This window comes from Leucoraja erinacea, chromosome 21 (assembly GCF_028641065.1).
Source record: "Leucoraja erinacea ecotype New England chromosome 21, Leri_hhj_1, whole genome shotgun sequence".
In the NCBI taxonomy this organism is placed as follows: domain Eukaryota; kingdom Metazoa; phylum Chordata; class Chondrichthyes; order Rajiformes; family Rajidae; genus Leucoraja; species Leucoraja erinaceus.
Genome location: NC_073397.1, coordinates 29,285,673 through 29,413,640, shown reverse-complemented (window position 1 = coordinate 29,413,640; position 127,968 = coordinate 29,285,673). Strand labels below are relative to the sequence as shown.

Below are 127,968 nucleotides of genomic sequence, written 5' to 3'. Positions count from 1 at the left end.
GAATGGCTGAAAACTCGGGTTGAGACCTTCCTTCAGAGGAGTCAGAGTAGAGGGAGGCACAGTGAAAAGGAAGTGTAACTTTCCTGCCCATTTCCAGTCTGAAGAAGAGTCCCAACCCGAAACATTGCCTGTCCATTTCCTCCAGAGGTGCTGTCTGACCCACTGAGTTATCCCAGCCCTTGGTGTTTTACTCAAGATTTCAACATCTGCAGAAGCTTGTCTCTCTGGACAACTGTTTTGTTCCGATTCCCCACTGTGGCTTGATTTTGTTTTATGCCTTCACAAGAAGACATTAAAGATTGAACATTTCTTTTGACCAGTTGCAAGTTCCAAAAGTTCATCACACCTATGTGATATATTAGCCTAGATTATGTGTCACAAAGACTGGTGCTCAAACACACTCAAGCCCAGCGTTGGAACATTTCCAAAGCAAATACCTTGTGAACAAACAATTCCAGGAAATAAAATGGATTATAACATTGAATCTCACACTTGAGAAGGTGACTAATTGATGCATCACTGACCTGGGAAATTCTCAGAAAGTAGTCGTAGTCATAGACCAAGAATGATAGTGTGGAAACAGGCCCTTCGGCCCAACCTACCCACACATGTCCCAGCTACACTAGTCCATATCGCTCCAAACTTGCCCTATCCATGTATCTAACTGGTTCTTAAACATTGGGATAGTCCCAGCCTTAACAACCTCCGCTGGCTATTTGTTCCATACACCCACCACCCCTTGTGTGTGTGAAAAAGTTACCCCTCAGGTTCCTATTAAAGTTTTTCCCCTTCGCCTTGTCCTCTGATCCTCGATTCCCCTACTCTGGGCAAGAGATTCTGTGCATCTAGTCAAAATTAAGTGACAATAGACAATAGGTGCAGGAGTAGGCCATTTGGCCCTTCGAGCCAGCACTGTAATTCAATATGATCATGGCTGATTCATCCCCAATCAGTACCCCGTTCCTGCCTTCTCCCCATATCCCCTGACTCTGCTATCTTTAAGAGCTCTATCTAGCTCTCTCTTGAAAGTGTCCAGAGAACCGGCCTCCACCGCCCTCTGAGGCAGAGAATTCCACAGACTCACAACTCGGTGAGAAAAAGTGTTTCCTCGTCTCCGTTCTAAATGGCTTACCCCTTATTCTTAAACTGTGGCCCCTGGTTCTGGACTTCCCCAACATCGGGAACATGCCTCTAGCGCGTCCAACCCTTAACAATCTTATGTGTTTCAATAAGATTCCCTCTCATCCTTCTAAACTCCAGAGTGTAAAAGCCCAGCCGTTCCATTCTCTCGGCATATGACAGTCCCGCCATCCCGAGAATTAACCTTGTAAATCTACGCTGCACTCCCTCAATAGCAAGAATGTCCTTCCTCAAATTAGGGGACCAAAACTGCACACATTACTCCAGGTGTGATCTCACTAGGACTCTGTACAACTGCAGAGGGACCTCTTTTCTACTATACTCGACTCCTCTTGTTATAAAGACCAACATTCCATTCGCTTTCTTCACTGCCTGCTGTACCTACATGCTTACTTTCATAGACTGATGAACAAGGACCCCCAGATCCCGTTGTACTTCCCCTTTTCCCAACTTGATGCCATTTAGATAGTAATCTGCCTTCCTGGTTTGCTACCAAAGTGGATAACCTCACATTTATCTGCATTAAACTTCATCTGCCATGCATCTGCCCACTCCCCCAACCTGTCCAAGTCACCCTGCATTCTCATAGCATCCTCCTCACAGTTCACACTGCCACCCAGCTTTGTGTTATCTGCAAATTTGCTAATGTTACTTTGAATCCCTTCATCCAAATCATTGATGTATATTGTAAATAGCTACGGTCCCAGCACTGAGCCTTGCGGTACCCCACTAGTCACTGCCTGCCATTCTGAAAGGAACCTGTTAATCCCTACTCTTTGTTTCCTGTCTGCCAACCAATTTTCTATCCATGTCAGCACTCTACCCCCAATAACATATGCCCTAATTTTGCCCACTAATCTCCTATGTGGCATTATCAAATGCTTTCTGAAAGTCCAGGTACACTACATCCATCGGCTCTCCCGTGTCCATTTTCCTAGTTACATCCTCAAAAAATTACAGAAGATTAGTCAAGCATGATTTCCCCTTTGTAAATCCATGCTGACTCGGACCGATCCCGTTACTGCTATCCAAATGTGCCGTTATTTCATCTTTTATAATTGACTCCTGCATCTTCCCCACCACCGATGTCAGGCTAACTGGTCTATAATTCCCTGTTTTCTCTCTGCTGCCTTTCTTAAAATGTGGGATAACATTAGCTACCCTCCAATCCACAGGAACTGATCCTGAATCTATAAAACATTGGAAAATTATCACCAATGCATCCACAATTTCTAGAGCCACTTCCTTAAGTACCCTGGGATGCAGACCATCAGGCCCTAGGGATTTATCAGTCCCATCAGTCTACCCAACACCATTTACTGCCTAATGTGGATTTCCTTCAGTTCCTCTGTCACCCCAGATTCCCTGGCCACTACTATATCAGGAAGATTGTTTGTGTCCTCCTTAGTCAAGACGGATCCAAAGTACCTGTTCAACTCATCTGCCATTTCCTTGTTCCTCATAATAAATTAACCTTTTTCCATCTTCAAGGGTCCAACTTTGGTCTTAACTAATTTTTTCCTCTTCACATACCTAGAGAAGCTTTTACTATTCCTCCTTTATATTCTCGGCTAGCTTACCTTCGTACCTCATCTTTTCTCCCCGTATTGTCTTTTTAGTTATCTTCTGTTGCTCTTTAAACATTACCCAATCCTCTTGCTTCCTGCTCATCTTTGCTACGTTGCACTTCTCTTTTATTTTTATACTGTCCCTGATGTCCCTAGTCAGCCACGGTCTCCCCTTATTCCTCTTGAAATCTTTCTTCCTCCTAGGAATGCACTGACCCTGCACCTTCTGTATTATTCCTAGAAATACCTGCCATTGTTGTTCCACTGTCATCCCTGCTAGAGTCTCTTTCCAGTCAACTTTGGCCAGCTCCTCCCTCATGGCTCCATTGTCCCCTTTATTCAATTTTAACACAGACACCTCTGATCTATCCGTCTCCCTCTCCAATTGTAGATTAAACCTGACCATACTGTGGTCACTACCTCCTAATGGCTCCTTAACCTCAAGTTCCTTTATCAAATCCGGTTCATTACATAACACTAAATCCAGAATAGCCTTCTCCCTGGTAGGCTCCAATACAAGCTGCAGTAAGAATCCATCACAAAGGCATTCCACAAACTCCCTTTCTTGGGGTCCAGTACCACCTGATTTTCCCAGTCTACCTGCATGTTGAAATCTCCCATAACAACCACAGCATTACTTTTGCTACATGCCAATTTTAACTCATGATTCAACTTGCACCCTATGTCCAGGCTACTGTTTGGGGGCCTGTAGATGTCCCATTAGGGCCTTTTTACCTTTACAATTCCTTAGTTCTATCCACACTGACTCCACATCTCCTGTTTCAATGTCACCCCCTGCAAGGGACTAAATGTCATTCCTCACCAACAGAGCTACCCCACCAACTCTGCCCACCTGTCTGTCTTTTCAATAGGAGGTATACCCTTGGATATTCAGTTCCCAGCCCTGACCCTCTTGCAGCCTTGTCTCTGTACACTGTGGACGGCTTGATTGTAATCATGTATAATCTTTTTACTCGATTGGATCGCATGCATCAAAAAGCTTGCATCGTGTAGGGGTATTGCGTCGAGTTCTGCTCACCCTATGGCAGGAAAGATGTGGAAGGGTTAGAGGTAGCTTACCAGAATGTGGCTTGGATTAGAGGGCTTCAACGACAGGGAGAGGTTGGATGGACATATTGTTTTCTCTGGAATGTCGGAGGTTGAGGGGAGACGTGATAAAAGTATATCAAATTACGAGAGGCATAGATCAGGTAGACAGTCAGAACCTTCATACCCCAGGATGGAAATGTTCAACACAAGAGGGCACAGCTATAAGGTGAGAGGGCAAAACTTTAATGGAGATGTGCGGGGCAAGTATTTTTTATAAACAGAGAGTAGCGGGGGGCCTGGAACACATTGCTAAGGATGGTGGTGGAGGCAACATATGATTGTAGCATTTAGGAGGCTTTTAGTTGGGGCCCCATGCAAGTGCAAGGAATAGAAGGATATGGATTGTGTACAGTAGAGGAGATCAGTTTAACTTGGCATCAGGTTTGGCAGAAACATTAAAGGGCCTATTTGCCTGTCGTACTATGCTCTATGTTCTGTGAAACACAAATATTAATCATAGACCTTTTGTAAACAAATAAACTTCAAAGGTAAATGCCACCAACTGAACCAAAATTGTGGCGACTGCATTTGTGGTCGTGCAGAATAATTTCACTGTGATGGGTGTACGTGATAATAAAGAACCATTGAATTGACTGAAGAGATGATTTTGTTATGAAACATAGAAACAAGGTGCAGGAGTAGGCCATTCGGCCCTTCGAGCCTGCACCGCCATTCAATACGATCATGGCTGATCATCCAACTCAGTATCCCGTACCTGCCTTCTCTCCATACCCTCTGATCCCCTTGACCACAAGGGCCACATCTAACTCCCTCTTAAATATAGCCAATGAACTGGCCTCAACTTTACTGTGGAGTCGATTCCCCAGAAAAAAGTTTCCTCATCTGTGAAAGGATTGTTAAGCTGTGACCCCTTGTCCTGGACTTCCCCAACATCGGGAACAATCTTCCTGAATCCATCTAGAATTTAAGAATTTTGTAAGTTTCTATAAGATCCCCTCTCAATCTCCTAAATTCTAGAGAGAATAAACCAAGTCTGTTGACATGCACATGAAACATGACAGGTTGGTCAAAATGTAATAGCTGAATGTTCATAGATTAGACTGATTCCTGGGATGTCTGGACTTTCATATGAAGAAAGACAGGATAGACTTGGCTTGTACTCGCTAGAATGTAGAAGATTGAGGGGGGATCTTATAGAAACTTACAAAATCCTTAAGGGGTTGGACAATCTTTTAATTTTCACTGTCTTCTATAATTTATGTTCTGTTTCATAGCAAAAGGATTTGAGTATAGGAGCAGGGAGGTTCTACTGCAGTTGTACAGGGTACTGGTGAGACCACACCTGGAGTATTGCGTACAGTTTTGGTCTCCAAATCTGAGGAAAGACATTCTTGCCATAGAAGGAGTACAGAGAAGGTTCACCAGACTGATTCCTGGGATGTCAGGGCTTTCATATGAAGAAAGACTGGATAGACTCGGCTTGTACTCGCTAGAATTTAGAAGATTGAGGGGGGGGATCTTATAGAAACTTACAAAATTCTTGAGGGGTTGGACAGGCTAGATGCAGGAAGATTGTTCCCGATGTTGGGGAAGTCCAAGACAAGGGGTCACAGTTTAAGGATAAAGGGGAAATCCTTTACGACCGAGTTGAGAAAAACATTTTTCACACAGAGAGTGGTAAGTCTCTGGAACTCTCTGCCACAGAAGGTAGTTGAGGGCAGTTCATTGGCTATATTTAAGAGGGAGTTAGATGTGGCCCTTGTGGGATCAGGGGGTATGGAGAGAAGGCAGGTACAGGATACTGAGTTGGATGATCAGCCATGATCATATTGAATGGCGATGCAGGCTAGAAGGGCCGAATGGCCTACTCCTGGACCTATTTTCTATGTTTCTACACAAGGAAATGTTCATCTACAACATGCGCCCTCCTGTCTGAATGATATAGTTTATGTAGAATTATTCTTAGAGTGTAATAATTATCCAAGGATTTATGTTTTTTTAAGGAACGAGTTTTAACTGATTATATTACAATGCCAGGAGTGTTTGAGCCTCACATGATGTGTTTCAGTTAGGAAACTGTCCGTCGTGCAACACATCAAGGCAGTAGGTGATTGAATTAGACTGTACAATTACATCACCAAGCCCACAGCCAACAATGGACAGTTTCCTTGATCATCAAAATCTTTTGCATATATTTAATTCATTTATTCTATATCTCACTGCATCACCATCTGTCTCAATTGCCTTTCCCCTCAGTCTGAAGAAGGGTCTCGTCCCGAAATGTCACCTATACCTTTTCTCCAGAGATGCTGCCTGACGTGCTGTGTTACTCCAGCTTTTTGTGTCTATCTGCGTGTACGATTACAAAGCCATTGTATGCACCGTTAGAGTCATGTAGCACTTACAGCCAGAAGCCTTCAGTATGAAATAAACTTGCTTGGCTCTCCTTCCTCTCTGCAGTTGGTGAGCCGCCAGTTACCACTCCTAACCCGACAAACACCTGGAATTGCAAGATGATCCCTGCAAGCAACCAGCTATGCAATGCAACCATCCATGGATATTTGAAAATTACTCTTACACTTTAATATATTTGTTATGTTTGTAAATCCCGAGTTAACCTGAAGCATTGCAATAAAGTGAAATTGTGTAATAACGTCAAAAGTAAAAGGATCGATCCTGGTGAGCTAACTCCTCATTAAAGGCCAAATTTTCCTTAAAGGAAAAATGCTAGTTCAAGTGAGTTTATTGTCATGTGTCCCTGTATAGGACAATGAAATTCTTGCTTTGCTTCAGCACACAGAACATGGTAGGCATTTACTACAAAACAGATAAGTGTGTCCATATACCATAATAAAAATATATACACACATGAATAAATAAACTGATAAAGTGCAAGTAACAGATAATGGGTTATTAATTTTCAGAGCTTTGTCCGAGCCAGGTTTAACAGCCTGATGGCTGTGAGGAAGTAGCTATTCCTGAACCTGGTCGTTGCAGTCTTCAGGCTCCTGTACCTTCTACCTGAAGGTAGCAGGGAGATGAGTGTGTGGCCAGGATGGTGTGGGTCTTTGATGATACTGCCAGCCTTTTTGAGGCAGCGACTGCGATAAATCCCCTTGATGGAAGGAAGGTCAGAGCCGATGATGGACTGGGCAGTGTTTACTACTTTTTGTAGTCTTTTCCTCTCCAGGGCGCTCAAATTGCCAAACCAAGCCACGATGCAACCGGTCAGCATGCTCTCTACTGTGCACCTGTAGAAGTTAGAGAGAGTCCTCCTTGACAAACCGACTCTCCATAATCTTCTCAGGAAGTAGAGGCGCTGATGAGCTTTCTTGATAATTACATTAGTGTTCTCGGACCAGGAAAGATCTTCAGAGATGTGCACGCCCAGGAATTTGAAGCTCTTGACCCTTTCAAATGTTGATATACATGGGGCTGTGGGTCCCCCTCCTACTCCTTCCAAAGTCCACAATCAGTTCCTTGGTTTTGCTGGTGTTGAGGGCCAGGTTATTGAGCTGGCACCATATGGACACTGCTCGATCTCTCTTCTATACTCCGACTCACCCCATCAGTGATACGTCCTACAACAGTGGTGTCGTCAGCGAAGATGGAGTTCACACTGTGACTGGCTACCCATTTTACCAAGTGATTTCTTCGCAAACACAAAAAACATTTGATTGAAAAATTTGTCTTGCAAATATTTAATTTTTTTCAACACAAGGGGCAGAGCATATCCTCAGACGTAGTTTGTAGGCCATTAACTTAAACCACCCAATTGTCAATACATTTACTGGTAAAGTTATTTGACAGAATATTAATTCTGAAGAAGGTTCTCGACCCGAAACATCACCCATTCATTCTCTCCGGAGATGCTGCCTGTCCCGCTGAGTTACTCCAGGTTTTTGTATCTATCTTCAGAATATTAATAAAACTAGCTTCATCTCCCGAACTCATACTATATTCTCAATGACATTAAGCACATCAGTGGCAGAAGAACTAGTGCCCATAATGGAAATTTTGACTGCATGACCTTAAAGATCCACTTAATAAGACCCAGAGTGAAATGCTCAAGCTTAGGATCACTTGTAACTAATTCTAAAGTTACAGATTATAATGGGCAACATAATAATGCAGCACAATCCTGACTACAGGTGATGTCTGTATGGAGTTTGTACGTTCTCTCTCCCCGTGACCTGCGTGGGTTTCTCCCACATTTCAAAGACTTACAAGATTGTAGGTTAATTGGCTTGGTAAAATTGCAAGTTGTCAGTAGTGTGTGTGTGTGTAGGATAGGGTTAAGGCGCAGGGATTGCTGATCTGCGCTGACTCAGTGGGCTGAAGGGCCTGTTTCTTTGCTTTATCACTAAATTAAACGTAGCCTTGGTCCAATCATGTCAAAAAGCTCAATTCTGCAGGTCTGCTGAGTGTTAGCCCTTCAATATCAAGGCAGCATGTGACCAAATGTAGCAATAATGTGCACTGGTAAAAGTGAGGTATTGGGCATCAGAAAGAAAAGTATTCTAATGGCTGAAATCATAAAATATAATCACAATTAGATAATTGTTACACTTGCATTTCAATCATCCCAACTAAGTCTGCAGACTTAAAAAGGGTTCCGACCAAAAATATCACCTATTATTATTCGGAGATGCTGCCTGATCTGCCGAGTTACTCCAGCACTTTGTGTCTATCTTCAGCACAAACCTGCATCTGCACTTCCTTCCTACACATTGTAAATAAAGGAATTGCGTTGAAATACTGAAAGAGGAATCGAATAAGAGTCTGGGTGTGGAATCTTGTTGGAGCTGGAGTGAGCACAATACATTTTGGCCTTGCCAGCTAACCCCAGATAGAGTTAAAATAATTTTTTTTTTGTTTTAAATCAAGTATTTTCGATGCCATCAACATCAAAGACTTTGTAGTCGTCATTTTGGATTACCTAAATATTTCTCTCATTTAGTTTCAACTTAATCAACTAGGCACTCAAAGAATATCATCTGTGATTTTATCATTCCTATGATCCATTCACTAATAAGGAACAGGTTAAGAGAAAAACGGATACGGACAGTTTATTAAAGGCATCTGTTAAGGGATAATCAATTTGAACAAATGCTTTAAAAATGCCAAGTATAAATATTTTACATGCATTTTATTGTCCTCTTTTGTCTATATTTTTGTCAACCAAAAAAATTTGCAAACATATTTTTAATAATTAATATTTGAAACCGTCAAAATAACAACTTTTAGAATGCGTTTAATCTCTGCATTAACATTAGTCCCAAAAATTAGTTCAAATACAGGTTACATATCAAATGATTCTCACAGGTGCAGCTTTTTTTCCCTCAGATTTTTAACAATCTTTTCATACAATAGTACAATTTAATTGGACGTGGAGGGAATGTTTCCACTAGCAGGAAAGTCTAGGACCAAAGATCAGCCCATAGAATTAAAGGACGTCCTATTAGGAAGAAAATGGAGGAATTTCTTTAGTCAGAGGGTGGTGAATCTGTGGAATTCATTGCCACAGATGGCTGTGGAGGCCATCAATGGATATTTTAAAGGCGGAGGTATAGATTATTGATTAGTATGGGTGTCAGGGATTATGGTGAGAAGGCAAGTGAATGGGGTTGCAAGGGAAAGATAGATCAGCCATGATTGAATGGCAGAGTAGACTTAATGGGCCGAATGGCGTAATTCTGCTCTTATTTATGAAATTTATGATGATCCATGTTGCTTGGAAGATAGTCAAGGACAAGACCATTGTTTCGATAATCAGAGACTGGAAACATGTGCCTAGGTTAACAATATCAACAATAAAACACTCAAAGTCGCAGAGAGATTTAACACAGAAGCCCATGTCTACATCGTGTCTTCCATTCCGAGGTAGAACACCATCAGCTCCAAATTTAGCAACAGCTACATTTTTCTGTCAAAACACTGACTGTACAATCAGTCTACAATACTTTTATGACACGCTGCTTAAAGGGTTAACATTGGTGCAGACTTTCATCCAGTAGAATTGTACCTAGCTCATTGGAAAAAGACATCCAGTTGCTCGATTTCCCGCTTTTCACACCCACTTTAACATGAGCCATCTTACAATGTTAAACTATGGTAACGATTGTGATGGCAAACAAATGAACTAAATGCTGCTGAATAAACGAGCACTGTATGCATCCTTTATATTATACTAAAATGGGGAACAAAAATTAAAGCAATAGTGAACTATTGAAAATAGTGAACTAGTGAAAAATTAAAGCAATACTTCTAAAGATCAAGTCTGAAGAAGGGTTTCGGCCCGAAACGTTGCCTATTTCCCTCGCTCCATAGATGCTGCTGCACCCGCTGAGTTTCTCCAGCTTTTTTGTGCACCTTCTAAAGATCAATATCTTCTTTACTCGGCAACAAAATTAAACAATTTCTAGTGCTATTTTGAAAGTGGGGCATATTTTCAAGCAGTTGAACTGGGCCAAGATTTTAGGAAAAAGCTATCCAATTACTTCAATTCCTGCTTTTCGCTCAAACACCTGTTTTTATTTCCCAAGTAAGTGTGCAACGCCTTTGCACAATAAAGGGTAAATGCCAATTGATTAGTACGGGTATCCAGGGTTATGGGGAGAAGGCAGGAGAACAGGGTGAGGAGGGAGGGATAGATCAGCCATGATCGAATGGCAGAACAGACGATGGGCCAAATGGCCTAATTCTGCTCCTATCTCTTGTGACCTTCCGAATGAATGCAATTTATTTTGCAAAGATCTGGTGCATTTGAAAACAAGTACTGTAATTCCATTTGCAAATACATTTCTCATTGGCAATACTTGGAAACCGACAAGACGACAAATAATTTTTCCTGGAATCCATGAGTTGCTGCTCATGAATGATCAGCCGCCCTTATATGTTTGCAGAAGGGCCACAATTCTTCCTCTGTAGACAATATGTGATTGTGGCAGACGGACCTGGTCCAAATGGCTTCAGACAACAATTGTTGAAAATGAATCCTTCAAACCTGCAATTAGTTTAGAGATACAGCATGGAAACAGGCCGGTCGACCCACTGAGTCCATGCGACTATCAATCACCCACTCACATTAGTTTTATGTTATCCCACTTACATCCCCTCCATATACACTGGGGACAATTTACAGAGGCCAATTAACCTACAAACCCACACGTCTTTGGGATCTAGGAGGATGTGCAAACTCCACACAGACAGCAGCCAAGGTCAGGGTTGAACCTGGGTCTTTGGGGCTGAGAGATAGTAGCTCTCCCTCTGCTCCAGCTGCACCCCTCTCACTCATTGATGCTGAAGAAACTCAACACCCAATTGTTTGTGGTCCTGTATTTAAACCTGGATTGCCTAGTTCACCTTCAATGACGTTGTTGAGATGATTATACTTACGATTTAATTTGTGAACAACCACGTTTGCTCGTTTTAAATAGTACGATGAATGTAAATCCTAGCCTAATGAATTACTGAAATTCTACGCCAACTCAATGCATGTGTCACTTTTTATTGAAAATCATCCATAAATTAATACAAAAATGTATAAACAAATGATCAAACGTGTGAAAGATAAGACAGAAGGCTTTGAGGTGAGAAGTAATACTTTGATGCTTTTCAGTGCACAGATTGAGAACTTTGCTGATTTGTCCAGCTCTACTCGAAAACATGCAAAAAACTAGACGGAACAACAAAAAAGTTAAACAGTATTCTATAAACAATTCATGCCAACATTGGAGAAAAGATTGAATTGTTAGGTGTTTTACACAACTGCCTGCAGTTTTTCGTCGAAATTTAAGAGATTTTTGGCTCTCCTTTTGTTTCTTACTACCTGGGACAATTTGTGGCAAAATGTTTGCGTACAGTGGGACTGGTGCACCAATAATGATCAAAACGGGGAACTAAGATTTGCCACAACACAGAATGTGCCTGTGTCAAAATGGAATCCTAAATGAAATTAATGAAAAGTATATTTGTCCTTAAAATTTTTCCTATGGCTCAAATTATTTTATACTTGCACTAAGAATTAAAACTGAAAATTACCACAAGCAATAATAGTTCAGTGTGCGCTCTGCCTTACTGCATTTTCTCAACGGATAACCTGTATTGCATTTTTAAGATGCCTTTTATAGTAGTTTGGGACATGCAAGTGAAATATTTATCCTTTATAGAAATACACAAAACTTAAATAGCATTAAAAACACTTAAACATGAACTGTATATATTTAAGTGCTTCATCAAAGCCACTGGAAGGGATGATTTTGGTTGGGGGGGGGGGGGGGGGGGGGGGGAAGAGAAGGTATGAAGAGGATAAAAGGGGTGAGGAATAAGAATGCAGGAACATAGAAAGGAATAGAAAGAAGGGAAAGCACAAAATATAGTTACATACAGCAATCATCAAAATGAAATACAACTATAAGCTTATTTTCTGTTTTGAAGCAGTATACTGGATTCAGAAATAGCAATATATTATTTTATACCGCTACCAACAGCAATCAATATTCTCTTTATTGCCACACGCTCTACCTGCATCATACTCTTCATGTTTATATATATATATATATGTATAAATATATATAAAATTCTCTTTTGTGAAACATCAGCTTTAAATGCAAATAAAGTGAATAAGACTATCAGCCTTTCAAGGACAGAAGTCTAATTGAATGAAATTCTGTCGAAAATTTTAACAAAAAAAAAAATTGGCAGAGTCCAAAATAATTTAACTTTGGACTCAAACCAACCTTTATGCTAAAAAAGAATGGACATGAAAATTTTCATCCCTAGACGTCCTCTCATATGGACTGATCATGACCTAGCAACAAAAGCTCAGAAGGTTATTCACATGGATTGCTCCTTACTCCAGAGATGGGGGTCTATGTAATGTCACTACCATTCATTGTGGATGAGATTATGAACCATAAAAGGTGCAAACCTAAGATGGATACAAAAATATACAGATAAATAAACCACAATTTTTATTAATTTTTTTTTTAAACATTCTCTTTTGCTCATCCTTTCTCTTGGTGTGCATAACAGACCTCCAGCAGAAGAGCTAAAACATGGAGAAATGCCTCGTTTATCCTTGGCACAAACTTGTAGGAATCTTGGGTATGACTTGTCCATATCATACCACAGCCTAATGTAGTGTCCTGTTACGACATCTGATTGTAGAAATATTTCAAAAAGCTATTCATGCAAACAGGTTTTAGCACCGACTAAATAACACAGATCTGTATAAATATGCTGGCTGGGGAGTTGGTGGAAGGAGGGGTAGGTATGGGGAAAGGACAAAGGAAATCCCTGATTTATTCAGACAGATAAACCAAATGTATCAGCTGCCGTGGATCAGAGAAGAAGTTTGGACCCTCAGAACGGAACATTATGGTAAAAGAGGAAATCGGCAAGTTACTAAATTGCATCACCAGCAGTTTCAAATACTGCAGCAGTGTTGATGTGGCCACGATATTCAGCATGTAAATACTTGCAATTTATTAACGGCTACCAGAATGCCACAGCATCATTGGCACGCACGGTTCTCTTGTAACAAAGCATAGTGGATTCAAATAAAAAACAGCTACACTAAATAAATTGATGCAACCAAAATGGAGCATTTCAGCTTGGAGAAGAAATAGCAACCTTTCTGGGAGCAATCCATGGATTTCAGCAGCGTGAATGTGTAGCAGTAAAGACAATGAAAACAAAACATCTTAAATCATATGTACAGAGACACGCACTAATCAAATCCCCTTACTTTTAAAATTAAAGGGATGATGTCCAGAGTATTCCGTGCCCAATTAGACAATAGCATCAGACACATAATCATTGATCTCAACATGTAAACTTTGTGGTTTAGTAGACTATAAATAAAAAAATATCTGGCAATTCACAGCTTATTTACAAAAAAACTTCATCCACGAGAAGTAAATTAACAATTGCTAGTGAATTAAAAAAAAATTGGTAATGGTATGATTTTTAGCTAATTTAATGAAGTGATTGGAAAATAACCTGCTTAGTGCAATGCAAGTTTCCATTTGGTTCTGCAGCCTAAAAATTCAGTTTGTCTCGTTACTATGGAACTATTCTTGGTTTCATCAGCTCACTTTTCTACCTTGGCTGTCCTATTATCCAATTGGGAAAATGGGAATTAGAGGTTACACTGAAGGTATCCATGATACAATGAATTTCAAACCTGATGTTTCATATCCATCAGCCCTTCCTGCACTGGCCTTGAACAGAAACCAACCTCTGCACACCCAAACCTTTGATGTATTTTTCACAATCACACAGTCCTGTGTTGTTACTGCAGATTTTTTTTAACCAGCAAAAGTTCCACATCCATTATTTGTTTCTTGAAAAAGGACCCTAACCCTCACTAAACTGCTCTGATTATTATTACTTAATAATCGCTCACTGGAGCCAGCTCCGGTGTTAAGTTTACGGTTATGTTTTTATACAAGACTTCAACTGTGATGTTTGGAAAGTACTTCAAGTTTTGCAGACCATCGAGCAGCTGCCTCTCTTTCGAATGTCTCAATAGAGCATATCTGCAACAACAAAAGCATGGAAGAAAAATCAGATATAACGTTTCACCAACATTTCTTGCACATCAGTTTAAAAAATACTCTGCTCCAATTGTTGATAATGGACACATTTACAAATATGGTTCTGGTAGGCAAATTTTAATTAAAATGTTTAGAAACAGTATAAATAAATGGTTTACATTTCAAATATTAGTTTGATCACTATGCTAAAATCAGGTTGAATAGACAGACAGCAAGCATTCAAGTGATGAGAATTTTTCAATGTCACTTAAGTGACTATTTTTGATGAAGTCTTCACGTTTCTGGAAATATACTTTTCATTTGCCTGATGGGTTAGAAAATCAGTCTGGTCTATGATTAAGATTTGTTTCCAAAAGTCTGATACGAATGCTAGCTATTCTTCCCAAAACATGACACTGCGTGTGTTTTTAAAAGTAACTATACAGTGGTCATGTCAAATGTTACAAAGCAATCCTGCAGATATTAAATAATGTTGATGAAGTTAAAAAACTGAACAAATCAAAAAACATAGTGAACACATTAAACACACATATGGTATTTCCACTTTATGTGAAAAACTCATAAGGCTACAAAGATTTCTGGTGCATTAATCAGTGTAGGCGGAGTGTATTTCTAAAAACCTAGACAATATTTAATAAATATGTAGTTACTATTTGCATCAGTCATTTTATTTAAGTGTTTTAGCCAACATCAATAAGCACCATTGTATGGTTTAGGCATAGCAATAATATAGCATCAAGCAAACTGAACGCTCATTTTATGGGAAGTCTGTTTACTAGATTAATAAAATGAAACCTTGCCCGGGGTAGGTGAATCGAGGACCAGAGGACATAGGTTTAAGGTGAAGGGGATAAAAAATTTAATAGGAATCTGAGGGATAACTTATTCACACGAAGGGTGGTGGGTGTATGGAACGAGGTGCCAGAGGAGATAGTTGAGGTAGGGACCATCCCAACATTTCAGAAACAGTCAAACAGGTTCATGGATAGTGTTTGAGAAGGAACTGCAGATGCTGAAAAAAATTAAAGGTACACAAAAACGCTGGAGAAACTCAGCGGGTGCAGCAGCATCTATGGAGCGAAGGCAATAGGCAATGTTTCGGGCCGAAACACTTCTTCAGAGAGACAGGTTCATGGATAGGACAGGTTTGGAGGGATATGGACCAAACGCGGGGAGGTGGGACTTATGTAGCTGGGACAAGTTGGCTGGTGAGGGCAAGTTGGTCCGAAGGGCCTTTTTCCACGCGGTGTCAATCTACAACAATGAAAATGCCCTTCTAAAAAATGTTCTAGCGGTATAATGCCAAGCTGCCTATAGAGTGGGAGGAAGAATCAAAATGATAGAACAGGAAGAACAAAACCACTCTTGCAACTGAATGGAGGTGTTCTATAAAACAGCCAACCAATTGATTTACCAATGTATAAATGAACCAAATGTTGTGCATGGAATGGAAATAATAGAAACAATGTGCTTCTGGTAAAGCACTCATCTCTCTTCACTACTCCATTCTTCTGCTAATTGCAGATTTTATTCAAGTTCCCCTATTTCTCCCCGACATCCCTTCTATTCTTTCCTTGCTTTGATCACAAATTATATCATTCAAGTTCTCCTGGCCTTCTGTTTATCACAAACCTTCCCCCTTTGACCTCCATTCCAACACAAAACCTTCATTGCTAACTTTTCTAGGTTCTAATGGAAGGTTATTACCCAAAGTGTAATTTGTTAAGAATTGCAGTAAAATGTTATGAATTGCAGTATTTCAATTGGAGTTCTGTACTCAGTTACAGTATCCATGCTTTGATGAATTTTGAAACAATAAAGGAATACATACAGCCGAATTGACTATCAATACCTTCTACAGTTAATAGAATTCTGTCGTAATACAAATTAAACTCTGCTACTAAAATTTAGTGCAAATTTGAGCTGCTTTTCTTTAATTGGTAACATTTCAATGCCTCTGCTGCTTGGAATGTTACCACAAAATTCATCAATCAAATAAGGAGTGGCTCAGATAATTATATATGATTACTTAATCTATACCCATGATGAAATTATTTAAGGTGTAATTTTTCTTTGCTAGACATTTGCTACTGACATCCCACATGAACCTTGCTGCATCTTCATGTTTATCTTTCAAGTATGGAACTTTTTTCTTTTACCCAGCAGTCAAATATTTTGTAAACTATTTCTTCCTTGATTTGCTTAACCAGCGAGACAAAGTTGTAAATGGTAGTCACAAGATCAACCATCTTCTTATGTAATTGCAAGACATCATTTAACTTATTAAATTATTTATATGGCGGCACGGTGGCTCAGCGGTAGAGTGGCTGCCTTACAGCGCCAGTGACCCGGGTTCAATCCTGACTACGGGTGCTGTCTGTACAGAGTTTGTACATTCTGCCCGTGACCTGCATGGGGTTTCTCAGAGTTCTTCGGTTTCCTCCCACACCCCAAAGATGACCAGGTTCGTTGGTTATTTGGCTTGGTATAAATGTAAAATTGTTCATAGTGCGTGTAGTTAATCGCTGGTCAGTGGGGACCCATTGAGCCAAAGGGCTGCATCTCTAAACTCAACTAAAGATTTTCTACTGTTGTTTCCAGAATACAAAACTCACAGGCATGCACAAGTACAGTATTATTTTTTGAAACTTGTACTCACCTTCCCAAGAATTGCACTTCCCCTCGATGGTGGTGAGGGACAGATTTGTATTTTCCTAAATCACCTTCTGGTCTTGTTACTGTAAGTTTTGCAAATTGTACCCTAAAAAATAAAAGCAAGAAAATTAGTAACTCAGTTTTTAAATCACGTTGTCATAGTGTTTAATTAAATGCAACTTGGTTGTTAAACAGTTATCATAATCAATCATATTTAATTAGCCAAGTATGTTTTGTAACAGACAAGGAATTTCATTTGGCATACCAATAAAGAGCAACAGAACACACCAAATACATTAACATAAACATCCACCACAGTGACTCCTCCTCATTCCTCACTGTGATGAAAGGCGAAAAAAAAAGTTCAATCTCTTCCCTTCTTTATTTTGGTCGGGGGCCTCGAGCCTTCCGTTGACGGACCGATCTTGGCTCCCGTAGCCGGTGGTGTTTGGGCCCTCGCGTCGGGGTGATCAAGCTTCTGTATCCGGGGGGGGAGGGAATCTCGCCTCCCGTGCTGGACGATCAGACCCCGGGTCGAAACCTATGCGGTTTGGAGCTTCCCTACATTGGTCTCTACCCGAGACTGCAAGCTCGTCGATGGTGAAATCCGCAGGCCGCGGTTGGAGCGTCGATCCCAGGCAAGGTATCACCAAATTAAATTATCCGCCTTGTATCTCCAGTGTGTGTAATGGAGGGAAAGAAATCTGAAGAAACTTGCTCTAAAAATGGTTTTCCAATCAGACAAGTGTGGGAGTGGGAGGTGGGAGATTGAGGGTGGGAGATTGCAACCGTCACATGGTCCATCCTGTTTAAACGAATGCAATCAACCCAGCGTGCACAATCAAATAAGATCAAATAGAACAAATTGTCCTACCACTTTAGACTGTGCACAACATACGCAAGAAGAAGATGACTATTGGAGACATGAGAAAATGAAGATGCTGGAATCTTAAGCAAAAAACAAAGCACCGGATTAACACAGCGGGTCAGACATCATACGAGGAGGGAATGGACAGGCAGCATTTGAGGTCCCGACCCTTCTATAGACAGAAGAAAGGCCTCAACCCGAAATGTCGCCTCCACAGATGCTGCCGGACCCACTGAGTTACTCCAGCACTTGATGTTACTCTTAATATCTCCGCCTACTTTTGCGAGGAGAGCCTCCAGCTGAAAAGTATTACAGAATTATAACTTGCAAGCTTGTCGAAGATAATTAAAAAGAACTGTAAATCATGCAAAAGCACAATTTGAGACTCCAAAGCGAAAAGACCCAAAATTAAAGCAAGCGTTTCAATAATAGCATCCACACTCCCAGGCATCACCAAATTACAGAGATAAGTTTCCCTCTATACTTGAAGATCAGACATCTTAAAATATTTCTGTAAAGGGAACAAAGGTTTTTAAGATAATTATTATCCCAGATTCCAAACATAGCATTTACTGACGACAGACAATGTCCACCACCCTTCAGGGATCTGCTAACTGTCCATACCACCAAGCCTGCTCGCTCAAACAGGACTGACATGTTAAATTGGGCAGCAACATTTTTGTTCTGCTGAATGTTTTATACCAGCTGCATTGACGTCCCATTAAATGTTTTCTAATCCTCGCTGGAGATTTTAGTCAATTGTGATTTTTAAAGCAGCCTGCAAGATTTTGAACGAGAAACAATGAAGGATAAGAACAATTTTCAGAACCAGAATTAAACCATGTGCTACAATATTTAGAATCAGTTGAAATAATTGTATGTATAAAGTAGCAAACTCGATGAGCTGCTTCAACCAGCAGTCTAGACTGACAAGGATTTTAGGCCACAAGTATGAATGAAAGACTAAGCATTTCTATTAGTTCTATACAATCTGATCTAAATGATTCAACTGAGAGAATGGGGGTGGATGAGTTGGATGAAAATTTATTAGTCGTGATGGCAGATAAGTCCTAAAGTCTTATGCCCCTGTCCCACTTAGGAAACCTCAACAGAAACCTCTGGAGACTTTGCGCCCCACCCAAGGTTTCCGTGCGGTTCCCAGAGGTTTTTGTCAGTCTCCCTACCTGCTTCCACTACCTGCAACCTCCGGCAACCACCTGCAACCTCCGGGAACCGCAAGGTTTCCATTCAGGTTTCCTAAGTGTGGACAGGGGCTTAAAGCATTTGTTACTGTTTCCAAATAAGAGTACTCAGTGAATGAATCTATTCCAGATTACACACTTTTGTACACCAATACAGAAGCATATCTTCTTCCAATTCATGTAGGTAATATTTTAAAAAGTACATTTGGTACATCAGATGCTGTGAATTTTGACAACATCCAGGCTACAATACTTAAGGTGTGTCCAAAACAAGCTTTAATACAGCTCAGATTTCCACAAAGTGCAAAATGAACCAAATGACCACAAAAAAAACTCAATAGATCTTAATTAGCAAATTACCACTCAAATTACTGTACATTATTAACTGTCAAGAAATGAATCAATGTTTTTCTAATTATCAAGCTGAAGTTGTTCTCCAAATTTACGAATGCCAATGCAGGTTTTGACTTAGTGCCATCAGTGCAGTACATGTATGATGAAACTGCAGATGCTGGTTTACACCGAAGACAGACACAAAATGTTGGAGTAACTCTGCAGGTGCATGCAGCATCTCTTGAAGTCTGAAAAAGGGTCTTAACCCGAAATGTCATCCATTCCTTCTCTCCAGTGGTGCTGCCTGTCCCACTGAATTACTCCAGCATTTTGTATCTATCTTCAATACTGCAGTTGAAATGTTGTCTGGACCCACAGCTGCTGATTTATCCAGAGATCTCAACTGTTTCTTGACATGTCTGCAGTGAGTTGAACTGGCAGCAGATGGTTTAGTCTAAGGAGCAAGCTAATATGCATCATCTATGCAGAATTTCTGGCTGATCTCGCTTGCAAAGACCTCTTTTATTTACCAACCACAAGCGGGACACTGCCATTGTTTAGGATGGGAATGTTGTTAGATTTTTCTCGTTCACCTCAAGTTAACCTCAGGTTAAACTGCCCACCTCCATTCATGATGAGATGCAATAGCACTGCAGAGCTACGATCAGATCCATTGGGTGCGAGATCACTTACCTCTGTCTATTTCATGCTTGCAAATAAGTTGTCCTACATTTGTCTTTTCACTAGGCTGATACCACATCATTTTCAGGAATATCTGACATTACTGCAGTGAGTTAAACTGGCAGCAGATTGGCCCAACTGATCCCAACCCTTCTGCAATCCTCACAGAATCAGAATTAATCCCCAGATTGAATATTTGGCTTCAAATAGCTTTGATCTAAATATATGAAACCGATTCAAATTGGAAGTGAAGCAAGACCGATTATACTAGCTGCAAAGTACCGTGTAACACCAAATGGTGCTACCAAAATGGAAACCGGGTAGAAAGGTTCACCAACTGCAATCATTTAGGGTAAAAAAAAAAAAAAAGTTCCGATAAATTCGAGGCATGCGCAAAAATATGTGGTATCTGCCAAGTACTCAGGAATACATCTACACAGAATACATCTACACAGATACATCTACACAGATACATCTACACGGGTTTCGGCCCGAAACGTTGCCTATTTCCTTCGCTCCATAGATGCTGCTGCACCCGCTGAGTTTCTCCAGCTTTTCTGTGTAACTCAGGAATACATGATTGTCGGGGTATAGCTTATGCGCAACCATCCTCAATTAATTCTTCACTTGCAGGAGTACTTTCATGTATTACAGCAGGTCAAGCTTTTCTAACATCCCCAAAGGAAGTTCGAGGTAAGACAGGTAGCCTTGCCAACAAGTGTCGGAAAGAACTGCAGATGCTGGTTTAACTCGAAGATAGACACAAAATGCTGCATAACTCAGGCGGGACAGACAGCACAAGTCTGAAGAAGGGTCTCGACCCAAAATGTCACCCATTCCTTCTCTCCAGAGATGCTGCCTGTCCCGTTGAGTTATCCAGCGTCTCGTGCCTGCCTTGCCAACAATATCCATATGGATCAATTGAATAGTATATGCAAAGTGTCAGTTGGAAACACGTTTATATGCAAATGCTGTTGGAAGCCGAGTATTCAAATCTCTCACTCACAGGAAACTGTGGATTAGGATTACCTACAATGTGATACGTATTGAAGTGTGTAGTTCTTTGTATTGAAAAGAAACATATGAACAATACAAATTTTATCATCGCATGAACTTTAACCAACCTGTTCCAAAGATCATCATCTTCACCTCCCCAGCCCCAAAATGCATTTGGGAATCCATTGATTCTCTTAAATTGTTCCACTGTTAATCCACTCACTCCTCCAAAAAATTCATTGTAAGGAAGTCTGCAGGAAGAAATACAACAAAATATATGAGCTACAAATCTTTTTAAGAGGGTTTTAAAAAAAGGAAACAAAAATGTAATGAGTCACGACAACATTTTTTTTTTTTTTTTTTAATTACCTTGGATACTTCAAAACAGTACAAGAAAAAATCTCCGAACAAATTAATTACTTATAGGTACACAAAAATGCTGGAGAAACTCAGCGGGTGCAGCAGCATCTATGGAGCGAAGGAAATAGGCAACGTTTCGGACCGAAACGTTGCCTATTTCCTTCGCTCCATAGATGCTGCTGCACCCGCTGAGTTTCTCCAGCATTTTTGTGTACTGTACCTACGATTTTCCAGCATCTGCAGTTCCTTCTTAAACACTTTAATCACTTATAGGTTTGGGTGAAGAATACTGCAGAGTACAGATCTATTTGAGAGCACGCGGCAAATAAAATGTAAATTAAATATTTAATGAATTCCATTTACACTGAATTTTGCTAAGATTGAAGGAAATAACAACAATACGGCTAATGAGGAATGCTCTACATTTCAGCGTGTAAATAATGAAAGGACGTACAGGTACATGTATTTATCTAACTTGGCCGCAAAGTGCCTTGGCATCTCTCCACAACCATAGTAGTTGCGGTCATTTTCTGGTATATGATCCACATCATGAAAGATCACGCAATCCCAGTCCATGTCTTTCAAAGCCTCCATAAATCCAACGTTGAAGAGCATTGCACGGTTAAATGGATGGTACCCAGCCTAGTGAAAGAGAAATCAAACTCAAATCAACTGCTCTGTTTAAGCACACACACACAAATATCTTTTAACACAAATACACAAGGTTTAGCTATAGGAATAGGGCCACCTGCCGTATCATTTATCAAGGTGATTATTGATCCACTTCCTCTCTAATTTTCTATGTAACTTGGTTCTCTTAATATCCAAATCAATCCATCTCCTTTTTGACTGAACTCAATAACTGTGCACCCACAGCCCTCTGGGGCAGCAAATTCCACCAATTCACCAGCTTGAGTGAATAAATTTTGCCCCGTCCCATTTTAAAATGGCCTTTGTTATATTCTGCGATTGTGACCACTGTTTGACCATTTCACCTTCCGAGAATGCTTGGGATCCTGACAGTAAAAAGAAAAGGACGGCAAGCAATAGGCATTTCACCTTTGGTATCTGCACAGGAAGGTGGCATTAGGGGAGTAGGTGTTGGGGGGGATGACTGAGGAGAGAGTGGGCAGACAGAACCTCGGGTATATTCTCCGACAAAGATACATTTTGCTCACAGCAAACAAAATAAAACTGTTGAAATGTCTTGTTTCACAGCTTTCAGAACAGAATTTCAGTAAAACAAGAAATTTAGGTTATATGAAAGAAAATGCTGGAAACACTCAGAAGAGAAAGTCAATATTTCAGGTCAAAGACCTTCTGTTCATCCAACAATTTACAGCTTAAAACGTGATATCGCTTTATTTTCCAGGAATGTACTATTTTCTTTTTAATTCATTGAGATCTAGTTAATGGATATGCCAATAAAGGTGTACTTTGAAAATTTTCCAGTCCTTTTAAAAGATGAATATTTTTCCACCACTCACCTGTTCAATGATATAAAAGGCAAACTCCAGGCGCTGGTGCTGCAACAATGGAATCAGATGCCTCAGCAGGATAGGAAGATGCTCATGGCGGTTACGGAATGGGATCAAAATGGCCACCTGAAACGTAGGGCATCAACCAACGATTACTCCAATAATGATCAGGTTGGATTGATGCAATTGATCACACCTTATTTCATTTTCAAATGTGCTCCAGAAAGGAAGCGTTGCCATTGCTATCTTTAGTACAGAAATAACTCCACAAGTGGAATTATTCTACTGCACATCAAAGAAATACTAGTTACAACAGTCTGAAGAACGGTCTTGACCCAAAACGGTGCAATGTGCCCATCCTTCTCTGGAATGACACGCTGATTTTGTGTATCTTTGATTTAAACCAGCATCTGCTGTTCTCTCCTACACAATACCAGGTACAATGTGCAGGAAGGAACTGCAGATGCTGGTTTACACCGAAGATAGGCACGAAACGCTGGAGTGACTCAACGGGACGCAACATCTCCGGATAGAAGGAATGGGCGACATTTCGGGTCTCGATCTGAAACGCCACCCATTCCTTCTCTGCAGAGATGCTGCCTGCCTCACCGAGTTACTCCAGTATTTTGTTTTTGTCAATACCAGATACATTCTGAAATATTGAAAGCACAAATACTTGGCAGGCTAACAATGAGGAACTGACTTATGCTGGTAAAACACTAGCATGGAATCTTTTTGTACTTCAGGACAGCAAATTTTAGATTAAAAGGTGCTTAAAATGATCAAATATTTGATATTTTTTCAAAATGTTATCAGTTGCCAAACACAGAAATTACTGTGTGGGCAGGAACATAAGATGCTGGTTTACACTAAAGATGGATACAAAATGCTGGTTCAGGCAGCATCTCTGGAGAAAAGGAATAGGTGATGTTTCGGGTCGAGACCCTTCTTCAAAAATTTCATAAAAAGTTGATTGTTATTGTCTTTCGTGCAAAACTCAGACTTTTGTTTCTAAATGTCATGAATATGAAATCAAACACTGAAAAAATACTGCTTTGAAACTGCATGAGACCATACAGTAAAAACAGGTCTACACAGAGAAACATAATTTATGCAGTGAGATTATAATAGAAAGATTTTTCTTGGGGTAACATTCAGTAAAAACAAACGTGAAAAACAAGAAAAAATAAATAAATAAAATAGGTTGGGGGGGGATACAAAACAACCCCCAAATGATCCTCCATCCATGATAATCTACTAGCTCAGAAATCAAATGAGTCAGTTTCAGAAAGTGATCCTACAGGCGCTGGTATTCGTGCTCATTGCTCAGATTACAATCTTCTTACAGACTAGCAGTGCTAATTGGAACCTTTTATTCAACATCCCCAGGCATTTATTACAATTTGCAGTTACTGGAAATGCTGCTGTAGCCAAGATTGACAAAAATGTATCTTAAAAAAAAAATACTAAGTGCAACACAATAATTCATGTCTAATCAAAAACTTGCATCAACTTATGCCTCATTCAGCCCACGGTAAAATTTCATAATCATTTCCAGGTGGCAGCTCTAGATTTACCCGAGATCTCAAAGCATAATTTGCTTTTCAAACAATTTTAATGACCTTCATTCACAATAGCTCATGCTCACACTATCAAATGAACTCATGTGAAACAGTAAATACAGTAAAGGCAGATGGCGCAGCAGTAAAGTTGCTGCCAAATAGCGCCAAAGACCCGGGTTCGATCCTGTCTTCGGGTGCTGTAGTATATAGTTTGTACATTCTTCACTTGACCGAGTGGGTTATCTCCAGGTGCTCTGGTTTCTTACTCAAAAGACATACAGGTTTGTAGGTTAATTGGCTTCTGTAAATTGTCCCTAGTGTGTCGGATAGAACTAGTGTATGGGGATTGATGGTCTGCCTGAACTTCGGTAAACCAAAGGGCCTGTTTCCACGCTGTATCTCTAAAACTAAACTAAGAACTAAATTAATTTAGGATCAAATGGATTTGAAGTAGTCTTTGTTTATGAAAAAACTGCAGATGCTGAAAAAAAAAAATCGAAGGTAGAAAAAAATGCTGGAGATACTCAGCGGGTGAGGCAGCATCTATAGAGCGAAGAAATAGGTGACATTTCGTGTCGAGACCCTTCTTCAGGGTCTCAACCCAAAACGTCATCTATTCCTTCGCTCCATAGAATCTTCCCCGCCCGCTCAGTTTCTCCAGCATTTTTATCTACCTTTGAAGTAGTCTTTCATCGTCAATACAAGTCACAGTAATAACTTTCTATGTTGTTAGTGATGTGAGAGCTATTACATTTACTTAAACTTTACTCATCAAGTTGATCAGATGGACGTGAATCTTAGTACAACTACTTCAAAGACGTGTGGAATTTCAATGAACTACTATAGTCATGTCTGAGATTCATATCTTTTTTGGGCACTCGGAATTCAAGAATATCATCATTCAGGAAAGGAGACTCAAATTTGAGGTTACTCACTGTATAATTCATCATGCAAAATGTCAATGCGCCCAATGCTTTTGTTTGGGCATAAAGTTTCTCTATAAAAAGTCAAAGCTTTACTATTTCATAACTAAACTACAGTTTCCTACCTTCCAACGTGGTATGCAATCCCGTGGTTTCCAATGACCACCAATCTGCATGTAAGGATCCTTACTAAATAATTCCTCAATCTCGTCCAAAGAAATTTCAGTCATGTTTACATCCACTGGGCCCTCTGTGAAGGAACATCAGAAGCAACAGTTCAATAGCAAGGCAACAATGGTCCAACCATCTTCAGAAATGTTATAAGGTTTCTTTCACAATTCAGTTAGAAGTGGACACAAAATGCTGGAGTAACTCAGAGGGTCAGGCAGCTTCTCTGGAGAAAGGGAATAGGTGACGCTTCTGGCCAGCACCCTTCAATTGACAGGCCAGTGGCACAGTGGCTGCCTTACAACACCAGGGACCCGGGTTCAATCCCGACTCCGGCCGTTGCTTGTACATTCTCCCTGTGACTGCAGTCTTGCATGAACATGGAGTACATGTGAGGACTGAGCACACAACCCTGTGGTGCACCTGTGTTGAGGATCAGTGAGGAAGAGGTGTGGCTTCCAATTCTCACCACCTGGGGCCTGCCCGTCAGGAAGTCGAATATCCAGCCACAGATGGGGGTCTCCAGTCCAAGATCAAGGAGCTTGGGGACGAGTTTTGAGGGAATGATAGTGTTGAATGCCGAGATGTAGTCAAAGAAGAGCATTCTCACATATGTATTCCGTTTGTTCAGGTGGGTGAGTCTCAGAGATACTCCAGCATTTTGTGTCTCTTTGAGGGCAGCAACTTATAAGGCAGCAACTCTACCGCTGCACCACTGTGCCATCTGGTTTTACCGTATGCACAGTTTTTACTGATTCACACAACCTCATTTGAACCAGCATCTGCAGTTCCTTCCTACACAGGTATGTAGGTTACTTGGCTTAAATTAAAAGCTTAAATGCTATCGGACCAGGCCAGTGGTTAGATACTTTGCAGCTGGTGACTCATCCCCTCAGTCTTTCCATCCTCTTTGATTACAAGTGCGATAGATTGCTCTCCACTTGTCTGGTGAACACAGCTTTGAGAAAAACAAAACCCAACAGGAAAAGGTAGCCTCCGCTATTCACAGTTCACTCATCGCTGTAAACACTCGCCCTCCCCACAAATGCCATGTGTTGCACAGACCTCAATGTGCGTTGCAGAAATTCATCGACTTGCTCAATCACATTGCAAACCTGTGGCCACTTGCTTTTTTTCAAAACAAAGGTCCCAATGCCTTGCAAGCAGCTTCAAAGAATCAATCTACTTATAGTTAAAAAAAAACAAAAAAAAAAAACTTAAGATGCCACATGGTAAAGTGCCACACAGGGGTAAAAGGAGTAAACTGCCTGTCACCGACAAGATAGGGAGGGGCGTGTATGGAGGAACTGCAGATGCTGGTTTAAACCAAAAACAGACAGGGAAAGCTGGAGTAACTCGGGTCAGGCAGCATCTTTGGAGAAAAGGAATAAGTGACATTTCATGGTCGAGGCCCTTCTTCAGGTTGAGAGTCAGGGGAACAAGAGTTATATACAGAACTTGGGACAAATGAATGAAAGAAATGCAGAGAGCAACAATAATCAAGGAAGTGTGGAGCCCACAATGGTTCATGTGGGATGTGTTAATATGTCCCGTAGGGCCCCCTCGGTCATGACTGACCATGGGTGATGCATCCTGGTTGTTGGCTGTTTGCTCCAAACCTCGGCTGGAGCAGCGTTGCTTGTGGCTGAAGAGACCAATGCGTTAGTGACAGTCTCTGTGACAAAGGTCACATTTGCGTGTGGTCTCTGGTTTGTTGAGTTAATAGGGACAGTGGAGCTCAACAGGATGACTGTAAAACTAGTTTAATGATTAGGGTGGGGGAGGGACGGAGAGAGAGAGAGAGAGAGAGGGTATGGGGCCACAGCCATTTGCTAACCACATTAATGATTTTGTTGTATGTATCCAAGTTTACTGATATGGCAAAGCAAGGTGAGACTGGAACTGAGGAAAATGCAGATAATGCAATTGGAAATACACGATTTCAGACGGAGTAAAACGTGAGCAAACAGGTTGTTAACAAACCGTGGCAAGATGAATATGGAAACAGCTTTTGATGAGGGAAGCTACTAAATATTTACATTTTGAAAGTTAAATATATCCTCAAACTAAATATGTCAAAAGTTTATTATACCTTCTGATGTGGCTCTAAAACCTATAGCACCTTATATGTTCAACATTTCGAGCAGTCCCCCCACACCATCACCAATGCCCCAGACCAAGTACTGGAGTAACACAAGTAGTCAGGCAGCATCTCTGGATACATGGCGTTTCGGGTCGGGAAAATCAGACTGATTGGAAGAAGGGGGAAAGAAAGCTGGGAGGCAGGACCAAGCCTTGCAAGTGGATACAGGTGAGGGGGATTTTATTGTGTCGGAAGGAACTGCAGATGCTGGTTTAAACCAAAGATAGACACAAAAAGGTGGAGTAACTCCGCGGGGCAGGCAGCATTTCTGGAGAGAAGGAATGGGTCAACCCGAAACGTCACCCACTCCTTCTCTCCAGAGATGCTGCCTGTCCCGCTGAGTTACTCCAGCTTTGTGTCAATCTAGAAGGGGATTTTATTGGCAGATGGGTGGACTAAAGCCACAGATGAAAAGACAAAAAATAAAGCGTGCAAAATAGAAAGATGATAAGGGCAGAGACAAGAAATGTGAAGGCTGGGGAAGAGATTGGGGGGAATGGGGGGGGGGGGGGGGAATGGTGCACATCCACATTGGTCACAGGGAAGGGGGTCGTTTACCACAAATTGGAGAATTCAACAGATAAGTTACTTCGGGTCACCTCGGGTGAATTTAGAGATATTTGATCTTTGGTATACTTACTCATAGAAGGAAGTCTTTCCGGACAAGCAAGATTTGCACGATATGTAAAATCTTCAGGAAGAAATGTTGCGGTTTGTAGGTATGCTTCGCTATGATTTAAATCCTCTGGATAATCTGAGAGGGAAGGGAGTTCACTTTAGCAAATGCAGTGCGTCACAGGTTATCACACAACTCTGACTTCTCAAAATTCTTGCCATTTAAAACATGCATTCAACAAAGTTAATTTTTAAAATGGCTCTCATCCCGCAAAATAGTCTTGCAAAAGTAAAATTAAAGAGAGATATAGCAAAGAGGTTAAAGGTAAGTTACTGAGTGGTCAAACAATGGCAATTGAAGTCACATCTACTGATTTTACCAGGAATCAGTATGGGAAGGAGATACAAGATCACTCACAAATTACTTATAACTACGAGACCAATAAACTACCAAATGTTTAATAATTTCAAGTTTAGAATATGAGAGGTTGTACTTTGTGCAAAGGTTTTGTCGAAACATGATTGAATTTTGACACCACACAAGGTATTGAACTAGAGATTCCACAGGTTCATTCAAATAGTATTCAAGGGTTGCATGACCATTGCTTCCCTGTGGAAACAAGGAACTGCAGATGCTGGTTTACCAAGGAAAGACACAAACGCTGGAATAACTCAGTGGGTCAGACAGCATTCCTGGAGAACACGGATACATGAGATCATTAGTGATAAGGAGTAGAATTAGGCCATTCTTCCCATCAAGTCTACTCCGCCATTCAATCAAGGCTGAATTATCTCACTTTCCTAACCCCATTCTCCTGCCTTCTCCCCACAACCTCCAACACCTGTGCTAATGAAGAATCTCTCCATCTCTGCCTTAAAAATATCCACTGATTTTGCCTCCACAGCCTTCTGTGGCAAAGAATTCCTCAGATTCACCACCCTATATAGCCCTTTTGGTCGGGACATGGGCAGGCTTATCCATGTTCTCCAGGGATGCTGCCTGACCCACTGAGTTCCACCAACATTTTGTTTGCTTCCTTGCAACGCAGATGGCCATACACCTGATATAGAGTTTAAAATGCTAATAAAGGATTCCATAGAGCAGATAAACATAATTGAAAATGTAATTGAATCGCAAGTATAATCATAAATTTAAAGTTAAGCCAATCAGGAGTGCAATTGTAACGCACATTTGCAGATAGAAATCTATCAGATCAATCTCCCAAAATATCAACCAGAACTTTCAATATGGATATCAACTTTTTTTGGTAAGCAGATACAAAGAATATGCATCAGGGTCAGATGACTGTGTTGGACCACAGACAACCTGCGATAGAATATAGAAAGAACATAGAGCCCACAATGTCTGCGCTGAACATAATACCAAAACTAATTCTTATCTGCCCGCACATAACCCATATCCCTGCATTATTCATGTGTCCAGTTTAGTTTTAGTTTAGAGATACAGCACTGAAGCAGGCCCTTCGGCCCACCGAGTCCATGCCGACCAACGATCCCTGCACACTAATACTATCCTACACACACACACTCGGGACAATTTATAATTTTATCAAAGCCAATTAAATAACAAATCTGTACGTCTTTGCAGTGTGGGAGGAAAAAGGAGACATTGGAGAAAACCCACGACGAGACTGGGAACTCGGTACAGACAGCACCCGTCTCTTAAATACCACTTGACCAAAACATCTCTTGAATTCCACTATCGTACCCACCCCCACCACTGTCCCCAGCAGCTCCCTTCCAAGTAAACACCACCTTCTCCGTAAATAAAATTCAGTGAAAGAACTCAGTTCAGATCATGGAGCTGAAGGGCCTTTACATTCAGATCCATTTTGTGGGGTTTGTGTACCAGTCAGGATTTAATTATCCATGTTGGCCTTTATAACAAGAGGAGTTGAGTATAGGAGCAAAGAGTTCCTTCTGCAGTTGTACACGGCCCTAGTGAGACCACACCTGGAGTATTGTGTGCAGTTTTGGTCCTCTAATTTGAGGAAGGACATTCTTGCTTTTGAGGGAGTGCAGTTTAGGTTTACTAGGTTAAGTCCCGGGATGGCAGGATTGTCATATGCTGAGAGAATGGAGCAGCTGGGCTTGTATACTCTGGAGTTTAGAAGGATGAGGGGATCTTATTGAAACATATAAGATTGTTAAGGGTTTGGACACGGTAGAGGCAGGAAACATGTTCCCGATGTTGTGGGAGTCCAGAACCAGGGGCCACAGTTTAAGAATAAGGGTCAAGCCATTTAGAACGGAGACGAGAAAACACTTTTTCAGATTCAGATTCAATTTTAATTGTCATTGTCAGTGTACAGTACAGAGACAACGAAATGCAGTTAGCATCTCCCTTGAAGAGCGACATAGCAAACGATTTGAATAAAAAAATAAATAATAAGTGTCCGGGGGGGGGGGGGGGGGGGGTGATTGGCAGTCACCGAGGTACGTTGTTTAGTAGAGTGACAGCCGCCGGAAAGAAGCTGTTCCACGACCTGCTGGTTCAGCAACGGAGAGACCTGTAGCGCCTCCCGGATGGTAGGAGGGTAAACAGTCCTTGGCGATGCTGAGCGCCCTCCGCAGACAGCGCTTGCTTTGGACAGACTCAATGGAGGGGAGCGTGGAACCGGTGATGCGTTGGGCAATTTTCACCACCCTCTGCAGTGCCTTCCGGTCGGAGACAGAGCAGTTGCCATACCATACAGTGATGCAGTTGGAAATGATGCTCTCGATGGTGCAGCGGTAGAAGTTCACCAGGATCTGAGGAGACAGATGGACCTTCTTCAGTCTCCTCAGGAAGAAGAGACGCTGATGAGCCTTCTTGATCAGAGTAGAGGTATTGTGGGTCCAAGAGAGGTCATCGGAGATGTTGACTCCCAGGAACCTGAAGCTAGAAACACGTTCCACCTCCGTCCCGTTAATGTGGATGGGGGTGTGCGTGCCACCTCTGGACTTCCTGAAGTCTACAATGAGCTCCTTGGTCTTCTTGGAATTAAGGGCCAGGTTGTTGTCAGCGCACCATGCTGCTAAGTGCTGGACCTCCTCCCTGTAGGCCAGCTCATCGTTGTTGCTGATGAGGCCAATCACCGTTGTATCATCTGCATACTTGATGATGGTGTTAGTACCATGTACAGGTGTGCAGTCATAGGTGAAGAGGGAGTAGAGGAGGGGGCTCAGCACACAGCCCTGAGGAACGCCGGTGTTCAGGGTGAGGGTTGAAGAGGTGTGCTTGTCTAACCTCACAGACTGGGGTCTGTTGGTTAGAAAGTCCAGTATCCAGTTGCAGAGGGAGGGGTCGATGCCCAGGTTACCGAGTTTGGTGATCAGTTTTGATGGAATAATGGTGTTGAATGCTGAGCTGTAATCGATGAACAGCATTCTTACATAAGTGTCTCTGTTGTCAAGGTGGGAGAGGGCGGAGTGAAGTGCCGTTGAGATGGCATCCTCCGTACTCCTGTTCTTGCGGTAGGCAAACTGATAGGGATCCAGTGTGGGGGGTAGGCAGCTTTTGAGGTGTGCCAGGACCAGCCTCTCGAAGCACTTGGTGACGATGGGGGTAAGTGCAACTGGGCGGAAGTCGTTGAGGCTTGCCGCAGTGGAGTGTTTTGGCACTGGCACGATGGAGGTGGCTTTAAGGCAAGTGGGGACAACTGCTTGGGCAAGTGACAGGTTGAAGATGTCAGTCCAGACGTCTGTCAGCTGCGCAGCACAGGCACTGAGCACGCGCCCGGGGATGCCGTCAGGGCCAGCAGCCTTACGTGCATTAGTCCTACTCAGTGCCACGTACACGTCGTAGGGGGTGAGTGTGAGGGGTTGGTGATCGGCAGGTAGCACAGCCTTGATGGCTGTCTCTAGATTGTCCCTGTCGAAGCGGCCATAGAAGTGGTTAAGCTCCTCAAGGAAGGAGGCGTCGCTGGATGTGGGGGTGATGTTGGAGGGTCTGTAGTCCGTGATGGCCTGGATGCCTTGCCACATGCGTCGGGGGTCGGAGTTGTTGTTGAAGTGCTCCTCAATCCTGAGCTTATGGCAGTGCTTGGCCTTCCCGATGCCCCTCTTCAGGTTAGCCCTGGATGAACTGTAGGCTCGAGCATCGCCTGACCTGAAAGCGGTGTCCCGTGCTTTCAGCAGTAGCCTGACCTCGCTGTTCATCCATGGCTTCTGATTCGGGTATATGGTCACCTGTTTGAGGGAGGTGACACTATTGATGGTGGAGTTTATAAAGTCCAGAACAGAGGATGTATAGGAATCAATGTCCGTGTGAGAGTCAAGGGTGGCCTGGGCTGCAAACGCCTTCCAGTCAGTGTTTCCAAAACACTGCTGAAGTGTGAAGTCCGCTTCCTCTGACCAGACTTTAACTGTCCTTACAGTTGGTTTAACCCGTCTGATGAGTGGGGAGTACTTAGGGAGCAGGAACAATGAGACGTGATCAGACTGACCAAGGTGGGGGAGGGGGATGGCTTTGTAAGCTTCAGCCATGTTGGTGTAGACTTTGTCCAGTGTCTTGTCTACTCTAGTGGGGAAGGATACATGTTGATGGAATTTGGGGAGTACAGTCTTCAGGTTGGAGTGATTGAAGTCACCCGCAACAATGAAGGCTGCCTCGGGGTTGTGAGTCTGTTGTTTGCTAATGGCAGTATGCAGCTCTTTCATTGCAAGCTTGGCATTAGCATCAGGAGGGATGTAGGCTGCAGTCACAACAGTGGAGGTGAACTCTCTGGGCAGATAGAACGGTCTGCATCTAACCAAGAGGAATTCAAGGTTAGCTGAGCAGTGACTCTCGATGATGGTGGAGTAACTCTCGATGATGGTGGACTCACAGAGAGTTGTGAATTCTCCGGCTCAGAGGGCGGTGGAGGCCGGTTCTCTGGATACTTTCAAGATAGTTAGATAGGGCTCTTAAAGATTGCGGAGTCAGGGGATATGGGGAGAAGGCAGGAACGGGGAACTGATTGGGGATGATCAGCCATGATCACATTGAATGGTGATGCTGGCTCGAAGGGCCAAATGGCCTATTCCTGCTATCCAAGGTCAACAAAACATTGGTTTCTCATTCTTATAATTAAGCCTCTTATAAATAGAACCAATTTGAATTAAAAAGCCATTAGCTCTTTTAAACTACTCAACTGATCTGATGAGCCACCTTTTATGACCATAGTTTCCCTTGAGAGCATTGGGATTTCCCTTGAGGTTTGGCGGGAGAGATAGATCAACCATGATTGAGTGGCGGATAAGAATTAATGGTCTGAATGGCCTAATTCTGCTCCTATCACTTCAGATCTTATGTTACTCTGCTGCCGACACTCCTACCACGCTAGGGTAGTGCAAAGGTAGAGTTGCAGCCTTACAGCGCCAGAGACACGGGATCGATCCCGACTATGGGTATTGTCTGCATGGAGTTTGTCCATTCTACCCGTGACCTGCATGGGTTTCCTCCTACAATCCAAAGACATACAGGTTTGTAGGTTAATTGGCTTCGGTATTGCTGGTCGGGGCAGATTCGGTCGGCCGAAGGGCCTGTTTCCGCGCTGTATCGCTCAAAATTAAACCAAAAACGTGCAACTTGGCATTGCCCAGTGTCCAAGGTGAAGAACAAATTCTTTAATTGTACAGTAAAAAACAATCAGGTTACAGGCCCTAATAAAACTCCAGCAGATAAATCTATTGGCATGAACATTGTACAAGCAACTTTCCTCTGTCAGTGTTGCATATCTGCGGTGCTATGAGGCTGGCATATTAAGTTCTGTTCCCATATGCAAGGAACAAGAGTTCTTTTTGTTCCTTTAATTATATTTCTAGTGAATCAAGGGTATTTTTAGGTGCGTAAGATGTAGATGTCAGTTGTTATATTCCAGCCAATAGATATTCTGCATGGGCAGAACCCACCACAAAGTAAAATATGAACAAAACATTGTGTCATGAAAATATAACCATATAACAATTACAGCACGGAAACAGGCCATCTCGGCCCTACAAGTCCATGCCGAACAAATTTTTTTCCCCTTAGACCCACCTGCCTGCACTCGTACCATAACCCTCCATTCCCTTCTCATCCATATGCCTATCCAATTTATTTTTAAATGATACCAATGAATACAAATGATACCAAATATATTTGATAAGGCGAGCTTCACTTGATCACAATTTACAAAGTACAGCAAGAAATAATTCCATCTTGTCAAACAATGACACTGCAAATACACGAGAAAAGTTCAAGATCACAAACTTTAATTTTCTTAATTGGGAGTGCCATTAACAGTTAGCAGAAGAATGGACTGTGTGATGTGATAAGACAGCCACTAACAGGCTGAGATAGGCAGTCTCTGGAAAGTCTAGTTGGTGAGAAGGGATCATTCAAAAATGAAATATGCCATTATCTAACATTCAGGTTTCCATAAAACCGCCAATTTATTTTAATGAGTTACAGGCACAATGAAAACCTTGCTTGCAGCAGCATCACTGGCACATGGGCTCAGATCATAAACAGAATGTAAATCATAGAAGACTGTGAAAATTAAAAGATTGTGCAAATACACAATTGGAACTAAAATGTCCATCGCTGTGTCCCACTGGTGAGCTAGGATTAGGGTGGTGACAGTTCGGATCAAGAACATAGAACAGGAAGAGGCCCTTCAGCCCACAACGTCTGTACTGAAAATGATTCCAAGATAAGTTACTCCCATATACCAGCACAAAGGTACCAAGGCCTTGAAGGAACAAATGTTATTGTGCTGCAAAAAAAAGTCAACAGGGCATAATAAAACTTTAGAAGATATATCTATTGGCATGCTCAATCTTGTAGAGTACGGTACATATGTTTGTGTAATGGATGTTACCATGGCGACTGTATAAATACCTGTACCATTAAGACTGTTGTTCATCTTGACATAAGTGCCACGAACCACTTGTTCATACATCTGAGATCCCATCGTTTTCACACTCTCTCTAATCATGATGCCCTGAGCTTGCACCATAAATAGGTAGGTGTTCACTGGAAAAGAAAAAGGCACAATTAAAAACGGTTCATGGTTGCACGTTCAGTTCATATGATTATATGTCATATGTACAACAATTAGTAATACCGGCCAACCCGAACTCAAACAAAAAAAATACAAACTTTAATCTATTGACACAATTTTGAAAAGGCACCTACAATACTATAGGCTTAAAATTCAAATGTTCTACATACTACAGTCCTAATCAAAATAACATAAATATATTTATTTAAATGCACAAGAGAAAGACAGAGGAGCAGGTGGGCACAATAACAAAGGGGATAAAGGGGCAGTAACTGCTTCCATTGGTCAGAGGGTTAAGATATTGCTGCTATCCTGTCAACAGAAAGACTATAGATGATTACAATCAAGCAGTCCACAGTGTGCAGATAAAGAGAATAATGTTTAGTTCAAGATAAAAGTCCAGTAAAGTCCATTTAAATATAGTCCACGGGTCTCCAATGAGAGGTCAAGACAACTCTCTAGTTGGTGATAGGATGGTTCAGTTGCCTGAAAACAGCCTTTAACAACAGCCTTTGTTAAGGCCTGCCTTCACCCAGAGTTGTGAATCTGTGGAATTATCCGTCACAGAAGTCAGTGGAGGCCAATTCACAGGAGATTTGATTTAGCTCTTAGGGCAAAAGAAATCAAGGGATATGGGTAAAAAGCAGGAACGGGGTACCGATTTCAGATGATCAGCCATGATCATACTGAATGGCAGTGGTGGCTCAAAGAGTCAAATGGCCTACTCCTGCACCTATTTTTCTATGTTTTATTTTTCTATGTAAACTGAATTGATGCCTCTACTAATTTTATATATATCTATCAAGTCTCCCTTCAACCTCCAGCATTCCAAAGAAACCATCCAAGTCTGTCCAAGTCTGTCCAACTTCTCCTTGTGCCTAATACCACCTAACCTTTTATCATTTTGTATAAAAATAAATACACAATATGAATCTAAGGAAATGTCCCATGTATTAAAATATTTTTGAGAACAGAGACTTTGCCACCTCAGTCACTCTTTCTTCTCCCTATTCCCGTCCAGCAGAAGGTACAGTAGCTTGAGAGTGTACACCACCAGGCTCAGGAACAACTTCTTTCCCCGAAGGGCTGAATGGCCTACTCCTGCACCTATTTTTTTCTGTTTTCTATGTTTCTACGTCTTTAGACTTTAGCAAACGTTATACTTTGTCCATTAACAAAGAACAATTCATGGATGAAGCTCAGGACCAACTTGGTCTGCTCACCTGGAGATGAATTAAGGCAGACAACCTGAAACTACAGCCGTTTAGTAATTATGCATTTACAAAGTGGTAGATCTGAGCTAGGGAGATCTTGATCCATTTTATGTTACAAATTACCAGATGCAGCAGAGGTTCACCTGCATCTCCAACCTCATGTGTGTGTATATGTGTGTGTATGTGTGTGTGTATATGTGTATATATATATATATGTGTGTGTGTGTGTGTGTGTGTGTGTGTGTGTGTGTGTGTATGTGTGTGTGTGTGTGTGTGTATACACACACACACACACACATATACATATACACATTTATATATATATATTATTTTTTTTTAATTTCAAAATAGATTTTATTCAAGTTATAAATATATACAATACGTCAACTGTGCGAAAAATTCATCTGACATTTTCGGAGGCTATACAAATTGTTCAATACAGTCTACACATTTTCCAAATTTCACAAATCTGTCCCCCACCCGTGCCACTCATGTGGCCCCCTGGCGCGGGATACCTTCCCTTATTTTGAGGGGCGTCTCCACCAAACCGTGCCCCCCCCCCCCCCCCATATCCAGCAGCGGAAGGATCCTAGACTGTGGCCCTCCCCCACCGATCCTTGGCGTTGGCTGCACCGAGCTTCAGTGCGTCCCTCAGCATGTACTCCTGCAGTCTGCAGCGGGCCAGTCGGCAACATTCCTGACGGACATCTCGCTCTGCTGGGTGGTGAGCAATGCTCGGGCAGAAATTATGAGGTGCTGTTGCTCTAATTTGCGCTGGACCTCACTCTGACAATGGAGGAAGCCCAGACCAGAAAGGTCAGATTGGGAATGGGAGGGGGAAGTTAAGGTGTAGAGTATCAGAACTTGGTATACCCAGGATGTGACTCGTCTTGTGACTCATAGATGACATTTCACTGCCTTGGTTATTAATGCTCTTTTCTATCCACAGCCAAAACTTTTCTAATGTGACTCATGTTGGTCGGTATGGCAAGTTGTCGAAAGGCCTGTTTCCGAGCTGTATGACCATGACTAATAGTTTCTATGCCGACCTATATAAACCATAGCTACTACCAGAACTTGTCATATAATTCATTAATTGAGATAAATTGTTTCTATGTTTGCATCAGAACTGGCCAGGATATGATGCAATGTTATCACTTGTAAAAATAATTCTAATTTCATTACTGTAGAAAATGTGTCTGATTTGCTGAGAATTTGTAACCTTCTTCTTTCAGCCTTCCACCTATCAAATCTCCACCCATCATTGGTTCACCTATTCCCTGTCACACTTTGTCCTAGCCCTCCTCTCTTCCAGCGTTCTTCCCCCCCCCCCCCCCCCCCCCACTAACTACACTGAAGAAATGTCCCGAAACTTCACCTATCCATGCTGCCTGACTCGCTGAGCTATTCCAGCAATTTGTTTCTCTCTTTGTAAACTAGCATCTGCATTTCCCGATTGCTAAATATATTCCACATTCCCTCAACTTGTATTATTTCCCACATCTCCCTACTTTCTATTCTGGTTATGATCATCTGGCAACTGATCATGAAAGCAGTTTGTCACTCATCCTTTTGTGTCAATGCCTGGCACTCTGCATTTACTGTTGGAGTTGTGAAACAGGTGCCCACGTAACACCATGTGCGCATTCAACTCAGCTGGCTCACACCAAGGTCAAGCAGAAACTGTTTTGGCCCAGGAGACTTTGAAGGTATGAGACGGGAATTAGCTGGGACAGACTGGTAAATTATATGTAAAGGGTTGACAGTGGAGATGCAATGGCCAAAATTTAAGGACTGCATGGATGAACTCGAAAAATTGTTCGTCCCTCTCTGGCGAAAAAAAAAACAGGGAAGGCGGCTCAACCGTGGCTAATGAGGGAAATCAAAGATAGTGTTAAAACCAAGGACGAGGCAGAAAGGGCTATCCCACTTTCACAAGTTATTCACAAATTCTCCCAAGTTTTCCCATTGATTCAAACTCGCAGAATGTTCGTAACGAGTCCGTAGGAGTTTGTAGATCATTCGTAGCGGCTCGTTATGCTAACCGTAGGTACTCGTGGCATCAGGTAAGTCGGGACATTTTTTCCAGCCCAAAAAAATGTCCATGAGTAAAAAAAATGGTCGGGATGTGGACTGGAGGGTAGCCAACGCATCTCCACATTAAGAAAGGAGAGAGAAAACGTGGAATTATAGACCAGTTAGTCTTACAACGGTATTGGGGAAGATGCTCGAGTCAATTGTTAAAGACGTGCAGGTACAACAGGAAGTGAAGAAAGCAAATGGCATGTTAGCCTTCATAACAAGAGGAGTTGTGTATAGGAACAAAGAGGTCCTTCTGCAGTTGTACCGGGCCCTAGTGAGACCATATCTGGAGTATTGTGTGCAGATTTGGTCTCCAAATTTGAGGAAGGACATTCTTGCCATTGAGGCAGTGCAGCATATGTTCACAAGGTTAATTCCCGGGATGGCAGGACTGTGATGTGCTGAGAGAAGGGAGCGGCTGGGCTTGTATACTCTGGAATTTAGAAGGATGAGAGGATATATTATTGAAACATATAAAATATAAGTTTGGACACGCTAGAGGCAAGAAACATGTTCCCAATGTTGGTGGAGTTCAGAACCAGGGGCCACAGTTTAAGAATAAGGGGCAAGTCATTTAGAATGGAGATGAGGAAACACATTTTCACACTGAGTTGTGAGTCTGTGGAATTCTCTGCCTCAGAGGGCGGTGGAGGCCAGTTCTCTGAATACTTTCAAGAGAGCTAGAAAGGCTTCTTAAAGATAAAGGCCTTCAGTGCGAGAGGATTTGAGTTTAGAAGCAAGGAGGTCCTACTGGAGTTGTACAGGGCCCTGGTGAGACTGCACCTGGAGTATTGTGTGCAATTGTGGTGTCCTAATTTGAGGAAGGACATTATTGCTATTGAGGCAGCGTTGGTTCACCAGGTTAATTCCCGGAATGCGGGACTGACATATGATGAAAGAAATGGTCAACTGGACTTGCATTCACTGGACTTTAGAAGGATGAGACGGGATCTGATAGAAACATAACATTATTTTTTACAGGCTGGATGTAGGAAAAATGTTCCCGATGTTGGGAGAGTCCAGAACCAGGGGTCACAGTTTAAGAATAAGGAAAAATACCCAATGCCGGCGACCAGTGATTACCTCGTACACTAACACTAACCTACACATACTAGGGACAATTTACAATTTTACCGAAGCAAATTAACTTACAAATCAGTTCACCTTTGGAGTGTGGGAGGAAACGGGAGCACCCGGAGGCGACCCATGCACGCAGTCACAGGGAGAATATATGAACCATGCAGTCATAGGGAGAAGTCGGGATCGAACCCGGGTGGCTGGTGCTGTAAGGCATCAATTCTACCACTGCGCCAACTGCACTTTTGGGTATTTTTTAACATAGATCAATAGGTTCTGGATTAACAAGGGCGTCAATGGTTAAGGGGAGAAGGCAGAAGAATGGGGTTGAGAGGGATTAGCCATGATCGAATGGTGGAGCAGACTCAATGGGCCAAATGGATGAATTCTGCCCCTATGTCTTATGGTCTCAAGTATGATAGTGTCTACATATAGGATTTTTACTGAACTGTGGGCAAAAAAGGAATTTCTCGGTCCTGAGGTACATGTGACAATAAAGTATCAGAACCACAGCCTGAAAGATGGACATAGACATGTGAACTAGAATGTTTTCTTTTTGAGTTTAGTGTGGCAAAATTCCATCCAGTGGCAAGAACTGTTCTTCACAGCTCCACAGCTGCCAGTAAATCCATCCTGCCAGTTTCCCAAATGCTCATCCGTACATTCGGGTGACACGTAAACTGGGCTTTCATAACCTGGGGAGGAACAGCATCTTCGACCGCTAAATCAGCTATTTCAATATCATGCTTCAGACTGTTGGATACTGTGTGTTGTTATAAACCAATTGCAAAATAGCCACAAGTGAATGAAGTAACGTGCCACAAAACAAAATAAGCCCAGCACATTACAATTCACTTTGTTCAAGGTCAAATCCAAAGCATGGGGATTTGTATTCACATAATCAATACAATTACCTTGAGTAACATTACCTTGAACAGCACCTCATATTCTGCTTGGGTAGCTGACAACCCAATGGCATGAACGGCAAAATCTTCCAATTTTATGTAACCTCTCACCCCTCCTCCTCCTCCCCTACTTTCCTCCTCGCCTCCCCTGTGCCCCACATATTCACACCCATCTCTCCCTTCCTCTTACATACCTCCTTGTGTCTTCACAATTTGCAACTCTTCAGCCTTTCAGTCTCACACCTTCTGTTTTAATCTCTGGCCTCCAACCATCCGCCCATCAGTCCCAACCCAAAACAACGCCTAACCATGTTCTCCAGACATACTGCCTGCCTGACCTGCTGAGTTACTCCAGCACTTTGTGTCCGTTTGCAACCATATTGAGGTTAGGATTAATAAAACTACAATTATTTGTCCAAAATTACAATAAATGTGAAGCAAGCACAAGAATTTGATGTACACTGACACAATCTTTCAAAAAGAAAACAAAAACTCCGAAGGAAAGGGTTCAGTGTCTTTTGAAAGGAGGGCCCTACATTTTGCTATCACCACACTAAAAGGCCATTCTCACGGGGCGACTTGACGCAAGATGTAACCAGAGTGAAGTGGTCATGGTCTAGCACGATATCACACGATATAACAGGGGGGGTAGATAAAGAGTTCCCACGGTACTCGGCATTTCTGTTATTTGTGCGAGTGACTTATAATAACTTTATTTATAAAGCACTTTAAACAACTGCAGTTGCCACAAAGTGCTGTACATGAGAACTCATGGACAAGAAATTATTACAAACCATTAAAAACCGTAAAACAAAGGACTATAAAACAATAAAAATTAAAAGACATTAAAAGCACTAAAAACAGGAGCAATGTCTCAGCCAGAGAATAAAAATTAGTTTTTAGGGTGGATTTGAAGATGGACAGTGAGGGGGCCTGTCTGATGTGCAACGGTAAGGTGTTTGGCAAGGTGTTCCAGAGTGCCGGAGCAACAACAGAAAAGGCTCTATGCCCTCTGAGCTTCCGCTTAGACCTTGGTACCTCAAGGAGCAGCTGATCAGCTGACCTGAGGCACCGGGCAGGAGCGTATAGGTGGAGCAGCTCAGAGAGGTAAGGCGGGGCGAGCCCATTCAACGATTTAAAAACCAAGTAAAAGAATTTTAAAATGAACTCGAAAGTGCACTGGGAGCCAGTGAAGGGAGGTCAAAATTGGCGTAATGTGCTCCATCTTTTGAGTTCCGGTTAAGAGGCGAGACTTGTCCGTCTCCCGAGCTTTCCCGCTAAATCTTGAACGAACATTGTGAACTGTGAAGTGTCACGTGGCACAAATGATGTCACTTTTTTTTCCCCCACACACTATAAATATCCTCCCTTGGTCGAATTGGCTCATTTGGAGACATGCCTGTACTAATGCCGTGACTTTACTGCAGGAAGATGCCATATTACTTAGACGATGTTAGTTGCGCCCAAGTTTAAATTTCCAACGTGTGTTTCAGAAGTACCACAGATCCCCACCTCTATAAATTTCTATCTGGCAGTGTTTTCCGTCTCAGGAATTTCAGCCCTTTGTCTATATTTGATGACAGTAACTACAGACAAAGGGCTGAAATTGCTGAGACAGAAAACACTGCCAGATAGAAATTTATAAAGGTGGGGGTCTGTGGTACTTGTAAAGAGTCAGCGCAGAATCCTTGATAATCAAAAACTGTCTGAATCAGCAAGTTAGACACAAAATGCTGGAGTAACTCAGCGGGCCAAGCAGCATCTCTGGAGAAAAGGAATAGATTCCATTTTTGGTCGGGACCCTTCTTCGGGATGATTGTAGGGGGGAACTGGAAGCAAGAAAAGACCGGGACAAATCAGGGCCAACAACAGATGACCTCAGCAGGGTATTTTGAAGAGGGGTCCCGACCCGAAATGTCGCCTAACCCTTTCCTCCAGAGATGCTGCCTGACCCATTGAGTCACTCCAGCACTTTATGTCTATATTTGGTTCCCTGATAGGCCAATTGTTGGCTAGGGATAGTGTGATCCCAAGAGGGGACCATCGTTGCAAACCTTGGCCTGGTTAACCAACATTTACTGCATGGGGGAGGGGGGGGGGGGGGGCAGGAGGGGGGGGGGGGGGGGAGAGAGAGAGAGTGCAAGTTACCTAAAATCAAATAATTCAATGTTCATAGTGAACACAGACACAAAATGTTGGAGCAACTCAATGGGTCAGGCAACATATCTGGAGAAAATGAACAGGTGGCGTTTGTGTCCATCTTCGGTAAAAACCGGCATCCGCAGTTCCTTCCTGCAAAATGGATCTCAGTGTCAGTCTCGGACTCCCGTTGGCAGGCCATTCGGCCCACAGCCCGCCCAACGATGACTAACCCATGTCACAGGGCGATGGTGTGAAGGCGGAGTTAGACAGAGCTTGATAAATGTTACGGTTGGGGAATGGGCCATAATATAGCCAGGGAAACGCTGTTATTCGTGATGCCCCCTCCGCTCTTTCCCAGCTGTTCTCAATCGCACCCCTGGCCACACATAAATTTATACTTTAAGAAGGAATACACGGAACATTTAAACTCAGAACGCTTCTAACAGAGTGAGCCATGTGAGCACTTTGATCATTCTCCCTGTATTTGCATTTGACAAAATAGTCGGAAAAAATGTTTAAAAGTGTTCATACCTTTTGCTATGCTACGCCTAATTGGCCCTTACCTCTGCGAAAATAGTCTGATATTCGTAGGTGAAATGTCACCAACAATAATTGATTCTATTATTAATTGACTAATAATTGACTCTATTAGCGGAAAGATGCAATTCTGATCTAATATTATCAATGCCTCTGTCTTTGGAAGCAACACCAGCAATTTATTAAATCTGACTACATGCGGCACAGTGGTAGAGTTGCTGCCTCACAGCCCCAGAGACCGGGGTTCGATCCCGACCATGGGGGAGAGAGAGAGAGAGTGTAAGTTACCTAAGTTACCCAAGTCAGATCTGGGAAGAAAAACATAAAAAGCTGGAGTAAGTCAGCGGGTCAGGCAGCATCTCTGGAGAAAAAGAATAGGTGGCGATTCGAATCGGAACCCTTCTTCAGACATCCTAATCGGAATTGAGTCTGAAGATGTGTCTCGTCCCGAAACATCACCTATTTTTCTCCAGATGCTGCTTGACTCGCTGAGTTACTCCAGCTTTTTGTGTCTGTCTTCGGTTTAAACCAGCATGTGCAGTTCACTCCTTACACGGGTCTCTGGAGAACATTGATTGGTAGCGTTCCGGACCCTGCTTTGGAAAGGCATCAATCGCTAGTCGGCGAGGACTCCGAGCTGTATCTCTCGAAGAAGTATATGTGAAAAATTTCTCACGGACCATAAAAATGCGGGACCTTTCAGTAAAGTCCCTTTTAAAGATTAGTTATTTTCTTAACATAACTCATGAATAAGTTGATGTCCATATGCAGATGCAAATCTTTATTTTTTAAATTCAATCCCACAGAAGACAATTTTTACTCACCTTCTGTCCCCTCTGTCCAGCTTCCGGGTTCACTGTTCGCAGGAGTTCCCACGGTAAACGCAAGAGTTATTACGGATATCGCACTGGCCACTACGTCCCTATAATGTTGCAATGTTCAACTACAAGTGTACGTCACTCTTGGAGAAATTCAAGCTTGCTGTACGGTTATCGCACGAGGTTCCCACGATGTTCAACTCTGGTTAACTCTCGTGTCAAGTCGCCCCGTGAGAATGGCCTATAACTGGTAGAGCCTCTACCCCACAGCCAGAGGCCTGGGTTAGACTGGTGCCATCTGTGCAGTGTTTGGACGTTCTCCCTGTGACTGAGCGAGTTTCTTTTGGGTGCTCCGGTTTCCTCCCACATCCCAAAGATGTGTAGGTTTGTAGCTTGCCTTGGTAAAGTTTTAGAGGAGTATGGGCCAAAAGCAGGGAGGTGGGACTAGTGTAGATGAGAAAAGATGGTCGGTGCGGGAAAGTTGGGCCAAAGAGCCTGTTTCAATGCTGTCTGACTCTAACAAAGACCTCATTTCCAGACTTGCTGGCAAATGCAGTTCGAGAATGCAATGGGTGACAATGTCATCTGCACTGTAAGCACTGTGAGGAGTGTGGATGTGCGATTGAGACTCGGGCTCTGCACAACGGATTCATCAGGAAAGGCCTCAGGAGTAGGTTAACCTATGATGAGCATTTTGCGGTACTGGGCCCGTACTCGTTGGAGTTTAGAAAAATGAGAGGGGACCTCATTGAAACATTCAGAATAGTGAAAGGCTTGGATAGAGTGGATGTTTCCACTAGTGGGAGAGTCTAGTTCTAGAGGTCATAGCCTCAAAATAAAAGGACGTTCTTTTCGGAAGGAGATGAGGAGAAATTTCTTTAGTCAGAGGGTCGTGAATCTGTGGACTTCTTTGCCATAGGAGGCTGTGGAAGCTACGTCAGTGGATATTTTTAAGGCAGAGGTAGATAGATTCTTCATTAGTACAAGTGTCAGAGGTTATGGGGAGAAAGCAGGAGAATGGGGTTAGGAGGGAGAGATAGATCAGTCATGATTGAATAGCGGAGTAGACACGATGGGCCGAATGGCCTAATTATACTCCTATTCCTTCTATGACCACCAGCACAGCACGGTCAAGGTGTTGGAGAGTCCTGGCGATGAGGTATTTCACCAAATGACCTTGACGTTCTGCTCAGGAAGGTGTGAAATGCAGCAGTGCAATTCATATACAATAGACACTGCCACAGTTCACCAATCATTGTGGGAAATGAATATACAGCAGATTCACATCAATTGACATCAGACCAAGTTGGGACATTGTAGAAACAAGGAGCTGCAGGTGTTGACATACAGTAAAGGACACAAAGTGCTTGAGTAACTTAGTGGGTCAAGCAGCTTCCCTGGAAAACATGACACCCATCCATGTTCTCCAGAGATGCTGCCTGGCCCTCTGAGTTAATTCAATACTTTGTATCCAAGCCTAGGTGTTGTGTTGGTATTCTGCAAATGGGAAAGACCCACTTCTTTGTCAGTGGAAACTGAATACTTTCTAGATTGACTATAATGGAGACATAGAAACATAGAAATTAGGTGCAGGAGTAGGCCATTCGGCCCTTCGAGCCTGCACCGCCATTCACTATGATCATGGCTGATCATCCAACTCAGTATCCCGTACCTGCCTTCTCTCCATACCCCCCGATCCCCTTAGCCACAAGGGCCACATCTAACTCCCTCTTAAATATAGCCAATGAACTGGCCTCAACTACCCTCTGTGGCAGAGAGTTCCAGAGATTCACCACTCTCTGTGTGAAAAACATGTTGTAGAAGCCGCTGAAACAAGCAAGCTAATCTGAGAACATCTCAGAACTCTTGGAAATTATTTCAGTGTCTTCAGTTTCTGGGCGGCACAGTGGTAGAGTCACTGTCTTACAGCGTCAGAGACCAAGGTCGGTTCCTGACTACGGGTGCTGTCTGTGTGGAGTTTGTATGTTCTCCCTGTGACCGCACGGGTTTTCTCTGGGTGCCCCTGGTTTCCTCCCACATTCCAAAGAGGTACAGGTTTGTAGATTAATTGGCTTCTGTAAATGTGTCTCTAGTGTGTAGGACAGCGCTAGTGTACACTGCACTGGTTGGCAGGGACTCACTCAGCCAAAGGGCCTGTTTCCACACAGCACCTCTGAAGTCTTAAACAATTGCTTATTTGGAGCAGCCCTCTTTGTACTTCAAGCAATATGCCACAGGCATGGAAATTTGGAATGCAACAAATGCTGCGACCAGCCAGAAAATCAGGCAGCAGAGTGAGTGAGAGAGAAACAGAAAGTGAATGTTCAAGTACAATTATCTTTCATCACATGGAATTTTTTAAATCTGTATCACTCTATGTATCACATTCAGAAACATCTATTGAAGGGAGAAATACCTGCTGAGTACAGGAGAGGGGGAACAGGGCAAAGATCAGGCCCAGAAATTTAGGCCGTCACACCTGTGCAGTGGCCGTTCCTCACCTGCAGCATCATAACACACAACATTCTTTTTTTAGTGTTTAGAGATACAGCGCGGAAACAGACCCTTCGGCCCACTGAGTGCATGCCAACCAGTGATCCCCGCACATTAACACTATCATACACACACACACACACGGGACAATTTTCACTTATACCAAGCTAATTAACCTCTAAACCTGTACGTCTTTGGAGTGTGGGAGAAAACCAAAGATCTCAGGGAAAACCCACGCAGTCACGGGGAGAATGTACAAACTCCATCCAGACAGCGCCTGTAGTCTCTGATGCTGCAAGCGCTGTAAGGAAGTAACTTCACCGCTGCACCCTCAGAGGGGGAAAAAAAAAGTACAATTAGCAAGCCTACCTCTCTGTCATCCAAGACAGCCGCCTGTAGTCTGATTGGTGCTGCACTTTGCGCCTGTAAGGCTGATTGTAACTTCAGACGCTGCTCACCTGAACATGGGGGAAAAAAAAAGGTATTGAGTTTTTTAGCAATTAAACCTCTCGATTCATATTTATTGTATCCATGATTGTGCATTGTCCAAGGCCGCTCCGTTTTACTCCCAAATGATATGCAGGCTTGCAGGTTCTGCACTTGTAAAATGCTCCTCTGTGGCTGATTGGGGCCCAAAGTTGCAGACAGAAAAAAAGCTCACCTGAACATGGTTAGATTGAATAAACTCAAGCTTAAGGTATTGAGTTTGTTTAGTGGTATTAAAGTCCATCCCGATTCACTATTTATACCTTCCTATGATTGTGTGGGTTTCCACTGGGCTCTCCGGTTTTCTCCCACATCTCAAAGATATGCAGGCTTGCAGGTTAATTGCTCTATGTAAAATTGTCCCTCATGGATGTTAATGTGGGATTGTAACATAGAACTAGTGCAAATGGGTGATCACTGTCAGCATGGATGCGAGCCAAAGGGTCTGTTTCCATGCTGCATCTCTAAATTAAAGTAGCATTCTACAGAAAATATCCACTCCACATTCAATCTTCCAACTTTCTGAAGAAGAGCCCGGTCCCGAAACGCAACCTATCCATGTTCTCCAGAGATCCTACATTCCAGCACTTGGTGACACTATTTTGGAAAACTGGCACCTGCAGTTCCTTGCATCAACATTACAATGTTGTTATTGTCGAAGGAGACAAATTTTGCTTGAAGTATAATTTTTTGCAAGACATGTGTCTCCCTATTAAGGATCAAAACTAAAACTGCCCAGACTAAGTGCATAGAAAGGAACTGCAAATGCTAGTTTGTACCGAAGATGGACACAAAAAGTGCTGGAGTAACTCAGGGGGTCACGCAGCATCTCTGGAGAAAAAGTATGGGTAACATTTCGGGTTGGAACCCTTCTTCACACAATACATTAATGTTGAAGAGAGACATAAAATGTTGGAGTACTGAAGGAGGGTTCCGACCCAAAATGTTACCCATTCTTTTTCTCCAGAGATTCTGCCTGACCCGCTGAGTTGCTCCAGCACTTTGTAGCTAAACCCAGACCAAGCCAAGCCATTAAAATCCAAAATTCTCCCTTTCTTTTCTGCAGAGGTGCCAGAAGGCAGTAAACTGCTACTGCAGTTCATGCAATCTTATATTATGGTACACAGAGACCTCCTAAAATAAACTGCCAGCATTTGCACATAATTATCCACTAAAACCAAACTGCACAAAACTGAACAAAATTAGCTTTATTTTTTGCACCACCGGAAACATTGAATCAATTCTTCATGAAGACTCTCAAACCCCACACAGAACCACAAAGATGAAGTCACACACTCATTCAAATCAGATCAGACCAATTCCGAGAAGCACCATGCATCACGGGCATCCCATGCGTAGACCATGTGCCAAATAAGTCTGCAGTTCCTCATTACAACATTTGTTCAATGTTCAAGATCTTATACAGCCTCGTCCACCCACACATTTTATTTCCGTCCACTAAAACACGGCCAGTCTGTGTGCTTGAGGGTTTCACCCAATGGCCTAAAAGATGGATTATCTCTGAACAGAGGCTGCAGATGTCAACAGCTTGACCATACCTTTCCACAATGCCCACTTTGGAGGCGGCACAGTGACGCAGCGATAGAGTTGCTGCCTTACAGCACCAGCTACTCTGCTTCGAACCTGATTTTTGGTGCTGGCTGTGCGGTGTTTGTACGTTCTCCCTGTGAAGGCTTGGGTGCTCCGGTTTCCTCCCACATTGCAAAGACGAACAGGTTTGCAGGTTAACCGACCTGTAATTAGCCCCTCGTGTCAGATAGACCAGTATACGCTGGTTGGCATTGCTGGTTGGCATTGACTCAATGGGCTGAAGGAACTGTTTCCACGCTGCATCTCAAAAAAAAAAATCCACAGATTTACCAGGTAGAGACACAGTAGATTGTTTTCCTGCCAAAGATAATTTCACACTGCACACAACAAAGTTCAGCTAATTTGGTACTCACTGGGATCCAATCCATACGATAACAAAGATGATAGGGTACTGTTCAATTCACCTCTACCTCATTGAGGACATTCATGCTCATAAGTGATAGGAGCTTAATGAGGCCGTTCGGCCCGTCGTCTACTCCTCCATTCAAATCATGGCTGATCTATCTTTCCCTCTTAACCCCATTCTCCTGCCTTCTCCCCATAAACCTCCAACAAATTGCACTTAGTCAAAGCAATTTCTTCATGGCAATGCTGAGAACTATATTTTACACTCTGTATCTACCCTTTGCTCTATCCATTGTACGAGTTCGAACTGATTGTATCTATGTATGGTGTATCTGGTCACTTTGGATAATATGAAAAACATTTTTGTCACTGCACCTCAGTACACATGACTAAACCTAAATCTTAAAGTTAATTACTCCTAACTATGTTTTGGGAATATTTTGTAGTAAATCAATCTACACACCAGTTGAAGTGCAATTTTTTTTTTTTAAATTGAAGAAACGAAACAAAAAGCTGCGAGGCCGTAGTTATCTTTGAACAGTCTATCTTTCAGATGATCACTTAACCAAAATTGCAGGATGCTTCAGGTGTCTAGAATTTTAAGATTCAAAGCAAAGATAGGAAAGAGGTCAAGTCAAGTCAAGTCAAGTTTATTTGTCACATACACATACGAGATGTGCAGTGAAATGAAAGTGGCAATGCTCGCGGATTTTTTGTGCAAAAGACAAACAACAAAACAACCAAACAAATTATAAACACAATCATAACACACACATTCTTTGTGTAAACGCAATTAAGAGGAAAGTAAAATAATCAGTCCAACACAGGTAATGGCATGGTGGGATGACTCCAACACATTACAAAAAAAAAAGGATGAGATAGAAATAAAGTGTATCCACATCTGATAGGATGGGCAATGTGGAAGAAAGTAGGCAGGAAATAGGCAGAGTGACAGGGCAATGAAACAACTGACAAAAGCATAAAGGATTACACAAAACAGCAACTGCTAATTCTTGCACAATGGCTTCATGAAAGGCCCCCCATCTCAATGTCATGTATCACTCTCACACTACAATACAATTTATTTGTTGTCATTTGAACCTCATTGAAGTTCAAATGAAATTTGGTTTCTGCAGTCATACAACAAGAAAAAGAACCAAGACACACAATTTACACAAACATCCACCAGTGAATCTCCTCCTCACTGTGATGGAAGGCAAAGTCTTTTCTCTCCCCTGCACTCCCCATTCTCCTCCCGATGTCAAAGTCAAAGCCCCCAGCAGGCAATGGTAAGTAAGTCCCACGGCCATAAAGGCCGCGCCGGGCAATGCAAGGCCACTAAACACTATCTAGATCCCAAAGATGTGCATGTTACCAGGATAATTGTTTTTTGTAATTTCTCCCAGTTCGTAGGAAATGGATATGAAAATGGGATAATATAGAATTAATGTGAATGGGTGATAGATGGGCAGCATGGACTCCGTGGGCCAAAGGCCCAGTTTCCTTAAAGATGGGGCAACACAATGGGTCAGGCAGCATCTCTTGAGGAAAGGAACAGATTATGTTTTGATTATAAGGGTCTCGACCCAAAACGACACCTATTCCTTTTCTCCCCACATGCTGCCTGACCTTCTAAGTTACCCCAGCATTTTGATGTCCATCTTCGTCCAGAACAAGGGTCAGAGTTTAAGGATAAGGGAAAAATCTTTTAGGACCGAGATGAGAAAAACATTTTTCACACAGAGTGGTGAATCTCTGGAACTCTCTGCCACAGAAGGTAGTCGAGGCCAGTTCATTGGCTATATTTAATAGGGAGTTAGATGTGGCCCTTGTGGCTAAAGGGATCAGGGGGTATGGAGAGAAGGCAGGTACAGGATACCGAGTTGGATGATCAGCCATGATCATATTGAATGGCGGTGCAGGCTCGAAGGGCCGAATGGCCTACTCCTGCACCTAATTTCTATGTTCTATGTTTCTATGTTTGGTGTACACTAGCAACTGTGATTCTTTCCTACCAATCTTTAAAATGTTACATTCGGTGCCACAGATAGACACGTTTTAAGACACAATGTGCTTAAGTAACTCAACGTGCCAGACAGCATTTACGGAGAACATGGATAGGTGACATTTTGGGTCGGGACCCTCCCACAAAAACACATTTTTATTTATTTATTTTTTAAAACTTCATGCTCACTAGCCTGGCTTGCAGTAACCATTGATAATCATATTCAGAAGGCTGCACAAGTTTGCATTTACCATTAGCCTGTATTGTCATTGAACACAGGATATTAAGTTTATTTTGAAAACATCTTCTCACCAAAGCACATCTTGAATCATTAAATGCCATCAATTTATTTCTAATCGGGTTTTAAAAGCATCTGCTTTCAAATTTAGTTTAGAGATAACGAGCTAACAGGCCCTTCGGCACACCGAGTCTGCACCGACCAGCGATCCCCGCACACTAACACTATCCTACACACATTAGAGTCAATTTACAATTATACCAAGCCAATTAACCTACAAACCCATACATCTTTTGAATGTGGGAGGGGGGAACCAGAAATCTTTGAGAAATCCTACGCAGGTCACGAGTAGAACGTACAAACTCCATTCAGACAGCACCCGTAGACAAGATCAAACCCGGGTCTCTGGCACTGTAAGGCAGCAACTCTACCGCTGTGCCACCGTGCCGACCTGGTTCACAATTTTCCAGGATGTTCCTTTGTACCGATTTAAATTTCAGTCACATAAAACAAGGTCCTCTCTAAAGCTAGAGTGTCAATTAGGAGCTTGGTCAATAATGAGCACAATTTTCCCCAGATTAGGTTGTTGTTGTATTCCTAATCCAAACTACTGGTGAAAAAACAGCAGCTGAATTAGGAGAATTCTGTTACATTGGTGATAAATTTGATAGATAAAGGAATTGACAAAAAAAGACAGTGATTTCTTCAAGTTTATTTACAGATAAATCGGAACACTGTATGGTTATACATTAGTCATAAAAGGCAAAAACAACACGCACCAGATTTGGTGCCTTTTGTTCTTGTTATTTGTACCAAGATACCAACAAGGAAGTCATCAGAGGTATGCAAATAAATTTTAAAGTCAAATTTTCCCATAAAGATCTCAATCAGAATGGCTTCGGGAAATAGCAACTATATCTATGCAAAAGATCTAAATCAGAACTGTGTTATAAATCTATTGTTCACTATTTGTTTGCAGCTTTCATTAACACAATCAAACCTACAGATTAAGACATCACAGGGTAGAACAAACCTAAAAGAGTTTTTTTAATCCCTCGGGTGTTAGTTTAAAATTGGCACATGTGTCTGTACAAACATGAACACATGTATGTTTCCTTGAGTGGCAAAAATATCAATTTAATCACTTCTTCAGACAATCTGATGAAGGGTCTGGACACGAAACATCACCCATTCCTTCTCTCCAGAGCTGCTGCGTGTCCCGCTGAATTACTCCAGCATTTTGTGTCCACCTTACATTTAAACTAGCATCTGCAGTTCTTTCCTACTCAATTTAATCCCCACAGAATGCAAGACTTCTTGAAGCTGGCAAAAATCCAAGTTCCCATACTATTTAACTCCTCTTCCCACGCAAACCTTTCTGCCCTGGGCCTCCACCACTGTCAGAGTCAAGTCAAGTCAAGTTTATTCGTCACATACACATACGAGATGTGCAGTGAAATGAAAGTGGCAATGCTCGCGGACTTTGTGCAATGCGGAGTGAGGCCAAACATACATTGGAGGAGCAGCACCCCATATTTCGCTTGGGCTGGGAGATTTAATTCCAATGCCCACAAAATACAGTTCAAATACACTGTCTGCACAGATCGTGGAAAGGAGAAACAAAACGGCAAAATGATTGTAAAATTTTAAAACCCGACAAGCAAAAAGTTTCCATCATAGGCTGCTGCAGTCCACAAAAAAAGTTATTAAAATGTACTAAACTGTATGGTGCAACTGTAGTATGGTCTTTATGATAAATATGCCACCACAAATATTTCTATTAATGAACACTATATTTGTCATTAGAAAAATAATGGTATCTCATATCTTCACGCACCAGTATCTTTGGTGTGAAAAGACAAGTTCTCAGATTTTCTCGGGTAGAAGATACCATAAATTTGATACATTGTCAGATAACAATACAAGCTACAAGGTATTAGGTATTAATAACACGAATGTTCAACACTTTAAATATAATGTTACGGCGTGCAAGTTAACATTCTGGAGAATAGGATATCCCAAATGGAAAGCATTCAATAGTTAAAAATATTATCGCATGATTTTTAAGAGATTATTGTACCAAAACCAAAATACAACCTACTGTTAATGTTTAACTTGTAGCAACCCATTTCATTAAACTACTCAAGTCGTGAAATACCAATAAAGCAATGTACTACAATGCAAAAGAAAATCCATAATAAGCAACTGTTAAGATATTCATGAGATCCTTGGAACCCAGAAACATAGAAACATGGAAAATAGGTGCAGGAGTAAGCCATTCGGTCCTTCTTTCCAGCACCACCATTCAAAATGATCATGGCTGATCATCCAGAATCAGTACCCCGTAACTGCTTTCTCCCCATATGCCTTGATTCCGTTAACCCACAGAGCCACATCCAACTCTCTCTTGAATACATCCAGTGAAATTGTCTCCATTGCCTTCTGTGGCAGAGAATTCCACTCAAACTTCAAAACATAATATGCCTTGATTTTTCTCCAACCATTTGTAAGCATCAGTCAACAAACAAAAACTGCTTCAACCATGCAAGCCGTTAAAACAGGAGTCAGCAACCAATTAAAAAATAAACTTCTCTGGAAATGACAATATGCCAGAAGTGTGTAATCAGGACAAACTGCACCAACATGGAACAATACTATTAACCTAACATTCAAAATCAATCAGTTGATGTGAAAAAATTACCCCTTATATCCCCTTCAAATTTTTTTTCCTCACCTTAAATCCATAAGCTGTTTTGATGCCCTAAACTGGAATAAAACATTTTGATTATCTGGCCTTACAATCTTCAATACTTCTATGAGGTAACCCTCAACCACCTTGTCTCAAGAGAAAACATGCTCAGCCCATGTGATTGTTCTCAATCTCAAGTCTTCAAATCCAGACAACATCCTGGTGAATCTTCTCTGCACTGTCTCCAGAGCAACCACAAGTGTGGCTTAAGCTGTGTTTTTCAAAGTTGCATTACAATGTTCCAATTCTTATATTCTATGCCCTGGTCTATAAAGGCAAGCCAAGCAGTCGTTGAGCTTTCTTCACCACCCTATCAACTTGTGCTTCTTTTTTCAGGGAACTATGAACTTGGACCCCATGCCTCCACCCCCCAATTGTTTGTTCATTAAAATTCTATAGTACCCGACCATTTACTCACTGGACAGGTCCTATCTCTATTTGACATCCTAAAATGCATGGCTTCACACAAGATTCAATTTCAGCTGCCAATTCTCTGCCAAACTTTCCATCTAATCGATATCTTGCTGGAGTATCAGACAGCCTTCTTTGCTATCTACATCATCACCAATTTTCAGGTCAACAACTAAAACACTAACTACCTACATTCTCATCCAAATTGTTAATGCACATCACAAACATCAAAGGACACAGCACATATCCTAGCAAAACATCATTAATCACAGGCAATCCATGAGGGAAACATTCTTTGACCACTGCCCACTGCCTCCTATCACCAAGCCAATTTTGAATCCCTTGTGTATTAATCTTCTGGACTAGACAATCATATGGAACCTTGTCAAATACCTTGATATTGTCCATGTAGACAACGTCTGTATCAAAAAGAGTGCAGAGAAAACTTACAAAGATGTTGCCAGGACAAGGGGCAAGCCATTTAGAATGGAGACGAGGAAACACTTTTTCTCACAAAGAGTTGCGAGTCTGTGGAATTGTCCGCTCAGAGGGACGAGGAGGCAGATTCTCTGGATACTTTCAAGAGAGAGCTAGATATGGCTCTGAAAGATAGCGGAGTCAGGAGATATGGGGAGAAGGCAGGAATGGGGTACTGATTGGGGATAATCAGCCATGATCACATTGAATGGCAGTGCTGGCTCGAAGGGCAAATGGCCTACTCCTGCATCTATTGTCGATTGTCTATTGACTTATGGGGCTTAGCTGGAGGGAGAGTTTCAGCAAGCTGCAACTTTAATCCTTCAAGCACAGAAGATGAGGAGTATTCTTACAGTGTATAAAATCATGAGAGGAATAGATAGGGTAGGTACACAAGAGTTTTTTTAAAACCTAGAGTAGGGAAATCCAAGAACTGGAAGACAAAGGTTTAAGGCGAGAGTGGAGAGAATTAATAGGAGCCCGAGAGGCAACCTTTCCCCCACACTCTGGTTATTTGGAAGGAGCTGCCAGAGGGGGCTGGACTTTAGACTTCACTGAGGACATTAGATATACAGCGCAGAAACAGGCTCTTCGTCCCACCAAGCCCATGCTGACCAGCGATCCACCCCATACACCAGCACTATACTACACACTAGGGATAATTTACAATTTACAGAAGGCAACTAACATACAAACCTGTACATCTTTGGAGTGTGGGAGGACACCAGAGCCCCCAGGGAAACCCACGCAGGTCACAGGGAGAATGTACAAACTACATAGACATTTGGTGCCTTGTAATTATTCGTAACGACAGGGAAATCGTTAGAGGAATGCAAATAAAATTTAAAGTCAAATTTCTCAGAAAGAGCTCAATCAGATTAGCTTCAGGAAGCAAGAACTACAGAACTACATCTATACAAGAGCTCCAAATTGGAGCTATTGTGCTATAAATTCATTGTTAACTATTTAATTGCAGCTTTCATTAATACAATCAAACCTACAGATGAAGGTGTCACAAGGTAGAACAAACTTCAAAGAGTTTTTTTATCCCCCTCAGGTATTAGCTTAAAAATTATAGGCTAAAGTGTCTGTACAAACATGAATACATGTACGATTCCTTGAATGGTGAAAATATCAATTTAATCCCTTCTTCAGACAGTCTGAAGAAGGGTCTGGACCCGAACGTCACCCATTCCTTCTCTCATCGAGGCAGAATTTCTGATACAAAAATCAAATTCACTTTTGCAAATCAATCGCTTCCTTTTGCAAATGTATATTAACCCTGTCCATTAGAATATTCTCCAATAATTTCCCCAACAATGATACAAGGCTCAACGGCCTATAATTACTTGGCTATCATTGCTGCCCCTATCAAGCAAAGGAACAACATTAGCTATCTGTGGTTTGGATTATTCTGCAGCAACACTGCAATATTATGCAACATACCTGCCAAATCTAACAACCGCATTGAAGCCAATCCATTACTTTAAAATGGTGTCATGTTGGCTTGGAAGGAAGCCCAAAGGAAAACGTTTGACTTTCGCAAAAACTTCCGCAATGTCTCATCACTCACACCATCTGATCTAAACAGGTGAGGGAGGCCTCAATCAGAAGGCTGTCTTGTGGCAATCTACACCGAGGCAAGATAAACACAAAATGCTGGAATAACTCAGTGGGTCAGGCAGATCGCTGGAGAAAAGGAATAGGCAACATTTCAGGTCAAAACATTCCTTCAAACCATTGGAGGCTCTTTGGTCATTGGTGCTGTCACCAATCTGTTCTGTACCTTTTCATACCCCTAGTTTTAATCTCCCCAAACTCTATGTGCAGAAGGGTCTCGGCCCAAAATGTCACCCATTCCTATTCTCCCGAGATGCTGCCTGACCCGCTGAGTTACTCCAGCAACATGTGTCTACCTTTTGTGTAAACAAGCATCTGCAGTTTCTTCCTACACATTAAGTCAAGGCAAGGTTTGCTTCAATATCTTCAGCAACAGACTGGTTCCACCAAGATGCAGGACAGAACACCAGAGGAAATCCTTCTTCCCTGTGGCTATCAAACATTACAACTCTTCCCCCCTCTGTCATGGGGTAGACTGAAACTGAGACCAATTCCCCTTTTTGAGGATGTAACAAGTAGAATGGATAAGGGAGAGCCGTGGTGTATCTAGACTTTCAAAAAGCCTTTGACAAGGTTCCACACAAGTGTGCAAAATTAGAGCACATAGCATTGACATGGGTAGAGAACTGGTTTGCAGACAGGAATCAAAGAGTAGGAATCAACAGGTTATTTTCAGAATCGCAGGCAGTGACTAGTGCCGCAAGGCTCAGTGCTGGAACCCCAGTTGTTTACAATATATATTAATGATTTAGACGAGGGAATTAAATGTAACATCTCCAAGTTAGCGGTTGACACTAAGCTGGCAGTGTAAGCTGCGATGAGGAAACAGGGCAACTTGGATAGGTTGGGTGAGTGGGCAGATGCAGTGCAGTATAATGTGGATAAATGTGACGTTATCCACTTTGGTGGCAAGAACAAGAGGCAGAATATTATCTGAATGGAGTCAGATTAGGAAAATGGGAGGTGCAACGAGACCTGGGTGTGCTTGTACATCAGTCACTGAAAGTAAGTATGCAGGTTACAGCAGGCAGTGAAGAAGGCTAATGGCATGTTCACCTTCAACGTGAGAGGATTTTAGTTTAGGAGCAAGGAGGTCCTACTGCATTTGTACACAGACCTGGTGAGACCGCACCGGGAGTATTGTGAGCAATTTTGGTTTCTTAATTTGAGGAAGAACATCATTGCTATTGAGGGAGTGTAGCGTAGGTTCCTAATTCGACTGGATGAAAGAAAGGGTCGACTGGGCTTGTATTCACTGGAATTTAGTAGGATGAAAGGGGATCTTATAGAAACATAAAATTCTAAAGGATTGGACAGGCTAGATGCAGGAAAAATGTTGCCAATGTGGTGAGAGTCCAGAACCAGGGGTCACAGTTTAAGAATAAGGGGTAGGCCATTTAGGACTGAGATGAGGAAAACTGCTTCACCCAGAGAGTTGTGAATTCTCTGTCACAGCAGGCAGTGGAGGCCAATTCAGTGGAGGGTTACACAGAAAAGCTGGAGAAACTCAGCGGGTGCAGCAGCATCTATGGAGCGAAGGAAATAGGCAACGTTTCGGGCCGAAACCCTTCTTCAGTCTGAAGAAGGGTTTCGGCCCGAAACGTTGCCTATTTCCTTCGCTCCATAGATGCTGCTGCACCCGCTGAGTTTCTCCAGCTTTTCTGTGTAACCTTCGATTCTCCAGCATCTGCAGTTCCCTCTTAAACACCAATTCAGTGGATGTTTTCAAGATCTAGCTCTTAAAGGAATCAAGAGATATAGGGAAAAAGCAGAAATGTGGTACTGATTTTAGATGATCAGCCATGATCATATTGAATGCTGGCTCGAAGGGCCAAATGGCTAACTCCTGCACCCATGTTTCTATGTTTCCAAAAAGGCAGCAAAGGATCACATTTTTTCAAGAAAAGCACTGGACGTATCTGAATCTTACTCCTGCAAAGAAAAACTCTTCATTTTAGAGTTTTGATTCTGAACGGTCTTCCTGCTTATTCCTCATACAGAGCACAGGATTATAGATTATAGGATCACAACAACGTTCACTTTTATAACTTACTCAATTGATGTACGAGATTTATGAAAACACTCAAGAGCCAAATCAAATTAGCACACTAGCCAGCATCTCTGGAGAGAAGGAATGGGTGACGTTTCTGGTCGAGACCCGTCTGAAGAAGAGTCTCGACCCGAAGAATCTGAAGAAGGATCTCAGCCTGAAATGCCACCCATTCCTTCTCTCCAGAGATGCTGCCCGTCCCGCTGAGTTACTCCAGCATTTTGTATCTACCTTCGATTTAAACCAGCATCTGCAGTTCTTTCCATCACATTAGCATGAACCAACTTTCACATTCCTTTACGCTCGAGAACATCCCCAGTCACTAAATAGCCATGTCCCCAGGGAGAATTAATCACCTCCTAAAGTTTCTACTAAATGCTCTAATTTGTGGGGCATTGCAGAGGTTCCACAACTAAGCAGCTCTTTGTGGTCAAGGATGTTAGGTGTCACATTGTGCAGCTGTTTGTATGCCGTTCTAGTTTTCCTCTTACTTCATAAATAATAAGTATACACAAATCTGACCAGATGATTCAGCTCAAGTTAATTCAATAATATGAAAAGTCAGATTACTCACAAGAGACAGACTGAAATTTAAATACTCACTCGTGACATTTATTCATCATTACTGCTGCTGCAAGTAAGAATTTCATTGTTTTGTTTGGGACACATGACAATAAAACACTGTTTAGGAAGGAACTGCAGATGCTGGTTTGCACCAAAGAGAGACAAAAATGCTGGAGACAGTGGGACAGGCAGCATCTCTGGAGAAAGAATGGGTGACATTTCGGGTCGAGACCCTTCTTCAAACTATCGACTCGATGGTTCCATGTCATTACGAGAACTACAAGTTACCACGCAAATTTGCATCAATGATATGGTCGAAACACTGTCAACTACCTTGGCTCAAGACATTGAAGATTAAAAAACTGGAGATGCTGGAAATCGCATACAAAAACAGAAAAAGCTTGAAATATTTAACTGTCAAGCAGCATTTGTGAAAAGAGAAAGAGTTAACCTCACTGGTTGAAAACTGTTCATTAGAAACAAGAAAGTCCAAAGTTTCCAACACTTCGTTCCTGTACCCGACAGATTTACCTTCCATGCAAATGGCAAATGAGCGTGACCGAATCGTATTGGATCTTGTGGATTGCATGGGATCCAGGAGGAACTAGCCAACCGGATACAGAATTGATTTCATGGTAGGAAGCAAAGGGTAATGGTGGAAGAGACACACAAAATGCCGGAATAACTCAACAGGACAGGCAGCATCTCTGGAGAAAAGGAATGGGTGACTTTTGGGTCGAAGCCCATCTTCAGATATTCGGTTTAAACCAGCATCTACAGTTCCTTCCTACGTAATGGTGAAAGGTTGCTTTTTGGATTGGTGGCGTGTGACAAGTGATGTACCCACCGGAGACCACGGCTTTAAGTTGGTGTAGGCCGCAGGCCGGCGGATTTAAAGTTTAAAGTTCCCGCCGCGCCGCAGCCAGAAGCACCGCAGACCGCAGGGCCGGCGGTTGAACGTCCCCTCCAGGGGTGATGGTAAGTCGCCACCACGCCCGCGGTAGAAGTTGGCCGCGGACCAGCAGTGATGGCTTCTTCTTCCCCCGGGTCCCCCACGAGGGATCCCGGGCTGTAGACGCCGCGCCAGCTGGAACTGTGCAGACCACGGCTTCAGGCTGCCCCGGGGCCAGCAAAACGGAGCTCTCCCCTCCAGCGAGGGCTCGCCCACTCCATGCCGAGAGTCCGCGCTGCACCCGCCACTGAAGCCCCGGGCGCGTCTCCGGGAAAGGCCGCGCCGATCCTTGCTGTTAGGCCACGGGGGAGGCGACCTGGAAAAAGTCGCCTCTCCATGGAGGAGGCGGTTGAAACTGTTTCCCCCACACAAAACACACAAAGAAATTAAAAACATACTTTAAAACATACTAAAAAAAAAATTAAAAAAGTGGAAAAAACTAACGCGCTGCTGACAGGGCTGCCGCCATTGAAGCGTGCCCACCCTTCGTGTGAAAAAGTTTTCACAGTACTTTAATACAATAGTGGCTCAAAGTACTTCATTGTCTACTAAGTGTTTTGTGATTAAGATCATGAAAGGTATAATAAAGTTCTTATCTTTCTTGTTAACACCATCGTAAAGCACATCTTTTTTAAATCACCTATTAGACACAAGACTCCAGTACCATTTTGCATACAAAAGGAAGCTGACCAATTGTCAGATGATACTTCCATGGTAGTTCTGATATCTTGCACCGAGCAAGATCGTAATCAAGCACATTTCACACCCAGTCAGCTTCTCCAGATCGCACTTCTCTTTCTTTATTGAATAGGTGCAAAAGCTCTTAGGCTGAAGTAAAAAGCATGCAAGCAGCCACACCCAGACAAGTTTCTTCAATATGCAGTGGAGAAATAAGTAGATTAAGAACAGTGATCCTGGCCACACACTCATTTAACCACCGCCATCGGGAAGAAAGTAGAAGAGCCTGAAAACTGTAACGCCCAGGTTCAGGAACAGCTTCGTCCCTTCAGTCACCAAGCTGTTAAACCACCACAACCTCAAATAAGCTCTGAACTTCAACAGGCTATTTTCTTTCATCATATTTACACACTTCTTGTCTACTCTATAATTCTTTTGTGTAAAGTTGAATACTTTGTATGCTGAAATATAATTGCACAGGCACCGCCTGCCTCATGGTGCAACAATCATTGTGCAAGTATCAATCTTCATAGTTAATCTGGGCAATAGAAAGGGCACAGAGAAGATTTACGAGAATGTTTAAGAAAGAACTCCAGATGTTGATTTAAACCGACGATAAACGTAAAAAGCTGGAGTAACGGGCGACTGCTGGAGCTGCTGGTGCAGTTGGTGGTGCTGGCCGCAGCAGCAACCTCCTCCCCCTCCCTTGTCCAGCCCCAAGTCTAGAGTCCCAGCCAGCTCCAACTCTAACTCGGGGCTGAAGGCTGCCCACAACGCGGCCCAGTCGAGCGCCGGGCTGGAGGAGGCCCTCGCTCCTCCTCGAGGTTATGGATGAAGTGGCAGCGGGTACCATAGGGGCAGAAGCCGGTGGTGTGCAAGGTAGGGCTTATACTTGGGTGGCAGCTGAGGGAGAGCAGATCAGCCAGGCCGTGGGCAAACTGAGATTTGTCACCATAGCGACCCATCAGGGAGCGGGTTCCTCTGGAGTTGGCACTGGCTGTGGACCTGGGGCCATTGGTGTCGTCGGTCCGGGGCTGTCGGTTGGCCCGGCAGGAGAGGCAGAGTTGAGCTGGGGTTGGTGCTTCTCCGCCCCGGCTGTGGGCCAGTGTCCCGTTGGTCTGGACGTCTCCAGCCATCCCCCGGGCGGGGATGGTCCAGTGGCGGTTTGGCATCACTTGCGGCACCAGGCACACGCGTTCGATCCTGGCAGCGGATGAGGCGTGTCTGTGTGTGCAGTTGCCGAGAGCCGGTCCAACCCCCACCCCCCACCCACCATCTCGCACTCGTATCTGCCCCCTGACAAATACACTTGAAAAAACAGAAAAAAGACCCAAATTATACTCACTGAATCTACAGCGCTCCGTTCAATTTTTAGTTATAGCGCTTGACCTTTGACAAATCCCATGATTCCTTGTGTTTTTCAGAATACCGAACTCGCTTATTGAACTGAACTGAAGATGCACACCTCCACTGGTCCAGTGATGCTGCATACTATTGTTTCTTTGTTGGTATTCAAAACACATCAGAACTTTTCACATTAAATAGCAAGGCCCCATTTAGATTAGCAGAAAAGCTGAAAGTTCCACTGTGTAAGCAATTATCACCAATGAATACTTCTGCGTAAAAGCACTGCGCTCAGCAAGACAAGGAAGTGCAGATACTAGTTTACATTTTTTTTTTTTAAATATGCAGAGTTGGAATAACTCAGTGGATCAGGTAGCATTTCTGAAGAACATGGATAGGTGATGTTTCAAGTCAGGACCCTTCTTCAGACTGAGGGATAAATGCTGAAAACTTGCCGGAAATTGATAATGTCAGAGCACTGCACAGATGTCATTAATCAATAAAATAACAACTGAGATCAATTATATTCCCTGCTGCATGAATTTATCTGCACACATGAAATGTTAGCTGACGATATATTTACAAATAATCACCTTCCCAATGGCAATTATGCTCATGGAGGTAATTGCAATGAAAGGTAGAAAAGTCGACAAAATTAATCACGATTTATTAAAATATTTTGATCCAAAGGAGGAAAGATTTGAAAGTTTAAATCAGGAAGTTGTGCTGAGAACGATCAAATGACTGGATTATTATAATTGAATACAAATCAGAGTACAATATGCAAGGTTACTTGCAGCAATTGAGTATGGGACTAACGCAAGTCGAGGCATCTCAGCAAGGCCACCAACATAATCAAGGACAAGTCTCACCATCACTCCACATTCTCCCCTCTCCCACCAGGCAAGAGGTACAGAACTGAAAACACATATCTCCAGATTGAGGGACAGTTTCTTCTCAGTTGTTGCCAGGCACCTGATATCACCCACTAGAGAGCAGTCCCGATCTACTTCATTGGAGACCCTCGGAATATATTTAAATGGGACTATTATTATTCCCTTTATCCTGTACCTGTACACCGTTATCGACTTGATCATGTGCAGTTGTTCCCCGATTTACGATGCTTCGACTTGCGATATTTCGACTTTATGATCGGCGAACAATCGGCAACGGCAGACAGCTACACGGCACATCCGGTCACGTGACCGCAATGTATTAAATGCATTTTCGACTTGCAATATTTTCGGTTTACGATGGGTTTGATCGGAACGTAACCCCATCATAGGTCGCGGAGCAGCTGTATAGTCTTTCCATTGACTGGCTAGAACACTGCACCTCAGTACACGTGACAATAAGCTAAACTAAACAATGGAATCCTCGTCTTAAACCTGATACTTTCTTTGATTTTACATTAATTTATCTACATCAAAATGGCCATTGTGGACTCCACCTTCCCTTGATCATCATTGATTTCTATCTATATATATATATATATATATATATATATATATATATATATATATATCTATCTATATCTATATCTATATCTATATCTATATCTATATCTATATCTATATCTATATCTATATCTATATCTATATCTATATCTATATCTATATCTATATCTATCTATCTATATACACATATACACACACATATATATATATATATATTACACACACATATATATATACATATATATATATATATACACATATATACACATATATACACATATATATATTCACATATATATATATATACACACATATATATATATACATACATATATATATACATACATATACACATACACATACATATACATATACATATACATATACATATACATATATATATATATACACACATATATACACACATATACATATATACACATACATATATACACATACATATATACACATACATATATACACATACATATATCATTCCATTTTTCTATGTACCTTCTATAAATCAAATTTTCCTTTCGCCTGACTCAGTCTGAAGAAATGAAACACCTATTCCTTCTCTCCAGAGATGCTGCCCAACCCGCTGAGTTATTTATTGTCTATCTTCAGGCATTCATCGGATTAATTTCAACACATACACAACAAAAGTGAATTAAGCAATGCCAGGATAAACACACTATAGTGTAAACCACACAACCACATTGTGCATATCCCAGCTTATTGAAACGTGAAATAAAAGCAATCCTGGAGCCTGCATTCCTGCTTTCACTTATTTGTGTTAATTATTGAAATAAGCTCCTGGGGGGGGGGGGGGGAAATATTTGTGCACCAGCACAATCAGGCTTGAAAGTCAGGATCCAACATTTACAGCTTTATTTTGATCTGGCAAAACAAAAAAAAGGCCTCTTCAGCCTAGAAGTATTTAAAAATAGTTCACAAGCCGATTCAAGCAATGTAGATTTCTCAAAATCACTCACTAGCATGAAGGTTCTTTGATCTTATGAAAATTTACATTTGTGTCAACAAATTTTTTTTATTTTTTATTTCAAACTCAGATGAAAGTATTCTGACGCTCCTTGCCGTCTTTAATCTGCCATAAATTAGAGGCTGCAGTTGAATCATTATTCTTTAATTATATACAAAATCCATATACAAGTCACTCAGCTTCAGCAGAAAATCCCAAACTTCCAATTTTTAATCATTACAGCGGGATTTACATTTCTGGCCAGTATCTACTGTTTAAAGTCAACAAGGGGGCTTTTAAGTCATGGCATCGTCTGAACCGCCCGCAGTACTTTAATCACAAGATTGGATTAGTTCAGAAATAGCAGTGAATTGTGGGCATAGTCCAGACCGTCACACAAACCAACCTCCCTTCTTTGGACTCAATTTATACCTCACGCTACCTCAGCAAGACCAGCAGCATAATCAAGGACGAGTCGCACCCTGACCACTCTCTTTTTCCCCCCTCTTCCATCAGGCAAAAGATATAGAAGTGTGAAAACACACACCTCCAGATTCGGGGACAGTTTCTTCCCAGCTGTTATCAGGCAACTGAATTATCCTACCACAACCAGTGTCCAGTGCTTAACCACTATCTATCTTCTTGGTGACCCTCAGACTTGATTGGACTCTACTGGCTTTGCCTTACACAAAACATTATTCCCTTATCATGTATCTATACACTGTAAATGGCTCGATTGTAATCATGTATTGTCTTTCTGTTGAATGGATAGCACACAAAGGCTTTTCACTGTACCTTGGTATACATATGAGAATAAATCAAACAAAAATCAGTACAAGGTCAATAAAACAACATTTAAAATTCTGCTATAGTAAACAGATTTAAACACATCTTTGCAGAGCGTTACAGAGAATTACCGCGGAGGATGTTTCAGGCAGAGAATCCAGTTTCCAAATTGCAAATTTTACAAACCAATGTTTTCTCCTTGAAAGTGGCGTCACAAGTAGATAGGGTGGTCAAAGAGGCCTTTGGCATTTTGTCCATCAGTCAGAGTATTGAGTGTAGAAGTTGGTGGGTGGAGGGGGTCATGCTGTAATTGTAAAACACTTTGGCGAGTCCACATTTAGAATATTGTGTTCAGTTCTGGGAACCCTGTTGCGGGAAAGATAGTCAAGCTGGAAAGGGTGCAGAGAAGATTTAAGAGGATTTTGCCAGGACTCCAGGGTGTAAGCTACAGGGAGCTGTTGAGCAAGCTGCAACTTATTCGTTGGAGCGCAGGAAGATAAAATGTCTTCTTTTTAGAAGTGTACAAAATCGTGAGAGAAATAGATTGGGTAAATGCGCAGATGCTCTTGCCCAGAGTAGGGGAATCAAGAATCAGAAGACAGAGGTTTAAGGTGTAAGAGGGGGGGGGGGAGATTTAATGGGAACCCATGGTTTTTATATATAGGGTGGTAGGTATCTGGAATGGGCTGCTGCAGGAGGTGGTTGGGGTGGGACTATCGCAACATTTAAGAAACATGTAGACAGGTACATGTATAGGATGGGTTCAGAGAGATATTGGTTAAATACAGGCAGCGCAAATCAAATATGTTGGTCGGTGTGAGCAAGTCTGGCCGATGGCCATGTTTTCACCCTGTATGACTCCATTACTCTAAGAAAGGTTTCAATTCTATCCTGGAGTACAAATTATTGAAATTAGAAACTGCTAAGAGCAGAAAAGCATCTCAAAGAATTAATTAATGTCAACTAGCGCCAAGTTTAAGAATGAGCTTTGAATGGTTATTTTAAAACTTCTAAAGCTGTCTGCTTCCTGGGTAATTGAACCATATTATCAAGAGCTGGAAGTTATGTTGCAACTTGCCCAAGGTAATTTCCCCATTTTACATTGAAATAGCACTGTACACACATTTCCAGAGTTTCCAGTCAAATCACAAAAGTATTTCAACATCAATTTGAGGTCTTAGAGGCATTTTGTTTAGTTTTAGTTCAGTTTAGAGATACAGCGCAGAAACAGGCCCTTTGGCCCACCGGGTCTGCACTGACCAGCGATTCCTGCACATTAACACTACCCGACACACACACTCTTGGCAATTTACATTTTATACCATGCCAATTAACTACAAACCTGAACATCTTTGGAGTGTGGGAGGAAACCGAAATTCTTTGAGAAAATCCATGCTGGTCACGGGGAGAACATACAAACTCCGTACAGAAAGCACTCATAGTCAAGAACAAAGCCGGGTCTCTGGCGCTGCAAGGTAGCAACTCTACCACTGCGCCACTGTAGCAACACCGTGACAGACAAACAATGCAGCCAGCGCCATTTTGGCAAAATTGATAACATCATGATCTGAATCAGAAGGTCAGGACTTGAACCCTACATGGACAACAATTTTTCCCAGCTTTGGGAATGCCGCATTAGTGAAGCAAAACTACCAGAAAACAGACAAACTGCTCATTCAGTGTATCTTACCTTAATAAACAATCCTATGTAGCATCAACTTGCATCATAGCAAATGAATATTGAAATTCATTGGGACCCGAGCGCTGAAATGGGCTCTATACATATCAACATACATGCAAATTGGTTTAATCATTAAGGAAGAATTAAGTTGCAGATGTGGGTTTTTGTTTCCTTAGACATGGCTTACGGTATGATGCAAATGCGCAAAAATATGATCCTTGTTTGGGAAAATATTAACTCCTTTGAAACAGCCGATTATTGAGGGTAGATTAACATTACTTAGCACAGATTTCTGAGCTAACGAATGTATTGAATACCTGAAGTAGTTCATAATAGAAGAAAGGAAGAGGTGGAGCCAGTGTGCCGAGGGAAAGCTGAGAAGGGGAAGAGAAGTAAGGACTACTTGAAAATAGAAAAGTCAATGTTCATACCACTGTGTACATTGTTTGTCTGGTGGCATGGTAGTGTAGCGTTACAATTACTGCCTTACAGCACCAGAGACCCATGGTCGATCCCGACTACATTTGCTGTTTTTACAGAGTCTCCCCGTGACCTGCGTGGGTTTTCGTAGAGTGTGTCGGGTGATGTTAATGTGCAGGGGATCGTTGGGCGGCGCGGACTCGGTAGACCCAAGAGCCTGTTTCCGTGCTGTATCTCTAAACAAAACTAAAAGTGTACTGACATTGAATGAAGTAAGCATGTCCATATACATTTAACAACATTAGGGCAATGAATCTCCAGACCTACTAGACTAGAGCACACTAAATTGGGTTATTGCCTTGCATTTTCAGTAGATGGTAATCATCTTTATCCCTGAGGGAATAGTAGAGAATAAAACTTGAAAGAATGACATGACTGTTAGAATGATGTGACTGTTGTACAGAAGTGGACTCGCATCATGTGCTCAAGGATTCCAAGGTTGCATCAGCAAGGGGTCATCAGGGAATGATTCAGAGATCTAATTGCATGTTTTTTTATTATTAACAATGATTTATTTGTAAAAATATTATACTAGCTGTATTACAAGTTAATATTCAATGATACTGATAATTCCATTTTGCGTTACAGTAATTTTTAAAATAACATTAAATGAAACAAGCACTCTCGCCTGCACCATTATTTATACTCTTTAAACACTTCTTGTAGTTATAATACAGCATATTTGACTAAATGTTCACCTTACTGTAATGGAAATCAATAGCATTCTTTGACATTTTGTTGTGCAATTTACATCAGGATTCACTTTACACATACGGTTTAACGTAGAAATCCCAAAGATGATGCTAATTCTTTGGTTCTGTAGCAAAGGAAACATTATTAAGTAGCCTTCGAGTACAATAAAAAATAATTAACCAAATTGCTGAAAAAAATGTTTACTAATCAATGAACTAGAAAAAGGCTCCATTTTATAGCACTCGAAATGTTAATGGCTCACCCAGTTATGGCACCGCTCAGCATTATCCCAATAAACCTGCATGATCTGCAATCCCTTCCCATAACTATATCAAAATAACACTGGGAAAAGATTGATATTTTCCTGTTTCTATCCTAATCTTTATGTTTCAGTCCATATTATTCCATTTCAGTCAATAAAGGGGGACCCAGTGTGGGGGCAGTAGTGGGGAGGGGGTTGATTAGAAATGTTTGGTGCCTTTGTAACTTTGTTTGTGGTGCCAGACACGTGCTGACATTTGTGCACTGCCCAGGTTGTATGCAAAACAAAGCACTTCACTGTACCTAGGTCCATGTGACAAAGAATAATTCATTCATTAAATATTTAGGATTACAAAATGTCAGAAATACATTTCCATCTTTCTGGTTTGCAGTGAGAGAATTACTTTGTGCACTTGATGGTAGACACAAAATGCTGGAGTGACTCAGGCAGCATCTCTGGAGAGAAGGAATGGGTGAATGTTTTGGGACAAGACCTTTCTTCAGACTTTATGCACTTGGTTATTCAACCAGCTTAAGATATCGTAGCTGATGATACCACAAAGAGGATTTGCCACAAAGAGGATGGGGGGAGGAAGGTGAGATTAATGCCTCATTATCTGGATGAGCATACGACGCCAAAGATCCTTAATTGAACAATTACCTAGGCAATTACAGCAAATGTTAGGATAGAAGGAACTGCAGAAGCTGGTTTATCAAATAAGACAAAACGTTGGAGTAATTCAGCAGGTCAGGCAACATCTCTGGAGAACATGGGTAGGTGACATTTTGTGCTGGGACACTTCACCTGTAGAAGGGTCCCAACCTAAAACATAATCTATCCATGTTCTCCAATGATGCTGCTTGACCTATTAAGTTACTCCAGTACTTTGTGCCTTGACTTGTAAACATTAGTCAACTAGAATATAACAGTATACCATAAAGTACATTTGTACAGTAAATTAATTGGGAACATAAACGGACACAAGTAGGATAATTTCAACTGCTTCATTCCTCTGTTCACAACTGATTTGAAGGGTGAATTTATAAAATTAAATTGCATGAAATATGTAAGTGGCAAAATACAGAAAACCGAGAAGTGCTCTCAAATTATCAAACTGATCTAATAATCATTGGCATGAACTTGCGTCAGAGCAAAACTTAAAGTGCTAGCAGAATTCAATGGGTCAGGCTGCACCTGTGGAAGGTATGCACAGACATTTCAGGTCAGGATCCTTCTTCAAACTGATTGGGGAAGACAGCTAGAAAAAAGTGGGGGCAAGAGAAAACGTGGCAAGTGATAGGTGGATACAGGCGAGAGAGGTTTTGATCGGCAGCTGGTAGGGCAAGTGACAAAGACTTGAGCTGTAAAGGAGATAAAGGCATCAGATCAAGGGAAGAGTGAAATGTAAAGAGAGAGGGAGGGAAATTATGCAGGAGTGGTGATGGGGGGGGGGGTAATAAAAGGGAAATGAAGGACTGCGAGATGTACGCAAAGCAGAGAGATGCAGGAGGGGTGATGGGAGAAACTGGTGCACGCATGATTTAAAATTGGAGAATTCAATGTTCTGATTTTGGATTCCAAGTGGAATATGATGTGCTGTTGCTTCAGTTTTGCCTGATAGATGTTCAAATGGGTGTTGTTTCCCACAACTAGAATAGTAATAGCAATTAGATTTAAATCATTAGTCAAGAAAGACAAAGAAAACTATATCTGGACTAAAAACAAGGGAGTTAATTAAAACAGTACACTTTATTTCCAAGTATTGACACCAAATAATAATGCACCACTATTTGGGGTACGAGAGAAAACAGAGGGAAATGAATTTTACAGAAATAATTGGTTTGTTTAGCAGCATCTGTGTGCAGCTCAAGATAACTTTAGATACAAAATCGTACCAAAGCTTGAACATGAAAAATACTTCCTGGGGTAGCCCATTTCTCTGGAGGCTCCAGTGAATATTGCAGTCAAGGCCAAAACATTCTTAATTAGCAGCTTTAATGTGAAACCATCCCAGTTTTATAGAACAATTGAAAACACAAGAACCTGATTAATAGCTTGATAGATGCAGCATGGAAACAATCTTTCTAGCCCAGATTCCACATCAACCATTCACACTAGCTCAAGGGTTCCCATCCTGGGGTAAATTTCACTGACCCAGGGGGTAAATTTGTTGATTCGGAATTTGTACATATTTTTTCTCATTGACTGACTGTTTGGTTCTGGTATACAGATCGATAACTGTTCATCATTAGTTGTTCATAAATAAGTGAAATAACATTGTTATGTGCTATTAAAGTTGCCATGGGTAAACGAGACAAAAAAGGTTGGGAACCCCTGCACTAGTTCCATGTTATCCCTCTTTTTACATCTGCTCACTGCACACTTGGGGCAATTTATTGAGGCCAATTATCCTTCTATCTCCAATGATGCCGCCTATCCCACTGAATTAGTCCAGCAGTCACAAGGAGAATGTGCAAATACCATACAGACAGCACCCGAGGTCAGGAACAACCCTGGTTCTCTGGTGCTGTGAGACACCATGTCGACCAGCTGCACCACTGTGACAATCTATTAAGATTAGTTGTGCCTAAAATTAAGAAAACTGGGGTAAAAGTAAAGATTAAAGTCAGCCAGTAATCCAATTACAATGAAGGCATATATTTTCCAGCATTTTGTGTCTATCTCGATTTCACGAGACTAGGACAATATTCCTTGTCTGCGAGCTCAATAAATGCTCTGCTAAAAATTGTCCGAGCTCACGAGACCAAGATAGAAAAGGTATAGAGTTGTCAGTGCTTCAAGCGCTGTAGCTCGTTTCATGTTTAATCATTTAATTCATCAAGGTTCATGTTTAATCGATCATGTTTAATCGATAACGTTTTATTATTAATGTTTAATGTGTCATTCCTAACCGTCACTGTATGTCATGTTGTCACTTGCGGGCGAAGCACCAAGGCAAATTCCTTGTATGTGAATACTTGGCCAATAAACTTAAAATTTATTCTTAGTCAAATCCACAATTGACAGCAAACTAAGGTATAGGAGTGGATGGCAATTTCTGGGTGTATTCTGCCAATTGTAGTAAAACATTTATATATAATTTGTGAAACATTAAGTATTCAGGTGCCATTTTTTTGCAACTAATACTGACCAAGTCTGCAGAGCATTTGGCAAAAAAGTCACAAAGTGCTGGAGTAACTCAGCGGGTCAATCGCATCTCTGGACAACATGGATAGGTGATTTTTCGGGTCGAGACAAACTCCATAGATGTTGTCTGACCTGTGGAGTTGCTCCAACACTCTTTTTTTATAATCCAGTATCTTAAATTTGTTGTATCTACATAACATTTGACATCCAGCTTCTATTAAATAGCTTTAACCAACGAACCTAATCCCAACCCTACATCTTTCCATTGCAAACTTTGAAATAAGCATGCAATTAGATTTCCAAATCTGCTACAATGTTACTTTCAGTCACAAAAGTTAAACATTACACTAACCCTCCAGCCTAATGTCTTCACTTAGAATGAAAGAGTAATCTTAGAGGTACATGGGTCTGTGAATGCTGGAATCTTGAGTGAAAAATAATTTTTTGACAAAATGATGCCATTGACAAAAAATGACTTCAAAGTGGCAGAACTTTGACTAAATTGTATCAGATACGACTTCACTGCCACAAGCAATCTTGAATAAACTCAGAACGGGCAACAAAATAAACAGCTGGCACAACCAAAAACTGAATGGCCGTGAAGATTAAACCACAAACTCCTCAAACAGATTGCATTGAGGATAAATGTTTACATTTTCTTCAAGTTCAATAATTTTTCATTCAGTTTTTTTCCTTTTAACGCTGCCTTAAGTTATCACTTAGTCCTGTGTCTGGGGGATATGTTACATTTAGGTTCAAGGCATAATTTGGAGAATACATTTTTTTTTCCCTAAATTGTAATTATCTATCATGCCAACCAGTGCAGAAAACATGCGAAGGCTCCAGAATGACCAGTCTAGGAAAGAAAACAACTATTTGGAAATTTCGTTGTTGGGCTAGACGGGAGAGTAAGTGAAGTAACTCAGATGTGTTAAAGACTTCACTTCCATCACCACAATCGCCCACTCAACACATTGCAAGAGGCGTCAACCCGCTCCAGAAAAGTTACGACATTCGACAATGCGATTCAACTGTTACCAGTTACATGCTTGAACAAGCCAAATTGTTTTGGTACAAATACTGTTGCTGAACACAATGTTGGCGTGTGTGTGGTGTCGGGGTGAGAGGGGGTGGAAATAACCCAGAGCAGAAAAGCCACAACTCATTCAGGGCGGGCACCGAATGGAAACGACAATTAAAACAGGCACAGACACATTTATCCTATTTCGTACAAGTAACCGAATTAAAAAATAATCATGCCATACAAAGCATTTTATTTGGGCGTCTCTTCTGTTCGGTGACCAAGTCATGCAGTACTTGTGCTCAACCGCATTGGGGGGGAGAAAGGGTTTAAAACTTAGCATCCATTTGATTTTTCGGAAGGAAAGCTGTACGGCTTGCTCTTTTTGCCTTGTGGGGGAGAAAGGCGTTAAAAATATTATTTCCCATGCAGAACTGAGGCGTTGGGCCCGAGACTTGACAGCGGGAGAGGGTCAGACGTCCCGGCCGTCCAGTTGGAGCCACCAGACGGGCAGGAAAGCAAAAATAAATGCACAACATTAAATAAAACAAAAACATGTTGTCACACTCACCCAGTCCAGGCGCTACATAGATGAAGTAGAGGAACGATGATGACAAGGAGAAGAGGAAGAGCAGCGCAAACACTGAGCGGTTCGGGATGCGTAAAATTCTCATATTATGCCCCTAACTCAAAGGAGCAGAAATCCCGGGCGGCGGCGGCGGCGGGCGGGCGAGAGCTACGAGAGGGGCGGGGAGCCGAGCCGAGCCGAGCCGAGCCTCCGCGGTGCGACAGCGGCGAGACAAGGGCAACCTCCTCCCCACATTCATGGATACCAAAGACTCTCGCTAACTTCCGGCTGAAAGCTCAGCACCGCCCTCTGCTCGGACAAAAAAAAAAGGAATAATTATTATTTTCTCACATTTCCTGTTTCAGGAAGACTTTCCATATTTTACAAACACTTTTATCTCCGTGTTTTCTGCACCCTTCACACTCTCTCGCTCCTCCTCAGACTGCAGTTTTTATTTCTTTATCTCAATGTTTCTCTCCGCCTCCCCAGCCTTTAGTTCTCTCTCCTCCTCCCTCATTAAGATTGTAGCCTTTATTTTTCTTATTATTTATCTCTATTTCTCTTCCTCCTCCCCATTAAGATTGCAGCCTATATTTTGATTTCTATCTTTATTTTTCTTATTATTTCTCTCTCTATATCTCCTCTCCCATTGAGATAAAAACCTTTATTTTTTGTCTTTCTTTTACTTCGTGTCTCTCTCCCCTCTTTTTCCCCATTAAGATTGTAGCCAGTTATCTTTTCTTTATTTCTCTTGCTTCATTCCTCCCTCTTTCCCTTAATTTGATTTGCAGCCTTTATTTATTTTTCTCCCCCCCCCCCATTAAGTTTGCAGCCTTTAATTGCAAATTGATGCAAGGTTAAAAATCCAGCATCTCCCTCCCTTCAGGTTAACGCAGTAAATTGTTTTTTTTTTGTTAAAAAAAAATAATACTTTTGCATCCGTGTTTGATTTGACTGTGTATGAGACAACATATTAATATGCTGAATGTGTTATCAGTGTATTCGTGGTGTCCCGGCCTTCCCCTTGATTAACTTCAACGATAGCGTCACTGCCGAACCCAGGGCGGTTCCCTCTGCCTATGCGTCAGAACACCAAGGTTACGAGAAGACTCCAAAACATGATACCTCTCCCACGACTGATTCAGAGCAACAACAAAAATAAGACTTTAGGATATATTCTGTGGACGGATTCAATGCAAGCGATATTAGGAATGACGTGCAAACTGCGACCATTAGAGTAATGTTGTGGTTACATTAATGGGCATGTAATTCACAACACTGAACGAGTTCAAATTTCACCACAGCTGGTGGGTTTCAACTCGGGTAGTACCAAGTAAATATATACCACTAATCCCTGTTCTTGGGCAGTCCCTCGGGGATTAAGGATGATTTGCAGTTCTGGAGTAACTGATGTTGCAACTGCAAACTCTTTCACACGTTGGGCTGGGAGGGTGGGCGGATGCAGGGTTTGTGAGGTGTTTTTGTTTAAACTCTGCTTTCTGTGTGCTCTCGATGCGGATTTTAGATTCTTAATTAATACTCCAGCACCTGTTTTTTTTGGTAAAGCAGCAACTGCAGTTCCTTGTTTCCACAACAAACGTATAGTTTGGTTTAGTTTAACAAAAAGGAACTGCAGATGTTGGTTTGTACTGAAGATACACACAAAATGCCGGAGTAACATAGAAACATAGAAAATAGATGGAAGGGGAGACCATTCGGCCCCTCGAGCCAGCACCGCCATTCAATATGATCATGGCTGATCGTCCAAAATCAGTACCCTGTTCTGGCTTCTTCCCCATCCCTTAATTCCCTTTGCCCTCAGGGAACTCAGTGGGTCAGACAGCATCTCTGGAGAAAAGGAAGAGGGACAGACCAAAGATGAACACAAAATGCTGGAGTTTGTTTTGTCTTTGTAATGCAATGACAGAAATCCGTACTCATTTTGGGAATGCAATGGACGAGAGAGGGGAGGAAATTAGCATTAATAAAGAAGCAACGCCAGGGAATATTAATGGGGCTATAGGCTAACAAATTCCCAGAGCCCATTTGTCTACATCTTATGATTCAGGGAGAGTCATCTTGTACAAAATATATAACAAGGTTGATGTATTAGAGCCATGAGGTACATTTTGAAATGAAGTCATTGTTTTAAAATAGAAAGTATGGTCGCTAATTTGCTCAGGGCAACCTCATCAAGAAGTAATAGATCTATTTGGAAATGGCCAGATGTTTTTCATGTTCCTCCATGGTACACTCATTCATTGTTTCCGTCATTAACTTTCACCCGCCAAAATCTATGTGCTTCCCCCTTTACTGGCTTATTGCGTGTTCCAACATTTCATTGTTTCGTGGCTTGTGGTAGTGTCACTGTTTACATAGTTCCTGAAATTCCCTCACTATGAACCTCTGGTCCTCTATTCCATGTCCTGTCCAATTGTAACACACACTTTTTGAGGAAGTATTTTTTTTCCTATTGTCTTAACACTTCCTGTTATGGGTTGATGTCAGAGTTTACTTTACAAATATTCTGCATAATGCCTTTGGGTATTTCACTATTCAGTTTACTTTAGAGATACAGCATGGAAGCACACGCTTCGGCCCACCAAGTCCACGCCAGCCATCGATCATCCATTCATGCTCATACTGTCTGCATTAAAAATGCTTTGTGAATTCAAGTATTTATATTTGTTAATTGAAAGGTTCAAGTAATTGTGGATCTTATGTGATCTTTCAAGAGAGAGAGATTTAGCTCTTAGGGCTAAAGGAATCAAGGGATATGGAGAAAAAGCAGGAACGGGGTACTGATTTTAGATGATCAGCCATGATCATATTGAATGGCCGGTGCTGGCTCGAAGGGCCTACTCCTGCACCTATATTTTTCTATGTTTCTATGTTTAAATGTTGGTTTTTAATAAGGCATTTGAAATAATCATTATTTGAATTATTTTCATGGAATTATTAATGGATAACTAACGGCATTGTTTAGTACTATGTTATGTGCCTTCTGCAATGTAACCTTTCCTTGAATCCTTTACTGTGCTCATGATGATGTACTGGAAAATCCCATGTGAGAATTACTTCGGTCTCCAATACAAAATACTTTTCTCGAAAAAGAATTAAATATCATATGGAACTATCATAACAGCACACCTATCAGCAAAGCTTGAGAATGGTTTAACATCCAACAACTTAGAAATGCAGAAACAAGGAACTGCAGATGTGGGTTTACACAAAAGGACAAAGTGCTGGAATAACTCCGCAAATCAGGCAGCATCACTGGAAGACATGGATAGGACGTTTCGGGTTGGGACCCTTCTTCATACTTAGAAATTGAGGTGGGCAATTGGGATGGCTCTCTCCGCCAGGACAAACTTTCATATTGGAAAGCTCATCAACACATAATAGTGATAAGTTTTATAGAATTCATGTTTTTGTTGCACCTTAAATAACAGCTAACCAGAAGTGGGAAGAAACACTTTGTCCCTGGCAGCGATTGTGATCATTGGATCATTGATTATTTTTGTTTTCACAGATACACTTTATTCAGAATTTAAAAATATACAAAACAAAATATTAGAGAGTGAGAGGGGCAAGGTTTAAAGGAGATGTGCGGGATGAATTATTTTTACACAGAGGGTGGTGAGTGCCTGGAAAGTGCTGCCGGGGTGGTGTTTGAAGCAGATGCATTAGTGGCATTTTAGAGACTTTTAAATAAGCATATGGATATGCAGGGAATGAAGGTATACAGATTATGTGCAAGCTGATGAGAGATGGTCTTGGCATTAAGTTCAGCACATACATTGTGAGCTGTAGGCTGTACTTGTGTTGTACTATTCTATGTTAAAGACCAGTAAAAACTCTAAATGCATTCAATATTACTAAAGTTATACCCCCCAGAAATAAATATAGTGCTGGAGTAACTCAGCAGGTCAGGTAGCATCTCTGGAGAACATGGATGTGTGATGTTTCAGGTCGGGATCCTTTTTCAGACTGATGAAGAAGGGTCCCATCCCTAAATGTCACCTATCCATGTTTTCCAGAGATGTTGTCTGACCTGATGAGTGACTCCAGCATCTGCATTTCCTTGTTTCTCATGTTAGACCCAGTAGTTTAACACCTCCCCTTTTCCATACACATAGCACCATAGCCACTCTCCCTCATGTGATATCCCTTTCATTGACTATGCACAGTATTGCTGTTTAGTGAAGTTAAATACTGAGCATTGCAGCTCTTTAGCACCAGGCTGGTCATTTCAGGGCGAATTCTGCTGATAATGAATCTGGTTATCTAGTTATCCGTTATAGACACAAAAAACTGGAGTAACTCAGCAGGGCAGGCAGCATCTCTGGAGAGAAGGAATGGTTGACGTTTCTTCAGTCTGAAGAAGGGTCTCGACCGAAAACATCACCCATTCCTTCTCTCCGGAGATACTGCCTGTCCCGCTGAGTTACTCCAGCTTTTAGTGTCTATCTTCGGTTTACATCAGCATCTGCAGCTCCTTCTTACACATGGTTATCCATAATTCCAGGTGTGGACTCTTACACATCGGTAAGACCAAACATAGCTGGGAAATCATTTCGATGAACACCTTCGTTCAGTCTACCTTGGCCTATGTGATCTCCCGGTTACCAAACACTTTAACTCCCCTTCCCTGGACTTCCTCCATTGTCAGAGTGAGGCCAAACACAAAGAGCACCTTGTATTTCGTTTGAGCAGTTTACATCCCAGCAGTATGAATATTGATCTCTCTAACTTCAATTAACCTTTGCATCTCCTCTCTCTCTCTCTGTCCCTCCCCCACCCTAGTCATTGTATGATTTCACTGTCGTCCTGACGAATTTCATTGTCTGTATAACTCGTAAACACCTAGCCCACAGCCAACAATGGACCGTTTCCTTAATCATTGTTACTGTTTTGCATATCTTTCATTCATTTGTTCTCTATATCTCTCCTTTCCCTCTCCCCTAACACTCAGACTGAAGAAAGATCTTGGTTTTGAAATGTTATCTATTATTTTTATCCAGAGATGCTGCTTGACCCACTGAGTTGCTCCAGCATTTTGTGTCTACCTTCAGTGTAAACCAGCATTTGCAGTTCTTTGCTCCATATTTTGTCTGAAGATAAATATCTCGGCGCAGTGGTGCGCACTGTAAGTTGTAGTCCAGCCTGTGATTGGTAGACTCTATCATTTGTTTGGGAAGCTTACAACCCAGCAGTAACCCTTGCTTTCCCTCTCTCTCTCTCTCCATCCTTCCCACACCCAAGTTCTCCGACTAGTTTCACTGTCCTGATTAATTTTACTGTTTGCCTCCTTGTCATCTTCCCCTCAGCCAACAATGAACCATTCTACATTTTCTAGGTAGACAAAAATGATGGAGAAACTCAGCGGGTGAGGCAGCATCTATGGAGCGAAGGAATAGTCTGAAGAAGGGTCCCGACCCGAAACATCGCCTATTCCTTCGCTCCATAGATGGTACCTCACCCGCTGAGTTTCTCCAGCATTTTTATCTACCTTCGACGTTTCCAGCATCTGCAGTTCTTTCTTAAACATTCTACATTTCCTTATCATCGTTTGCTTTGATCTGTCGTTTTCACACCTTACCCTTCCATATCTCTAGCCTCCTTCTACCCTGACTCTTAGTCTGAAGAAGGGTCTAGACCCTATTCTTTTCTCAAGAGATGCAGCCTGTTCCTTTCTGCGGCTCTGACCTTCCTTCCATCAAGGGGATTTATCGCAGTCGCTGCCTCAAAAAGGCTATCAGTATCATCAAAGACCCACACCATCCTGGCCACACACTCATCTCCCTGCTACCTTCAGGTAGAACGTACAGGAGCCTGAAGACTGCAACAACCAGTTTCAGGAATAGCTACTTCCCCGCAGCCATCAGGCTATTAAACCTGGCTCGGACAAAACCATTTTCTGTTATTTGCACTTCATCAGTTTATTTATTCATGTGTGTATATATATCATGGTATATGGACACACTTATCTGTTTTGTAGTAAATGCCTACTATGTTCTGTGTGCTGAAACAAAGCAAGAATGTCATTGTCCTATACAGGGACACATGACAATAAACTCACTCGAACTTGAACTGTTCCACTGAGTTTACTCCAGCATTTTGTGTCCAGCACCTCTGCAGGTGATTACCTGGGTGCCGCGGTGCGCGCTGGGAGTTGTAGTCCTTGATTGTGATTGGCTGACTCTATCTCCCAGAATGCCGAGCGGGTAAACAGCTACGAAGCCGGAAGTGCGGCGAGCGCCTTGACCAGGCGGGGAGAGGAGTGAAGTTTCCTTCATCCTCGCTGGACGCGGCCGGAGGCGTGAGATGGCGACGAGGAGGCCGTGTGCTGCCATCGCGGCGCTCACCCTGACCGTACTGTGGTGTCGTTGCCTCTGCCTGGAGCCCCCGCTGGGTGAGGTTGCGGGTAAAACCCCGCAGGAGCCCAGTGGCCAGTCTGTGGCTCCAGGTGCACAGCTGGACAGGTGGGTGCTACAGTGTACAGACTAGACACCTCTACTTGACCAGTCTGTGGCTCCAGGTACACAGCTGGACAGGTGGGTGCTACAGTGTATAGACTAGACACCTCTACCTTACTTTGGGGACTCCATCTCAAAATTATTATCGTTTAACATGTGCTTAGACTTAAGGTGGGTTGTGCAGTAATATTTCAAAACTCACCTGCACCATTACTTTATGTGGAGGTGGAAGAGGAGGCCATCCGGCTCTTTGAGCCAGCCCCACCATTCACTGTGTTTAAGAGGGAACTGCAGATGCTGGAGAATCGAAGGTTACACAGAAAAGCTGGAGAAACTCAGCGGGTGCAGCAGCATCTATGGAGCGAAGGAAATAGGCAACGTTTCGGGCCGAAACCCTTCTTCAGACTGATCGGGGGTGGGGGTGGGTCGGGACAAGAAAGGGAAAAGGAGTAGTAGCCAGAAGGCTGGAGGGTGGGAGGAGATAGTAGGGGAGCTGAGGAAGGGGAGGAGACAGAAAGGACTAACAGAATTGGGAGAATTCGATGTTAGTCCCCCGGGGCATGAACATCGAATTCTCCCAATTCTGTTAGTCCTTTCTGTCTCCTCCCCTTCCTCAGCTCCCCTACTATCTCCTCCCACCCTCCAGCCTTCTGGCTACTACTCCTTTTCCCTTTCTTGTCCCGACCCACGCCCACCCCCGATCAGTCTGAAGAAGGGTTTCGGCCCGAAACGTTGCCTATTTCCTTCGCTCCATAGATGCTGCTGCACCCGCTGAGTTTCTCCAGCTTTTCTGTGTAACCCACCATTCACTGTGTTCATGGCTGATCATCCACAATGCTTGATTACTCTAACTTCAAGTAACCCTTGCTGTCCCTCTCTCTCCATCCTTCCCCTACCCGAGTTCTCTGACTAGTTTCACTGTCCTGATTAATTTTACTGTTTGCCTCCTTGTCATCGTTCCCTCAGCGAACAATGAACCATTCTACAATTCCTAGGTAGACAAAAATGCTGGAGAAACTCAGCGGGTGCAGCAGCATCTATGGAGCGAAGGAAATAGGCAAACGTTTCAGGCCGAAACCCTTCTTCAGACTGATCCACAATCAGTACCCCGTTCCTGCCTTCTCCCCATATCCTTTGACTCCGCTATCTTTAAGAGCTCTATCTAACTCTCTCTTGGAAGCACCCAGAGAATAGGCCTCTACTGCCTTCCACTGCAGAGAATTCCACAGATTCACACAGCATTTTGATGTCTATCTTCCTGGACGGAGCTTAAGATGAGTACTTGGACCACTAGAGATATGTAAGAAGGAAGTGCAGATGCTGCTTTAAAAGTAGGGTCTCGACCCACAACGTTTCCTATTCCTTTTCTCCAGAGATGCTCTCTGACCCGCTGGGTCACTCCAGCTTTTTGTGCCTATCTTCGGACCATTGGAGAGGCAGGTTGCGCAAAGTAATACATCATAACCCAGTTGTGCAGAGTAATATTTCTTAAAGATAGACACAAAATGCTGGTGTAACTCAGCGGGTCGGGCATCATCTCTGGAGAGAAGGAATAGGTGACATTTCGGGTAGAGATGTCGTTTCAACAGACCAATATTTCATGACGCAGTTGTAGACTCTACTTGCTGGAGTATGGAAGGATGAGGAGGGGATTTCATTGAAGCCTAACGAATAAAGAATGGCTGAGAAAGAGTGAGTGTGTAGAGGAGGTTTCCAGTAGTGGGACAACCTTAAAATAAAAGGACAGACATTTGGAATTGAGATGTGCAGGAATTTCTTTAGCTGGAGGGTGGTTAATCTGTGGAATTTGTTGCCATATACATATGTGGATAGCAGGTCATGGGGATCGATAACTTATTGATTAAGGTTATAGGGAGAAGGCAGGAGAGTGAGGTTGAAAGAGAAAAATAGATCGGCCATGATCAAAAGGGGTGACGCAGCAGTAAAGTTACTACCTTGCAGTGCCAGAGACCTGAGTTTGACCCTGACTATGGGTGCTATCTGTATGGAGTTTGCACGTTATACCTTTGACCGTGTGCATTTTCTCCGGTGCTCCGGTTTCCTCCCACATTCCAAAGGTGTTGGTTTGCAGGTGAATTGGCTTCCATAGATTGTCCCTGATGTGTGGGCTAGAACTGAAATACGGTTGATTACTGGTCAGCACGGACTCGGTGGGCCAATGGGCCCATTTCCATGCTGCATCTCGAAACTAAATATAATTATGTACTGTGTTATTGGATCATATGATTTATTTGAATAAATGCAGTTTGCAGATTGAGGTGGATGAATAATCCCAGTTCAACTTGAAAAATATTAAAACGTTCATTTTCCAACTATTTTGTGATTGCACATTTCAGGTTATCAAACAGCACTGGGGACCAAAATGGCACATCGCAAGTCACCTCCAGCCCCATTGTCACAGTCACAACTCCAGAAGTTCCACCAAAACCTATACTGCACCTGCAGACGGGGGCTGAGGCACAACAAGAAGAACAATCGAGTGGGATGACTATTTTCTTTAGTCTTCTTGTATTAGGTATGTGACTGGTACAACGTTTTCTCAATTATTATTCCAGATGTATTCTTCTTGGAAGTAACTCACAATCTGCTGGATGAAGGTGACACATCAACCATTGTCAAATGGTGCTCAGCTCATCAGTTAGAATCATAGTGTCATACAGCGTGGAAACAGGCTGTATGACACTATGGCCTTCGGCCCAACTTGCCCACACCCTCCTACATGTCCCATCTGCACTAGTCCCACCTACTAGTCCCACCTACCTGCCTCTAAACCTGTCCTATCCATGTACCAGTCCACATGTTTCTTAAATATTGCAATCGAACCTGCCTCAACTACCCCTTCCGGCAGCTCATTCCATGCACCCACCATTCTTTCTGTAAAAAAAAAAGGTACCCCTCAGGTGCCTGTTTAATCTTTCCCCCCTCACCTTGAACCTATATCTCCAGGTTCTCGATTCCCTTACTTTGAGCAAGAGACTCCGTGCATTTACCCAATCTAATGTTTTTGTACACCTCTATAAGATCACCCCTCTTCCTCCTGCACTCCAAGGAATAGCTCAGGCCCTCGAATCCTTGCAACATCATCGTAAATCCTCTCTGCACCCTTTCCAGCATGACAACATCAAACATGGTTTTTCCAGTAGATTGCTTACTACTTCAGATTCTAGCTTCAATATTGTGTGTCTTGTTTTCTTCTTGAAAGTTATGATCATTAAAATATTAATAGCAGCTGATTTAGTCTAGTTTACATCTACCGTTGTAATTCTCATTGTAATATTGGCATTTAGTAAGTAAATGTTCATCACATTAAGTAATCCTATTTCCATAACTCTGGATCTGCATAATTGAATTTTTTTCACAACAGTTCCCAAACTGCATAACATTGAAAGAGAGCTGCTTTTTTTGTTACCATCTCTCTTATCAATCAAGTTTATCCTCTTTAAATTTATTGACTATTGTCTTTGAGCTCATCTAGCCTTATTATCTTTCTTTTCTTTAACTTTCAAAAGAAAGCTGATAAGCTGTAGAAATGAGAAACAAATGAGAAGACTTCAGTATATCTGTGAAAGTCAACTTTATACGCACTAACTTGTATCAGGTCATGTGATAATTTCTATTGCTTGATTATCAACCAAACTAACTGTTTTAAAGTATATTGAATTCAATTTATTATTATTTTTTTTAATGAATGATAAATACCATATTCTCTATACACTTAATGCGGCCAAATTCTGCTCTAATTCCATTTACAAGTTTACAGTGACACCTCTGTAGTGGGCTAGATCTCGAACGATAATGAGTACAGGAAGGAGATGGAGTTAAATAGCATGGTGTCAAGACAATCCATTTCACAATGTCAAGAAAGGTGAAGCGGCTAGTCATTGACTTAATGAAGTGAGATGGTGTACACACCCAACCTGCATCAATGTGCTGAAGTAGAGATTGTCAAGTGCTTCAAGTTCCTAGGCATAAATATCACCAGACATGTGTCCTGGTCCAACTGCTTTGATGCTATAGTAAATAAAAGTACATCAATGCCTCCACATCCTCAGAAGACTCTTCTACTTCTTCTTCTTGCGAATGAAACATAAACCAAAGGAATAAACCAAAGAAATTTGCTGCCAATGACACTTTGCAGTTTCTACAGATACACTGTGGAAAGCATCCATGGAGATGCATCACAGCTTGTTTAGGCAACCATACTGCTCGAGACTGCAAGAAATTGCAGAGTTGTGGGTATTGCCCGGTCCATCACGTAAGCCAGCTTCCCCATGTTCTGCTCCCCTCCATCTACCCTATCTGCACATCACACAGCCAACATAATCAAGGACAATTCACAGCCTGGCCAATCGCTTATCTCCCATCTACAGTCAGGCAGAAGATGCTTGAAAACTTGTTCCACCAACTTCCCGGTAACATTTTGATACCTTTGATTTTCTGCGTTCATAGGTAGACAAAAATGCTGGAGAAACTCAGCGGGTGAGGCAGCATCTATGGAGAAAAGGAATAGGCAACGTTTCCGGTCGAGGCCCATGTGTTTCTTTAAAATCTTCCTAATTTCTCTGGACCAATTCCTTTGGTTTAGTGGAGTAAGGGGGTGGGGGTGGATAAGCAGATGGTTTGAGATGAAATGAGAAAAAGTGTGAGATAAGGATAGACGAGGTGCAGATTATGAAGCCTGAAGGGGTATATAGGTGGGAGGGAATGACAAGGGAGGGTGGAAGGGAAGAACTGGGTATGAATTTATGTAGAGCAAAAAAAAGGGCATGGGTGAGGGGGGCAAGATTGATTGTAGGTTAGTTACCAAAGCATACCTCCAGATTCAGTGACAGTTTTTTTTCCACATCTGTTCTCGGGCAACTGATCCATTCTGTCAACAATTAGAGAATGGTCCTGAGCTACTGTCAACCTCATTGGTGACCCTCGAACTATCATTGAACTTTATTGAACTTTATCTTGCACACAACGTTATTCCCCACATCATGTATCTGCATGTGGATGGTTCGATTATAATCATGTGTACTCTTTCATGCTGACCGGTTAGCATGCAAAAAAAGCTTTTCACTGTACCTCAGTACACGTGACACTAAACAAAACCTAAAATTGTAGAATTCACTGCTCATACCATTAGATTATAAGCTACCCAAGTCAGAGGGTGGTGAATCTGTTCAGTTCATTGCTGCAGAAGGTTGTGGAGGCCAAGACAATGGATATTTTTTAAGGCAGAGATATATGGATTCTTGATTAGTACAGGTGTCCAGGGTTATGGGGACAAGGCAGGTGAATGAGGTTAAGAGGGAACGATAGATTACCCATGATCAAATGGTGGAGTAGATGGGAATGGCCTAATACTGCTCCTATCAATAATGAACATAAATATGAAGTGCTCTGCTACCATTTTTCATGTGGCATCCCTGTAGTCCAGCCTCACAGCTTCAGATCTTTTTTCCTTGCTTGGTGTTCTAACAATGTCAGCCATATCTTGCATATCTAACCTTGTTTTCTCTCTTGTTTTACAGCTATTTGCATCATATTGGTGCGGCTGCTGATCAAATACAAACTGCATTTTCTTCCAGAAAGTGTGGCCGTGGTATCTTTAGGTAAGCTTGCTATTAATTCTATTTGATACATTTAGCAACATCAAACGTAGTTGAAAGAGTGATGGCAGGTGTCTCGCCAAGAGGAAATTTGTTTTGAGGTAATCTGTTCTCCTGCTTGAAATGTCCGAGCGGACTACGGAATATATTTGATGCTCACATTTCTGGGCAGCCCTGGGTCAGAATCAATCTCTTTCTGATGCATCAAGGTACAATCATTATTCAACCCAATATTGATGTCTGATTGTTAACTCTCACTTTGTTCCAACCATGTATCATTTTATGCTGTGGAGGCAAAGTGCTGGAGTAACGCAGCGGGACAGGCAGTATCTCTGGAGAAGGGTCTCGTCCCAAAACGTCACCCATTCCTTCTCTCCAGAGATGCTGCCTTTCCCGCTGAGTTACTCCAGCTTTTTGTCTCTATCTTTGGTTTAAACCAGCATCTGCAGTTCCCTCCTACACATCACTGGAGAACTGGATAGGTGATGTTTTGAGCGCAGGTCGAACAGCATATTTAAAAAAAAAAAAAAAAAAAAATCCTTTCTTGTTTTCATAGTTTTAATTACTTCTCTCTGTAATCTGCCCTGGCCAACAACTCCCTGAGACATCTGTGTTATCTTAATTCTGGTCAAGTTATGCCAAATGCAATTATTCCAGCATCTTCAAACTCTGGACAGGTATTCTTCAAATTTTCACCACAATGTCGTTCACCAGTCACTGCAACAAATGCTGCACCACTCTCTGCACCAAGGAATACACTGGATCAAAAAGCATTTTGCTCAACTTTTTCAACACTATAAGGCGATTTTCTGATGCTCATGTGGAATAGCTCAGGGTATTAACCAAATTAAATGTTTGCCACTTGCATGCACCCTAACTAAGTTATTTGCTCTTTCTTAATCTATCCAACCATTTTCTTTCTATTTTTCTCATAGGAATCTTAATGGGTGCCGTGATTAAAATTATAGAATCGCAACATTGGGCGAACTGGAAGGTAATCAATTCAAGCGGTATTCTTTTAGTAAAATCTTCCTTTGTCTGAAATCTTCCCTACAGTTTTGTTTATTGTCACAAGTACCGAGGTACTGTGGAAAGCTTTTTGTTGCGTGCTATCCAGTGAGCAGAAATACAATACACGATTACAATCGAGCCATTTACAGTGTACAGAAACATGATAAGGGAATAATGTTTAGTGCAAGGTAAAGTCAGCAAAGTCCAATCAAGGATAGTATGAGGGTCACAAATGAGGTAGAGAGAAATCTATAAATATTTTAATCTTCAGCTCCCTAAAACAAAGGCTATTAAGTTTGAGCTAGCGGTGACAGCAATATTGAAGCAAAATGCTGAAATTTCTGTCTTTAGCTTTTCCTGTATTAAAGTACTTTGAATACTCTTTGACAACTTATTGTGAATGCCAGGCTGCAATAATCACAAATAACAAATTACTAACCCCGGACAGTACACAAATATAATTTGTATTGTACCATACACAAAACCATGGAACAAAAATTATGACCAAATGATGATGTTGCCGTGAGCTCCTGGTTTTACTGTTAGAAACTGATGCTTAGGAACACTTTTTGATTTCAACATTTAAATCGGGTTGAAGGACATTCGTATAGATGAGTGCAATGGACATTTGAGAAATATGTTAGTTGCTTGCCCTAGACCTTTATTAATTTACAAGCGAATCTTACAGTCTAATTATGCGACTATTTCCACTTCTACAATTCTACCTTGAAGTTCGTTCCATGTTTTGCCCTTTTTTTTATCATGAGTTACCTGATACTCACATTTTACAATGTCGCCATGTTTTGAATTTACAATCTTAATTTAAAGTAGCACTTATTTGGCTTACATACTGCAGACTTCTTTTGTATACCTTTTTGAAAAAATGCATTTTAGTCTACAGTGATGCACATTTATATACGTCATTATGTCTTGGACAGATTACGGTCCCTTGATTTTGCGGTGGGTTTTAAAATGTATTTATTACATCTTTAGAAATATTTTAAAATATATTCATAACTATATCCTGTGAAATGTGAAAATTGCTGAGAACAACTAAGATGAGAGTTTATTTGTACCTTGATTGGAAAAGATTGGGTGCATACGTGGCAAACATTGAATGCTAAGTATCAGTATTTTTCAAAGGTAATCCTGTACATGGCGTGCGCGTGTGCGCGCTCTTGTGTGTGTGTGTGTGTCTATTCCCTTCCAAGTTATGATTTAATTACCAATTTTAAGTTCTACTTATGAGATAGAAAGATTGAAAGGTGATTACACTGGAGCTTATAGACTGATTAACCTAACACTTATTACTGGAATCTATAATTAAGATTAGAATAAATTGAATACCTTAAATTATTTTTAGAAAGAACCACGTCAATTTATGAATTAAGAGGGTCAGGCCAAGTAAGTAAGTGCAGAATACTCTGTATTTCTGCCAGAGGAAGTGGAAGAGGTGGGCACAATTGGCCATCCAGGATAAAATTAAACCCAAGGCATCTTCGCTTTTTGTACCGTCTTTGTACATTCTAAACATCTCCAAAGAGCTCAATGTTTATCATTTGGTGCCACAGTGGGCGGCATGGTGGCGTTGCGGTTGAGTTGCTCCCTTACAGTGGCGGAGACCTGGGTTCGAACCTGACTGCGGGTGCTGTCTGTATGGAGTTTATACGTTCTCCCTGTGACCTTGTGGGTTTTACCCGGGTGCTCTGGTTTCCTCCCACATTCCAAAGATGTGCAGGTTTGCAGATTAATTGGCTTTGGTAAAGATTGTAAATTGTCCTAAGCGTGTGGGATAGTGGTACTGTAAGGGCTGATCATTGGTCAGCGCAGACTCGGTGGGCCAAAAGGCCTCTTTCCACGCTCTATCTCTAAACTTTATCAAACCGCATCCGTTGGAGCCAGGTGTAGGAGTAATGTACACGAGAAGTTGGACTTCCCAGAGTTGTCCCCAGAATAGCTGCCAGTCTTCAGTCAATTCAATTCACTCCATGTGATTTCAAGAAATGGTTAAAGCTATTGAATGCAAGACCCTTGCTGCTGAACCATAATCTATTTGTTTTTTATTCAATAGGAAGAAGAAATGTTTCGGCCAAACATGTTTTTTCTTTTGTTACTTCCACCCATTATATTTGAGTCTGGATATTCATTACACAAGGTAGGTGAAGCAGTGAAGGAGATGTAAGAACTGCAGGACAACGCTTGATCTGAAACTATTGTTCATTTTCACGTTGTAAGCAAAAATACATACAAATTTGGCAAATAATGCGCTACATTTATGACTTTATTTAGAGACATTGAATAGATTTTTTTCACGTGAGCAAATACTGCAGATTTCCACTATTTCTGTTGTGCTGGAGGGGCCTAAACTTTACTCCCTGCTGAGTTGGCTATCATCAACTGACCCATTCTTTGGAAAGTGAACCCAAAATGTCACACACGTGACCAGATGGCACCACAATGGTAGCACATTAAAAAAAATTCTTGTGAGAGATTAATCTTCTTCATTGCTATTTTCCTACCTACAGAACTGCAATGCATGTCGGTTAAAGATATGAACATTCTAGCTTTTAAAAACTCACAGTTTGTGTAATGCTTCCGTGTGGAGTCACACACGTGACCGGTCGTATTTGGCCTCTGACCCTACAGAAACATTGTCAGCATTTAAAATATAAAAATTTCACTTGATAAACTGAAAAAAAAATGTGAATCGTATACACACAAAACCATCTGCCTGTAATGCTTTCAGAATTAGAAGAGACGTGGTCCACAATTTCTCATATTTTTTGATCACATACGTGACTGAGACTAAATTAAGAAGCTGACTTCTATGTGCTGAAACACAATGGCCAGCTGACATTTTCATCGTCCTCTGTGAAGCAGGTCGATGGTGTTTCAGTCAATTCTCTGTGACAGCAACTTAGCCTGCTATGGTGATTGGGGGAATTGAGAAAGGGAGGTTGTTAATTCATGTATCATTGTGTGATAGATATTATCTCATAGAGTCTTACGGTGTGAAAACAGGCCCTTTGGCACAACTTCCCCACGCCCACCAACTACACTACCCTAGCATCTACACTAGTCCCATCTGCCCACGCTTGCCCCATAACCCACTAAACCTGTCCTATCCATGTATCTGTCCAATTGTCTCTTAAATATTATGATAGTACCTGTACAAGAGGATTGTGATTGTGGCCACCACCAAATGTGACTGTTGCAACCACAGATCACAATACATAGTCCACGGATGCTGTGGTTTTTGTCAGTGTCCTAAATTCAGTATTCAGTATTTCAGTATTTACTTTAATGTCATTGTAACTGAGTACTTACATACACAGATTTATGATGTTTGTGCACTAAGATAAATTTGTGCACTATTGTGGGAGAGTTATGAATAAGTGTGGAATCTTTTAATCCACTGTAGTCTCAGACTTTCTTCCTGGAGACCTGCCTTATTCTTTTTGTATCAGTGACCAACAAAGGTCGAGGGAGAAGCCTTTATTCTTCATCTTTTCTGTCAGTAGGGTAACTGCACCATTACACGTGTGAATTGCAGTGGTGAAATGACGCTGGTGTTAGGGTGAATCATAACGAGAGGTGCTGGTCTGAATTTCAGCTGAAAATACAATTGCCAGGCAAACTGGCCATATGATTGTTTGACATTCAATTTCTTCAGCAGAAGATGTCATTTTAACAATGTGAACAGTCTAATTCACAAAATTCCCACAAAAACTTTTCACTTTCTTAAAGAGTATTTCAAGTCTGCTTGAAATTAGAGTTTTTTCCTTTCCTTGTTTCTCAAATTGCAGTTTATCATCTAAAGCTTTTTTTCCTCTATTTAAGGGAAATTTCTTCCAGAATATTGGATCAATTACCCTCTTTGCTGTATTTGGTACAGCAATTTCAGCTTTCGTTGTAGGTGGTGGAGTGTACTTTCTTGGTAAGGTAAGTTGACTAAACATTTAAACATAGAAAATAGGTGCAGGAGTAGGCCATTCAGCCCTTCGAGCCGTCATCACCATTCAATATGTTCATGGTTGATCATCCAGAATCAGTACCCTGTTCCTCCTTTCTCCCCATATCCCTTGATTCTGTTGGCCCTCCCTCTTGAAAACATCCAGTGAATTGGCCTCCACTGCCTTCTGTGGCAGGGAATTCCTTAGATTCACAACTCTCTGGCTGTAAACGTTTCTTCTCATCTCAGTCCTAAATGGCATACCCCTGATTCTTAAACTGTGACCCCAGGCTCTGGACTCCCCCAACTTAGGGGACTACAAAGCAACGTTGGTTATTGGGCTCAATCTTCTATTCGATCTGGTCCTTTAAAGAAAAACAGAGCAACAGCAGAAATGCATAGAAGTTATCATAATTTATATCATGCATGCTTATACATTCTTTATTAGAACAGGTGTCAAGGGTTATGGGGAGAAGGTAGGAAAATGGGATTAGGAGGCAGAGATCAGCCATGATTGAATGGTGGAGTAGACTCGATGGGCTGAACGGCCTATTTCTACTCTTATAACTTGTGAAATTATCAACATTGCCAATGTACCTGGAATATTGAAGAACTAAAATCAGCAATTGATTAAAGTTGGTGCAATTTGTTCTGTTTAGTTTATTATTGTCATGTGTACCGAGGTACTGTGAAAAGCTTTTTTATTGCGTGTTATCTGTTCAGCAAAAAGGCTACACATGATTATTATCAAGCTGTCCACCGTGTATGGATATAGGATAAAGGGTATCACATATAGTGAAATATAAAGTCCAATTAAAGGTAGTTTAAAGATTTCCAATGATGGAGATGAGAGGTCAGGACTGCTCTCTAGTTGGTGAGAGGACTGTTCAGTTGCCTGATAATAGCTGGGAAGAAACTGTCCCTGAATCTGGAGGTGAATCTGTGTTTTCAAGCTTCTCTACCTCTTGCCCGATGGGAGAGGGGAGAAAAGGGAGTGACCAGGGTGAGAGTAGTCCTTGAATATGCTGGTGAGGCAGGTTTGAAGTGTAGGTGGAGTCAATGGGTGGGATATTGATGTGCTCGATGGTCTAAGCTGCGTCCACAGCTCTATGCAATTTCTTGTGGTCTTGGATGAACTATTCCCAAACCATGCTGTGTAAGACTGGCATGAATTCTTTCTTGGCTGTCCTTGTAAAACTAATTTCTGAAAGATATTCCATAATGAGAGCTTAAGAAGGAACTGCAGATGCTGGAAAATCGAAGATAGACAAAAATGCTGGAGAAACTCAGCGGGTGAGGCAGCCTCTATGGAGCGAAGGAAATGGGCAACGTTTCGGGCCGAAACCCTTCTTCAGCCTGATAGTTTGATGAAAAATCGTTATAAATAGGATTTCTGATATTTTGAACATTTTCCTGTCTACTAAAGTCATGCTAACTGTTTTCATGGTAAGATTTTGTAGGTGTCATAATATGTTCACGCACTGTCAACTTACAGCTTGGTTAAGGATTAAAATATATGGCTGCCTAATTTCAAGTTTTCTCATGGTTCCAGTTGCAGCATACAGCACCTGTCAGACCTTTCGCCGGTGGTTGAGTTCCTTACTTTTCTTAAGAAGTCCACGACGGGAGACATTTCCCTTGTTAATAAAACAGTATATCTAATAAAATGTTATCGTTAAAAAGAATAGGTTCCATTTATAGGCAGATCATGTTTAACTATCAGCATTGCATGGGGAAACGGATGCCAGGTATTCTGGAAGGTACTGTGATTAATGACACTCAACTGTGCCATCATTACTTAATAGAGTACAGAATTAGGCAAGCAGATTATATCAGTCCATTGGATATTGTTACTCTGTGCTTTAAGTGCAGCTAAAAAAAATCAATAAACTAGAAATGGATTGGCAATGTACCACATGTGTAGGACATGCTGCCTGTCCCGCTGAGTTACTCCAGTATTTTGTGGAGATGCTGCCTGTCCCACTGAGTTACTCCAGCATTTTGTGGAGATGCTGCCTGTCCCACCGAGTTACTCCAGCATTTTGTGCCTGCCTTCGATTTAAACAAGCATCTGCAGTTCTTTGTTACACATGTTTAGGAAGGAACTGCAGATGCTGGTCTATACTGAAGCTGGATACAAAATGGGTCAGGCAGCATTTCTGGAGAAAAGGAATAGGTGACGTTTTGGTTCGGAACCCTTCATCAGACTGAATGATAGAGGTTGGTGGGAGGGGGGGGGAAACGAAACAGGAGGCGAGAAAAGGCAAGAACAAATCAGGGCTGGCAACAGGTATCCTCGGGAGCGGTGGAGCAGAGGTATGCTAATGAGTAGGATTGAAGGATGCAAACAGTGGGACTGTTAAGACGACTAGGTTGGAGAGATAGGGAATGCAGGAGATATATGAAATGATAGAAATCATCGTTCATAAACACTGGGTTTTAAGCTGACCAAGCTAAATATATCTTCATGTGTATTGTGGATCTGATGAAGTGAATATGTTGCTTTGCGAGCCGTCCTCCTAATTATTGTTGACAGAGTCCACAACTGTTGTGGTGTGTAAAACCCATTCATATTTTCAGCAGAGGTGGCTGAATGGTGGACATGGAACACAAGGATAAGACTAACCCTACATCCTTGTGCAAATTAATTGAATCAAGATTACTCGGATATAACGTCAATATGAATACAGCAGGGCTACCTTTATTCGTTATCATTGTATCAACATGTATTAGGTGCATTATTGATCCACCATGGTTCTTTATCAAGGCTTTGACTCAATTTGGCACAGAATCAACCAAATTCTGACGGTTTCAGAGGATTTTTTCATCTCGACACCACAGCTGAAATATTTGCCCAGATGGGCTTCTGTCTCGTGGCCCAGTCCTTTCCTTTCAGTTTCTCCTTGATAATTGACTACAAATTCTCAATCGGTTTCGGGTCTTGAGTTACCAGGCCAGTCCAAGACACTTATCCATATTCTGCTGGAAAAATTGGGTCACAATCTTTGATGCGTGGCACTGAGCAGGAATATCTGGAACATCCCAGATGCACCTGGAAAAGTCTTCACCATCTCTGGCACCACTCCTCTCCACAATGGACTGATATATATCATGGCGATCTCATCATTCCATCAACTGGGTGCAGCAGACCAAGACGGTAGTCGCTAATGCAACCCCAGAACATCTTCTTTTCAGGATGTTTGATGAACTGATCGATGTGGCATTTTCTCACTGGCTCTCCGACTGATCTCCAAACATGATGGCTACGTTGGCCCTGAACCAGGAAATGGTTCTTGGCAATAAATGACTCATTTCTCCAGTCCTCCCATGTCCAATCTTCATATTTTAAGGCCCACTGCTATCATTTCAACTTCATTGCTGCTGTTGGAAGTTGTTTTTCACAAGTTTTTTCACAACTGAAAGCAAATTTCATAGCAATCACTGGAAGTAATACTCAGCGAATGAAATATGGCGAGAATAATTTTTTTGAAGAGAATATAGGGTTTCAGAAAAATATAAGAACAAACGGTGAACACAGGAACTCGTCATATGGAAAAAATAGCAAAATTGACCCGTGATTCAATTAATTTGCACAAGGATCTAGAACTATATTGATGATGATTCTTGAGGCTAATGTGTTAGGAGATACTTTATTATTGCAATAAAACAGATAAATTGACGAGCATTATCCCAGCACTAGTTCGGATCAAGGCTTACATACTATCAAGTCAAGTTAAGAGAGTTTATTGTCATGTGTCCCAGATAGGATGATGTAATTCTTGCATTGCTGCAGCACAACAGGATATTGCAGTCATAAATGCAGATCAGATCAGTGTGTCCGTATACCATAGAATATATATACACACACCAGTAAACAGATACAGTGCAATAGGTTGTTATAGTTCATAGTTTGTTTGAAGTTGTGTTTAATAGTCTGATGGCTGTGGGGAAGAAGCTGTTCCTGAATCTGGATGTTGCAGATTTCAGGCTCCTGTACCTTCTTCCCGATGGCAGTGGACCAGCGATCCCCATACACTAGCACTATCCTACACACTTGGAACAATTTACAATTTTTACCGAAGGCAATTAACCTACAAACATGTACATCTTTGGAGTGTGGGAGGAAACTGGAGCACCCGGGGAAAACCCAAATGGTCACAGGGAGAACGTACAAACTCCGTACAGACAGCACCCTTAGTCGGGTCCGAACCCGGGTCTCTAGCGCTGTAAGGCAGCAACTTTACCTCTGCACCACCGTGCCACCCCGTACAGGCCTTCTTGCAATATTTGGGCTGAAAAGTGCTGCTTCAGCTGTAGGACTTGTGCAACTTGGCATTGTAGCAATGTTGGTGCATTTGAATTTAAATTGTGAAGCAAAAATATAAATTATAAGTAAATACCATGACTGAGCCAAGTTAACAATTGTTTTGAGCACCGTTGATGGATGAATCATCTCAATTTCAATAATCATCCCCCAGCACTGCTTTTAAAAAAAATCATCTAAAAGCTTCATTTAATTGTCACATTGAAAGATTTTTGCTTTATGCTATTTTGCCATTTGGCAGAAAGTTAACTTTAAAAAAGGGCATTATCTGAAATATCCCAGCATTGATTTCAATTCAAATACTTGTTTTTCTCTCTCATTTAGGCTGAAGTTATCTATAAGCTCACAGTGACAGACAGGTAATTATTTCCGCACTCTTTATTATGTATTAAATTCACAACTCTTTATCCTGTTGGGGTCACGCCTGTCTTTTTATATCTGGACTTTGTCTGAGCTTATCAAAATATCCCCCTTGTTCACTTATTTCCAGCTTTGCCATGTCCTATCCCTCCTCTCTTCCAGCTTTCTTTCCTGCCCCACCCCCATTTCATTCTGTCTGAAGAAAGGTCCCGACACAAAACATCATCTATCCATGTTCTCCAGAGAATTACTCCTGCTGAATTACTCCAGCATTTTATGGCCTTATTAGTAAACCTGTATCTTCAGTTCCTTGTGAAAATGTTTCCACATAATTATTTTGCAAGATTCATTCTAGGCTTGTGGAATACTTTGAATTATTTTTAAACTGACTCATAGCCACGTTATGGCAAAGAGAAATCGAAATTGAAAGTTCTGCGCACTCTGCCCATGGACATGGTGTGGAACAGTGTTAGCTGGGTCCCATGTCGGATGACGTGCTAAAACTGGTAATGTTTTATCTTGAAGATAGACAATGGGAAAGACTGAGTAACCCCAGAGGGTCAGGCAGCATCCCTGGAGAAAATCATTAGGTGATGTTTCGGGTCGAGACCCTTCTTCAGACTGAGAGTCGGGGAGAGGAAAACTAGAGGTTTGAAGAGGTGCTAAGAACAAATGAATGAAAGGAATGCAAAAGGACAAATCAAAGGCAGCAACGATGATCACGGCGGAGCCCACAATGCTCCATTGTTGGCTGTGGAGAGGGTGATAATGAGTGAAACTAAGAGGACGACAGTGAAACTTGATGGACGACTTGGGTGGGGGAGGGACGGAGTGCGAGGGGATAACGCAGGTTGCTTGAAGTTGAAGAAATCAATATTCAATTCTAGGTTGTAAGCTGCCCAAGCAAAATATGAGGTGCTCATCCTCCAATTTGCATTTGGCCTCACTCTGACAGTGGGAGGCCCACGACATAAAGGTCAGTATGGGAAGGGGAAGGGGAGTTAAAGTGTTTGGCAACCAGGAGATCAAGGTGGACTGAGTGAAGGTGTTCAGCGAAACGATCACCCCATCTGTATTTGATCTCACCGATATATAGAACTCCTCGAACAGCTGATGCAGTAGATGAGTGTGGAGGAGGTGCAAGTTAACCTCTGTTTAACCTGAAAGGACTATCAGGGTCCCTGGACAGAGCAGAGGGGAGAGGTATAGGGACAGGTGTTGCATCTCCTGCAGTTGGTGGTTTGGGTGGGAAGGCATGCGTTACCCAGGCAATGTCTCTTGTGGAAAGGGATGGAGATGGGTTGTGGCTAGTGGTGGGATCCTGTTGGAGGTGACATAAGTGTTGGAGGATTATGTGCTGTATGCAATGGTTGATGCGGTGAAAGGTGAGGACTAGGGGGACCCTGTCCCTGGTGCGACTTGGTGGAGTGGGAGCAAGAGCAGAGCTGTGGGATACCGAGGAGACGTGTGCGAGGGCCTTGTCTATGATCGAAGAAGGGAACCCCAGATGGTGGCACCATCGAATGTGGCAGCCTCGCCTGCAGATGTTCATACTTTCATCCTTTAGTCCGTCAAGGTTTTGTTGTGATGGTCTTTTAGTCTTTTTATGTGGGGGGAGGGAGGGGGAAACAGCTTATCACAGTCGCTACCTGGGTCGAGAATGCGTCTTTCCACCGAGACGCATCTTCGCCCCCCTCCTCACAGCCTACCACCTTGGTTGGCGCGGCCTTTCCTGCTGGAGACTGGCCAGAGCTTCAGCTTCAGCGGCGGCGCAGTACCGAAGTACCATCGCGGAGTGGCCGATGCCTTATCGAAGTCACCGTGTTGTAGCTCCGAAGTGTTGGGACTGCGGACTTTAACACCGTGGAGCTGTGGTCTGCGGAGCCTCCAACCGTTGGCGGTGCTGACTTTAACATCGCGGCGGCCTGGGATCTTTCGCTGAGGTCGCCAGTGTTGGAGCTCCGCCCAGCTCGGCCTGTGGACTTCGGGAACCGCGGTCTCCGGGAGGATGTGGCCGATTCGGACATTCCAAGCCACTGAGAGTGTTCTTCTGACGCCGGAGTACCATCATCCAGCAGGAGGGCCTGAAACATCGGGCCGACCTTTGCGCTGACTGTGGAGGCCTCAAATAGGCCCCGACCACGGGTGAACATGAGGAAGGGGGACTGAACTTTTATTGCCTTCCCTCACAGTGGGAAACGTTGATTCCGCTGTGAGGGATGTTTCATGGTACATTCTATAGTGTTGAGTTTTTCTTATTTGTGTGCTGCATGGGAACTCAAATTTCATTACACCAATTGGTGCATGTGACAAGAAATGTCCTTTATCCTTTGTCCTAATGCAATCTTCAGTTGTTTTCAGCAAAGATCAGTTTTGTCTTCACTTGCCTACTTTCTGGATATTTAAATGCCATTTATTCTACCTTGAATACATGAATTCATGCTTCCTGGCCAGCATTTTTCACATTCTGCCCACCTTTAATAAAGTCTCTTTGTTTTAATGCTGGAACATCTGTTCATGAATCACAATACTCTGCTTTTTCTTTTGCAAACTGGCTAACTCTGGCCAGACTGGTTTTCTTGACTATTTAATCAGCCAATCTTGAAAAATCCTGACAGACCAGCCAGCAGGGTTTTGAAAGCTGAATGCTTTTGTATCGTATCTGGTATATATTATCAGATTCGAGAAAATGTTTGCAAATCAGCGCATCTTCCTTCTCCTGTTGATATTTGAACTTGGTTTTCAATGTTTCCTCGTGTGGAAAAAGAAAGTTAGAACATAGAAGAGATAGGCAATAGATGCAGGAGGAGGCCATTCGGCCCTTAAAGCCATGTGATCATGGTTGATCATCCCCAATCAGTACCCCGTTCTTGCCCTTCTCCCCATATCCCTCAATTCCATTATCTTTAAGAGCCCTATCTAGCTCTCTCTTGAAAGTATCCAGAAAAGCGGCCTCCACCACCCTCTGAGGCAGAAAATTCCACAGACTCACAACTCCCTGTGTGAAAAAGTGTTTCCTCATCTCCGTTCTAAATGGCTTGCCCCTTATTCTTAAATAGTGGCCCCTGGTTCTGGTCTCCCCCAACATCGGGAACATGTTTCCTGCGATATGCCCATTAACACATCCTTAAGCTTGTATTTTTCATGAATCAAGAATAAATGTTGAATGGAACGTCCTACACACACAATAGTTACTGTATAGTATTACCTGGACATGTACCTATGGTTTTGCACTGTTCTTGTATTGCAGTTTTGCATTTGGCTCTCTAATCTCTGCTGTTGATCCAGTGGCGACGATTGCCATTTTTAATGCTCTGAATGTGGATCCTGTTCTGAACATGTTGGTATTTGGAGAGAGCATTCTTAATGATGCAGTGTCTATAGTCCTTACCAAGTAAGCTTGCCATCTTTTTCATATTATATGCACCTCTTTTGATTATTTTGTATTTTGCAAGCAGTAAATGTATTTTGTATTCTGACTTTGCACTGTTTTAGAGTTTTCAGAGATACAGCATGGAAACAGTCCCTTTGGCCCAACCACCAGTTCCATGCCAACCGCCAGTTCCATGCTAACCACCAATCAATCACCCTTACTGTGTTATCTCGCTTTGTCACCCATTCCCTACACTCTTGGGGCAATTCGCAGAGGCCAATTAACCTTTAATCCCGCACGTCTTTGGGTTGTGGGAGGGAAAAAAGGTGAGAAAGGGGATGTGAGAAAAAACGTTTTCACCCAGAGAGTTGTGAATTTATGGAATTCCCTGCCACAGAGGGCAGTGGAGGCCAAGTCACTGGATGGATTTAAGAGAGAGTTAGATAGAGCTCTAGGGGCTAGTGGAGTCAAGGGATATGGCGAGAAGGCAGGCACGGGTTATTGATAGGGGATGATCAGCCATGATCACAATTAATGGTGGTGCTGGGTCGAAGGGCCGAATGGCCTTCTCCTGCACCTATTTTCTACGGTTCTATGAAACCAGGCCTCTCGGGGGATACCCACGTGGTCACAGGGAGAACGGGCAAAATCTACACAGGCAGCACCTCTGGCGCTGTGAGGCAGCGGCACTACCAGCTGCGCCACTGTGCCACGCAGATGAGTTGTTCCAAAGCATGCGGTTATTCTCCAGCAGATTGCTTTAAGAATTTTAATAATCACATAACATTATAATCTATTTGACAAGTCTTCTCTTTATTCCATGATACTGTTTTACAGTTTGCATATAACATTTGGCACAATGGCAACTAGAGTCTTTGCTTCACAGCTCCAACATCATGACCTTTGATGCTGACTATTTGGAGTCTGCATGTTCTCCCTGCGGAGGCTTTCCTCTGGGTGCTCTATTTTCCTCCCACATCCCAAAAATGTGCAGGTTGGTAGGTTAAATGACTACTATTTATTGCCCCTTGTGTGTATACAAGTGGTAGAATCCCAGAGGTGAGATGGGAATGCGAGTCAAAATAGGATTGGTGCAGTAACGGGTGTTTGATGAAGGGACTGGACTTGGACTTGTTTCCGCACTGTATGTCTCTCATTCTATTCTTGACCAGTGTTGTGTTAACATAATTTCTGCACATTAATTGTTCTCCATGAAAGACTGTGCAAACAATGAATGATTGTGTGTGTGTGTAGCAACAATGTGTTTAAATGCTCCACTCTAGCACAGCTGAAGGTTTGGCCAGAGAGAATGCTCCTGATGTTAGCGGATGGCAAACATTCCTACAGGCGCTGGCGTACTTCCTCAAGATGTTCTTTGGATCTGCAGCACTTGGAACACTCACCGGTCTCATCTCTGCTTTGATATCTTTTTTTTGATCGTTCTAATTTATGCAGATCAGCACTTCATATTCCACTAGGGTAGCATCCATCCTAATGGTATGAACATTGAATTCTCCCGTTTTAGGTAACTAACCTACAGACACTCGCATCCCCTTTTTCCCTTTTAGACATTCTCTTCTCCACCTATATTCCTTCGTCAGGCTTCACATTTTGCAACTATCCTCATCACACATTCTGGAGTTTAGAGATACTGCGCAGAAACAGGCCCATAGGCCCACCGAGTCCGTGTCGACCAGCGATCCGCGTACACTAACACTATCCTGCACGCTAGGGCCAACTTTGTAATGTTACTGAAGCCAATTAACCTACAAACCTGTACATCTTTAGAGTGTGGGGGGGGAAACAGGAACATCTTCAGAAAGCCCATGCGATCACAGGGAGAGCATACGTACTCCATACAGACAGCACCCATAGTCTGGATCGAACCCGGTCCCTGGCGATGTAAGGCAACAACTTTACCGCTGCACCACTGTGCTGCACTAAACATGCTGGCACAACTTTTAATAGTTTCATCTCTCGCCTGTATCCCCACCTCGCCTGTACCCACCTATTACTTGTTAGCCTTGGTCCTGCTCCCAGTTTTCTTTCCCCTCTTCTACAACTGGTCTGGAGGAGGATCAGACCCGAGACTTCACCATCCATGTTATCCAGGGATGCTGCCTGACTCTGAATTACTCCTGCACTTTTCTTGTACACCAGCACCTACAGCTATTCAAATGTATATATTCTTAATAATCTGGTGCTCAAAATGTTAATAGAAATACATTTACAACAAGACTTAGCTAGAGTTTCCTCCCACATGCTCTGGTTTTCTCCCACATTCCAAAGATGTGCAGGTTTGTAGGTGAATTGGCTTCTGTAAATTGTCCCAAAAATGCAGGATAGAAATAGTGTATGGGTGATCACTGGTCATGGACTTGATGGGCCGAAGGGCCTGTTTCCATGATGTGTATCTGAACTAAAACCTAAAGCTATAATATAAGTTCTTGACATGTTACCTTATGTCACAAAGTTAGTAAGGTAACATTTCAAAAGAGTCGCAGCACACAAAGTCCTCTCTTCACCTTGTGGTTCTCTTGTGAACTTGCTCTACTGCAGTGTGATTAATTAAATGTTTGATTGATGTTCACTTTTCATATCCTTCACCTTGGGCCTAAACCCACTTTCAATTAGTAAATTGAAATATTCCTCTGAAATATTGCAGAGGAATTTTAATAAAATTCAAGTACTTTATACAGTTGGTACAAATGCCCTCTGTGATCCAGTTCTATAAATCTGGACATCTGCATTTACAATTTACTTTTGGTGTAACCGAGCAGGACAGAGTCGTTGGCAAATAAATCTGTAACTGAGTTATTGCTATAGTGCAGCGCATTGCACTACAAAGCATTGGCTCTGGGACAGCTGCTTTGACTATGAAACAGCTGCATTGGCTTTGCAAGTTGAAAGGAAACAGCATTAGCTTCCACAGATTAATTGGCTCTCGGATTAGGAAATCTACATGGTGAACTTTTGCCAGGTAACATGGCGCAAGTAACTGGCGGCCCTGACTACGTAATGGCAGCACGGTGGCGCAGTGGTAGAGTTGCTGCTACTTACAGTGCTTTTAGCACCAGAGACCCGGGTTCGATCCCGACTACGGGTGCTGTCTGTATGGTGTTTGTACGTTCTCCCTGTGTCCTGCGTGGGTTTTCTCCAGGAGCTCCGGTTTCTTCCCACACTCCAAAGATGTGCAGATTTGTAAGTTAATTGGCTTGGTAAATATTGTCCCTCGTGTTTGTGTGTGTGTGTGTGTATGTGTGTATAGGATAGTGATAATTTATGGAGATGACTGGTCAGTGTGGTTTCGATGGGCCAAAGGATCTGTTTCCACACTCTATCTCCAAATTAAAAGTAGCAACACATTGAAATGAATGGAAGAAAGATAAAATGCATCTTTCATATGATTTGATCAAGTTGATTTTAATGTTTAATTTTTGTTTTTTATCTTTAGTTTAGTTTAGAGATGGTGTGGAAACAGGCCCATCAGCCCAGCGATCCCCGTACACTAACACTATCCTACACAGAAGGGACAATTTTATAATGTTACCTGAGACAATCAACCTAAAAAACCTTTACGTCTGTGGTGTGTGAGAGGAAACCGGAGCACCCGGAGAAACCTCGCGTGGTCACAGGGAGAACGTACAAACTCCATACAGACAGCACCCGTAGTCGGTATCGAACCCGGGTCTCTGGTGCTGTAAAGCAGCAACTCTACCATTGCTCCACTGTGCCACCATCCTGAATGATTTAATATAACCTTTTTTTATTTTGACAGTAATAAATCAGTTATAGATTTGTGCGAATGTCTGTCCTGTTCGATTAGATCAAATGAAAAATGTATAACCTTTTTTTATTTTAATAGTGCCCAAGTGTTTTGAAGGCTAGTCAAGAATTTTAATTGCCCCCTGAAGTGGGTCTCGACCCGAAATGTCACCCATTCCTTCTCTCCAGAGATGCTGCCTGTCTCGTTGAGTTACTCCAGCATTTTGTGTCTGCCCTCCATGCTGACCACAATCCAGAAGCAGGCAACCAATGATATTAGGACCGTTGAAAATCTGCTCCAATGTCAAGTGACGTAAATGAGAGTTTCAGAAATAGTTTTAAACATGGACCAACCCCACTGTGCGCCCCTGCATTGAGGTTTGCATTGTGTCAGAAGGAACTGCAGATGCCAGTTTAAACCAAAGATAGACACTAAATGCTGGAGTAACTCAATGGGACAGGCAGCATCTCTGGAGAGAAGGAATGGGTGATGTTTTGGGTCGAGACCCTTCTTCAGACTCTGACCTGAAACATCACCCATTCCTTCTCTCCAGTGGTGCTGCCTGTCCCGCATGAGTTACTCCAGTATTCTGTGTCTATCTTTAGTTTTGGATTGGTGAGCGGAGTTGAAGAGTGTTGCAATTTACAACACGGAATTGTGTTATTTTGTATGTGTCTCGTGCAAGTGAGCATTTGTTCTTAATATACAAGAATCTACCTGTTGAAGCACATTGACCTCCGAAAGACACCATCACTGGAATTTGGGATGATGATCATCTTTGCCTATCTCCCTTATGGGCTTGCAGAAGGCATCAAGCTGTCGGGTAAGTGTTTTCTTAATACCTGTGCTGTTGTTTGTCCATGTCCATATATTATGAGGGGCAGGTAGGCCTATATTCGTAGTGTAATTAACGTAAGTATTTGGAACTGTAAATTTCAGATGACTAAGACACTTGTTTGAACTTTAAAATCCCAAATAATTTGGAAATGTGTAAATTTTGCTTTGTGTATGGTAAACCTGTAGCATATTTTCCATTCAGTGTTATCTGTCTGTGTGTTTATGTGTATATGTTTTTGGGATTTACTATCATGCCTCACTTGTTCCTCCAATTCATACTTTACTATAGATAACAGTTTTATTTGCACTGCTAAAACCCAAATAATATCCTCCACAATTTTCAATATGGCTATAATCCAACTAGTTTAGAGCACAAGCATATGGAACATAGAATAGTGCAGCACAGGAATAAGTCCTTCAGCCCACAATGTCTGGGTGCCGAACATGATGCCAAGATAAACTAATATAAGAGAATATTATAGGAGAAGTCGTCTTTGAAGTCCTCAATCCTACTCCATAATTCAGCCAGAACATGGTTGATCTTTAGTTTAGTTTAGAGATACAGCACGGAAACAGGCCCTTCGGCCCACATTGCCCGCACCGACCAGCGAACCCCACACACTAACACAAGCCTATACACACACTAGGGATAATTTACACTTATACCAAGTATACAAACCCAAGCCTGTTAACCTACAAAGCTGTATGTCTGTACGGAGTGTGGGGGGAAACTGAAGATCTCTGAAAAAACCCACGCAGGTCAAGGGGTGGAACGTAAAACTCCGTATAGACAGCACCCCTAATCAGGATTGAACCCAGATCTCTGGCGCTGTAAGGCAGCAATTCTACTGCTGCGCCACCGTGCCGGCCTTGACACCGTGCCGGCCTTGACAACGTTTTCTTCCAACTTAACACCGTTTTCCTCCTCCGTCCTCTTATCTCTCGATTTCATTTACTATCCAGAAATCCGTCTCTCTCCACGTTTAGCTCAATCAATGTCTCAGCCTGCTCCGCACACCAAGTCCAATGATTCATCTTGTTTTGAGTGAAGCTTCGCTTTGTTCTGGTCCAAAACTGCCAAACCCTTATCTTGAGATTGCGCCCCACGGCCAGGTGAAGGGTCATTCCTTAACTATCCTGTCGAATCCTGCAAGAATCTTCTATGTTTTGATCAGGTCACGTCCCATTCTTCCAAACTCTGGACAATAAAGACCTGTCTGTCTGATCTCTTCATGTCTGATAGTCCTGCCATTCCAGGAACCAGTTTGGTGAATCTTTGGTGCACTCTTTCTGTGGTAGTTTTGTGCTTGGTCAGGGGTGTAGAGCTGAACTCAGTTCTACAGATGGGGTTTCACTGAATCCTTGCCAATATAGTAGAATATCTTTACCATTGCACTCAAATCTCTTTGAACTGTAGGTCAAGGTGCAATTTGCTATTCTATTTGCCTGCTACACATGTTTGTTATCTATGAAGTACTTATTATGGCCATGTAGATGGCTTTGAACATCAAAACAAAATGCCACTCTTTCAGGAAATATCAAACGCGCAAGTACTGTTTCCAGAGAACCCACCCTGGTCTTTATTTTTAGAACCACCTCGGCTTAAAAAACTCTTGTGTTGTTACTACAAAATGTTGTAATACAAAGAAGAAATACCGCACCATCACAGAAGACTGCTGCACACAGTCTGGCCTGTGCCCGCTTATAAACGCCTGTTCCTCAGCTTCTCGGAATAGATACATCTGTAGTCAATGGAGATGACATTTCCCCTTCCCTTGAGCATTATTTGCATTACCATCAGCCTGCACAAACACTGACACTGGGCTCCTGCACTTCTTTCAAGGATTTTGAAAGCTTAAAGGCCCAAGGATATAATAACAAAGTTCTTTGTAATGCAATGTCAATGACATGGTGTTGTATTTAGTTTAGATTATTTTATTTTATGAAACTTGATTTAAAAAATACCTGCCCTTTCTGTTTGAACCAAAGTAGACACTGAGTCCGCGCTGATCAGCAATCCCCGCACACTAACATCCTACACACTAGGGACGATATACAATTTTACCAAAGCCAATTATCCTGCATCCCTGTACATCTTTGGAGTGTGGGGGGGGGGGGGGGGGGGAAACCAGTGCACCCGTGAGAACGGTCACAGGTAGAACGCACAAACTCCATACTGGCAGCGCTCATAGTCAGGATCGAACCCGGGTCTCCGCCGCTGTAAGGCAGCAACTCTACCACTGCGTCACCGTGCTGCCCTTGTCTTTCACCAAATACCAAATGGGCATTTCTAAGCCCTAGTCACAGCAATGTTCCTGATACCTCTTAGAATTACTGACACAATAGAAAGCAGATGAGAAAAAAATTTGGCTTGGATTGTCGGAAAATCAAAAGGAAAATACATTTGTTAATTATTCCCATGGATGTAAATGTTTTACTGATCTAGCCATTGACAACTCAAAAATAGTCTGGCCTCATGAATTTTGCAAACACAGCTAATGTATGAAATAAATAGGGAAAATACTGGAAATATTCAGCAGGTTGGGCAGTTTCTATGGGAAAGCCTTAAAATATTATAGTTAAACAGCTTTTCAGCAAAATAAATCTTATAAATAAATTTCATAAATTTTGATTGGATCACGTTTTTGAATATAAGCTTTATTTCTTTTAAATTCACCCATGAACATTAATGGAACATTTACAATAATATCTTGAACACTTACAGTTTCCTAGCTCTATTATAATAGTAAATTCAGCAGTTCTCAGAGAAAAAAAGGACGAGATTGGTGTATTTTAGCAGCAGTTTTACTTCAAGTTGCTGCTATTGAAATCAATTCAAATAATTCTACTGCATTACTCATACTGTGAAAGCCATCAACGTAGGGTAGGTTTAATCAGTCCCCCCCCCCGATCTTTATAATTAAAGAAGCAAATTGACATTAGTCACAGATAATAAGTAACTATTGTTATAGCTAAAACTAATCTCATTCGGAATTGTTAATTGAGGGAGAGAAAATGCATTTCTATGAGACATCCACATTTAAATGTGTTTTTTTTTTCATAGATTCCTAATGATTCCCCAAGGCAGAAATTCCTACCTATTGCTAAAAATGCACAGACTGGAAATGAAATATAGGATTTTCCTTTATTTAAGCCTTTAGTCTTTAGATTAGTTAATCCATTTGAGATGGTGATTATTTCCAAAATGATTGTTAAATGGTTCATCTTCAGACTTGGCATACCGTAGACCAATTTACAAGAAGCAGGACATTGGTTCTTAGTTTCTGTCTTTCTATTGAATGGTATTGTCTGTTTCTAACTCTAATATTGACAGATTCTTGATTAGCAAGGGTGTTGGTGTTTATGGGAAGAAGGCAGGAGAATGGGGTTGAGAGGGAAAGATAGACCAGCCACAATTGAATGGCAGAGTAGGCTTGATGGATCGAATGACCCAATTCTGCTCCTGTAACCTATGAACGAACTAAATCCATGAAAAAACCATTGCACAACAATGAAAACAACCATGTTGGATAAAATAACATGCGATCTAGGTTTAGATTTATTGTCACATGTACGGATGTACTGGGAATGGCTTTGATTTGCATGCTATTCATTTGCATAATATCTTTTGTATTTTTTATGTTATTTAAATATGATTTTTTTTCCTTTTTTTTTACAATAATGCCATTTATGTTTTTGATCTTCAGGGAATTTTTAATTTAGTAACCTTTTTTAATTATGAATGGTTGCAGTGGATTTAATGGAAACCAAAGTAATTCTACCTTTCTAAAATATTGCTTAATTTCTTGATTCACGTCATAGCTGCTTGAACCAAATGTCACAAGAATATCGCTAAAATGGTTTGTTTTTTGAAAATATACCATCGCAAATTGCACTTTGCAGCGATGGTCACAGCGATGGTCTAAAAATATGATCACCGTCAAATTCATTCATATGGCCCGACTGCAAATTCAGTGGTCTTATTTTTTTAAGACAAATGGCGGACAGAGTACTTACAGCTTTTATTTATGTAATTGGATGAACTTCTCTATATAAATCTTACTGGTTGCACTTAATTTTAACAACGTTAAATTTAAATGACTTTTATTTTAGTGTGTTATTAATACGTACAACTTCCCCTGTCAATTTTCTATTTGTCCTTTGTCTGCAGGAATCATGGCTATACTGTTTTCTGGCATCGTGATGTCACACTATGCTCACCATAATCTTTCCCCGGTTACTCAAATCCTTATGCAGCAGACACTGCGGACAGTTGCATTCATGTGCGGTACGTACTCTTTCATGGGGATACGGTTTTCTGCTTTTTCATGTGAAACTTCACTTTTGAACATCAAAAAAATTGTAGATGATAGAAATCTGAATTGAACATAGAACAGCAGAGCGCAGGAACAGGCCGAAGATAGACACAAAAGCTGGAGTAACTCAGCGTGACAGGCCGCATCTCTGGAGAAGGAATGGGTGACGTTTCTGTTCGAGACCCTTTTTTTCCTGGAACAGGCCATTTGGCCCACAATGTCCATGCTCAACATGATGCCAAATCAAACTAATTTCCTTTGTTTGCACATGATCTGCATCTCTCCATTCTCTGTATATCCATGTGTCCATCCAAAAACCTCTTGAATGCCATTATTGTATCTGCCTCTTCCACCACCCCTGGTGGTGCATTTCAGTCACACATTGCCCTCTTTTTTTTAAAAGATCAAAAAACATTCCACACATATCTCCTTTCATTATGACACACCACATGTGTTAATAAAGTATCTTTCATGCATTCATTCAATCATTTAGTCATTCCTTTTTAAATGTTGCTCTTTTCCCCGAAAAGCTATGCCTTCTAGGCTTTTACATTTTCACGCTGGGAGCAGCAATCATGCGGAGGGAAAAAACGGATAACATTTCAAGTCAAAGAAACTAACTAAAAAAAGCTGAATGTTATTTGGAAAATGACAGCATAATATTTAAAATTCACAACACAATGAGAACCTATAAAGCAAGCAAAATATTATGTTGGTGGTAAAATATAGTGTTTGCAAGTGATGAAAGTGTAATCTCTGCTTCATGGAGAAGGACCACAATTGTGGACTCAGTTGTCCATGCTCGAGAGACACAGCATGCAAAGGCCCTTTGGCCCATTGAGTCCATGCCGACCATCGGTTGCCCGTTCATATTAGTTCTGTTATTCCACTTTCTCAACTATGTATACATTAAGGAAATTTACAGAGGCCATTGGAAGAATGTGCATATTTCATACAGACAGATCCCGAGGTCAGAATTAGACATGGGTCTCTGACGCTGTGAGGGAGCAGCTCTGCAGCTGTGCCTCGGTGCTGACCATATTCTGAAATGCTTTGATAAAGTGCAAAATATTTTAGAGAGGGACAGTTTTAAATTAACATCACGGTTTACGTTACTGTGGACAGATCATTTGATGGTCTGGCCACTCTAAATATGGAGACGGTTTAGTAATTTGAAACTGAGAATTCTCAAAACAAGTTTTGTAAAAAGAGAATGAAAACCATATAAAAAATATGCTATAAATAGGATGATGGTTTATGGTACCTGTGCAGAGAATACCTTTGGTAGTAACTATTCCAGTAAACAATTTTCATTTTGCATTTGTGATGTCTAGTTATTTTTTTAATTGGAGATGCAAGGAGCTGCAGATGCTGGTTTACAACAAAAAAAAAGACAAAGTGCTGGAGTAACTCAGCAGGTCAAGCAGCCTAAGTTACTCCAGCACATGGTGTCTTTTATTTAATTGTTGTATTAGAAGTTTCAGACAATTGTGCAAACATTTAAGGCGGACGTTGGAGGGAGAGAAACAAAGATTATCAGAAAGATTCTTGAACTCGAAGTTAAATCACAGGGAAATCTATAGAAGTTATGCTTCTATTCCCTGAGATTGAAAAGGGTACAGATCAAAATTGTCAAGATTATAAGGGGAACTTGTCGATAAATTGGGGAAACTAATTTGTTCAGAATGGAATTCTAGATCTAAACATCATGTCTGGCAATTGTAGTCATGGGTTGCAGGTATAAAGTGAGGAACATTTGCCCATAAGGTGATGTTGTCTTGAAATGTGCTTCCCCAAATAGCACCTGCTATGGGATTGTTCGCTTTAACATTCAAAGAGTTTTTACTGAATAAAAGAATGTCAGGGCAAATTTGAGGAGCAAAATTATGTTTCTTGCCTTCCCCCTGTACTAGTGTTCTTCAGAGGAATTTTGTGCATTCCATCTTAGCTAGTTAGAACTGTCTTTGAGCCAAAGGAAAATTTACAGGTCCTTACCCGGCCTCCAATTTGGTGTATGATCCTTTTTCCGAACCACACTTTAAAACTAACAACTATACTTTATTTTCACAGAAACTTGTGTTTTTGCTTATATTGGGCTGGCAATATTCAGCTTTCCTCACAAGTTTGAGATCTCATTTGTTATTTGGTGCATTGTGAGTATATATTTTTATATTTCCTTTTTGATGAATTATTCTGGAATTTGTATGCACTGTTCTATTCGCTGATGAATTGGTTGACGTGTTACGAGAAGAGAATAGATATGAATGTGGGCTGTGGTAATAGCATTACAAAGGCAGAGTAAGTAAATAAAGCAGACTGAATAATTCAGAGTAAATGAGAATATTTGACAATCTGATCCATTTGTAAAGAGACTTGTTATATCAAATCAACACAAATTAATTGTGACATAAATATTGGAAATTATCCCATGTTTTTAAACTGCTGGTCTGAAAGTTATTTAAACAAATGATCTCAGCTAAATATTCACTAAAAATTCCACCATTTGGCAGAGTTTGTTTTTTGTAAATTAATTGGAGCCTTTAATGTCCTACTTTATGGTGCAAGATTATATTTTCCGCCCGCAGGTGTCTTGGTACATTCTATTTACAATAATTTGCATTATATCAGAATTAGCTTTGTCACTGTCTCCTCTCAAATGTATTTCAAGATTCACATTTGGATTAAATACTTGTTTCACTTATTGCTTTCCAATTAACTTTCCAATGCATTGTTATCTTAATTTATTAACAAAGGACGGCAGATGCTGGTTTATAACTAAGATAGACACAAAGTTCTAGAGTAACGCAGTGGGTCAGGCAGCATGGTCCCACCTCAAAACGTCACCCATCCTTGTTCTCCGGAGATGCTACCTGACCCACTGAGTTACTCTTTGTCTCTATCTTGTTATCTTAATTCTTGGTCACTTTTCCACCCGCACCCCCCTGTTCAAATGCAAAGTGAGAAATTTAATTGGTCGTTAAGATACAATAACATTTAAAACACATTTGGACTGGAACATGGATAGAAAAGTTTTAGAGGGATATGGGCAAACGCGTGCAGGTGAGACTAGCATAGGTGGGGGATCTGGGTCAGCGTAGCGAAATGGGCTGAAGGACCCGTTTCTGCGCTGTTTAACTGTATGACTAATCAAATCATGAGGTTTGTGCACAAGATATAAATAAGCCGATCTCTCCCTTTATTTAATAAAAAAGGATGTTGATTAATCTCGCCAGCCATACTCGTGCCTGTGAGTCAGATGATTGCAATTCAAGTTCTTCAGTGACTCGAACACAAGACTCAGTGATGTCGGTGTAGGAATAGTATGCTATCACATCTGATGTTTTTTAACTGAAACACAAATCAAACCACTGTGTACAGTACAGAACGACAGGCTCTTTATAAGAAAGCAATATTCTGAATTTTCCTGTGTTTTCCATCTAATTTGTTTATTTCATATTAGCAAGCAGTAGGGTGGTGCAGCGGTAGAGCTGTTGCCTTACAGCACCAGTGACCGGGTTTGATCCTTACTACGGGTGCTGTCTGTACGGAGTTTGTACATTCTGCCTGTGACCGTGTGGGTTTTCTCCGGGTAGCTCTGGTTTCCTCCCACACTCCAAAGATGTGCAGGTTTGTCAGTTAATGCGCATCTGTAAATTGTCCTTTGAGTATAACATAGAACTAGTTTGTTGTGCCTCAGACTTCCGTTGTGTGTGGTCAGAGTTGATTTGGATATCTCGTATCCTGCTTTGACGCACGCCCCCATGCAAAGTTAGCACGGAGGATTGCAATAACCAGTGAAAGACACAGTACCAGTCCCTTGCAAGTCCTAAGCCTAAATTCACGTTTGAAGAACAGCATTCAGTTTTGATCACCCTGCTACGGGAAGGATGTAAGCTGGAAAGAGAAGATTTACGAGGATGTTGCCAGGACTTGAGGGTCAAATAGCATACAAAGGAAACTTCTTGATTAGCACAGGTGTCAGGGGTTATGGGGAGAAGGCAGGAGAATGGGGTTAGGAGGGAGAGATAGATCAGCCATAGACTTGATGGGCCAAATGGCCTTATTCTACTCCTATCCCTTATGACCTTGTGACAAATATTTAATGCCTTATGACCTTGTATGCAAAGGCAATATGGTGCAGTGGCATTGAATTACCTCTGAGTGGATACATCTCAAGTTACGAGAGGAAATTATGACGCAGATAATGCCAGCATAAAACTACCACAAATGTGCCTCTTTAATTTTATAGAGTAATGCATTATAATACACATAATGCAAAACACTTAACTTCATAGCTATCATTAAAAAAATAAGCTAAAAAACTCTTGCTGAAAATGTTCTGCTCTGCTTGGACAGTACTTATATTTTGTAATCAATACAATGTGCAAATAATTATATGGTGGAGGCGGTTTAAAGACATGACGTTAATTTACTGCATTAGTGCATTCAGTTATGATGGAAGTTAGAAAGGGCTGATAATTGGCTTTGCACACATTTAGAGCTCAGATTTGAAGAATCATCTGTGATCAAAATAATAAAGGGGGAATGCTTTGCATCATTACTCAAACTGAAAAGTGTAGTCACATAGAAAAATAGGTGCAGCGTTAGACCATTCAGCCCTTCGAGCCAACACTGCCATTCAATATGATCATGGCTAATCATCCAAAATGAGTACCCCGTTCCTGCTTTCCCCCCCTATCCCTTGATTCCTTTAGCCCTAACAACTAAATCTATCTCTCTCTTGAAAACATCCAGTGAATTGGCCTCCACTCCCTTCTGTGGCAGAGAATTCCACAGATTCACAACTCTCTGGGTTTTTCCTCATCTCAGTCCTAAATGGTCTACCCCTTAATCTTAAACTGTGACCCCTGGTTCTGGACTCCCCCAACATTGGGAATCTAGCCTGTCCGATCTTTTAGGAATTTTATATGTCACGATTTATCAGAGAGAGAATTTCTTCACTCAAGGAATCAGTAATCTGACATATCCAATATCACACATGAATGCTGAAAGCATTAGATTGATTCAATAGGCTGTGACAGAGGTGGAGTGTTTTTTTTCTTTCTAGATGTCCAGAGGCAATCATGATGCATCATTAGCATATTATTCATACAACAATGAACTGATCTTTATTGATGTATTCCTGCTTTTAAAACCAGTTCCACTCTCCTTTTGTATGGTCATTGTTAATGATTACCAGCAAATTAGCAGCTTGATCAATTACTTATAAATTTTGTAAATATTGATAATATTTAATTTAATCTAAAAAAGGATATTATCCTAGATAGACACAAAATGCTCGAGTAACTCAGCAGGACTGGCAGCATCTCTGGATAGAAGGAACGGGTGACGTTGCAGGTCAAGACCCTTCAGACTAACCTAGTTTGTGCTTCTGTTTAGTTTCGGCATCCATAAGGAATGAGTTACCTGCTGCACACTGTTTGTTGTGCCTCAGACTTCCGTTGTGTGTGTGGTCAGAGTTAATTTGGTTATCTCATATCCTGCTTTGACGCACGCCACCATGCAAAGTTAGCATGGATTCATGAGAGTTTATTGTCATGTATCCCAGTTAGGACAATGAAATTCTTGCTTTGCTTCAGCACAACAGAATATAGTAGGCATGAATAATAATGAACAGATCAGTGTATCCATATACCATTATATAAATATATACACACATAAATAAATAAACAGATAAAGTGCAAATAAACAGATAATGGGCTATGAATGTTCAGAGTTTTGTATGAGTTGAGTTTAATAGCCTGATGGCTGTGGGGAAGCAGCTATTCCTGAACCTGGATGTTGCAGTCTTCAGGCTCCTGTGTTTTCCATCTGAAGGTAGCGGGGAGATGAGTGTGTGGCCAGGATGTGTGGTTCCTTGATGCTGCTGCCAGCCTTTTTGAGGCAACGACTGCGATCGATTTAATCCATCGATCTATCGGAGGATTGCAATAACCAGTGAAAGACACAGTACCAGTCCCCTGCAAGTCTGAAGCCTAAATTCAAATTTGAAGAACAGCATTCAGTTTTGATCGCCCTGATACGAAAAGGATGTCATTAAGCTGGAAAGAGTGCAGCGAAGATTTACGAGGATGTTGTCAGGACTTGAGGGTAAAATAACATACAAAGCAAACTTCTTGATTAGCACAGGTGTCAGGGGTTATGGGGAGAAGGCAGGAGAATGGGGTTAGGATGCAGAGATAGAGCAGCCATGATTGAATGACAGAACAGACTTGATGAGCCAAATGGCCTAATTCTACTCCTATCCCATGACCTTATAATCTTGTATGCAAAGGCAATAAATATTTGTCACAATAAGTTCAATATGTGAAGTTAATGTATGCATTAATATATTGAAATCACTATTGTTTATATTAATTGAGTTTAAGATAAATAATTCATTAGATTGTTGGTGCACGTACTGGTTATTGGAGAATTGTGTCTTGGGGGGGCACAGTGGCCCAGCCAGTAGAGCTACTGCCTCGTAGCTCCAGCACCCTGGGTTCAGTCCTGGCCTTGCTGTAGAATTTACATATTCCCTCTGTGACCGTGTACTCCCCAGAGCTCGAATTTCCTTCCAAATCCCAGAACTGCATGGGTTGGCAGGTTAATTGGCCTCTAAAAAAATTGCCCTGAGTAAGTGAATGATAAAATCTGGAAAAAGTATTTGGGGTAGTTTACAAGGGGAAATTAATGAGGAAATGGGATTGATGAGATTTCTGTCCTCAGCAACCTGGCTGAGGCCACCTCTTGTATCCTACGAAAAAAAGAACTAAAATGTTAATTACAAATGAAAGGTAATCCTCACAAACAAGTTCAAGTATCTATTTTTTTAATAAAAACTGCATTTAGAATGTCTGTAGTGCCAAAACAAAGCTGCTACTTTTGGTTTGTAATTGATAGGTTAGCGTTAGCACACAACAAAAGCGTTTTACTGTACATCAGCACACGTGACAATAAACAAAACTGAACTGATATATTGGTAGTGCTTGGCACTCTGCTAGAATTGATTTTACAAAGCAATGTAACTTTACATTGCAATTTTCCAACACAATGCTATTTATTATCAATGCCTCCACTAAAAATACATTTTTATTTACAGGTTCTTGTCTTATTTGGCAGAGCATTGAATATATTTCCTCTCTCCTTCCTTCTGAACTTCTTTCGAGATCATAAAATAACTCCTAAAATGATGTTCGTCATGTGGTTTAGTGGTATGTGATTTTCTGAATTTGTGTTCTTTTCAATATATTTTTGATATATTTGAATTAATATTTCAATTTTACAAAACTGAATGTAAATCATTATTATAAAATATGTTCATGTTCATGCTAGTTCTACTGTAGAGTTTAGCATTATCAGGCCACTTGTACCTGCTGTCCCAATTCATAAAGTTGTGGTTCAGCTTCTTTGTTAATGCCTCTTTAGAACTAATGTGAATGAATGATTGATGGTCAGAGTGGACTTGGTGGGCTGAAGGCCCATTTGCTGCTCTATCTCTAAACCTAAGTGGAAAGAATGTGGGAGGAAACCAGAGCACGGGGGGTTGGGAGAATGTACAAACTCCACACAGATGGCACCCGAGGTCAGGATTGAACCTGGGGTGCTGAGGTCAGGATCGAACCTCTCCTGTGCTGAGAGGCAGCAACTCTACAAGCTGCATCAATGTGCCGCCCATGTCTTGAAAGACATTGTATAAATCCAAGAGAGAAATGCAAGAAACTGCAGATGTTGGTTTACAAACAAAAACCTCTGGAGTAACGCAGTGGGCCAGGTTGTGCAGGATAGGTGACATTTCAGGTCGGGACCCTTCTTGAGACTGAGGAGTCTAAATAAGGGTCCCAACCCGAAATGTGACCCGAACCTTTGTTCTCATTCCTGTTCGGTGATGAATGTGATTGCCCTACCCTGTGAAATATAGCCTAACAATTATTTGTGTGAACTTCAGATGACCCACCAATCTTACTGAGTTGTGGACTTCGTGTTAGTAAATGGAAACAAAAGTAAATGGGTTGATCTTTAGTACATTATAATTTTATAACTGTCTAATGTTTTAAAGCAAGTGTTTTTTCAGTAATTATAATTTAGATATTTGTTCAAATCACAGTTCTGTTCTTAATAAGCCTCATTTTGAGTTGGGTTCATAAGTTTATGTTCTAGGAGCAGAAGTAGATCATTCAGTCCATCAAATCTACTTCGCCATTCAATCATGGCTGATCTATATTTCCCTCGCAACCCCATTCTCCTGCCTTCGCCCCATAATCCCTGACATTGATTCTCATTAATTCAGACTAACTCCTTATAAAATTTAAAGAGTGACCATGAATTTTAAGCTTCTTATTCCTTTATGAAATGTCACATTTTAATTTACTTTTTTTATTATTAGGTCTTCGAGGTGCCATTCCTTACGCCTTGAGTCTACATTTGGAGATGGAGCCAATAGCGAAACGTCAGCTGATTGGAACAACCACAATAATTATTGTGCTTTTCACAATTCTGGTCTTGGGTGGCGGAACGATGCCTCTGACCAGGCTGATGGATGTTGAGGATCCCAAAACCCGTCGAAGGAATAAGAAAGATATCACGCTCAGTAAAACTGAGAAAATGGTATTTGAGTTGGCTTATTCCTCTTTGTATGCTTTGGTGCTTATTGTCTTAATATAGGAATCATGTTGTAGACATTAGACTGGACAGCTGAAGACAGCACAAAGTTGAATAGAATACCAAGGTAACAGCAATACAATGTGACCTGTAAGCTTGAGTGCTTGGCTTGTAACTGAGGTGGAATCCAGAATTTCACTTGTACATAGGGAGGCACAGTGGTGCAGCGGTAGAGTTGCTGCCTTACAGTGCCAGAGATCTGGGTTTAAACCTGACCTCTGGTGCTGTCTGTCCGGGTCCTCCCTTTTTGTCACACATTCCAAAGACGTGCAGGTTTGTAAGTTAATTGGCTTATGTAAATTGTTGTTGTCTCTGTATAGAACTGGTGCGTGGGTAATCACTGGTCATCACTGGCTCGATGGGCCGAAGGCCTGTGTCAGCGTTGTATCTTTTAAGCCAAACTTAACTAAAGTCTTGACTCCCTCTCTCCTGACTGTCAGTATAAAAGAGGGTCTTGACCTGAAACCTCACCCATTCCTTCTCCCCAGAGATGCTGCCTGTCCTGCTAAGTTATGTGTTTATCTTAACTAAACTACTGTGTGCAAAGTGCTATTTTTTGATTATGTTTTCAGAATGATGTGGCTTTATTACATATATTTAATATGAACTGAAACTTGGAAGTGAAATCTGAGTGCCATTTTCCTATATGTAATAGCTGGCGTGACTGGCAGTTCTGTTCAGTTTTTTGTGACGTAGTAGTAATTCCAACTGTGGTTGTTTTGCAGGGCAACACTGTTGAATCTGAGCATTTATCAGAATTAACAGAAGAGGAGTATGAAGCACATTTCATCAAACGGCAAGATCTTAAAGGCTTCATGTGGTTGGATGCTAAATATTTGAACCCTTTCTTTACTCGACGACTTACTCCTGAGGTTAGCCAATTTTCTTCGAGTTGAAGTAAATCTTTTTGTACATGAGATGTAGAATCTGACCACAATTATCTTTGCCGTCACTACCTAGATTGAATGCAAAGTCACCTCCAAGAGCTTGAAATCATATTATCTTTAACAACTGGAGCTCGTTAAATCAATGAAAATCTTGAGTGCTTCTATCATTTTAATAATTAAGTTACAATTCACTACTTGTATCATTTTGGCAGCTTATAATTTAAGCATGTTGAGTTAATCTCCTGTCGGTAACTCTGTGAAAATGGATACATTTACTGATTAATGAGGAATTTTCGATTAATCAAAGCATTCCTCGTATGTTTCCAACACATTTATGAAATTATCCTGATATTTGTAAATCACCCAGATTCTCGCCTCCAGGGAGCTTTTGTCATTTCTGGACATTCCAAAGCAATTAACAATTGATAAAGTATTTTTTTCCAAAAGGTTCACCAAGTACTTGTAACCAATGAGTAATCTGAAGATGATTTTGATTGAAGATTAGACATGAGTCCGGGTGCCAGGCACAATGCCCACGTTCTTCTTAAACTGTGCTGTGAATTTTTTGCTGTCTAACTTTACTAGACCAAGCAATGTTTTAATTTAGACACAAAATGCTGGAGTAACTCAGCATCAAAGATATAAAGATCTGCTTTATCATCTTTGGGCAGCATCTCTGGAGAGAAGGAATGGGTGACGTTTCAGTTCGAGACCCTTCTTCAGACTGACAGTCAGGGGAGGGGGAGTCTAGAAATATGGGAGGGTAAGGTGTGAAAACAACAGATCAAAGCAGATGGTAAGGAAATGTAGAATGGCTCATTGTCAGCTGAGGGGAAGATGAAAACGAGGCATACAATCAGTAACATTTTGTCAGGAGTACAGTAGAACTAGTTCAACAACTAGGATGGGGGAGGGACCGAGAGAGGGAAAACAAGGGCTACTTGAAGTTAGAGAAATCAATATTCATACTGCCGGGTTGTGGGCTTGTGCAGAATGTCGTGAAGTTTGGGTGATTTTAATTGCTTCCCCTTGTGATATCACTTTATATTGAAAAGTAATCTTGTTAGGAAGCTTAATTGATCATACGATACGATAGAACTTTATTTATACCAGGAGGGAAATTGATCAAACAGGGCTGACAACAAGGCTGGTACAGTTCGAGGCTTGTATAAATTATTAACGACCATTCACTTATTCTTCCATTTAATGCCCCAATATTGTTAATGGGTGTGGTGGTCAGGAACATCCATGGTCATGGCACACACTCAATGCTCCATTGTCAGGCTCAGAGCTTTGAGAAAGGGCCTGCAAATCTTCTCTGCGAATCTCGTGAACCTTCACCCAATTAAAACTGAAATAAAGTCAGTCTTGTGTGTTGCAATCAGAGCCCAATTCCACTTTAATTTACCAAGCATATCTTAATTGACTTAATTGTGAACTTTTCTTGTTTATGCCCCAACCTTAACTTTGAACAACCAATTATCTTTTTTTTTCTGAAGATGGGTTTTGACCTGAAAAGTCACCCATTCCTTCTCTCCAGAGATACTGCCTGCATTTTGTGCTCCAGCATTTTGTGTCCATCTTCAGTGTATACCAGCATGTGCAGTTCCTACACATCTATTTTTTTAATGTTGAACTCTGAGAATCTGTGCCTTACAAAGTTGAACAGGGCAAATCAGCAACATTTATAATAAATATCCACAATCTGTAAGGGGTTAGTTAATGTAAATGTTAATGCTTTTTCATAGATTTGATAAAACATGTTTAAGTTGAGACGCCAAGTATCTTGCTTTCAGTTCAATATTATTTGAAGGTAATCATCATCTTAACGTTTGTTTCCTATGACAACACATCTACAGCTCTTAGATTTATTTATTTTTCTGTAATACTAAATGGAATTGCAGCATCAATGAAAGACAAAAGCCATATTTGTGACCATGTATCATTTGGAAGAGAATCCTATTTAAACATTTTAAATGCATTAATAAGTTTATTTTAATTAGCTTCTATAAGATGTTGCTGCACCTGCAGTAATTCAGTTTAGAGATACAGCGCGGAAACAGGCCCTTCGGCCCATCAAGTCCGCACCGACCAGTGATTCCCGCACATTAACACTATCCTACACACACTAGGAATATTTTCCTATTTTACCAAAACCAATTACCTACAAATCTGTACCTCTTTGCAGTGTGGGAGGAAAAAGGAGATACAGGAGAAAATGTTTAATGGATAATGTTTTAACATTTATACCAAGCCAATTAACCTACAAACCTGTACGTCTTTGGAGTGTAGGAGGAAACTGACATCTCGGAGTAAACCCATGCGGTCAAGGGGAGTGCATGCAAACTCCATACAGACAGCACCCGTAGTCGGGATCGAACCTGCGTCTCTGGCGCTGTAAAGGCTGGGATGTAGCACCTCTACTGCTGCAACACCACATCATTTAATCTTTAATGAAGGGAATGTTCTCCAGTTTTGTATCTTTCAGTTATCACAAAAATTTGAGCTCCACAATCCATTTGATTAATTACAAGGTAAAGTTGATACAATCAACTACCAAGAAAATATTGTACGGAATAATTTGACATCTTTTCATTTTGAGTTCATTTGAGTACAAAAGCAAAAGTAAAATATTTAGTTTTTTTTTTATAATGTCACGGTACGATCAATAAAATAAAAATGCATTTTCACGTCATTATTTCATAAATTTGCCACAAAAAATAAAAAAATTAAATGTTGGCAAGTTATTTTAAAATATTAATAGCAACAACTTGCAGGTTGATTGTGGTAATAATTAAGACTCATTTGCAAATGTACATGTATTTTCGCATTTGTAATTTTTCCTATTGATTCCAGGACCTACATCATGGGAGAATACAGATGAAAACATTGACCAACAAATGGTACGAGGAAGTGCGTCAAGGTCCATCGGGTTCTGAAGATGATGAGCAAGAGCTTCTCTAGCAGTTGGATTGCTGCAGAAGTTGCAACACAGCCTTTAAGTTTCATGATGATTCAGGACGAGGGGAAGCACCAGTTAGACTCAGTCCATGGCACTGAATTCTGAGCTGCTTAAAGTGATCCTTGCACCATTTGTAGGGTATTCTAATTTTTAAAACAAAAATTCAGAAGATAAGATCAGTGTGCTGAGTTCTTGCAATATTTTGCGTGGTCAATTTTGAAGGTGGAGAATTAAACCTCACTGAAGGAATATCTTTTTTTTTAATTGGATAACACTGAATGTATCACTCTAGGTTAAGCACTTTACTTTCTTGTAAAGAAGATCACAGTTTTATATCTATCCACTTTCCCTAAGGATTCTGACAATCGAGAGATTCGCACTCGCCATTGAACGTTTGTGTAGCTACTGAAAAGGAAGCTCTGCCCTCGAGTTTCCTGTCTCTGAATGTTAGATATTGTGCTTGTTTACCTACAGTGGTAATTTGACATGAAGCAGAAGTCTAAGTAAGCTTTTCACGGGGCTCAAAGTTATCCAAGGCTGTGCTGGTTTGTCGACACGTCAGATTCTCCATAAAACCTTCTCTTGTATATCGGAAGAATCAAACAATAAATTCTAATTCCATATTAATTTTGGTTTGAAATTTGGGCAAATTTTAGAATCATGGGTATGTAATCATTTTCTGATCTATGTTCTCGTGACTTTCAGAATCTAATTTGAAGTGGAATGACAAATGCACTTAAAATGAATTAAGTTTGAAAGTGATTTCATTTTAAATTAAGAGTACTTTCAAAACTGTCATTGCAGATGTAAGTGTACTAATTGCTTATACAATTTCCAGCCTGCAAATTTCTTTGAGCAAACAACCATCAACATATTTTGCCTCTATTTGTTTTAGTTTGAGAATAATCCAACCTTTGTGCCTTTAATGGAACATAGCAACACCTTGGCTAAATGATAAACATACACGGCATGATAAATGATGGTGTATTTCTAGAATGACCTATTGATTGATTCAGTGTGAGTGGTGCCATGGGCAACATGTTCGTTTTTTAAATGTTTGCTAATTCAGCTAATGTGTGTTTGTTCCAGTCTAAAATATTACATTAAGGATACAAAATTGCTTCCTAATAAATGACGTTAGCGTAATCTGAAGTCTGAAAGGGTCTTGACCCGAAACTTCACCTATCCATTTTTTCCCAGATATGCTGCCTGACCTGCTGAGTTACTCCGGCATTCTATGTGTAAACCAGCATCTGCAGTTCCTTCCTACACATTAGTATAAAAGATACACCTTTTCTTATGGATTCTAAGCTGGGCATAAATATTTATGAACAGAACTAGTTTCTGACCTTAAGTTTACAAGCAAATAAATTTACTTGCATCTGTCCTTTTTAAGTGCACCTTAAATGGATGGTTGGTAATGGAAACTAAACCTTGCATTCCACTCAAAATAAGCATGACCATAAATGGTGCCACTGAGAACCATAAGTATATTCATAAATATTAATATTTTTTCAATATAATTGATTTTTTTTAAGCTGGCAGTCTTCAAATATTCACAGGTATCAGGTGGAAATATGTGATATTTTAAGCATTTTATTATCTTTATCTTCTGACAGTTCTAAGATCCTGTTCATAAAAAAATTCTCATATTCTCATTGGTTTCTGAATTCTTTATTGGATGATTTTCCAACTTTCAAACTTTTGTATAAATTTTGCTGGAATTTTGATCTAACCGGCTAATGAAGGGGCCATACAATTGTCATTATTTAAACATATGAATACATTTTTAGAGCAGGTTTCCAAAAGGGTTAATTTATAGAAGCATGCTGAAAACTGAACACTAAACAGCACTGGAAACTGTTTACCATTGTTTTTATTAACATTGCACTGTGATTGTAGAATGTGTTCAAAATAAATATCGAGCGTGGTTCATTGTTACTACATTTTACACTAAAATTATTCTGTGCCATGTTATAAAGAGAAATCCTGTCATTTCCTCCAAATGACAGGGAACAAATGTAAAATCTAGAGAACTTAGTTAATTTATGACTTGTTTTGTTTTAAACAAATCTTGAAAGAAAATGTGAAAAATAACAGCATACTTTCACTGAGGGGCAGCACAGTGGAGCTGCTGCCTTACAGCGCCAGAGACTGGGTTTGATCCTGACTACGGGTGATGTGTGTAGGGAGAGAGGTACATTCTCCCTGTGACCACGTGGGTTTCCTCTAGGTGCTCCGGTTTCCTCCCACATCCCAAAGGCGTGCAGATTAATTGGCTTCTGCAAGTGTAGGATAGAACTTGTGTACAGGTGATTGCCTGTCACAGTCGCAGGAAGAACATGCAAAGTCCCCACAGGCAGCGCCCAAGGTCAGAATTGAACCCAGGTCTCTGGTGCTCTGGGGTGGCAGCTCTACAAACTGCGCCCCACGGTGCCACGTATAATCCTGTGATGATCAAATGAAATTGGCAAATGTTTGGAATTTGCAGCAGATCATTTGGTGTTATCACAAGGATGTTTGGGCACATAATGCATTGGTGTGTTTTTTGACCCGTTTGCAGTATTTTCCTGGGGTGATGTTACTAAGCAGTGTTTCTTGGTTTGAATATGAAGGGACATATTTTTTTCCAAATCACTCATAAGGTTTAGTTCCAGAAGTATTGTAATCACATTAATATTTACGATTCACAAAAGTTCCAGAACTTTTGCAGTTGTTGGAGATGTCCAGCAGAAGAGGGATCTATTGTATATTTGGCTTTTCAATGGACTTTTACCTTTCTTTTTAGTTTAGAGATACTGTGCGGAAATGGGCCCTTTGGCTCACCGAGTCCAAGCCGACCAATGATCGTCGCACATTAACATTGCTCTATGCACACGAGGGACAATTTTTACATCCTGCCAAGCGAATTAACCCGTAGATCTTTGGAGTGTGGGAGGAAACCCACGTGTGTCACTGCGTGAATGTACAAACTCTGTACAGACGGCACCCGTAGTCGGGATCGAAACCTGGTGCTGCTGCAAGCGCTGTGAGGCAGCAACTCTACCGCTGATATGGGGAGAAAGCAGGGACGGGGTACTGATTTTAGATGATCAGCCATGATCATATTGAATGGCAGTGCTGGTTCGAAAGGCCGGATGGCCTACTCCTGCACCTATTTTTCTATGTTTATGTTGCGCCACCCTGTGAACAAGTCACTTTGTTTCCTCATATCTCAGTTTATATTATAGTAAGTTGACATATTGATATAAGGGTTAGTATTTTTGAGAAGAATAAACATCCTTAGATGTAAAGAAAATCGATAAGTTAGTGAATAATTATAGCTAAATTATTAATTAACTTTCAGGTATTTAATCTTTGTTGATACGTCAAACTATTTTGCTGATCAAAAGAGAAGCTGTCACCTTGCTCATTTATTTGTGTAGTTCAGAGTTCCAGAGAGGGGTGGATTTGCAGAGTAAAGTTCCTGAACGTTGTTTTGAACTACAGCCTATGTAATTAGTCAAGCACACTGCATATTGGTTATAAGTGATATGAGCAGAATTAGACCATCCGGCCCATCAAGTCTACTCCCCCATTCATTCATGGCTGATCCATCTCTCCCTCCTAACCCCATTCTACTGCTTTCCCCCATAAGCCCTGACTGCATTTGGATTGCATTCTTTATTACAGTCTAGCAAGGTAATGGTGATTTTGTACTCCTGGGTTGCTAAAGTGGAGAAATTGCACCTTCTCTCCAGCGCTTCCCGTTGGTGAAAGAATGGGTTGACTGGGCTTGTATTCACTGGAATTTAGAAGGATGAGAGGGTCCCTTATAGAAACATATAAAATTCTTAGAGGATTGGACAGGGTAGATGCAGGAAAAATGTTCCTGATGTTGGGGGAGTCCAGAACCAGGGGTCACAGTTTAAGCATAAGGGGTAGGCCATTTAGGACTGAGATGAGGAAAACCTTTTTCACCGCCATTCAATATGATCATGGCTGATCATCCAAAATCAGTGCCTCGTTCTGGCTTTTTCCCCATATCCCTTGATTCCCTTAGCTCTGAGAGCTAAATCTAACTCTCTCTTGAAAACATCCAATGGATTGGCCTCCACTGCCTTCTGTGGCAGAGAATTCCAGAGAGTTGTGAATCTGTGGAATTCTCTGCCACAGAAGGCAGTGGAGGCCATTGGATGTTTTCAAGAGAGAGTTAGATTTAGTTCTTGGAGCTCAGGGAATCAAGGGGTATGGGGGAAAAAGCCAGAACGGGGCACTGATTTTGGATGATCAGCCATGATCATATTGAATGACGGTGCTGGCTCGAAGGGCTGAATGGCCTACTCTTGCACCTATTTTCTATGTTTCCATGATATTTTGTTGGTGGTAAATCTTGTTGCTTTCCTGCCAGCAGGTGGCAGTACAGAGACAGTATTACTGTATTTTCCACTGTAAATGATGAAGCATTGTTAGCAACTTATTCAACAACCTGACTCTTGTGTGAAGTGATGAAAGTGACAATTTGTTATTGAAGACTCCCAACATTAAAGACATGAAAGCCTTGAAGGATATGTTCCGAAAATCAACAGTCAACAAGATAACCGGTCCGACTGAACATAGAGGATTACTTTAACACTGAATAATTATTAGTCAATCAAGATCTTTGGTTCCGGATCTCAGTTGAGAAAGAATTTCCCCTTCAGCGACCTATCTGTGACTAATGATAGCAATATACCCAAATCTGTGAATAAAAGCATGTTCCTGTAATTTACTCTGAGCAAATAGATGAAAGTGCAGTTTACACAGCAATCAACCTGTGGGAAATGAAACATTTCTTCTCACGATTCATTTCTAGAATTTATTTCAAAATGAGACTTCTATTTACATAAATTACTATGTTATCTATTTGATCCTATTAATATTGCCCTCAATCCTTACCATGTATTAGAAACGTGACTGCTGATTTATTTCTCAGTTCTATCTTGCATTCATCTTTATTATGAATTAGACAATGACGTGTTACTGTGTTTCAGTTGATACCTCAAAGTATATGCGAGCATTGACCTACTACTGTACCATTATAAACTTACAAAACAGCAGAGAAAATTACAAGATAAATTCCCAATTTTCATCTTTCTTAAATTCCAATTACTCAAATCCAAATGTTATGATTTTTTAAAATATTAATTATATAATTTAAATTTTTTGTATCAACATTGCTGCACAGCAGTCAAGCCAAAACCAACTGTAAAGTTGTAATTTATTCATTAAAATCATTACAATGACATATTTACATGACAAGGGGCAGCCTAACATCATTAAATAGTTCTTACATTGTCAAACTGATCCATTACAGGAATTGGACAAAATGCTGGAGTAACTCAGCGGGTCAGGCAGCATCTCTGGAGAGAAGGAATGGGTGACATTTCGGGTCGAGACCTTTCTTCAGATTCATCTTTCCTACACATTACAGGAATTATCTGTTCATTATTGGTAACTATTCCAAAGTGGTTTTTTCAGGTACATTTAATAGTGATATCTGAATAAATAACAAAAATAATTTAGTGTATGTAATGATACGAGCAGGTTGTTGAGGATTCAGATAAAGAACGGACATTTCAAGGTTACAAACAATGGCAGAAGACACTAATGGGCCTGACCCACTGGCACATTTTTAGGCAACTAGATTGCCGCCACATGTTCGCCGGTGGTTGCCGGGAGTCGTCTCCTCAGTCGCGCAAAAAGTCGTAGCGTCTTTCTGGTCGCTGCTAAATTTTCAACATGTTGAAAAATGTTCGTCGACAGTAGGTTTGATGCCAATGAGCATAGCTTGACTTCTTCTGACGTAGGTGCTGTTGTAGGTTGTCGCCAGGATGATATAGGTTGTCGCCGTTTTTCGGCGACCTACTACGACTATGACAGTTGCCGGCAGTTGCCTAAAAAATAGCCAAGTGTGACAAGCCCATTAGGGCTGGAGCAACTCAGCGACTCAGGCAACATCTTTGGATAACATGGATAGGTTACCTGTCCATATTCTCTAACAATGCTGCCTGACCCATTGAGCTGCTCCAGCACTTTGTGTCTTCTTTTGTAAACTAGCATCTGCAGTTCTTTGCTTTTACAAACAACTTGCTTTTACGGAGTCTTCACTGATATGGGCAATGGCTGGGGCCAACAAGTCACATAACCTTTCATCCATTGGGGACGCTTGCTGGTCTAATGAACTCCAGGGTCCTAGTAATGGAATTCACCTTGGACTGGGATCTCACCCCTGGGGCACAAAGGTGGATGGGCGAGGAGAGGGACATCGGTCCTCTGGACAATCCAGACATCCAAGGAGGCAATGGCTGGAGGTCCTGCAGCCAACTGGGGCTTGCTTGGATTGGGCACCGCAGATAAGACCCTGGAGCATGGACTGGATTTTTAAAATGCCACCTCTTACATCAGTCTCTGACTATTTCTGTACACTTTACTCATTGGGGATTGTGTTTATGCATGGCAATACCTTACTGAACCGTATGCCAAAAAATAATTTCAATGTGTATGCACATGTGACAATAAATGATCATTGACCATGGCATGCACATGTATACTCAATAAGCTCCTCGTTTCTTAATCTACAAACAACTGTCCACTGTGTCTTTAAACTAAGTATCCTCCTTGGTGTTAGGAACCCAGGTTATAACATCTGAAATGAGCTAATCTCGGAGATCTCCGGGATGAAACGTTTGTCTGCATGATCTGAGACCTCGTGATTTACTGCATCTTCCAAGTGAGCCCAATTGTTTTTTGCCTCAGCACCTCATTTTATTTCCTTAGCGGGCCTTTGAAACTTAGCAGATAACTCCATTGTGACTGCAAACTCTGCTTTAACCCTTAAGTTACTTTACCCCCTTTGGAGTTGTTGGCCCACGGTACCCATCCAACTATAGTAGGGAAAACATTGGCATCTATTATTATAGAAGTGGTTTCGGATGGCCGCAATGTATAAACATTTGGATGAAGGGATCAAGTATACTATATCCAAGTTTGCGATGAGGGCTGTAGAGTGAATGCATAGAAGATTCTCAGTTGAAATAGGTAAAGTAACTAATCAAAATCAAGATTCTGGCCCGAAGAGGGGCGGCGGGGGGGGGGGGGGGGGGGGCGTCCTGGTCATAGTGGATGGGGGGGGGGGGAAAGAGGGGGCCGAGGAGCCGCCCCCGTTTTTTTGTGGGGGGGGGGGGGGGGGGGGGGGGGGGGGGGGGGGGGGGGGCTGCACATGTGATGGGAGGCCTGTTTCATTGCTGCAAAAAGGTATAACACAGTTTAGTTAAGTTAAGACGTACAGTGCAGAAACAGTCCCTTCGGCCCACCGAGTCTGTGCCAACCAGCGATCCCCGCACACTAACACTATCCTCCACACACCAGGGACCATTTACGATTTTACCAGGCCAATTAACCTACAAACTTGTACGTCTTTGGAGTGTGGGAGGAAACCGGAGATCCCGGAGAAAACTCACGCAGGTCACGGGGAGAACGTACAAACTCCCTGCAGACATACAGGATCGTAGTCAGGATCGAACCTGGGTGTCTGGTGCTGTAAGGCAGCAACTCTACCTCTGTGCCACTGTACTAACCTGCTTGAATAACTTTGTGACTTTGTCAGCGCCAGAAACATGGCGACCCTTTGTGTACTGTCTTGGTGAGGTCAGCTGTATGATTTCACCATTTTTGTCTTAAAAACAAAGAATTTCACTGTACCTAGGTACATGTGAGGATAAAGTATCATTGAATTGAATGGGGAAGCATTTGGCAGATGAATATCAGGTGGAAACAAGTGAGGCCATTCACATGCATTTTATTGCATGATGAGATATTAGCTGGAGTTGATGTTCAGATGGATGTAGGTGTCAATATATACAAATCACTGAAAATGAACTGCAGGTTCAGCAGGCAATTATGAAGATGATTTCACTTCATCAATGCAGAGACATTGTCTGGATATTATGTAGAAGGGTGACTCAACGCCCATGGAATGATAAACTTACGTCAGAGAACCTCTCTCCTCCATTGCCCAGAATTATCATCCTATTCTTGTTTGCATTCTTTCTCAAATTATATATAATAACCAATTGACACAGTACCTCGGCAGCAGAGAGTCGGGGTCAATACTGACTATGGGTGCTGTGTGTTCACGGAGATTGTATGTTCTGCCTGTGACTGCGTGGGGTTT

The 127,968-nt window shown here is 41.6% G+C and overlaps 2 protein-coding genes across 4 annotated transcripts; one reads left to right on the top strand and one right to left on the bottom strand.

Moving 5' to 3' along the window:
• Nucleotides 1–12,052: 12,052 nt before the first annotated feature.
• Nucleotides 12,053–73,577, bottom strand: LOC129707455 (beta-1,4-galactosyltransferase 5-like). 2 transcript variants are annotated; one of them, XM_055652493.1, is made up of 9 exons: nucleotides 73,232–73,577; nucleotides 35,191–35,325; nucleotides 28,351–28,464; nucleotides 25,525–25,649; nucleotides 22,924–23,040; nucleotides 21,891–22,078; nucleotides 21,205–21,327; nucleotides 17,001–17,102; nucleotides 12,053–14,323 (listed from the first exon to the last, which is right to left on the bottom strand). In XM_055652493.1, the coding sequence occupies exons 1-9, from the start codon at nucleotides 73,332–73,334 to the stop codon at nucleotides 14,176–14,178; spliced, it is 1,155 nt and encodes a 384-aa protein (XP_055508468.1). In that variant the 5' UTR covers nucleotides 73,335–73,577; the 3' UTR covers nucleotides 12,053–14,175. The 2 variants fall into 2 exon arrangements, with proteins under 2 accessions (XP_055508468.1, XP_055508469.1); XM_055652494.1 differs by having other exon boundaries at nucleotides 35,197–35,325; nucleotides 73,232–73,556.
• Nucleotides 73,578–79,451: 5,874 nt separating this feature from the next.
• slc9a8 (solute carrier family 9 member 8) lies at nucleotides 79,452–121,713 on the top strand. Of its 2 annotated transcripts, XM_055652492.1 has the most exons (17): nucleotides 79,452–79,697; nucleotides 79,770–79,785; nucleotides 82,065–82,243; nucleotides 85,248–85,328; nucleotides 86,261–86,319; nucleotides 88,408–88,491; nucleotides 90,177–90,278; nucleotides 94,937–94,971; nucleotides 98,223–98,366; nucleotides 99,629–99,767; nucleotides 102,829–102,934; nucleotides 107,120–107,236; nucleotides 109,335–109,417; nucleotides 114,367–114,478; nucleotides 115,651–115,871; nucleotides 116,651–116,797; nucleotides 119,669–121,713. In XM_055652492.1, the coding sequence occupies exons 1-17, from the start codon at nucleotides 79,556–79,558 to the stop codon at nucleotides 119,774–119,776; spliced, it is 1,875 nt and encodes a 624-aa protein (XP_055508467.1). In that variant the 5' UTR covers nucleotides 79,452–79,555; the 3' UTR covers nucleotides 119,777–121,713. The 2 variants fall into 2 exon arrangements, with proteins under 2 accessions (XP_055508467.1, XP_055508466.1); XM_055652491.1 differs by lacking the exon at nucleotides 79,770–79,785 and having other exon boundaries at nucleotides 79,452–79,713.
• The last annotated feature ends 6,255 nt before the right edge of the window (nucleotides 121,714–127,968 follow it).

What these genes read in the sequence shown, in the direction of transcription:
- LOC129707455 (XM_055652493.1), bottom strand. Translation starts at nt 73,334, where the DNA reads ATGAGAATTTTACGCATCCCGAACCGCTCAGTGTTTGCGCTGCTCTTC. An exon ending in CAACAGTCTTAATGGTACAG is followed by an intron (nt 28,465 to 35,190) that starts GTATTTATACAG and finishes CTTCCCTCTCAG; the next exon opens with ATTATCCAGAGGATTTAAAT. An exon ending in ATTGCATACCACGTTGGAAG is followed by an intron (nt 23,041 to 25,524) that starts GTAGGAAACTGT and finishes CCTACGTTTCAG; the next exon opens with GTGGCCATTTTGATCCCATT.
- slc9a8 (XM_055652492.1), top strand. Translation starts at nt 79,556, where the DNA reads ATGGCGACGAGGAGGCCGTGTGCTGCCATCGCGGCGCTCACCCTGACC. An exon ending in AAGCTCACAGTGACAGACAG is followed by an intron (nt 94,972 to 98,222) that starts GTAATTATTTCC and finishes CTTGTATTGCAG; the next exon opens with TTTTGCATTTGGCTCTCTAA. An exon ending in TCAGTAAAACTGAGAAAATG is followed by an intron (nt 115,872 to 116,650) that starts GTATTTGAGTTG and finishes GTTGTTTTGCAG; the next exon opens with GGCAACACTGTTGAATCTGA.